This window comes from Megascapheus bottae, chromosome 7 (genome assembly GCF_031878675.1).
Source record: "Megascapheus bottae isolate mThoBot1 chromosome 7, mThoBot2.hap1, whole genome shotgun sequence".
NCBI lineage: Eukaryota > Metazoa > Chordata > Mammalia > Rodentia > Geomyidae > Megascapheus > Megascapheus bottae.
Genome location: NC_143515.1, coordinates 59,174,220 through 59,296,115, shown reverse-complemented (window position 1 = coordinate 59,296,115; position 121,896 = coordinate 59,174,220). Strand labels below are relative to the sequence as shown.

The 121,896-nt window shown below is 38.5% G+C and overlaps 4 protein-coding genes across 8 annotated transcripts; 2 read left to right on the top strand and 2 right to left on the bottom strand.

Moving 5' to 3' along the window:
* The first annotated feature begins 467 nt into the window (after nucleotides 1–467).
* On the top strand, nucleotides 468–6,325 carry Cebpzos (CEBPZ opposite strand). Of its 2 annotated transcripts, XM_090337141.1 has the most exons (6): nucleotides 497–530; nucleotides 2,071–2,229; nucleotides 2,352–2,467; nucleotides 3,825–3,869; nucleotides 4,953–5,037; nucleotides 6,071–6,325. In XM_090337141.1, the coding sequence occupies exons 3-5, from the start codon at nucleotides 2,365–2,367 to the stop codon at nucleotides 5,033–5,035; spliced, it is 231 nt and encodes a 76-aa protein (XP_090193267.1). In that variant the 5' UTR covers nucleotides 497–530; nucleotides 2,071–2,229; nucleotides 2,352–2,364; the 3' UTR covers nucleotides 5,036–5,037; nucleotides 6,071–6,325. The 2 variants fall into 2 exon arrangements, with proteins under 2 accessions (XP_090193266.1, XP_090193267.1); XM_090337140.1 differs by lacking the exon at nucleotides 2,071–2,229 and having other exon boundaries at nucleotides 468–530; nucleotides 6,071–6,317.
* Nucleotides 5,057–25,429, bottom strand: Cebpz (CCAAT enhancer binding protein zeta). 3 transcript variants are annotated; one of them, XM_090337137.1, is made up of 16 exons: nucleotides 25,245–25,429; nucleotides 21,468–22,960; nucleotides 17,886–18,117; nucleotides 16,957–17,140; nucleotides 15,574–15,662; nucleotides 14,034–14,087; nucleotides 13,523–13,625; nucleotides 13,355–13,423; nucleotides 12,524–12,590; nucleotides 11,483–11,580; nucleotides 10,934–10,991; nucleotides 10,469–10,665; nucleotides 8,289–8,375; nucleotides 5,792–5,856; nucleotides 5,620–5,701; nucleotides 5,057–5,205 (listed from the first exon to the last, which is right to left on the bottom strand). In XM_090337137.1, exons 1-16 carry the CDS (start codon nucleotides 25,389–25,391, stop codon nucleotides 5,057–5,059), a joined length of 3,174 nt encoding a protein of 1,057 aa, XP_090193263.1. In that variant the 5' UTR covers nucleotides 25,392–25,429. The 3 variants fall into 3 exon arrangements, with proteins under 3 accessions (XP_090193263.1, XP_090193264.1, XP_090193265.1); XM_090337138.1 differs by lacking the exon at nucleotides 25,245–25,429 and adding an exon at nucleotides 24,665–24,945; XM_090337139.1 differs by lacking the exon at nucleotides 25,245–25,429 and adding an exon at nucleotides 24,727–24,945.
* A 77-nt stretch (nucleotides 25,430–25,506) lies between these two features.
* On the top strand, nucleotides 25,507–37,425 carry Ndufaf7 (NADH:ubiquinone oxidoreductase complex assembly factor 7). The gene is made up of 10 exons (XM_090337135.1): nucleotides 25,507–25,586; nucleotides 25,904–26,067; nucleotides 27,311–27,391; nucleotides 30,585–30,695; nucleotides 31,783–31,996; nucleotides 32,641–32,699; nucleotides 32,917–33,027; nucleotides 35,499–35,642; nucleotides 36,462–36,635; nucleotides 36,941–37,425. Exons 1-10 carry the CDS (start codon nucleotides 25,535–25,537, stop codon nucleotides 37,157–37,159), a joined length of 1,329 nt encoding a protein of 442 aa, XP_090193261.1. The 5' UTR covers nucleotides 25,507–25,534; the 3' UTR covers nucleotides 37,160–37,425.
* A 5,161-nt stretch (nucleotides 37,426–42,586) lies between these two features.
* On the bottom strand, nucleotides 42,587–103,421 carry Prkd3 (protein kinase D3). 2 transcript variants are annotated; one of them, XM_090337134.1, is made up of 19 exons: nucleotides 102,632–102,707; nucleotides 82,090–82,169; nucleotides 79,998–80,136; nucleotides 77,770–77,901; nucleotides 75,716–75,873; nucleotides 69,694–69,886; nucleotides 68,270–68,347; nucleotides 63,854–64,037; nucleotides 61,690–61,813; nucleotides 59,324–59,401; nucleotides 57,290–57,566; nucleotides 53,461–53,513; nucleotides 52,318–52,390; nucleotides 50,566–50,672; nucleotides 47,731–47,892; nucleotides 47,401–47,499; nucleotides 46,349–46,616; nucleotides 44,576–44,661; nucleotides 42,587–43,006 (listed from the first exon to the last, which is right to left on the bottom strand). In XM_090337134.1, exons 3-19 carry the CDS (start codon nucleotides 80,110–80,112, stop codon nucleotides 42,833–42,835), a joined length of 2,361 nt encoding a protein of 786 aa, XP_090193260.1. In that variant the 5' UTR covers nucleotides 80,113–80,136; nucleotides 82,090–82,169; nucleotides 102,632–102,707; the 3' UTR covers nucleotides 42,587–42,832. The 2 variants fall into 2 exon arrangements, with proteins under 2 accessions (XP_090193260.1, XP_090193259.1); XM_090337133.1 differs by lacking the exon at nucleotides 82,090–82,169 and having other exon boundaries at nucleotides 102,632–103,421.
* Nucleotides 103,422–121,896: the final 18,475 nt, after the last annotated feature.

The window sequence follows — 121,896 nt, the reverse complement described above, 5'->3', positions numbered from 1 at the left end:
TGGACCACACTGCAGTGGAGGTAGACCTTACACTTTCCGGTAGTCTAGACTTTGTCGCATGGCCCTTCAATAGGTCATTATATTTCCTTCCTGTTCTTTCCCGTGTCCTGCTCCCAAGGTCTTTTCCTCTCCTCTTCGTACCTAGTGAGCAGTAGACTCAGAGCTTCTCAAATTTTCACTTGCACAGAATTGTCTAGAGGTCTCGCTGAAGCACAGATCAGATCCTGACTCAGAGTTGGCACTTTTAGTTCCCAGGGATGCCGATGTTGCTTGCAGATGGCTCATGTATTATTTCTCCCACTTTGGTTCAGGGTGTAGCGGACTTTGTCCTGGATTTAGATGAATGACTGACGGAAGAGTTTTTAACTACCCCAGAAGGGAAACTAAACCAGCAAGGGAGAACCCAGTCGCTCACAGCCCGCGGGGGCGGGGCCAACGGAGGGGCGGGGCGCGGCGACCTTGCGCATGCGCAGCCTCCGTGCGAGCAGCTTGGGGTAGACACTGTGACTTCGGGATCCCTTCTGCGCCGGGTAGGATGGGTGTCCTGAGGGTCACCCGGGGGAAATCTGGGACCCCGAAAACCTCCGAGTCTCCCTAGCTCCAGTTCCCGCGAGCCGGCGCGGGCCGGGCCCGGGGTTTCCGGGTCTCGGGGAGACCTCGGCCGGGCGACCGCGCAAGCCAGGCCCCGCGGGGCGCTCGGGGCCTAGGGCGGGCGGAGGGCGCTGCGGGCCACGCGGCTCCTGACCCGGGGTCGCGGGCTTTTGCTTCTTCAGGCCAGGGCCGAACGTGGGTTTCGCGCGGAGCTGGGTGCACGCAGGTCCAACCTTGAGCGCGCTGTGCCAAACATGGCTTGATTCTCAGAAGATGGAGGAAACCGGCTTTCCCCCCTCTCCCGCCTCTGCTCATTCTAAGTTATTTGAAACTTTCTTTCTGCAGTTCTCATGAGAACAATGAAGGTTTTAATCGTTTGACCCCGGAATGAGCACATTAAGATGAGAAAAGGGAATTTAGGGGTCTGGGACACGCGGTAATCACATTAGAAGGATAATCCTACAAAACGTATTTCATTACTTGCACTCTCAGTCCTGTGAAAGTGGCAGAAGCAGATGGGAGAGCCAGCAGACAGCTGGGACTAGGGACCAGTCAGACAGCTAGCTGCATGTAGGGGGCAGAAAAGTGTGACAGCTCATGAGGGAAACTAAAAACCTGAGATTAAAGGTAGGTGGTTCTGAGAAGAACCCTTCAGATTACAATTTGAGCTTACATTTCACATAATAAAATGGCATAGCCTAATTTTTACTCCAGAACACCCTTTTGGGAGGCAGTAGCTACCAGGGATTGAATTCAGGGGCTGTATATTCCCTCAGCCTGGTGCTGCTCCACCTTTGGAGCCGTCTCCAGTCCAGCATTTTGGTGGTTGAGGTCGTTTCCTGGACTTCTGAACACTAAACCTCTAGATCTCAGCCTCCTTGAGTAGCTAGGATTACAGGGCTTGAGTCTTGGCTCAAGATGCTAGGGATCAGGCTTTAGGGCCCCACAAATGCTACTACTGAGCAACACCCTAGCCACTAAACCTCTTTTCTCAATTGGCTTTGTTATATAAAATCAAATCACAAGCCCCATGCTGGCCTCACACCTGTAATCCTAGTTACTCAGGTGGCTGAGATAAGGACTGCAGTTCCAAGCCAGGCAGGGTAGGACTCCAATTAACCACTCAGAAAACAAATGGTGCTGTGGCTCTTAAGTAGTAGAGCTCTCTAGCCTAGAGCAGAAAAAAATGTAATCCATGTAGGCTGTAAACAGCTTTCTACCTGGGATGGGCTTCTTGTGGAATTACTTGAGTGCCTGCTTCTAAAGCACACCAGGGTGCTGTTTTTAAGCAATTAGTTTTAAAAGGCAGAATAGCAACTCTAGAACAGGAACTGAATAATGTACTACTCAATTTTGTACTCTGTCTAGTAAATATTGTGGTATGAAAAGGTAAAACCACTTCCAAATGACCTTATTCATTGTAGGCATTTTACTAAGAGCCTGTATATAGTGTGCCCATTAAATTCTCTTAATTTCTAGGTCACCTAAAAGGTTGGATTAACCCATCTCCACCATTGTATATCCTTGAGAAACATGTAAAAGCTTGATTTCACTAGCTGACAGTTCCTGACCTTCTGTGCTTTGTCTAACTGTATATTTCAAGTTCACTGTGCTCTAGGTATTGACACTGACCTACAGGTAAGGAGGGCATGTGTACCAGCACACAGTAACAGTGTCATTCCTATACACACAGCATTCAAGAACTATGTTTAGATTAAGCAATAGAAATTTATTTACATCTGCTCATTACTTTAATTTAGGACAGCCTGTACCATGGATCGAACAGCACGGAAGATCATTAAAGGACTTTTAGCAGCTGAACTTGTAGGCCTTGTTGGAGTATGTTTATTATTTAACAGAATGAACACAAACCAAGGTAATTACAATTCAGTAGTAGTTAGGCTTTCTAGAGGAGTGTAGGGGGCACATCTTGGGTACTAAACGCTAGTGGCATTTGTGGACGCATATTTTTCCGCACACTGAATGTTTTGATGGGCTGAAGGGGAAGCAGGCACACATTTCCCCTAAAAATGTTAATTTGTAGACTGGGGAAACTCCTTTGTACCTCCATGGCTTGCATGGAGGGGAGAGGCACAAATGGGAGCACAGATGGAGAAGATTGGCTGCCTACCACACCTTTCCTAGTAGGCTGAGGTAAATGAGAGGACCATCAGGCATTCTGGGGATGATCAATTGTGAAGGCCGCACTAATCGTCCTCTGCCTCAGCAGTGACACTGAAAACCTTTACCAGGCTATTACTGAAAGTGACTCAACGTTTTAAAACTGTAACAAGGCCCTCAAGAGCCTTTTAAATTAGGAAATGCTGCTTTTCCTTTCCTTCAATAGCTTCTGGAATAGTCTTGGGTAGTGACCTTTGTCTTTTTCAGAGTACTTGTTACACTGTGCTCAGCTTACAGTTTATTTTAAAAGCAAACTGAAGTTACCAATTTAAAAACCTGTGATTTCTTTTCTTTTTGCCAGTCCTGGGCTTGGGCTCAGTCAGGGCTGTCCTTGGGTTTTCTCAAGGCTAGAGCTCTACCACTTGAGCCATAGTACCACTTCTGACATTTTCTATGTATGTGGTACTGAGGAATCAAACCCGGGTCTTTGTGCGTGCTAGGCAAGCACTCTACCGTAACTAGGCCAAACTCCCAGCTCCCCCAAAACCTGTAATTTCTTATCAGGGCAAAGTGACATCCATAAAAACTATGAAGAATTCATAGTTCATGACCTGAAAATTATGCTTTAAAATTGTATTTCTAAGTAAAACATCATACATACAGGTCAAATTAAAAACAACAAAAACCCACTAAGCCGGTCACAGTGGCTCATGCTTGTTATCTTAGCTACTCAGGAGGCTGAGATCTGAGGCTTGAGGTTCAAAGCCAGCCTGGGTACTACAAATCCATGAGACTATATCTCTAATCAATCTCTAGAAAAGGGGAAATGGGGCTGTAGCTCAAGGTTAGGGTGGTAGCCTTGAGCTGAAGAGCTCAGGGACAGCACTCAGGCCTAGAGTTCAAGCCTCATGACAAAACAAAACTAAAATAACTAAGGATACATCTGAAGCAAGTTCAACCTAGATTTTCTCTTAAAGAACTTAGCTCTAGGATAATCTTAAAATTTCAATATATGTGATTCATAGACCTTAAAGCACCAAACTGTGGGTCTATGTGTTAATATAATGAATTTCTTTAACCATGTCTAATCAATACTTTTTTTTCAATATCAGATTTCAGGCAAACAATGAGCAAGAAATTCCCCTCTATCCTGGAAGGTATGTATTGCCTTAAGTAAAAATACAGTACTAAGTTAAGTTTTGCAGATAATCTAGAAATTTTATGACTAAAGACTAAATGAATTTATTTTGTGATACTGTCAATTTTCAGTACTATTTCTCCCCTCGTTTAGCTCCTTCTGAGAACACACAGTGTGGAAGATTCTCACCTAGTATAAAGTAGACGAGGACATAGTTAGTGGACTGGATTCTTTATACTGTCTGTGAGCTTTTCAGCTCAAGGCTAGTGCTCTACCAACTTGAGCTACAGCACCACTTCTGGTTTTCTGGTGTTTAATGGAGATAAAAGATTCTCATGGATTTTCATGCCCAGGCTGGCTTTGAACCTCAATCCTCAGATCTCAGCCTTCTGAGTAGCTAGGATTATAAGCGTGAGCCACTGCGCCCAGCTTTGGCTTTTTTTTTTTTTTTTGATGGTGACTGAATCCAGGTCTCTCCACATGCTAGGCATGTTCTCTATCTACCACTGAGCAACAGTCCCATGGATCCATGGACTTTGAGAATGACACCTCTCTGAGGGAGCAGAAGCAAACCAGAGCTTTATGTTTTAGTTTTAAAAGACTTATTTTCCTTCTTTCAGGTTTGCTGAGAGCTTTTTTTTTTTTTTTTTTGGCCAGTCCTGGGCTTGAGCTCAGGGCCTGAGCACTGTCCTTGGACTTTCTCAAGGCTAGAGCTCTACCACTTGAGCCTCAGCACCACTTCTGGCTTTTTTCTCTGTATGTGGTACCGAGGAATCGAACCCGGGTCTTTGTGCATGCTAGGCAAGCACTCAACCACTAGGCCAAACTCCCGGCCCTTGCTGAGAACTTTTATCTGTCAGGTAGTTTTAAAATTCTACCTAAAGGAATGTTTAAAGACCGAATAGTATGATCTTCTGCGCTTAAAGCTATCACCTGATGTAATGTAAAAACATTGCTCATTACATAATCCGTAGAATGGCTTGTGCTTACAAGTGAAGTAAGAAATCCTACTGTCCTTTTCATTTTACTATGCAGCAGTGTGTCAAAGACTGGCATTTCTCAATGTTTTAACATTTTTACATGACAACTATCTTTTCTATAGTTTATTACAAATCTGTTGAAATGTCTGGAATGTATAGTATTAGACAGCAAGATCAAGAAAAGTGGATGAACAGCAAAAATTAAGAGTAAGTAGAAATTTATCATTTACTTTGAAATTCTCATTTTCTTCGTTTTGTGATTTTTTGGAGTCAGCCTCCTCTTTTTGGAATTTCTCTTCCTTTGGATGATACTTTTTGTGTCTCTGTTGTGTAGCCAGTCGTCACGTTCAGCCTCCCACCTGAGCTGTTTGAGACCTTTCAGAGAAGAAAGATAGTAAGTGTATCACAGGCTAGAGGCTACACTTCTACACAACATTCAACTAAGCAGCAGGAAAGCCAGATTTGCCATGGACTGCAGTTATTCATTTTACTGTCAAAGCCTAATGTCTTGGGGAATGAAAGGAGAGGAAAGAGAAACAAATGCTACAGTTTCCCATTTTCCTGAACACTTTAAAATCCTACATCCTCTATAGAACCAGAGATGAAAAAGCTGTTCTTGTCAGGCTGTAAGGTCCTATAACAGTGTCCTCCCCAAACATCCATCAGCTAAGTTCTTCCTATGCGTTTGTTTTAGTACAGGGTATCCATCCCAGGGCCTTGGGCATATACTAGCCAAGTGCTCTGCTACTGCCCTCCATCCCAGGTGAAGACCACTTCCAAGTTACTCACTTGCATTGTCTTTGTTAGCCATGGCATTCATACCAAGGTTATCAAACTTGGATCCCACGTTTTCATCCAATAGATGGCCAAACTTAACACATAAAAGGAAGGTGGTGGTGTTAAACATATTTAAACACTTAATATAGCAAACTAATGTAGTAAGCTAGTAAATTAGCTTTACCTCTTCAGCTGACACAAACAGGCTGGGGTCACTGAAGTTTCCTCTTTTCTTTTTACTTCTTGGTCCTTGAAAATGTGTTTAGATAATTCAGTTTGAAATCTAATAACTTCAAAAGGTAATTCTTTCAATGTAATTTCATTTAAAAACATATCTTGGCAAAATCATAGTGGCAACTGCCTTCTAATAAATAGTGAGAATACCCTGGCATTTAAAGAGACATAATTTGAAGCTATCTTAACAAAACTGTTTAGATAACAATAGTGTATTCTGGTTTTTCAGAATTGGCTGCTGACCCCACTTACCTGGAGAAGAAATACATACCAAGCAAGATTAAATTCCCACAGTAGACATGGACAGGGTTCAGAATATTTAAGGCAAAATGTAAATTTTAATTCAGAGATCTTATTCTTTGGACTATGGAAATATGAAGATACTTCTACAATGTCGTCCCTTTACTTTATACTTGTGAAAATAAATATTTCTTAACTCATCTATATTTCTGAATCTATAAACTTTTTTAAAATGACCAATAAGAAAGTGTTATTTTGGATATTTACTGACTTAAATTCATACAAGTGCTAAAAATATAGTAACTAGAAATAATGTTACCATTCTTACCTTTTTTTGAGATATTTAAACTTGTTTCTTTGATGTCAATGTTTATAGCACTACTAGAGATTACTTTTAAAACAACTATTTTATGTTAATCAATAATGCTAGTATGACTAATTGTGTCCACAGACAGATCTTTGGGTATTAGAGAGCCACTTTTGATAGAATATGAACTGGTATAGGGCTTCATTTATCCTGAATCTGTGATCTCAATCAGAAAGCACTTTTTTTTTTTGTCAATAGTGGGGCTTGAACTCTGGGCCTGGGTGCTGTTCTTGAGCTCTTCATCTCAAGGCTAGAGCTCTACACTTGAGCCACAGCACTGCTTCCAGTTTTTTCTGTGGTACCAAGGAATCGAACCCAGGCTTTCGAGCATGCTAGGCAAGCACTCTACCACTAGGTCAAACACTTTTGTACCACTTTTTACTTCTCAATGATAGTTAACACCTATAGAAAGATATAATGTACCTTCTTTCTCTTTTCCAAACAAATCCCATCAGGTATCCTAAAATCTTAGGCTAACTTCTCCTGAAATAATATTTATTATTGAGGGCAAGGTTACAAAGGGATCAGCACCTAGTAAAAGGTATAGGAGGACTTGAGATAAGTGTTTTTTTCCCCTCTAAAGGATGATCCTGAGACAAACTCTGCCTTGTATTTAAGCATACAAGTTGATATCATGCCTTTTAAAAGCAGGTGAAAGCCAGGTGGGTGGCTCACACCTGTAATCCTAATACTCACAAACCTGAGATCTGAGGATTGCCATTCAAAGCCATTCAAAGCCAGCTCGGCACTAAAGTCTGTGAGACTCTTGTCTCTAATTAGCTACTAGAGACTGGAAGTAGGGCTGTGGCTCAAGGGGTAGGGTGGTAGCCTTGAGCTGAAGAGCTCAGGGATAGCACATGGACCAAGAGTTCAAGCCCCATGACTGACAAAAAAATAAAAATAAAATAAAAAAATTAAAGTAGGTGACATTTGGACAATAACATAAACATCTACCAGGTACGTCATCTAGCAACTAGGGGATAGCCTATCACCAATAATGTAAATTAAGGTCTTAAAAACAGCTTTTCATTACTTTTTAGCTTGGCAAGTTACTTTTTACTCAGTATTTACTAGGAAGCAGAAGCTAAATATTGGAAGCAAAGTACATACTGTTTCCTCTAATTTTACTAAAAATTTAAAACTATCACCTGATCCAATACTCTTTCCATTTATTAATGCCTTTCAAATGGTACACTCTAAAGCAAAATCTTGTAACATATAAAGACTGTTGAAAAATAGATTAATGGAATGAATAAATTTCTTCTAAAATTGTAATCACTTAAAACAACAGCAAAATTAATGAACAAGGATTTTTACAAGGGTCAAATCGCAAAGAATGTTTGAGAAAAGGAAAAAGCATTTTGAAAATTCAGATTTGTACGTTATGCCAATAAATGCTTAATATGAATGAGAAGATGGTCTAAAATATTTAAATGTCAGAGGAAGAAACTTAGAAAATGGTGGTAGGTACATGTGGAAATAACAATTTTTCACATTAAAAAAGATCCTCTTACAAAAACATCTTGTGTATGTATATGTGTGGGTGCCCGTCCTGAGCTTCTTTAGCTCAATGTTAGCATTCTACCACTAGAGCCACAGCTGTACTTCCAGCTCTTTTGGAGGGTAGTTTATTAGAGCTAAGATTCTCACAGACTTCCCTGAGTGGGCTGGTTTCAAACCATGATCTTCAGATCTTAGCCTCTTGTAGTGTCCAGCTATAAAAACATCTTTAGAAAAATTCTTCTGAATTATTCCAACTAATTTATTCTCCAGAGTATAGCAAATACTACTTTTCATGTAGAAACTGCTTAGGTTTAAGAGACTAAATGCATTTTCTTACCTTGAAGGGATCCAGCAAAGTCAATATTACCTCCATTCTTTCTCTTGCTTCTCTTAGTATTTACTTTTGAGTTGACTTCATCAAATTCTATTAACCAAAAGAGTTACTCATGAGCAGTTTATAAATGACAGGACTAGTGATTATTACTTCAAAGTACACTAAAATCTAAGTCTAATAGCAAGGTACTGGACTGTCGTTCAATCAGTTTTGTACCTTTAAAATTACATCAAGACACAGAGTTCAAGAACAGAGGTAACTGGTATAGTTCTCTATATTGTATAAACATATAATTTACTAGATTAAAGATGAAAACATTTTTTCAGTACTGGAATTTCAGTTTGCAAGGCAGATATTCAATTGCTGCTCCAGTCTTTGTTGTGGTTATTATTATTATTGCCAGTCCTGGGGCTTGAACTCAGGGCCTAGACACTGTCCTTGGGCTTTCTCAAGACTAGTACGCTAGCACTTGAGTCATAACATCAATTCCAGCTTTTTCTGTGTATGTGGTACACATAGTATGGGACCTAGGGTTTTGTGCATGCTAGACAAGTACTGTACCACTAGTCTATGCTCCTGGGCCCTGTATTGAGCTGTACTAGTTATTTTTTATTTATTTTTATTTTTTTGCCAGTCCTGGGCTTGGGCTCAGGGCCTAAGTACTGTCCTCGGGCTTTCTCAAGGCTAGAGCTCTACTATTTGAGCCCCTCCTGGCTTTTTTCTATGTATGTGGTACTGAGGGATTGAATGCGGGTCTTTGTGCATGCTAGGCAAGCACTCTAACACTAGGCCAAACTCCCGGCCCCTGTACTGTTTATTTTTAAGATTGGCTCTTACTTCCTTCCAGTATGTGCTTGGGCTGCAATCCATCTATTTTAAGTTTCCAGGTTGAAGAGGGATAATTGGCATGTGCCATAGCACCTAACTGTGAATTGAAAAGAGGATTCTAGAATTTTACTGCCTGAGCTTGCCTGGAACCAAGATCCTCCTTGTTCTTAGCCACTGATCAGCTAGGATTACAAGTGTGAGGGAAGCCTAGGCCCTGAGTTGTAGCCACAGGACTGGTAAAATAAACAAACAAATAAATAAAAGGCCAGAGCTCTACCACTCGATCCTCAGCACCATTTCTGGCTTTTTTCTATGTATGTGGTATCAAGGAATTGAACCTGGTCTTCGTGCATGCTAGGCAAGCACGAATTTGACCACTAGGCCAAATTCCCCTGCCCAGATAGTGAAACTTTTTTTGTGTGTGCGTGTGGGTCATGGGGCTTGAACTTGGCTTGGGTGCTGTCCCTGAGCTCTTCAGCTCAAGGCTACTACCCTACCCTTGAGCCAAGCCCCATTTCCTGTTTTCTAGAGTTTAACTGGAGATGAGTCTTCTCTGCTCCTTTTTAATAAGATGAAATGATCTTCATCTACTCCATCAAGGTTGCAAAATTATGGTGAAGATTTAAAAAAAAAAACAAAACTTTTTTTTTTTGTAGTACTGAGGCTTGAACTGAAGGGACTCATGCTGCTACACAGTGCTCTACCATTTCAGCAATGTCCCCTAGCCCTATTTTCTTTAGTTATTTTGGGGCTAGGTCTTGCTTTATGTCTGGGCCAGCCTGGCCCACAATCCTCCTATTTATATGCTTCCTGAGTAGCTGGGAAGCACATACATCACACCCAACTTCTTTAGCTCTGAGATATAATCCAAGGTTCTTATAAATTGCTATTCTAACATTAAAAAGAGACAAAATAACAGCTAGCCATGCTGTAAAGAGAGGTTAATCCTCAGGATTAAAGCAAAGGTCAGCATTTACTTACTTGTTGAAAGCCTTCACAAACTGCAGTTACAAGAAGGCAAAAGGTTCTCTTTAAATTTCTGGTCTGTAGTTTGAATGTATAGCTATATTAAAAAATCTTTATTGGGAATTGGGAGTTTGGCCTAGTGGTAGAGTGCTTGCCTAGTATGCATGAAGACCCGGGTTCGATTTCTGGGTACCACATACGTAGAGAAAAGCTGGAAGTGGTGCTGTGACTCAAGTGGTAGAGCACTAGCCTTGAGAAAAGTCCAAGGACAGTGCTCAGGCCCTGAGTTCAAGCCCCACAACTGGAAAACAAACAAAAAAACAAAAAAACCAAAAATCCAAAAAATCTTTGTTGAAAACTTGCCCATATGGAAGAAGAGGATGTAATACCTGGAATTCCCTCACTTTCATCTTCTTGCACGTCCATGAAAGTTCCTCCATCTTCACCATTTTCCTCAAATTCTTCATCATTCATGCTTCCTAGAGAAACTTCATCATCATCCAGGTTACCAAACTCATCATCACTGCCCCCAGAATCGTCATCTTCTAAGTCTGCCTTTGTCCCTTTTGTTCCTTTTTTTACATTGCTGGAAATAGACAAAAATGTCATGTATAGGAGGGCAGTCAGTGGTTTCGAAGGAGTGTTAATGCAACTAACAGGGTTTGAGGCTGTTGACACTGCTCAAGGTATTTTAATGTTCACTGTAAAAGTCCAGAATGAAAGTACTGTACTAACCTCTCAAACTTAGCTGGAAACATTTCCTCTGTATACCACATAGTTCTATGGTCCACTCAACTAAGGGACAATTTGGAAAATGCAAGGGAAAAGAGTACAAAGAAGGGAAAGTTCTTCACCTGGCAAAATCAAGATCATCCTTTCCAGAGCTGAAACAGTTATCATCTTCGAATGTGTCTGCCAGAGAATATAGAAACTGTGAGACACTGCAAAGAATAAGAAGGCTGAAGGACTTCTAATTGATAAAACCAACTATAGCAACATGATTCTGTTTAAAACAAGCTCCAAATATACAGATATGACTACTGCTGGTATATTTCAACATAGTTTGGTTTCTCCGCTGTGTTAAATGACATTCTTAGCTAAATGTCTAATCACTCAGCTCACTTTTGCCCCTAACTTTTTTTTTTTTTTTTGCCAGTCCTGGGCCTTGAACTCAGGGCCTGAGCACTGTCCTTGGACTTTCTCAAGGACAGAGAGCTTTACCACTTGAGCCTCAGCACCAACTCTGGCTTTTTTCTATGTATGTGGTACTAAGGAATCGAATCTGGGTCATTGTGCATGCTAGGCAAGCACTCTACCACTAGGCTAAACTCCCAGCCCCCTAACATTTGTTTTATTAACAAACTGTAATAATTATTTTATGAATTGAGTCATAAAAATGTTACCAATCAGTTTTTCAAATTCTTCATCATCCACATCTTCTATACTTTCTTCATCTGCATCCCGTTTTATTTTCCCTTTAACGGCAACTTTCTTATAATACCTACAATAAAATGTATGTTATTACATAGTTTTACTAAAGGTCTCATTTTGTTGTATATGTTCAACTGGATAAGAATGAATAAAATTTGTATTTAATATGTAAGAAAGGTTTTGAATTCAATAATAGCTGTAATATACATGTAAAGTGCAAATAAATTTAGAAGATTTAAATTTCTAGCTGAGTTCATACCTACAATCCTAGTTTTACTCAGGAAGCTGAGATGAGACTCACGGTTCTTACCTTCAATTACCCAGGAAAAAGCCAGACAAAGATCTTGCTCAAATGGCAGAGTACCAGTCATGAACAAAAACACTGAGCAAGAGCTTGAGTTCAAGCCCTAGCACTGGCATGAACAAAATATAAAACAACACAACATACAATTAAAAAGCCAGGAGTTATTGCACATTCCTGAAATCCCAGCATTTGAGAGGCTTGGGCAGGAAGATTTTGAGTTTGATGCTCACTAGGGCCACCTAGTAAGATGTTATTATCATTTTGTGCTGGTCTTGCAGCTGGCAATCACAGCCCGTGCACTGAGCTTTTGGACTCAAGGAGCCATAGCTCCATTTCTGGATTTTCAACAGTTAACTGGAAATGAGTCCCATGGACTTTCCTGCCCAGGCTGCCTCTGAACCATAATCCTCAAATCTCAGTCACTTGGATAGCTAGGATTACAGATGTGAGCCAATGGGGACTGGCCTAAGATGCCATAAAAAGAAAGGAAGGAAGGGAGAAAGAGATGTGACTCAACTAGTAGAGTGTGAGCAAGAAAAGAAAGTCTAAGTTCTACAAAGTCTGATTCATAAAGTGATTTAAATTTCCCTCACAAAAATGGATAGTGACACATCATTGCAATTTTCATAACATGCCAATGATAAGGTATTTTGTAGAATCTGAAACTTTATAAACAGCTCCCCAAATGAAACTTCATTATGTATATTACCTATAGAAAAACACTTCATCCACTGGTATTTGGCTTTCTTCTTTTGCAAGGAACTCCTTGCTATTCACTGTAAAAATAAAATTCAAAGCATTTAATTTTTTTACAGTCTTCTTCATGCTATTCATGTTTGTGATATTAAATATAATCTTAAAGCCTGAGCAAGATGGACAGGGAATTCTGCAGCAAAAATGCTAATGGAAACTTAACATTCGAAACTGATTACAGAAAAAACCAGACAAGGCTGGGAGGATGACCTAGTGGTAAAGTGCTTGCCTAGCACTCAAAAAGCCCTAGGTTCGATTCTTTGGTACCACATACACAGAAAAAGCCAGAAGTGGCGCAGTGCCTCAAGTGGCAAAGTGCTAGCCTTGAGTAAAAAACATCCAAGGAAAGTGACCAGGCCCTGAGTTCAAGCCCCAGGACTGCCAAAAAACAAACAAACAAACAAAAAACTGGCAACACAAAATCCACCCCCAGGGGAAGGAAAGGGTTTTTTTTTTTGTTTTCCGGTTGTATCTAGGATCCAGATTTCAAGAGAAATAGAAATTCAACAACAACATTATAAACATGCCATTTTGTCTGGGAAGAAAATGACAATACTAGCTACTCTACAAACAACTAGTTAAAGGTAAATAGAATTTCCTGTAATTTTCCTTAATACTAAGAAAAATTCTAAAATGAGAATAAACTATACAACTATTGACTTTTTGTCTTCAACATTAAAATGTGACTGATTTTGATTACCTTGATAAAATGGAATAAAGAGTGTCAATTGATATTTTATTCTTTCATACCACTTTTCCATTTCAACTGTCTAATCTTTATACTTACCAGCAAGACTGCGAATGTCCTTTATAAAATGTCTCCTTTTGGGCTGCATCACAACACTGTCAGTATTCTCTGAAATACAAATCACACCAAACTAATGTAAGACCTAGATATACTAGCTATTGGCTTATAATATTTTCTAAATGAAACAGCTTGTAGAGTGAGGCATACCTTTGCCTTTATGTTGCTTTGGATTTCGGTACACAAATCTATCTAAGAATCTTATTAGTGTGAAATCCTGCAGGGGGTCCCCTGAATACTGAATGTGATTTCCCTGAAAAGTAGAAAGTAAGGTTTTAAGAAGTTAAAAAAATAATGTATTAGTACATAAGCTTTTCTTTCACTGCATCAAAGATACATGCAAGCAACAAATAAAACTTTAGGTATCCCTATCAAATTTTTTATAGATAAATATTATTAATAATGGAGGCCAAATAAATGTCAGCCAGGAACCAAATATCTAGTGCTATACTAGAAATGAGAAATAGAAGCTTCTTTTTCTAGAAAAATCAGAATGTAGAAACTACATTAGTTTTCTAATGACATTTCATGGGAAGAATTATTTGCAACTCTACACCAAATAAGATATTATTCCCTTATAAGGGCAATAAAATATATGTGATTCTGCCTATAGGGGAAAACAGTATGGCCAGTATTGATGTTATTTTTTCAGTGCACTCACCTCAAGGATAGTCTTTGCAAAAAGAGCCACAGAAGGATGAAAATGCTCAGCTAACTAAAAAGAAAAATGTGAATATATCATTATTTCTAAGGTCAACTCATCCCATAATTATAGCATAAGAACAGCTAAAAAGTTGAAACTTAAGCACAACAGAAAAGTGATTGTTTTTTTTTTTTGGTGGGTCACAGGACTTGAACTCAGCCTGGGTGCTGTCTCTGAGCTCTTCAGCTCAAGGGTACCACCCTACCCATGGGCCTGGGCATTGTCCTTGAGCTCTTTAGCTCAAGCTACCACCTTACCCTTGAGCCAAGCCCCACTTCCCATTTTTTAGAGGTTAATTGGAGATGAGAGTCTCAGGTCTTTTTGTGCATAAGCTAGCTTTGAATCTTGATCCTCAGATCTCAGCCTCCTGAATAGCTAGGATTACAGGCATGAGCCACCATGCCCAACTCAGAAAAGTGATTTTTAAACACTCTGGTCTTAGGACTATTTATACACTTAAAAACTAAGGATTCTAGTCAGGAACTGGTGGCTTATGCCTATGATCCTAGCTACTCTTGAGGCTGAGACCTGAGGACCAATGTAAAAGCCAGCACATACAGATATACAATCGTACCTCCCAATTAAACAGAAAAAATAAGCAGAGACAGAGCACAAGGGCACAAGTTCAAGTCCTAGTATAATGATTCCTCAGGTATCATGGGATAGTGAGCTAGTCATCTCTTGCTATATTGCGGTTCACTTAATGCTACTTCATGGGTTTTCGATCATTGTGGGGGGTCTCAGGAATGTAATCACTGCAATAGGCAAGGGATCACTATATAAATGCAAAAAACAAAACAAAACCCAACAACTCATGATACAGTGAAGCCACTAAGTGAACCATTATATAGTGAGGGACTACAAGCATGCCCACAGAATCCAGGATTCCAGGGCTGGGGTGGAAACACATAACTTTACAGGGTTATATTTAACTCGCTTTACAAAAGAAACCACAGAAAGGCTATTAGAAATAATCCCCCTTGGGGCTGGGAGTTTGGCCTAGTGGTTAAAGTGCTTGCCTTGCATGCACGAAGACCCGGGTTCAATTCCTTGGTACCATATACATACAAAAAGCTGGAAGTGGTGCTGAGGCTCAAGTGGTAGAGCTCTAGCCTTGAGAAAGTCCAAGGACAGTGCTCAGGCCCTGAGCTCAAGCCCAGGACTGGCAAAAAAAAAAAAAAAGAAAGAAATAATCCCCCTTCTTCATTTAAAAGTAACTATGTGTGAAAAATTCTAGTGATGCATAAATCAAACTTTATGCGTTTTACTGCAGTTGCATGAGATAATCTACCTATAAAAAGCAATAAAAATACTTATTTGCAACCCTGGCACAATATGTATGTTAGTTTGTATAAAATGAACCCCTCAAATACCATTTGCTACCAGATTTTCAAACTTCATTATTAACTCCTGGATTTATTACTGGCAAAAAATGTGCAAACTTCAAAGGCAAGAATATAAAGCACAACGAATTAAAGATAATTTGAAATTGCTTCACCTTTTTGAGTTCCCAAAGACTTGTGTTTTCAGCTCCACAAAACAAAGGATTTCTACTGAATGGATCATAAGTACTTAACTGTTTGCCACCTATAAAGAATAATAAATGTATTTTCAAATGCTTTTCTCCTAGGACAAGAGGCCACTAAATCTACCACAGCCAGTAGAAGTTCCAACATTCTTACTTAACTCAGCATGTTAGATTAAAAATTCCAAGTCCTTCCAAGATTTATCTTCAAAGTTTAGTATTTGTTCTTGAATAAATCATACAACATGTTTACCCAAATTACTACAAGGTGTCTATAGCAACTAAAAGTGTAAAAAAAAAATACATGTCATAAATGTTAAAATGAAAATAATCAGAAAATGGAAGAGGTCAAGTCTTTTATGTTGACAGAATACTCCAGATACTTGTCATCAAAAGCATGCCGAGAAATCATTATTAGTTGAAATAGATTTACATTATCTTCATATTTTTAGGCACTCAAGATTAAAACAAGATTTTATGCTCTACTACAAATTGTCTAATAACACATATGCTTGTCACCCTTCTAAAGGATTACTCCAATTTCAGTCTTCAGGATGACTGGTAAGTTCTTTTGGCCCTACATCCTATTAAGACTTAATTCAACATGTGTGTGTATTTCACATGTGGTCTTACTCTAAAATATTTCTTTAAGGATCAAACAACAGAACCAAGAAATTCACAATAAATAACCAAATATTTCAACATATTAAATACAATTGACAATATATGACCAAATCACACTCCATGTGTATACTACCCTTGGGTATTATGTGTTTTATGTTTGAGGTCTTGGTTCAAAGGTGTAAACCAATAATTACAATGGAAGAAATGAAATTTATGGTGCATTTAACATTTTCACAATTCCTTCATCTGACTTCCATAGGTCTAATTGGTATATACTTTAATTCCTTAGGTTTATTAAAAATGTGTGGTTTGTTAATGAAGATATTGATGACTTGCTATGTTAAAAACTTCCTTCTAAGCCGGGAGCGGTTGCTCACACCTGTAATCTTAGCTACTCAGGAGGCTGAGATTTGAGGATCAAGGTTCAAAGCCAGTCTGGGGACAAGAGGACCAGGGACTCTTATCTCCAACTAACCTAAAAAATGGGAAGTGAGGCTTGGCTTAAGGGTAGGGTGGTAGCCTTGAGCTGAAGAGCTCAGGGACAGAGCCTAGGCTGAGTTCAAGCCAAGCCCCATAACCCACCAAAACAAACAACTATCTTCTATGAATGTAGATGTAACTTAATGGTGGAGTTCTTGTCTAGCATGCATACAGACCAATCTAACCCCCTCTTTTAAAGTGAAGATCAAAGAAGAAACTATGGTAATAATTTAAAGATTAAAAGAAACTCACCTTTCAAATTATCAAAGTGTACCCAGGATGCTGTCTTGGATTTAGTTTCTGTATTACTTTCAGACAGAGGTTCCTCTGTTTCAGCTTTTTTCTCTGTATCTATTTCTGCTTCTTTGTCTGCATCAGTGAACTTTTCTATGTCATCATCCTCTATGTCAACAAAATTTTCTTCATCATCAGATCCCTAACAAAAACATGCTTTAATGAATCTATGTTAATTAACTGGTGCAGTGAAATTTGCATTCAATTTAATATTCTAGAATTCTGGATTCACTCATTGCAATTTAGCAAAATCTGAAAATAATGAAGTGAAATGATAGTCATCAATGCTAGTTAAGATGAAGGATTATATTCTTATTTTAGAACCACTTTTTTTTTTTCTTTTTGTGGCAGGATTGAGGCTTAAATTCAGGGTCTGGGTGCTATCCTTGCTCAAGACTGCCTAGGGTGGCACTGAACTGCTATCCTCAGATTTCAGCCTCCTGAGTAGCTAGGGTTACAGGCATAAGCCTAGAGTTTTGATCCAAACAGTCTTAAGCCAAGAGTCCCTGAAAACTTAGAACTATTACTTGAAAGTACTATTTTCAAGTACCTGGTGTATTATAAATAGTCCTATAAAGCAAGTGCTAATTTTCCATCTTATCATTAAGGAACAGGTTTAAGAGACATATTATTAGCTCTTCCACAACATCTCATAATTGCAATTTCTAGTGAAATACAGTTTATTACATGTGGAAAGGCCTATAAACCTGCTTAGCTAATTAACTGTAGCTGACCTAGCACCAAAACCCAGATTTGTCCATCTGTACAACTCACACTGTACTAAGCTTTAGTAAATTATGTTACTGTCATTGAAGCAAAGGAAAAAAACAAAACCAACTAGTATATCACAGCACCCACTCAATTTAAAAAGTAGTTGTAAAATATACCACGTGATCATCCAGTTGACTTCTTAAATCTGGTTTTGCTTTAAAGATTTCAGATACAAGATACAAAGCTCCACATATGAATGGTGGCAACTGCATACAAGTAACCTGGAGCAATCTCTTCACAAAAGCCTTCACCCGGCGCAACACAATGTCAGCTTTCAGAGACTTGTAGACAAGGTTAAGAAACATAGCTTGCTTGGAGCACATCATCAACCCTGGGTCCAACATTTTTCTGTAACATGATTAAAAATCAAGGACAAATATTCACAAAATCATCTCCACAACAATTTTAGACTCAACAGGTAATCATATAACCTCATGTCAGTGGTAACTTACTTTCTTGCCCTAATAGGCAACATGTAAATCAATGAGACAGAGAGCCCCCTGGGTGGAACGTACGTGCTAACATGACGGGACGGCACGGGACAACACCTAGACCCACAGTTCAAGCTCCGTGACTGACCAAAAAACAAACAAACAAAAAAAAATGGAAAGAAGAGGCACAGGAACATTAGGCATTTCCCCACCTTTTTTTTAGTCGGTATTTGTAATTTTCTTTTTTCTTTTTCTTTTTTGCCAGTCTTGGAGATTGAACTTAGGGACTTGGCACCAAGTCACAGTGCAACTACTGGCTTTTTCTATGTCTGTAGTACCAAGAAATGGAACCCAGGGTTTTGTGCATGCTAGGTGAGTACTCTACCACTAGCTTACTTTCCTGGCCAACAGTGTAAGTTTTAGACAGATATAGAAAGGCCAAAAAGAAGCTGACTCACAAAGCAGTAGACTAGATGTAGGGCTTGTCCTTGCATTGCTGTTTACTTTCTGAGTAACCACAGGTATCCAGAAAATATATCATGAAGACTTCAGATAATCTATGGTTCACTGTACCTTTTCCATCCATGTCTCTGCTCAGAATACTCTTTCTCCACTCCATGTCCACAACATATAAAACCAGTTCATAGAGGCCGGGAGTTTGGCCTAGTGGTTAAAGTGCTTGCCTAGCATGCATGAAGACCCGGGTTCGATTCCTCGGTACCACATACATAGATAAAAGCCAGAAGTGGTGCTGAGGCTCAAGTGGTAGAGCTCTAGCCTTGAGAAAGTCCAAGGACAGTGCTCAGGCCCTAAGCTCAAGCCCAGGACTGGCAAAAAAAAAAAAAAACCAAAAAAAAAACCCAGTTCATATACAACTTTCAGTTTCAACATTTATGTTGTCCAGTTTTACAAGATGTTTCTTTGACTTTTCTGTAGTTTCATTCAAGGTCCAATAGAAATTATCTTTATTATTATTGCTGTAACCCCAGAATCTAAGGTTGTAAGATTAATGCTGGTTGGCTGTGTACTTTTACAGGTCAGTAGATATATTTGCCAGTAATCCAATCCAATGTTGACAGCTTGTTTCACAGAAATCCCATTTCCTTGTTTCTGGAGAATGAATACAGGGCCTCGTGCATACTAGATGAGTGCTCTACCATTGAGGTGTTGCCCTCAGCTTTACACTAGACAATTTTTCTTTGTCCAAAGCTGAAACCTCTTCCTGGGTGATATCCAACCTCAGTCTTTATTGGTTGGAGCCCAAAGTGTCCTCAGCAATACAATCAACTATATTTTTAAAGTGCACAGCTTTTCAAATATTTGAACCAATATAGCTATTATGTATCCACCCCTGAAAGTCTCTAGCAGGCTGATCAACTCTAATGTCATGTGGTAACTGTTTGGGGTGATGGTACTAGGAACTGAAGGCAGCAGCACCTTAACATGTGCTCTGCCACTGAGCTGTAATCAATGCCTCCCTTCAATCTTCAAATACTACATTCACGTTGCTAATTCTAGAGATTCTTCAACTGGACTGGACCTTCAGATCACAGAATGCTTGTAATGAACCCTATTCTCCAGTCTAGCTTTAACAATAAGTGGTGGAATCATTACTTCCTTTATTCTAAGTACTTGCGCTACTGCTAGAAATAAAATCACATTTTCTTGTGAAATGCTTTCATATTGCTCTACATACCCATGTTGGCCAACTGCCAGTTGTGTAATTGTAGAATCTCTTAGTGATACTTTAGTGTTTGCTATTGAACTCTCTTCACTTAAAACTTTTCAACATTTCTACCCACTTAATTCAGTTTAACCACATCTCTATCACAAAAACATTTGAGAATTTAGACAGAAGTCTCCTTCATTTAACAAACAATATATGTTTTTGACAAATTGTATTTCTATAAACCAAATAAAGTCATTTCTTTTATACATTAAGGTTTTTTTTTTTTTTTAACTTAAAGGATTTTCAGCAAAACACATAACAAGGCCAGGAATTTGGCCTAGTGGTTAAAGTGCTTGCCTAGCATCCACGAAGACCCGGGTTCAATTCCTTGGTACCACATACATAGAAAAAAGCCGGAAGTGGTGCTGAGGCTCAAGTGGTAGAGCTCTAGCCTTGAGAAAGTTCAAGGACAGTGCTCAAGCCCTGAGCTCAAGCCCAGGACTGGCAAAAAAAAAAACCAAACCCATAACAAGCAAGTAATTCATGAATTGAGAGCTGTTAGCAAAGAGCAATTAAAAACTAGGAATTAGTTCAACAAACTTGTGATGTTACATGAATATTGACAGATCTTTTCTGAAAAATTAGCTCCTTTTTTGGGGGGAGAGGGGTCAGTCCTGGGCCTGAGCACCGGCCTTGAGCTTTCTCAAGGCTAGAGCTCTAACATTTGAGCCTCAGTACCACTTCTGGCTTTTTTCTATGTATGTGGTACCTAGGAATCAAACTGGGGTTTTTGTGCATGCTAGGCAAGCACTCTACCACTAAGCCAAACTCCCGGCCCCCCAAATTATAAATTCTTATAACCTTCAAATACTAAAGCAAAAAACTTTCAAGACCCCACATTGTATACTTCCCAAACTACTTAGCAGCCAGCACTTAGTGAGCTGGGCCCAGTTAAGAACTTAACAAACATATGAAGATCCTATGAGTTAACACATATATTGCTGTAGTTTGGATTTATGTCCTCCTGTGAAACTTTTTTTTTTTTTTTGTGGGTCGTGGGGTTTAAACTCTGGGACTAGGTAGGCTCCCGCCCTACCCCTGGAGCCACAGAGCTACTTCTGGTATAAGAGGTGCACGAACTTTAGTTCCTTGGGTTGAGTTTGAACCAAGATTCTCAGATCTCAGCCTCCTGAGTAGCTAGGATTACAGGTGTGAGCCACTGCCTCTAGTGATGGTGAAAGTTTTAAGAGGTGGAGTTTAAGTGGGAGGGCTTTAAGCCCTTAGCGGGACCTAAAAAGGAGAGTGCTGTGCCTGGCCCTGTCTTCTTACAAAGCTAGCATATATGGGGCTGGGAGGGTAGTCTAATGGTAGAGTGCTTGCCTAGCATGCATGAAGCTGCCCTGGGTTCGATTCCTGGGTACCACACACAGAGAAAAAGCCAGAAGTGCTGCTGTGGCTCAAGTGGTAGAGCACTAGCCTTGAGAAAGTGCAAAGACAGTGCCTAACCCCTAAGTTCAGTCCCCAGGAATCACTGCACTGAATCTGCCACGAGACCAACTTATTCCTTATATTCATACATTGTGATATAGTGTACTTACCTGTATAATGCTGAGTAATACCGATCAGAAATTGTCTGCTGAGAATTCATTACTTGGAAAAGTAACATTAAGGCCTGTACACTGGTACTGAAATTTACAACATGCAACACCTTGAACAAAGTGTCTATCTGCTCCCTCACTTTGTCATCACCTGTCTGGGAGTAGGGGTATGCTCTATTCACACCTGTTAAAAGGGCACTAAGCATTTTTGACTCAATATCCTTTTTCTTGATACAAGTCCGAAAAAAACAAAAATAAAGCGTTATTAATTTGTTAGCCAGTTCACTTTCTTCATGAGAGAGGACCATTTGATTCAAAAAACAAATTGCATAATACTGAGCTTTGGAGCTGATATTTGAGCGAAAGAGAAGCCTTTCTACTTCATCACATACAACTCTTTTCATATTGGGATGTTTACAGAGTAATGTCTCTAACAGATGAGAGGCTTTTGTGGCAATTTTGTTCTGAGGATCTCCCAGTTTATTTACTACCTGAACAAGAAAAGCCTTTTCTTGCTCAGGTTTGTTACAAAGAAGCTCATGAGCAGTTATAAGGGCTCTAATTTTAGTGGCTAATAATGAGTCATGACTTAGGGTTTCTAAGACCTGCACAAATTCAGCTACTAAGTGTTTCAGCTGGTGTTCAAAGTACCACAGTATCAGTCTTCTATCTCTTGAGTCCTTGTTGCCACTGCACATCTTTTCTAGTTTGTGGAAAGAATGCTGGCTGAAAATTCTTAGCTTCCGTCCATCTGGCAAAAGGTTGGTGATGAGTAATTCTTTGAAAGTATCCAGAGCCATGAGGCACTGTTGTTTGCTGCCTTTCTTTTTAATAAGGTTCATCAAAGTTTCTACAAAGTGCAGTGTGTGAACAGCATCATCCTGGATGAGAAGAATCATGGCTGCCATCCTGTCACCTAGTGTTCCTGAAGATACAATTGCCTTCATCCAGGTAGAAGAGCCTCCCTTTTGATTATTTGTCTTATTTTTGAATAAGTTGACTTCATGTTCATACAGCTTCTGAGCCAAGGTTTTGTACTTAGACACAACTTCTTGAGACTGGGGTTCTAAAGAATACTCATTACAATACTCCAGATCAAACCATTTGCCTCCAGGCTTGAGTAACAATGTCTGCCTTTCAAAGAATTCAAAAATGTCTTCTTGTTTCTCTTTGTTTACTTTTGGGACACTGTCATTCTCAGAACACTGTTTTGGTTTATTTTTATTTTTCTTCTTGTTGACTAATGTCTTTTCATTTCCTGCTGAATTTTGCTTTTTCTGATCATTTTTAGATACTATTTCTTCTTTTTTGCTGGCATTTTCTTCTTTTGCTGGTTCATCTTCTTCAATTAAAGATGTTGTATATTTAGCCAAATTAAGGTTTTGAATAAATGCTTCTAATTCACCTTGCTGAAGGTCATCAATTGCTCCTTTTTTCCCTCCATCCACCACTTCCTCATTCTCATCCAAAGTAACCAGCATAAGATAATCTTGCTGCATAAAACACAAGAAAGTAAAAAGTGTTGTGAATCTAGCACTTCATTTAAAACTTCAATTTTGTAATTAGTTAAAATCAATAGAAAACTACTTAATTTGGTAGTACCTGGGACCTTATTACGAAATAAGTACATCATGGATAATTTTTTTTGTCAGTCGTGGGGCTTGAACTTTGGTCCCAGGCGCTGTCCCTGAGCTCTTCAGCTTGAGGCTACTGCCCCATCCCTTGAGTCGCCATGTCACTTCAAGTTTTCTAGTGGTTAATTTGAGATAAGAGTCTCAGGGTCTTTAGTGCCGGGCTGGCTATGAACTGCAACCCTCAGATCTCAGCCTCCTGAGTGGCTAGGATTACAGGAATGAGCCACTGCACCCAGCCCATCATGGCCCATAATTTTTAAATGCGAACATTGAAACCATAAGATATCACAAGTACAATACAATAAAATAATAATTTCAGAGCAGGGAAAACATTTTTCAAATAAAAAAAGTTCCAGAGTTTACAAAGGATAGGAACAGTAAAGTTATCCTTTTCTCTTACACACAAAGCACACAAGTCAACCAAAAGACAATGAACTAAAACAATAAAAATAGTAACAACTTATATAAAGTAATTGGTTTTAGTAGCTTAATAATGAAAGATCCCACACAGCAGTGACAAAGGGACAACTCTTCTGCAGGAAAACCTGCAAAGGATATGAACAGTGTAGGGAAAAGATTTTTCCATGATGAAAAGATGCTCACCCTTACATTTACAGAAATCCAAATTAGAACCACAATAATACAACCATTTTACCTGTCAGATAAGCAAAGATAAAAGTGATTTGGGGAAGTGAGAGAAAAAGGTGTTTGTAAACAAGACTGATGTGACAGTCAACTGGTACAACATCTATTGAGGGTCACTTATCAAATCAATAAAAGCTCTGGGTTGGGGGATGTGGCTCAAAGGAGTAGAGCACTTGCCTTTCCTGTTGGAGGCCCTGGGCTCCAATCTGCAACATTAAAAAACAAACAAACCAAGCAACCACCTAAAAGGCATGCCCACAGCCTTTAATCTAAAAGCACTGTTTCTACATATTTGGAATAATACACATTCAAAAATGTGAAGAAAAATGTTTAATATCACTTACTGCAATTAAGATGGCAAAAACAAGACAACAACTTAAATAACCACAATAAATGCCAGGATAAAAGTAAGGTATAATAATTTATGCAGTTATAAAATCAATAACACAAGGTTTTTTTGTTTTTTTTTTTTAAAGATATGTTAGGTTCTTTAAGGTGGAAAAAAGGTGCAAACTATATGGTACTTCTTGTATGAAAATAACACCCAACAAGAACATGAGAAGGGGGTATCAATGTTCGAGAAGTAATGTACCCACTACCTGATGGATGAAACTGCAATATTACCCTGACAATAAAATACAATAAAAAAATAACTAAAAGAAAAAAATAACAAACATAATTGAAAAACATGCATGTGTGAGCATTTGCATGGTGAGATACAGACTATTAGTGGAATACAAAATATTTTTTATCGTGTGGGCATATTACTTATTCAGACGTCCAATATAATTCCTGCCCGAGATTCCATTATTCTTATCGCTAGCAAATCTCTGCCTATCTAACCTCCACATCTTTGGTCTCCAAAGAAAATAATACTTCTAGAAATGAGAACAAATCCTGCTTTAGTTATCTGCATACCACCTTCCAATGGCCGAGAAGCCTCTTTAATTTCTTCCTCCGTCTAATTTCTTATTACTTACTGCACGAGATAGGCGCAACTGTACTTTGCATGGGTTCCATCTGACAGGCTGCAGTAGCTCTCTCCGCTGTTCTTCAGGTTTTCCGCTCAACTATCTCCTCACTGATCTGCTCTCTGATCCTACGGCTTGAGACGGCAATGCCACCGTCGGTCCTCCCTATCATCGCTACTTCGCGTCTGAGGGACACGGGCTCTGCGTGTCCGTTTGCCGTCCCGTCACGTTAGCACGTACGTTCCACCCAGGGGGCCTCGGGAGCGCACAGGGAGCATGCGCAGGTACCCGCGCCCACCACGCCGACGGGGAAGCCACAGGATCCGCACCGAGCGGCCGGTTTCTCCCCCTGGTTGGAGCGTCCTAAGGAAGGCTACCATGTCGTGTGGGAAGGGCACGGAGCACACCCTGGAGCGGGGACTCGGGCCGAGGTGCCCTCCCTCGCGCAGCCGGCTGCTCGTCCCGACCCGCAAAGCCTCCCGGGCACCGGTACCGGAGACCCGTCCCCGGATGCTGGCGGCCCTCACCTTAGTGCCTCCGAGGCGTAACACTTCTTCCAACGAGAATCCATTGTCGGCTTCACCGCTGTCACCTTCGTCCGGATCCTCTATCGTCTCCTCCAGGCGCCAGGGCCGCTTGTCATGGAACTCCAAAGGTTCCTTGGATGCCGACATGTCTAGCAGAGCACGCGCGCCAGCTAAAGATCACTTCCGCCTCTCCCGTGACGTACTTCCTCCGGGGACGAGCTATCCCCGGAAGTGACCTCAATTCCCCGCCCCCGGGGGCGGTGCCTGCCCACCGGAGACATTCCGCAGGCATGGTCGCGGCGAGTCTCGTCGCCAGGCCGCTGCGTCGCGTCGTGCGCGCCTGTAAGCATCTCCCCGCGCAACCTCGGTTGCCGTGGGAACCGCTGGACTCTGGTCTCCCGTTCCTTCAGTTAGGGTTCCGGAGCCTCGCTTCTAGGCTGCGGGCACTCTGGGCTGGAGATGGAAGCCAACCGCAGCCACGACTCGGCCGAGTGGTGGTCCGCCGGGCGTCCCGGGGGTGTGCGGGGCACCCCAGGGCGCCTTCAGGCATAGAGGCATTGTCAGGGGTCAGCAGACCTTTCTTGAACGCTCTGAGGATGTCTATTTTGATTTATAATAGGAACTGCCGCTTAATCTGTTTTTTCTTCTTCTTCTTTCAGTCTTTCCCTCTACTTGGAAAGGGAAATACTTCAGCTCCGGAAATGAGCCGGCAGAAAACAACCGGAGGTCGCCAATGTTTAGGCACCTTATGTACAAAATAAAGTCTACTGGACCCATCACAGTGGCCGAGTACATGAAGGAGGTGTTGACAAACCCCGACAAGGTATGGGTAGGAGAACCTGGCAGATCTGTGGTGAGAGTCATACCTGGTGTATTAGACCTGGGGACAGAAGATTCAATCTGTCCATTTAGTTAGGGCTGGGTGAAGCCCTGGCCCTGCCAATAAAGAGAAAAGAAGGTTCTATATGTTGAGGTAACTTCAGAAGACAGTATAAGTACATATACTGTAGTAGTACAGTTCCTTACTGTTCAGAATTAGGGGCTGTTATAACTTCTGAACTGTATTTCCCTATCCTTACAAAGCCCTTTGGCAGAAACGTGTGGTTCCTTATTTTTATGAAGTTATGACCTGAGATTGGTATGGCCTGTTGCTGTTTGATATGGTGGAGTGGTTTACTAAAGATAGGAATGTTATAATATTTGTGGGCTGTGATACAAGATAGGTAGGTTAGACTAATAGAGTGATGGTAGAAATGGGATGGGAAGTGGGTGGTTTTAGACCTCTAGAATCTGCTGATGTTTGGGGTGTGGAAGGTGAAGGAAAAGGAAGGAAACAAGATTGATTTCTTTTTTTTTTTTTTTTTTTGCCAGTCCTGGGCTTGAGCTCAGGGCCTGAGCACTGTCCTTGGACTTTCTCAAGGCTAGAGCTCTACCACTTGAGCCTCAGCACCACTTCTGGCTTTTTTCTATGTATGTGGTACCGAGGAACCGAACCCGGGTCTTCATGAATGCTAGGCAAGCACTTTAACCACTAGGCCAAACTCCCGGCCCCGAAACAAGATTGATTTCTAGGTTTTCAGCTTGAGCACGTGGGTGATGGCAGTGCTTTCTATTGAGACCATTAGGACAAGAAGACAACATTTCCAGGAATACTTTGGGGGAAGGGGGAGCAGCACACCCCCCTTTCTGTTGAGATGTAGAAAAGTACAGCCGTCACAGGTACAATTCTGATGAACACACTCCTATGCAATTCACACCAAGGTCAAGAACAACTTTACCAGTGGCAGGGCAGTCTAAAGACAGGGGTAGAGGGGATTGTCCATGGTTGGATTATGAGATCAGGCAGAGGAGACGGGAGGGCAGAAATGATGTTGCATGGCTCCTCCCTTTATGGTTGAGCCATTACCCCCCTCCCCCCAGTTCTGCAAGAAGACATTATTTTGTAAAATTAAGGGAAATAAACTGTCTTTGTCTTGCTTACTTAGAGCAGAAAATTTTGAAAGGGTATTGTAAAAGATTAATCTGGAAATTGACTTCATTTTATCTCTCCCCTTTGCCCCCTACAGGGATATTATGTTCACCATGACATGCTAGGAGAAAAAGGAGATTTCATAACTTCACCTGAAATAAGCCAGATCTTTGGCGAGGTAATACCAATGTGTGTGTGTATTTTTTTTTCTTTTTTCTTTTTTTTTTTTTTTTTGTGGGTCATGGGGCTTGAATTCTGGGCCTGGGTGCTGTCCCTGAGCTCTTCAGGCTCAAGGCTACCACCTTACCAATTGAGCCACAGCACCACTTCCAGTTTTCTGGTGATGAATTGGAGATAAGAGTTTCATGGCCCTGGGCTGGCTTTGAACCAGGATCCTCAGATCTCAGCCTCCTGAGTAGCTAGGATTACAGGCATGAGCCACTGTGCCTGGCTCCCAATGTATATGTTAAAAGAAAGAAATAGCATTTGAGAGCTGACCAAGTTGTGTTATTCTAGAACAGTGTTTTTCAGGTTGTTTTTTTTCATCTGCATTTCATCAAAAGTTCCCCGCCCCCCCCTCCCCTTGAGGACTGGATCAGAGAAGGAGGGATATGTTTTCCTTCAGAAAGATTGCTGGCAAAATTAGCCAGTGCCTAAGTTTTAGGATCCTATATTGTATGTCTCTTACAATACTCTAAGATCTCTTCTTCTCAAGTATTTCTTTATTGTCTATCCTACAAGTCACATATTGGACAACAATTGCAAAAAACAAAGAAACTGGCTGTCGGCATGGAGCTCTGAGAACTTTTTTCCTGGTTCTAATATCTTGGACTATTGTAAGGCCATGTTTCCAATAGTTTGAGAGATTTGTCTTTGTTTCCTTTGGGTAAATTTCTTTTTACTTTTTAAACTTTTTTTTTTTTTTTTTGCCAGTCCTGGGTCTTGAGCTCAGGGCCTGAGCACTGTCCTTGGGCTTTCTCAAGGCTAGAGCTCTGCCATTTGAGCCTCAGCATCATTTCTGGCTTTTTTTCTATGTCTGTGGTACCAAGGAATCAAACCCTGGTCTTCGTGCATGCTAGGCAAGCACTCTACCACTAGGCCAAAATCCCGGACCCTAAATTTCTTTTCTTTTCTTTTTTTTTTTTTATATTCTAAATTTCTTTTTAAATTAAAAACATTAGTCCTAGCCTCAAGGAATTTCCAATCTAACTCAAGAAGAAAAGGCACACATAATTCTTTTTTTTTTGGCAAGTCCTGGGGCTTGAACTCAGGGCCTGAGAACTGTCCTTGGGCTTTCTCAAGGTTAGCACTCTACCCCTTGAGCCACAGCACCACTTGTGGCTTTTTCTATGTACTACTGAAGAATTGAACTTGGGTCTTTGGGCATGTTAAGCAAGCACTCTTACCACTGGGCCAAACTCCTGGCCCCAGTTATTCTTCATTCATTTAAATTAATATTTGAAAAATGGTCCTTTTGGGTAGTTTCAAGATTACATTAGCTTGTTGACTTGTTCCAAATTCTGTGACTTCTTTTTAACCATATTAAATCATCTTGATTTGCCTTTGGGCTTTAGCCTTTACCAACAGTAAACTTTCCGAGTGGAGCACTTAATAACCAATAACCTTTTGGATGTCATAGCCAATTCAAAAGTTTTTACTTTTAGAGGAGTTAACCAGACAATGAGAGGAAATGTTAGAGAGAACATTTGAAAAGTTTATTTCACTATAGAAGAGGAAATGGAGAGAGATGAGGGAAAAAAGAAGGAACAAGGCTGGGAGTTTGGCCTAGTGGTAGAGTGCTTGTCTAGCATGCACAAAGACCTGGGTTCGATTTCTCAGTACCACATACATAGAAAAAGTTGGAAATGGTGCTGTGGTAGGGTTCTAGCCTTGAGAAAAAGCCCAAGGGCAGTGCTCATGCCCTGAGCCCAAGCCCAGGACTAGCCAAAAAAAAAAAAAAAAGGAACAAAGAGGAATAAAAGAAGTGAGAGCTAGGTGAAATATGGAAATGGAAAGAGGGAGAGAGAAAAGGTAAAAAAAGAACACTGAACGTAATCAGGATAATCTGTAAAGCTTCTAGCCATAGATTAACAGTACAAATCTCCCTTATTTTCCTTTAGGAAACACTTTACGTCAGGCACTGTGGCTCATGCCTATAATCCTAGCTACTCAGAAGTCTGAGATCTGAGGATTGCCATTCAAAGCTAGCCCAGAAATGAAAGTCTGTGAGACTCTATCTCCAATTAACTACCAGAAAACCAGAAGTGTGGCACTGTGGCCCTAAGTGGTAGAGCACTAGCTTGAGCCGCAGAGCTAGTGGACAGTACCCATGACCCAGGCCCAGAGTTTAATCCCCACTGCTGACAAAAAAAAGAACAACTTTAGCAGAGGAGCGCTGTGGCTCCCGCCTGTAATCATTGCTCCTCAACATGCTGAGATCTGAGGATCAGGGTTAAAAGCCAGCCTTTGCACAAGGACCTGAAACTCTTGTCTCCAATTAATCTCTAGAAAATGGGAAGTGGGGCTTGGCTCAAGGGTAGGGTGGTAGCCTTGAGCTGAAGAGCTCTAGGACAGCATCCAGGTGGAGTTCAAGCCCTATGACCCACAAAAAACAACAAAAAAGTTTAGGAAGTGGAGGTGTGGCTCAAGTGGGAAAGCTCCAGCCTTGAGCAAAAAAATAGTGAAAGCCGGAGGCCTTGAATCAATCCACAGTACACAGATACAGACATACCTACCTTGAATCAATCCATAGTACATACAGATACACACACACACAGAGCCCCAAAAAACAAAAACCAGAATTTTAGTTGGTGTTGCTATAAAAGTACCGCAAGTAGCTTAGAAATAGAAAATTGTATAGAAGAGGAAGCAGAATTGTATTTGTTGAACATTAATCATATCTGAGATTATATACATCCAGAGAGTTGAAAACGACGTAATTGCATTGTATATGTCCTATATTTGCTTTCACTTATCAACCCCTTCCTGTAATTGACATCCTTTTATAGAGGCTGCCTTGCAAATTTTTTTGTTATTTAAGCTTCCTATATGGTGCTATGACACATTCCTACTGAAATTCCTATACATATATGTTATTATTATGCCAGTCCTGAGGCTTGAACTCTGCCTGCACACTTTTTGCTCAAGGCTAGCACTCTGCCACTGGAGCCACAACACTACTTCTGGCCTTTTCTGTGTAAGCGGTATCAAGGATTCGAACCCAGGGCTTTGTACATGGTAGGCTAGCACTCTACCACTAGGCCATGCTCCCAGCCCTTGCTATTATTTTGCTTTCTGAAATTAAATACTTAGTTTTGTGGAATTTTAGATTGTATATATTTTATAACTTCTTTTTCCTTCCCTTGTTACAGCTAGTAGGGATATGGTTCATTAGTGAATGGATGTCCTCTGGAAAAAGTTCAGCTTTTCAGCTAGTAGAACTGGGCCCAGGTCGGGGTACACTCACAGGAGACATTTTGAGGGTATGTGTTTTTGGCTTTTAGTCTTACCTCTTTCATCTTGTATTTCTCAGATAAAACAAAATGTCAGAATAATGTAATGCAATATTATGTAATGTCTGTAAGCTTAAAATGTGGGGCAAGAATGTAAACATTTGAAATGCTTAGAAGGCATTGTAAAAGAATATATTTGTCTTCTGCATAGGTAAAGTTTCTTTCCTCCTTCCCCCCTCCCCCCAGGTCCTGAGCACTGTCCTTGGACTTTTCTCAAGGCTAGAGCTCTACCACTTGAGCCTCTGCACCACTCCTGGCTTTTTTCTACATATGTGGTGCCAAGGCATTGAACCTGGGCCTTCGTGCATGCTAGGCAAGCACGCTACCACTAGGCCATACTCTCGGCCTGTAAAGTTTCTTTTCTTTTTGAGACAATGTCTTACTGCCTTTGAACTTTCATTCCTCTTGCCTCTGCCTCCCAATGCTAGCATAACAGACATGTGTCACCATGCTTGGTTCAAGATTGTGTGTGCATGCGCATGCGTGTCTGTGCTGGTCCCAGAGCTTGAACTCAGGACTGTTTTTAAAATAGTACCACATACATAGAAAAAGCCTGAGGAGGTGCTGTGGATCAAGTGGTAGAGCTCTAGCTTTGAGAAAGCCTAAGGACAGTTCAAGACCTGGGACTGGCAAACTATCTTATCTATCTATCTATCTATCTCGTTTCTTTGTTTTGTTTGTTTACTATGGGGGTGCTAATCCAGAGTGGAAGACACTGTCATATATAATACCAACAAGAGAAAATAGTAAGAATATATGAAGAACTCCTTAAATCATATATAATACCAACTAGGAGAAAATAGAATATGTGAAGAACTTCTTAAATCACATAAGAAGTAACAGCTTAATAGAAAAATCAGACTAGGATATGAACATGCCCTCATAAAAGAGCAAATCCAAATGATAGCTAGGTAAGTGGAAATTAAAATCACAGGGACCCTTTCCAAAGTGAAAAGGAAAAACTAGGAAACATGAAAATCATTGTGGTAAATGGGTTAGACTACCTAAGTCTACCTAACACGTTGTGTTTTTCTAAATTTTTTCTTTATGTATATAGGTGTTCAGTCAGCTTGGATCTGTGCTGAAAAACTGTGACATCTCAGTACACCTGGTAGAGGTGAGTCAAAAATTAAGTGAATTTCAGGCACTGACACTGACTGATGAGAAGATACCATTAGAGAGAAATGCAGAATCCTTTGTGTATATGAAAGGTGTGACCAAGTCTGGGATTCCAGTTTCCTGGTACCGTGATCTGAAGGATGTTCCAAAAGGTAATTACTTTACATTAATTAATAAAAGAATTTTGATCACAGCTCTTCATGGTAGTGATAGTTGACTATAATAATTGGTACTGATATTTGAACTGAGCCTCTATTTGTTAGGCAGGTTCCCCTACCACTTGAACCATGCCTCTAGCCCTTTGGCTTTCATTATTGTTTGAACAAGGTCTCTCCTGGTCTTTGATATTATGAAATTCATATTCTCTTACAACTAACAAATTTGAATTATCATTTCTTTTAGGCCATGTGATGAATACATTTAGCTGATAGTTGAGGTATTTCAGCTCATTCACCATTATATGAAAAACTAGAATAAAAGTCACTTGTTTTGCATATTGTTTTTATGTGGAAGGGGACAGTTCTTGGGTAATGATGGTTGCGAAGATTCTAGTATTGAAGTAGCAGGAATTTTTTTTTTTATGTTCAAAATAATTGCATTAATGGCTGGGTTCAATTCCTCGGTACCACATACATAGAAAAATGCTGGAAATGGTGCTGTGGCTTAAGTGGGAGAGCACTAGCCTTGAGAAAAGCCCAAGGACAGTGCTGAAGCCCAGAGCTCAAACTCCAGACTAGCAAAAAAAAAAAAAATTTGCAATAAAATACTGAAACATTTTTTTCCCTCTTCTAACTAGGGTACAGCTTTTATCTTGCAAATGAATTTTTTGATGCTCTTCCCATCCATAAATTTCAGGTATTGATTTTGTTTTCCATTTTGGGGGCAGGTTCTATGTTGTTCATTTTCCTGTCTTCCACATTTGTTAGTGCTTCTTATTAATGTTTATATTGGTGTACACATAATTTTCAAAGGATATGACTTTTATTTTACATAGTGCTCTGAAATATTTATAATGGAAGAGCTAATATTTATTTTTTGTAATTTTGAGAACTTGGAACTTTTGTTTGTTTAGAAAACACCACATGGATGGAGAGAAGTATTCATTGACCTTGATCCACAAATTTCTGATAAACTGAGATTTGTCTTGGCACCTGGTTCCACTCCAGCAGAGGCCTTCATACAAGTAGGAATATTTTTCTTTAAATTTCTCTTATTGCTAATGGAATAGCCATGTCTTGTTTTGTTCATTACTGTTGTAGAGTTTTCTTTCCAAGAACTGAGATAACCTGTTAGATTACTTAGGGATAGTGACAGTGAAAGTATAGAAGACTCATCAAAAGATTGGGTTGCTGGGCGCTGGTGGCTCATGCCTGTAATCCTAGCTACTCAGGAGGTTGAGATCTGAGGATTTCAGCCTGTGCACAAAAGACTATGAGACTCTTATCTCCAATTAACCACCAGAAAACCAGAAGTGGTGCTGTGGGTCAGTGGTAGAGTGCTAGCCTTGAGCTGAAGAGCTTAGGGACAGCTCCCAGACTCAGAGTTCAAGCCCTACAATCGACCAAAAAAAAAAGGGTTAAAATATTTTTTTGAGCCTGCCACCTTTTCTCTTTTTTGGTAGTATTGGAGTTTGAACTCTAGGCCTTGTGGTTGTGAGACAATTATTCTATAACTGAGCCTTAACTCTAGGCCTCCCCCAACCCCTCTTTTTTTTCCACTGATTATTGTGAGATGAGCTCTCCCATTTCTTGGGCCTGGACTGTATCTTCCAATTTTACACTTCCTTCAGTAGCTGGGATGACAAGTGTACAACTATCACCTTTAGCTTCTTCCATTGAGGTGTAATCTCTATTAACTTTTTCCCTTGGATGATCTTTGCAGTCTTGATCTCAGTCTCCTGTGTAGCTGAGGTAGCAGGGTCATGTTTGAGAAGGAGTCTCAAAAATGTTTTTGACTGGAATCCCCATTATCCCAAACTCAGTCTCATAAGCAGCTATGATTATAGGCATGAGGCTCTGAACCCAGCTAGTGTCATTTCAGTGTTGTATGAGACCGTTCATATGTAGTCCTGAGCCAAGTCCCCTACCACCTCTGTTACCTGTTTCTTATCAAGTGGTAAACAATCTTCTTTTTTAGAAGAGCTCTAGTACAGAACATAGTAACATCAGTTCACACTAATGAGCACTCCAATTTCTTAGAACTTAATATCTGTTATCAGCAGTCTTTTGGTTCAGACATAACTTTCCCCTATACTCTTACCAAGACCAAAATTTGATTGTAGACTTCCAGAATGCTCTCTAATCACCCCAAAGAATGGCCATAAGAGCTTATCTACCTTGGGTTTTAAGGTCCCCAAACACCTTGTACTTCCCAGGAATGTCTCTGCTTCAGTGTCTTTTTTTTTTTTTTTTTAAAACCCGGCCAGTCCTGGGCTTGAGCTCAGGGCCTGAGCACTGTCCTTGGACTTTTCTCAAGGCTAGAGCTCTACCACTTGAGCCTCTGTACCACTTCTGGGTTTTTTCTATGTATGTGGTACCGAGGAATCGAACCTGGGTCTTCTGCATGCTAGACAAGCACTCTACCACTAGGTCAAGCTCCCGGCCCCCCAGTGCCTTTTTTTTTGGTGGGTCATGGTGCTTGAACTCTGGGACTGGGCACTGTCCCTAAGCTCTTCAGCTCAAGACTACTACCGTACCCTTTGAACCACAGCACCACTTCTGGTTTTTTTGGTGACTAATTGGAGCTAACGAGTCTCATGAACTTTAGTGCCTTGGCTGGCTTTGAACCTCGATCCTCAGATCTCAGCCTCCTGAGTAGGATTACAGGCGTGAGCCACTGTGCCTGGCTTCAGGGTGTCTTTTTTAATACTTTTTTTGGGAACCCCCCCCCAAAAAAACAAAATTAACTGTTTTTTTGACTTTAAGAATTTCTTAGGCAGGTTATTACCTCATTTTCAGTACAGTAAGAGGAGGGAGAAGTTAGTGCATTTACATAATGAATATAAAATTTCCAGTCACCTCGGCTGATAATGAAACCTCATACAAACTAAAGTTGGTAAGTTAGTCGTGTGAGTTCACTTTTGTAATAAGTATTCCTGTGGACCCTTAGTCAATGGCTCAACATCTTGGGTAATGTAAGTCTCAGGGATACTGACACTACTTTGAAGGATACCAGACATAGGACATATCACTGGAATACTTTTGTTCCCAACAGAAGGCAACATGAAATGAGTTTTCATGGTTCTAATAGGTTCTTAATTTTGAAAAGGATTTTTTTTTTTTGAGTATCTGTTAGTGCTAGTTACTATTTGAGGTAGATTCTGATGCTTTCAATGCACTGGGATATAGCTATGTATTTTTACCTATTATATGAAAGTACTTTTACAGTAAATAAAATATTAGTTCAGTTGGCCGTCTGGATGGTGGGGAGATATACACCACTGTATAAAAGATTACAGTGTAAAGTTAGTGGCTAGCCTCAAAGAACCAAGGAGTTCTGTATAAATGGGATAGTACGGGACATGTTGAGTGGAGTGAGCATATTCATAATTGAGGGTGTGACTGATGCCCGTGAGGGCTCAATGAAGAAAAACATAAAGGCCCTCAAGGATAGTTCTTTGGAATGATGTAACATGATTCTTCTATTGCTTACTAGAGTGGTGAAACAAGAGATCACGTTGAAGTATGTCCAGAGGCTGGGGTTATTATTCAAGAACTTTCTCAGCGCATCGCACTCACTGGAGGGGCGGCACTGATTGCTGACTATGGTCATGATGGAACAAAGACAGACACCTTCAGGGTATGTATGATTCAGGAAGAGGACATCAGAATTTCAAATCTGAAGCACACTGAACACATTTATCATTTCTGGTTTTCACACTAGCTAGCATTGTTGTTACATTATCTTAGAATTAATTTTCATGTTTTATTACAATTACCCCTATATCTTACTCCTACACTCACCGTCTATCCTTTGAACCAGGTCTGAATTACTTAAATTCTTTATGTAGCTTCTCATAAGTATCTGAGTAGTTAAGTGGAAACATTTTCTTCTGATTTACTTTTTCTGCCCTGCTTTTATTAATTTTAATCTTCTTTGAGTTAATGTAGCTACTGCAAATTGTAATGTTTTTTCTCGCTAGGTTCCTTCATCCTTTATGAACATCCTTCCTGATTGATCAGCCTGTTAAAGTATTCTTTAACTGAAATATATTTAGATGCAATGCCTAGCATCAGACCAGAGATTCTAACTTTAATATTTTAAAGTATGAATAACCCAGAAGTTTGTTAAAAATTTTGACTAGGAGTTTCACCTTCAGTATTCAGACTATCTAGGTCTGGAGTCCAGTAACATATTTTCATGTGGCTTTGAGTGGGCATGATAGCCGGATACCTTAGATAAAGGGCAATGTCTTCATACACTCCAGGCTTTGCCTGTTCTGTTGGGTTTCCCATGTGGGCATCTTGTTTCGAGAGTGCACCACTGTCTAAACCATAGATTGACCTTATTTTAATTTGGAAAGGCTACTATGTAAAAAGGTTCTGATGTGATTAAATTTCTTTAATCTTGACAATAATTTATACAAGAAAGCAAAAACCTCATTTCTTTATGTTCAAGGCATTTTGTGGCCACAAGCTTCATGATGTGTTAACTGCCCCTGGAACAGCAGACCTAACAGCTGATGTGGATTTCAGTTATTTGTGCAGAATGGCACAAGGAAAAGCAGCTGCACTGGGGCCAATACAACAACAAACATTTTTAAAAAATATGGGCATTGATGTCCGACTGAAGGTACTGGTTTATTTCACTGTCATTAAATATCTTAATTTCTTTTAAAAACTTTTCCCTAGGGCACTTTCATCTTATATAAAAACATTTGGGATTACTTGTTAAAGGTGGAGTTTCTTAAACAATTAAAAAAAATGTTCAGGTTACAGTCACCCACATTTTCAATAAGCACCCAATGATTCTTAGGTAGCTAATCAGAAATTCATTTTGACTACTACTTTATTGGAGCACTCACACCATTAATACTGGTTTATCTACCTAGGAAATTTCTTACAGTTGATTTTTTTACTAAGACACTTTCTTTACAGGTTCTTTTAGATAAAGCAGAGGAGCCATCAGTGAGGCAGCAGTTACTTCATGGGTATGATATGTTAATGAATCCTAAGAAGATGGGAGAAAGGTTTAAATTCTTTGCCTTGCTACCTCATCAGAGACTTCAGGATAGAGGTCATCAGATGGGCACACGTCAGTCAAAATCCTCTGCATCATCACCTGTAGCTGGATTTGGTGAACTAACTTGGCGGTGACAGTTCTGGGCTTATCACTTCTCATCCTACTCAAGAAATTACAGGGAACACATTTTAGACACGGAAAATAATGTGACTACTTCAAAGACTTCTAGCTCTCTACAGTCAAGAAAAAATTCCCCCTTTTCCCACTATATGGGACCATGAACTTGGGGCATTTGTGCTGCTTACACAGCTTGCTGTTTCATGGCTGGTGATCTTTAACCAGATTTTTGCTGGTTAACTGGAGTCTCTCAGACTATTCTGCCTAGGCTGGCTTTGAACCATGATCCATGATCCTTCCAGGTCTAAAGTCTCCTGAGTAGGTTTGATTACAGGTGTGAACCACTGGCACCCTGCAAAAATAGCCCATTCTATAAAGAATACAATCAAAATTGTAGTTTTTAAGGTTGTAACAGTACAAACATGTTCTTGACTTAGTGATTAAATTATGAAATTGTTTCCTTTAATAAAATGAGCTGTTTTTGCCTTATTAAAAATATATGTGATGGGCCCGGAGTTTGGCCTAGTGGTAGAGTGCTTGCACAAAGACCCAGGTTCGATTCCTCAGTACCCCACATACATAGCAAAAAAGCTGGAAGTGGTACTGAGGCTCAAGTGGTAGAGTGCTAGCCTTGAGAAAGTCCAAGGACAGTGCTCAAGCCCTGAGCTCAAGCCCGGATTCGATTCCTCGGTACCCAAAGACCCAGGTTCGATTCCCCGGTACCCCACATACATAGCAAAAAAGCTGGAAGTGGTGCTGAGGCTCAAGTAGTAGAGTGCTAGCCCTGAGAAAGTCCAAGGACAGTGCTCAAGCCCTGAGCTCAAGCCCAGGACTGGCAAAAAACAAAAACAGCACTGAATGATTTAATAGAAACTACTAACAATCATTATTTCGAGGAGAACATTTTGGGGGAGGCAGTTAATGGGGCTTGAACTCAGAACCTCAGACTTCCTAGGTGCTCTACTATATGAGCCATACCTCTACCTTGCTTGGACCGATTAAATCTTTGATACTTAAAAGTAAAGCAATATATTCTGACATAGAATCACAAGACTTGACAAGTGAGAATGATAGGATGTAAAAGTTTCTACAGTTGCTATTGAAGCTACACATTTGTCATTTCACAGAAACTAATAGCAAGATTGGGATTTCTTTTGGATGGTACTGGGGTTCTAAACTCAGGGCTTTGTGCTTGCTTGGCTTTTTTTGTTCAGGGAAACTCTACTACTTAAGCTATGTATACCTCCAGTTGGTCATTTTGGACTTGAATCTTGTGGAACTTTTTGCATTCGTTGACTTTAAAGCAGAACCCTCTGTATATCAGTTTCCTCAGTAGCTAGGATTATAGCCATGAGTTACTGGTGCCTGCCTAGACCCTCTATTTTCTGTTCTCAAGTGCCAGTGGCTCATACCTATAATCTTAGCTAATGAAGAGGTGGAGATCTGAAGATTGTGGTTCAAAGACAGCCTGGAAGGAAAGTCTATGAAATTCTTAGCTCCAGTAATCATTAAAAAGCCAGAAGTGGAGCTGTGACTCAAGTGGTAGAATGTACCCAGGCCCAGAATTAAAGCCCTAGATGGGCACTGACACACACACCCAGACATCCAATAAGTAATCATTTTAAAAGTCATTCTATTTTCAAACCTGGAGGTAAGACAAAGGTGGGAGGAGAGACTTTCTTGGTGTTTCAGTTGCTTCTGTTGATCTTACAAGTAAAAATGAGATTAATAAAAAAAGATTAGTCAGCTAAAATAACAGTAAATCTGATGTGTACCTACATATAAAAGATATAGGGAGGAATAATTTTATAAAACTAGCTCATTTTTCCATACTTTCATGTAAATGCTACATGTTTGGTTTACTTGTTTGGTTCACAGAATACTGGAACCACACTTTGAGAGGAAGTGTTTATTAGTAACACAAATATATAAGGGAAACTAAGGGAAAAAATACTGTCCATAGCCATAACTTAAAATTTATGGCTTAACTACAGTGGAAGTTCATTGTCAAAATGATAAACTTTGCTGTTATTGTTTCTTCTTTGGCTTAACTCAAAACAGCATTAACACCTTGTATGATCTGACGTCTTATTTTTTCATATGCTGCCTAGCTTCAGCTTCGACCATTCTTCGTAGTTACTCCTTTTCTATTTTACTCTTATTTCTAAATTTGCTTCCCGCCCTGCCCCCAGACTTGGCTGGAAAACTTTTTTTTTGTGCCCATGCTGGAGCTCAGGACCTCATGATCTTACTTGGCTTTTCCACTCAAGGATAGCACTCTACCACTTGAGCCACTCCATTTCCAGCTTGTTGGTTAAAATCTTGGACTTTTTTGCCCCAAAGAGTTTCAAACTGATCTGACTCAGCCTCGATGAGTCACTACTGTCCAGCTTTGGAGAACTGTTATTACTTTGCCGGTTGTGGGCACTAACCCTGAGTTGCTTTTGCTCAAGGCTAGTGCTCTACCACTTCAGCCACAGCTCCCCTTCCAGGTCTTTAGGTAATTTATTAGAGATCACAGACTTTTCTGCCCAGGCTGGTTTCAAACTGTAATCCCTAAATCTCAGCTACAGTAGTGAGCCACTAACACTGGCTTAGGAGAATTTTTGAAAGCTGAAAATACCCAAATAGTCTTCCAAAATACATAATTGTTTCTATCATTAATGGGGAAGAGTCAAGTGTGCAACATACCCTGAATCCCAGAAAATTAATCTCAGTATTAGGCATTTAACTTTCCCAAGTCTGCTAGTAGTTCCCATAATTGACTAAATGAAAAATTTAAAGTTAAAATTAAAGAATTTCATTTAAAAAATGAGCCTTCCAGATAATTACTTCAAATTTAGTATACAATTGTAGTTAAAAATGGTATGTACATAAAATCAGTTCTCATAAATATTACTCCTGTTTACAAATTAGTTGTTTATAAATATTCATTAGCTCTGTTTACAAATACTATTTTCATAATAGTTCTACTATCGAGGTCTGTAAAAATAAGCATAATCAAATACAATTTTCTTTGGATACCTCCACTAAGATTTTCACAGAAAAAAAGTATGGTGATACAGAAATATATTTTATTACCAAGCTTCTTTGAGAGTATTTACAAAAAGTAGGATGTAACAAAAAATATAAAAAGATACTCAACAGTGTCATTAGAGACTATATTAGATATCTGTTTCTAGAAACAGTTATCTCTTACACAAACACAACTTGACTTCAAGACAAAAGGTTATGCAGGGTATACAGTATATCTGGAGTAATTAATTGTTCAACTCCAAATTATTTGACAGTGCCTTTACAAAAATTTTTTTAGAAGACTTCTTAGGCATATAATAAAAACAAAGAGTGCAATTAACTTCATGGCTTATAGAGTTGATTATATAAGTGTAGCAAATGGATAACCATTTCCAGTTAATCTTCACCTTATGCAGTAAAACCACAGTAGGCCGCCTAGTAACTCAAAAAATTATTCCATCTTGCCCATACTGATATAAACTGACTTATTTTGGAGAAATGTAGGAGAGTCAATCTCTATCAGAGAAAGAAGGGATTCATAATGTCCTCACTGGGTATCTGTGTTCTGAACAGAAAACTAAAATACATAAAACTACAAACAGAAATGCTGCAACATGTTTCATCATTTTCAGTCCTAGATTCTTTAGGCCCCCGAACCTTGTTTGTATACCTCAAATTTAGTAGACAACAATATTATACTTTTCACATTTCTGAATTACACTAATTCACATCTGATCTTCTGAGTCACTGTGCGAGGAAGATACATGCAAAAATTACAATCTTCATTTTGTAGACTAAGCAATTAGAGACATGTATGTGCCGAGGCTGCCAAAGCTAATCTATTGAACCCAAGACAAATTTCAAATTTCTTGCCCTTAAGAATAGAAAAGGGCCAGGCACGGTGGCTCATTCCTATAATCCTAGCTACTCAGGAGGCTGAGATCTGAGGATCGAGGCTCAAAGCCAGCCCAGGCACTAGAGTCCATGACATTCTTAACTCCAATTAACCACTAGAAAACCCGAAGTGGTGCTGTGGCTCCAGGGGTAGGGTGGTAGTATTGAACTGAAGAGCTCAGGGACAACGCCCATGCCCACAGTTCGAGCCCTATGACTCACCGAGGAACAAACAACAACAACAACAAACCAAATTAATAACAAATCAGGTTCATGTTTATAATTGCTGAATGAAAGAACAGAGCCACTAAGACTCCTATGATCTTAGATGTTAATTTTCCTTCAGACAGTGCCTGTAATCTGAAAATCTGTGAACACAAATGCTTTCCTAGCATGTACGAAGACCCAGGTTTGATTCCTAGGTACTGTACATACATAGAAAAAGCTGGAAGTGGTGCTGTGGCTCACATGGTAGAACGCTAACCTTGAGAAAAGCCCGAGGATAGTGTGCTTAGGCCCTGAGCTCAAGCCCAGGACTGGCAAAAAAAAAAAAAAAAAAAATTGGATTTCAGAGGCCCATTGAGTGATCTCTACACAAATTTCAAAATCTGAGCTTGGAAATCCGAATTAACATTTTAGATGAGAGACATTCCACCACGTCAATAATTATATTGAAAACATCTGGCTCTGGGGGGCTGAAAATAAAAGTAAAAATGTCCTTCTTTAATTTCTGTACTGTTAATATAGTCTCCCCCTCCTTTGTAAATTGAGGGCTTTATAACTGCGTAAGACAAAATGGTGATTTAAAAACACTCCAGACATTAGCAAACCTCTCCAATTGGTTATGGGGAAATGCTACTTTTTTCTATATAAATATAGTGATGGTAGTATTAACTGACTTCACCATACAATGCTCCTTTTAGTACATATTTAATCTTTGACTTCAAATTATTCAACATTGGATAAAGATGACTCACGCAAATTTTAGATCTGCTGAATTTAGAATTCTGTAGCATGATGCTGTCAGTTGGAAACATGAATGTTCCATAGTAAGGAACAGGCACACATAACCACTCAGCATTTATGTCAGACATTTCTCCTTCCTTCCTTTTTTTTAAAACTATCAATTGTCTAATAAGAAAGGCAAAACAGTTCAGTGACATGTAGGAAAACCTTTCAATCCTTAATGGATGATTGGTCGTATGTTGAATGTCCTACAGTAAGTCACATATTACAGTTACTGCTTAAATACAAACCTGTTTTAATAACCAGTCTTATAAGTCTTGTATAATTTGGTTAAGCTATGCAAAAACTGGAAAAACCACAGGCTTAAAAAAAAAAAAGACCAAGATCAAGCAGGAAAGTCTGTGAGACTTACCTCCAATAAACTACCAAAAAGCCTGAAATGGAGCTGTGTGTCAACACAGTGCCTAGGCTCTAAGTTTAAGCCCCAGGACTGGCAAAAAAACAAGCAAAAAAAGTTAGGCCAAGAAAGGGGAAGGTAAAGTAATATTAATGATTGGAAAGTGAAGATATAGGAAAAAATACAAAACCAGTTTATTGCTTATGCTATACAAATTTATAAAAATTTCAATTTTGAGTCCATTATACGTGAATTTCCCTCTCTGTACCTACTCATGAACTACAGTATCAGTGTCACCATTCCTGTATCTTCTCATGACTTTGCATCCTAAGAATGACAATCAGAGGATGACAGTTAACACATAAAAATATCAATACATAAAATGAAATCCTTATTAATGTTAGTTCACTGATAAAAACTAAGGATCTTCCTCCATATCATCTGGATTGGGCGCCATAATGAAATGCTTTGGGTATGCAAGATTATGTGTGTATGCATGTATTTCCCAGCGAGCGTCATCACTTTCATGTGTAATGTAACGTTCTCCAATACGAGTTTCAAATTCTCTAAGGTCAAGCCATGTCTGATAATCCTAGAGAAGAAAAAAAGATTACCAAATATTAAATGAAATATTGACAGCTTATCAAGCCATTTAAAAGCACTAGTCATGTAATTGACAACTTCTACTCATAAATTAGTTATATAAATTCTAATGTAATTAATGTTGACATTAGCTATGTTTTTCCCTTTCAAATCAAGTCTCCAAAAAGATAAAGTAACTAGTTTCTAAAGCTAAATTAAAAAAAATTCCCTCAGGCTTCTGAGATAGCTATCATTAAATTATTTTGGGGGCCTGGAGTTTGGCCTAGTGGTTAGAGTGCTTGCCTAGCATGTATGAAGGCCCAGGTTTGATTCCTCGGTACCACATAGATAAAAGCTGAAAGTGGTGCTGTGGCTCAAGTGGTAGAGCTCTAGTCTTGAGAAAAGTCAAGGACAGTGCTCAGGCCCTGAGTTCAAGCCCCATGACTGGCCAAAAAAAAAAAAATTGATCTACATAGGTAAAAGCTGAAGCCTTACTCTTCAAAATAGGGGAAATTGCTTTGATGGTTAATTTAGAAATTGATGAAGCTATGAGTCTATTTTTAGAGTTAATTTAATCTCATTCCCTTTATAGTAGTTTTAAAGCTTCTTTCCTGAATGTTCCTTGAAGTTTGAAGGTTCCTCCTTCGACAAACTATATGATGACTTTTGAAGCAATCAAGTTAAACTCTCTTTTCATTTTTTTGTCAGTTGTGGGACTTGATCTCAGAGCCTGGGTGCTACCCCTGAGCTCTTTTACTCAAGGCTTTCTCTACCACTTTAGTTTTCTTGTGGTTAATTGGAGATCTTCCTGCCTGGGCTAGCTTCAAACTACAATTCTCAGCTCTCAGCCTATTGAGTAGTGAGGATTATAGGTGTGCACCACTGGTGCCTGGCTAAGTCAAACTTATTTTTTTTTGTTTTTGTGGGTCATGGGGCTTGAACTTACCCTTGAGTCAAACCCCACTTCCCATTTTTTAGAGGTTAATTGGAAATAAGACTCTCAGGTCCTTTTGTGCCAGGGCTGGCTTTGAACCTTGATTCTCAGATCTCATCCTTCTGAGTAGCTAGGATTACAGGTGTGAGCCACTGTGCCCAGCTCTAAGTCAAGCATTTTAAATGGCTTTCTTTTTTGGTCTCTGATGCAAAAATAAAATATTTGCACACATTGATACCGCTTCTCATGTTTCCGTCCCCATTTCCCTCCCCCCTCATCTTGTTTTCCCCCCTTCCCTTTCCTATTTCAAATAAGTAAACATATATATATATATATATATATATATATAATATACCAGATAACAAGGTAAGATACTGAGAATAACCAAGGAACAACAAAAGATGAGAAATACCAAAGTACATTAAGAAAAACAATTACACATTATATGGCTCTTGTTTCCATACCCTGGAGGTCCTTTCATTCAGCCTCATCTTATATGGCCTTAAGTATCTAGGTTTTGAGCTAAACAAAGTTTTCTAAGAAATGAATAGGATCTATTGATCTTGAAGTGGTCTCATTAAGTAAGATACGACACAGCTACTCAAATGAGAACTACCAGAGATAAATACATAAAAAAGAAATTACCTGTAGCCAAGGATGACTAAGAGATTTGTCAACACTATAACGTTTTCTCATCTTCACTTGAAGCAGGTTGTTTATCAAGTCAATTGCTAAAGGAAAAGATAAGATTCCATATATGAATTTAGGTGTACTTCTTAGCTGTGTGACAGAGGTTCAGTTACTAAACTGTAACTATACAGCCTCCTAGTGTCCAAATCCATTTAATGAAACTTAAGAAGGTGAAACTTGCATAGGCATGTAGGTACTAAGTATTATTTCAAATGAATAAAATATTGTAATTACAAGCATATTTTTTTTCCTTTCCTCTTTCAATGATACCACATTGCTCTCTAGCTCCTGGCTTGGTCTAGAGAAGCAGTTAAAACCATTGCCTTGCCTCTCCAAGAGCATACATGCACACGCACGCGCGCGCGCACACACACACACACACATACACATCCAAAAAAATAGCATCCACTGAACGTTTCCAATCCTTTGTTCTATTCACCAAACAAATCTGGTCTTTAGATGTTGCTCTTCAGACTTTTCCTGGTTGAATGGAAGATTTCTCAATCCCTATGATTAAGCCTAGTAATTTCTGAAAAGGACAGAAGCAAAACAATAAGCAAAAACACCCCACCTACCTAAATCCAGGAAGGGATATTCTCCACAATGCTTCTGCTAACTTCCAGGGACTGTTAAGTAACATTATATGTGCATATATGTGTGTGTGTGTGCACACATGCCTGCCAATCCTGGGCCTGACCTGAGAGTCTAGGTATTGTTCCTTAGCTTTTTTCCTCAAGGCTTGCACTCTTACACTTGAGTCACATTCCACTTCAATTTTTTGGGTAATTAATTGGAATGAAAATATCATGGACTTTTTCAACCAGGGCTGGTTTCAAACCACAACGATCAGAACTCAGCTTCCCGAGTGAGATACCAGCACCCAGGTTTAAGTGGCATTTTAAATGGTATACTATTTCTTACTCTCAGTAAATGAGGGCCAGTCAATTCTTCCTTTTTTTCTTGAAGGCCTAGGCTGACTTCATGATCTTCAGCCTCCTGTATGCTAGGGTTAGAGGCATGTGCTACCACACCCAGCACATCGTTGATGGGAATTCAGTGTTAAAAATTTAAAAGCCTTGGGCTGGGAGTTTGGTCTAGTGGTAGAGTGCTTGCCTAACATGCAGGAAAACCCGGGTTTGATTCCTTGGTACCACTTACATAGAAAAAGCCAGAAGTGGTGCTTTGGTTCAAGTGGTAGAGCTCTAGCCTTAAAAAGGCCCAAGGACTGTAAAAAAAAAAAAAAAGCCTTCAACATGCAGGAAAATAAAATGTATGATATGTCTCAGTACATATCCATATTAGAACTGGAGAACTAAACTGAGTATAAAGCTCATTCTAAGAATGTAAACTACAAATCTCAAAGAGGTTTATGATCTTGTTCTGAAAATTACAAGTATTTATAAAAACTCAGCATAGGCAAAAAAAAGAAAAAACAACACTGGAGGCCTGGATCGCTGCTATGCTTAAAAATTGTAAGGAAAATACAATCAGAAAAGCAACTTTAAAAAATAGAAAAGTCGGTGGTGGGTGGGGGGAGGGTAATGGGTACCAAGACATGTGAAAGGGTATCAATGTATGTGAATTAATGCACCTTCTATCTGGCAAATATCATGTAACCCTTTTATTAATTACAATATATATATATAAAAGAAAAGTCAGAAGCCACAAGATGATGTGCAATTACAGAGATACTTAGATAAAAAGGCACAGTCAAAACTTTTTCTTTACCTTCACTAGAAATTTCTTTCCATGGATTTGGTGGGTACATGAATGCTGCATTTTGGATCTGGTCATTTATATCTTCATCCTCATTGAATGGAAACGTGCCACTGAGGCTTACATAGACGATGACACCCACTGACCACATATCTAGAGATCTGTTGTAACCTTTGCTCCTGAGAACCTCAGGGGCTAAGTAAGCTGGCGTTCCCACTACAGATCGCCGGAATGACTTCTCCCCAATGATGCGTGCGAATCCAAAGTCACACAACTTCACCTGGAAACCGAAGGGATGTTCATATTACATGACACGTACCTATTATGCTACTGAGCAACATGTGTCCCTATATATGACACTTTATCATTTCAAGGCAATTGCCAATGGTACTGATTATAAGTACAAAACAATTACAGGTAAGCCAAAAGATTCTGTTCCCAAAAGCAGATACATTTACAGCTCTGTGATACTTAGTATGAAAGAGTTTTCTTGGCACTTAAAAAACACCAAACACCTTTGTATTTTAGAAAAGCATATCAAACTGATGATACAGTTACTGATTTTTGCTCTGTTTTTTTTCTTTTTGGTACTACAAGAATTTGAATCTGAGTACTTGGTAGGAAGGTGCTCTACCACTTGAGCCATATTCCTTACTCTTTTCATTTGTGTTACGTTCAAAGAGGGTCTTGCATTTATGCCTATGCTTGCTAGTCTAGACCACAATTTATGCTTCCCACAGAGCTAGGATTCTAGAAATGCATCAGTATTGCCCAGTTTTTATTGGCCTGAGGTGAAGGGAGTTGTGTGGGTAAATTATTTTGCTTAAAATAATCCTTAATCCTTTCAAGCAGCTAGGATCACAGGTACTAACCAACACATGTGGCTTGGTTCTTTTCTTTTCCCTCCCTCTTTTTCTCACTCTCTCCCTCCTTCCTTCCCTCTGTCTCACTCCCATTTTTTAAATGAAATGGGCATGTGCTATTCTTTCATCATTTGTCTTAGGCTTTTTATTATGTGGGTACTTTTTAAATGATTTTTCAATAGATTCTGGAGAATATCTCACCTGAGGAAATGGCTCTGCTGATGCAAGCAGCACGTTTTCTGGCTTTAAATCACAGTGCACAATATTCTTAAAATGTAGATTCCTCAAAGCAACAAGTATCTGTTATTAAAGAAAAAGGCTTTTCTTAATGTCTTGAACATCAGCTAAACCCCAATATTACTCCTTGAATGGTCTAATAATTTGGAAAAATCAAATACAGTTCACAAAAGATGTAATTAAAAGTTCTTTCATGTTTTTAAAATTAACAGTTTCCATAATCACACAATATGTAAAAGCTCTTCTATTTGTCTTAATGTAAGTTATTATTCAGTTTCAAAAACTTAAAAGTACCTGTGTGACCATGAATTTAGTAATGCGTTCTGGAAGTCGACTTTTCTCACTGGACAGAATCATTTCCAGCATATCTCCATGCAGCTTTTCCATGACTACAAAGACTCGTTCTGGGGTTTCAAACATACATTCCAGGTTTACAATCCCAGGGTGGTGCAAATTCTGAAGAGAGAGGTTGCAGATATTTAGATGACAAACAAGTAGAGAAATAATCTTACTATGCATATTTAACATGTTAAAATTGACTATGTGAAATTTACAGCCTAAAAATTTAGAAAAATAATTAAAAGCAAATATAATAGGTTAGGAACATAGATTCTGATTTCCAAATTGTATAATGAGGAGAATAGTAAAGATAGTCATCTCTTCAAGAGGGGTTTCTGTTTTTATTTTGTTTAGATTTGAAACTGATTTTCTTTCTCTTTATATATTTTTTCTTTATAAATTCCATCAATATCAGCACTTATAAAGGAAAGCCAAAAAAGGCACAAATACAAATAAACTATTATTAATCTATAACAGATAGAGTAGGCAAACTCAAGGCTTAAACAATAAAGTTAGATCTATTTTATATGAAACTGTGTCCCAAAGAACAAAGATACCCCCCCACTTTAATTCAAAATAACAGTGATATAAACAGTATACGTTCTTCCATCTTTAAAGTGATGTTCTTCATTTCATTTAACATATTTTTCCTTTTTTGCTTTGATGAAGGAACCCCAAGGGAGATTCCAGAGGTGTAGTTGTTACAAAACAAAACAAAACACAGAAGAAACAACTCAATGAAGTCCCTCTTCCTGCTTACAGCAATATTACATCCTCATTTTTGGAAAACACTACTTGTTTTAGAGGATTGAATGTTCTCTCATGTGCTTTTTAAAATTAAAGATAGCATCTAGAGATGGGAGCGTGGCCTAGAGGTAGAGTGCTTGCCTAGCATGCATGAAGCCTGGGTTTGATTTCCCGGAACCACATACAAAGAAAAAATCCAGAAGTGGTACTGTAACCCAAGTGGCAGAGTGCTAGCCTTGAACAAAAAGTGTCCAAGACCAGTGCAGTGCTCAGGACCTGAGTTCAAGCCCCAGGACTGGCAAAAAAAGAAAAAAAAAGAAAAAAGCATCTGCTCTTCTCTTTTATTATTCCTTTCGTAGCCCTGAAGAGTTTTGTATAATAAGGAGGAAGGGAAAATGGTGAAATTATACTACAAGATTCAAACAAAAAAATTCCCACTTAATATTTTCCCATGTGTATAGTTATAAGACTGCTACATCTCCTCCCACTACTATCTTCTTCAGAAAAGAGCAAAAGAAACATTTTGCATTACTATGTTTCTAGGAGACTAAAGTCTACTCCTTATTTTTCCTTTGCTGTACAAAGTGCTAAGATAAGGTATGAATCCTTTGCATACTTTAAAAAACTTAACAATATAAAGTAGTCAATTTCCTCCATAAACACATGTATTCACTGGATACTAAGTGAGTTATCATGTGCCAATGCTACCTAGTCAGGATTCATTAATACTTAAAAGTTCATAAGCTCTCACAGAATCCAGCAAGCTGGGATACCATTAAAAAATAAACGTGAGGGGCCGGGAGTTTGGCCTAGTGGTTAAAGTGCTTGCCTAGCATGCATGAAGACCCGGGTTCGATTCCTCGGTACCACATACATAGAAAAAAGCCAGAAGTGGTGATGAGGCTCAAGTGGTAGAGCTCTAGCCTTGAGAAAGTCCAAGGACAGTGCTCAGGCCCTGAGCTCAAGCCCAGGACTGGCAAAAAAATAAATAAATAAAAAAATAAACGTGAATTACATAAGACTGGAAGTGGTAAGTGGTTTGGATAAGGAAGTGCAGGGGTAGGCAGGGTTTAATGTTGAACAGAATGTGAAGGTTTAACCCAGGACATGGTATTTCAACAAAATCTTAAAGGAAACTAAGGGAATATGTCATGTGGATATCTGAGGGAAGGTATTCCTACCAGAGAGGCAGCTAATGCAAAAGCCCTGAGAACATGTCTAGGACATCTGATAAACATCCCATTTGGAGAAAAGACTAAATTTGATGAGTGAGATCGTAGTGGCATCTTTTTAGGACATTTTGGTTCTGCTTAATACACTATTCAAAACTAGTGTTCATTTCTATTAAGCAGATAGCAATACAAAGCTGATTACCAAGTGTTTAACAGATAGGATGAATATTCCTGGGTAAACTAACTATATGGTCCCTTCTGAATCAATAATTCTATAACTTTTCCCTCTCTTTGGTATTGGAATGGTAAAGCAGTGCTCTCACTAGTTTCTTCTTAAAGAGGTGGACATGGAAAGAAAACTATGAATGCCTTGTCCTGCTAGTAAAAATGATCATACCAGGTTCACCACAGAACCATTTGTAATAACTGAGGGTAAAGATGGCAAAGTAAAGCTGATATTGATGGAGGAGGAAGAGAAGAGCCACAGGGTGGTATGACTGTAAAAAATGCAGTCGGTTCCTTTCAACCCATGCAAAGAATCTGTCTCCAATGCTTCTATCTTGTAGAACTGAATTTCAGTCAATGAGGCATGATTTGAAAAACTTTCCTTTAAAAGTGTTTGTTGCATAAATTCAGATTCTGCTGTATTTCACAAAGCAGGTTGTTGTTCATCTTTATATACTGTATATCTGTCTATTTATCTAGAGAGAGAGAAAGACTTTGTTGAATAGCAAAGAAATACCTGACAAGTTACAACTGTACATACATACAAACATACACATTATCGAATAAGGTAAAGAAAAAAGAGAACGTAGTTTGGAGATAACTTGATAAGTCTATTTTAAAAATTTATTACTATTATTATTATTACCTGTAAAATAGCTACTTCATTACGAAGCTGACTTTCTTGCTTTGTGGGGAATCTCATTTTATCAATTACTTTAATAGCCACATCCCTTCCAGTCTTTCTGTGCTTTCCTAATAATAGAAAACAAGCAAATTAACAGTTGGCATACAATACAAAAGATGTGTTAGCAAGCCATACATAGACTGTATGGATAGCTGTATGTATTTACTCTTGCATTTTTTTGTTGTTTTTTTTTTTTTCCCATTTCCTTCTCTCTACTCCTTCACTGTTAATACTAAAAATTGGAGCCAGGTGCCTCTAATTCTAGCTACTTAGGATGCTGATATCTGGGGATTGATGTTCAAAGCCAGTCTGCGCACTAAACTCCATAAGACTCTTATCTCCATTAATCACCAGAAAACCAAAGGTGGTGCTGTAGCTCAAGGGGTAGGGTGGTAGCTTTGAGCTGAAAAGTTTAGGAACAGCATCCAGGCCCAAAGTTCAAGCCCCATGACCAACAACAACAATACAAAAATTGGTATGCTTTCCTGCTATGTAAAACTTTCATTCATTTTCCTTCTATAGGCATTGGCCTTATCTGCAATTGCAGAATGTTTAAATATGTTTGCTGGCTGAAAAGTAACTGACCTTGTTAAATAAGTGAGTTAAATACTCTTGTAGATACTGTAAAGATAAAAACACTAATGAATCAGCTTTATTCTAGGTTTTCTTGAGTCAGCACAGAGTGAATAGCCATGGTAGATCTCATTCTACAGGTCCCTAAATTTTAGATATAAGAGATTTACAAGGTAATTGGGTTAAGTAAATAGCCATTCATTTATTCATGGACTTGAACTAGTTATTTTAAATCTATTATATTTTAGACAATGTTTTAAATGCCACAGATCAAGCAACAAACATGACCAATTATTAGTTGTGTTTTTTTTCTTTTGAAAGATTTACTCCAAATGGTGTGAAACAACAAGACTGAATGCAGAGATAACAAGGGTTAACATTTTTTTTTAAATTTTGAATTATGGCTTACAAAGTATTTCTATGTGTACAATATGTTGAACTGAATTGAACATTAACAGCTCTGAGAGCTTCATCAAGCAGATGAAGAAACTGAGAACACAGAGGGTCAATGATTTTACCCACAGGCTAAGACATAGAACAGGCTAGATTTCACTGATGCTAACAGAAGACAAAGCTGCCATTTGGGTCAGATTACACATTTCAGTGAGCAAGTCCACATAATCCAACATTAACCTGAACACCTCCCAGCCCACAATTACCTCTATGTGAACTATAAGAAAAAATACGGTTATAAAACTAATTTTCTGGCAGGGAGTTTGGCCTAGTGGTGGAGTGCTTGCCTAGTATGCATGAAGACCCGGGTTCAATTCCTGGGTACCACATACATAGAAAAAAAAGTCGGAAGTGGTGCTGAGGCTCAAGTGGTAGAGCTCTAGCCTTGAGAAAGCCCAAGGACAGAGTTCAGTCCCTGAGCTCAAGCCCTGAGACTGGCAAAAACAAACAAATAACAAACAAAAATAAAACCAACTAATTTTCTGATTCTTCATTAATTTTCATTTTTGCATCTGAAATTAAAGACTACTATACTTAGCTTTAGTGAGAAGGATTAAGTGGAAAGGACACAAGTCAGTTATTGAGAAAAAGTCTGCCTGATCACACTGAGATAGCAAAGTAATTGATATTTTAAAATTTTACAACTTTTCTATAATACTTATAACACAAAAGGTTGTAGTTTCTTACCTCCATAAACAATGCCAAATTGGCCTGAGCCAAGCACCTCATCTGCAAAGATCTGGTAAACAGTGCTGATGTCCTATCAGGAGAAAGTAACCAGCATTACTTTTCTCTATATAAAATACTGGCAGTATCTCTGCTTTAGTAACTCAGAAACATTTCTGCTTTAATGTTAAAAACAATGAATTTTTATGCTTTTATGTTAAAAAACAATGAATTTTTATAAAGTGGAAAGCATTTTATGAAACAAAAGCTCTCTATATTTTAGGGGAAAAAACCCAAGTTTTATACTGTGATAATGTACAAATAATGTGCAAGTTTTCAATAAGACCCATAGGAAAAGATGTTTTAGATAACTTTTTTAGTGATCTGTAATAGGGAAATTATCATTAAAAAAAAAAAAAAGGAATGCCAGGCATTGGTGGCTCATGCCTAAAATCCTACTCAGTTATCTCCAGTTAACTACTCCCCAAAAAGCTGGACGTGGAGCTGTGGCTCAAGTTGTAGAGTACTAGCCTTGAGCAAAAGAAGCAAAAGAAACTCAGGGATAATAACAAAGCCGAGTTCAAGTTCCAGGATAACATCAACACCCAAACCAACCCCTCTTCCCTCATATGCACACGCACATACGCACAGAAACCAAGTTTCACTTATTGAAATGGTAATGAGAGTGGTATTTTGTGCTGGGGATAGAGTTCAGTGGCAGAGCACATGCCTATGCCTATCACATGCAAAGACTTGGGTTTGCTCCCAGCACTACAGAAAGAAAGGAGAAGGGAGCAGGGTAGAGTGGAGACCCTGCTTATCTGTGATTTGTAAGAAAAAATTCAAAGTTCAAAGTGGTCTTCAAAAATTCAAAGTGGTATTAAGCTGATTTTGAGGAAAATTATATGAGGTAAGAAGATCATATTCTGTAGCCAGACCCATGCAAAAAATGAGCCCTAATCCCTAAAAAGTAACTAAAAAGAAAAAAAAAAAATCTGTTCTTGCCTTGTTTCCACAATAAATTAGAATTTCTTAGGGAAAGTATCACCCACAAAAAGCTTAGCCTTAACAACCTGCTCAGTACTCTGGACAATAAACATTTCTTTAATAAATTTGATCATTTTATTTGATCTGATAGGCACATTAGCCATAATTTTTACTTACCACATTCTCCTGGACCTGACAGTTAGATACAGAGATACTGGTAGCCAAATCTTCTGTAAAATATAAGAATGATGGTTGAGAAAAGAATAAAATTACTAATATATGTCTTAACTATATAATACCTCCTCATATGTGAATGACTATCAAACTTAAAAACATTACAATATAATTAATATAGATACATTAAAAATTTACACACATAATGCTAACCCATCAGCCAAAAACTAGTTAAGTAAAATATGGTAACACATTTGTACAAAGTACTGTAAAAATTATTTTATTTTATGCAGGTCCTAGGACTTTAAATTTATGTCCTGGCCACTGTCTTTACCTTTTTTTGTTTTTGCTCAAGATTAGCTAGTGCTCTACCACTTGAGCCACAACTCCACGTTTGGCTTTTTTTGCAGTTAACTGGAGATAGAGTCACAGACTTTCCTGCCTGGGCTGACTTTTAGTCACTATATGCCACTTTCAGGTACACAGACTCTCAACTTTTAATAAACGAGTCAGAAAGCTAATCATGTTATTATGTTAAGAAGGGCAGTTGAGGATGTAATTTAGTGCCAGAGTACCTGTCTAGTATGTGCAAATGCTGGCGTTTAATCATCAACATTGACCCTACAAAAGAGCAATTGCACGAAGGAACATAGGCTCAATGGCTTCCCTCATTTGTCATAATTAATATAAACCTTGGACTCTTCTAGCAGAGGTTTACAGTAGGGCAAAACCTAGATACGTACAGCCATATAGGATAAGGCTAAATGAAGGGACCTCCAATATATAGAAACAAGAGCCATATAAGGTGTGATTGTTGTCCTTAATGTACTTACTATGTTATTTCTCACCTTATCTCGTTATCTGATATATTACATATATGTTTATTTGTTTATTTGAAATAGGATAGGGAAGGGGGTAAAACAAGATGAGGGGAGGGAAATGGGGACAAAAACATGAGAAGGGGTAGCAATGATTTTTAAGAAATGTACCTTATATCTGGTGAGTAACACTTCTATTAATTACAATAAAAACTTAAAAAAAAAAAGAGCAGTTGCAGAGCTAGTCCTGGGGCTTAAAGTTAGGGACTGGTCTCTGTCCATAAGCCTCTTACAGCTCAAGGCTAGCACTCTACCACTTGAGCCACAACTCCACTTTCTGAGTAGTTTATTGGAGATAAGAGTCTCACAGACTTTTCTGTCAGAGCTGGCTTTAAACCATGATCCCGAGATCTGAGCCTCCTGAGTAGCTAAGATTACAGCTGTGAGCCAAGAGCACCCAGCCTATCTGCATTTTCTGAAACATAAAAAGTATGCATCACTTCTACACTTTCATGAAAAATTTAAAATCATGCCTGGCATGGTGGCTCACGCCTATAATCCTAGCTACTCAGGAGGCTGAGATCTAAGGATCAAGGTTCAAAGCCAGAGGGGTAATACAAAGGCAAGAGACTCTTATCTCCAATAAATAACTAGAAAATGGGAAGTGGGTCTGTGGCTCAAAGACAGCACCCAGGATAAAGTTCAAGCCCCATGACCCTCTCCAAAAAAAATTAAAATCAGAAAAATATATGATAATGATATACATCTGGTATATATTAACTTGTCTACATGGCTGGCACTCCATTATGTGAGTCAAGTCTCTAGCCTTGCCTTTTACAAGTCACATGGACTTACTGCCCAGGCTAGCTTCGATGCGCAATAGATCTCAGCCTCTTAACTAGCTAGGATTACTAGCGTGATCCACTGGCTTAGGACATAGAATGTTTAGCCTTTTTTGGTCAGTCCTGGGGTTTGAACTCATTGGGCATGGTCCCTGAGCTTCTTTTGCTCAACGATAGCACTCTACCACTTGAGCCACAGCTCTACTTTCAACTTTTCTGTGTATGCAGTATCAAGGAATCAAATTCAGAGCTTTGTGCGTGCTAGGCAAGCATTTTACTGCTAGGCCACACTCCCGACCTGAATCTTTAGTCCTAACTCGTCTTTTCTGCCTTTAAGAGACTCTTTACTTGAGGGAGCGAAGATCTCTAGATCTTTAGAAATAACACATTACAGTGTGTGTGTGTGTATTATTTTCTGGGAAAGGAGTACCAGGTTTTAGTTAGAATCTCAGAATTCTGTTTAAAACTATCCATAACCGGGCCAGGAGTTTGGCCTAGTGGTTAAAGTGCTTGCCTAGCATGCATGAAGACCCGGGTTCGATTCCTTGGTACCACATACATGGAAAAAAGGCAGAAGTGGTGCTGAGGCTCAAGTGGTAGAGCTCTAGCCTTGAGAAAGTCCAAGGACAGTGCTCAGGCCCTGAGCTCAAGCCCAAGACTGGCAAAAAAAATAAATAAATAAATATAAGAAAACTATCCATAACTTAGGAACCCCTGTAAAATATCCATTTGCTTGTCTTCCTGCAAGTTAATATGAAACACTAAACATGCAAATGGCTCATAACCCTTAGCCCTTTGATCTACCTGTCTCCTCAACTACAGTTAGTACAAGTCTCTCAGTCTATCCTATTACTACCTGAAGTCCAAGTCAGATTTTTCTACTGTGTAATTTTTGGTTATTCTTTCTGTTCACATTTGAGATTTTTAATCATTCACCCAAGCCTTTATTAAATTCATTTATATATTTTATTGTCATAGAATATGCTTTCAATACTTTTCTTTAGTATTTCTGAATTTTTTTTTTTTTTTTTTTGCCAGTCCTGTGGCTTGAGCTCAGGGCCTGAGAGTTGTCCTTGGGCTTTCTCAAGGCTAGCACTCTACCACTTGAGCCACCGCACCACTTCTGGCTTTTTCTATGTATGTGGAGTGCTGAGGAATTGAACCCTGGTCTTTGTGCATGCTAGGCAAGCACTCTTACCACTAGGCCAAACTCCCAGCCCCATATTTCTGAATGTTTTAATTCACTTAAAGTACTGTAGTTCTGACTTTACAGATTTCATGAGTATGATGATGTAAACACAGTACTTTATTATTTATTTCTAGCCCACCATGAAGCAGAGTACTAATATTAGTTAACAAGTAACCTCATAGATGCTAAACACTTTTTTGGGGGAGGAGGTGAACTTGGCCTGAGCACTGTCCTTGGGTTTTCTCAAGGCTAGAGCTCTAGCACTTGAGCCACAACATCACTTATGGCTTTTTTCTATGTATGTGGTACCGAGCAACAGAACCGGGGTCTTTGTGCATGCTAGGCAAGCACTCTACCACTAGGCTAAAAGCCCCATCATAAACACTCTTCTTTATGCAAGTTCCTTTTCATTGAATACTAACAACTCTATGAAGTAGGGACTTTACAGAGGGGTAAAGTATTTGTATAACATTATGTAACAGATTGTACAGTAGAGTTTAAACATAGCCAGACTGACACTGGCATGCCTAGCTCTGGGCATTGTTTGAATATATGATTACCAGCATCATTTCTGAGCAATTTACGTGGCATTGATTACTTAAGACAAAACTGAACATAAACATTAAAAATACACAAAGATGCTAGGTGTTGGTGGCTTATACCTATAAGACTAGCTATTCAGAAGGTTGAGATCTAAGAATTGAGATTTGGCGCTAGCTTGCTTGGGCAGCCAAATCTAAGATTTGTCTAAATTAACCAGCAAAAAGCCAAAAGTGCAGATGAGATATAAGTGACAGAATAGCAGCCATTAGCATTGAGTGTATACAAGGTTCAAGCTCCAGTAACCAGCAAAAAAAAAAATAAAAGCACAAATGTAAAAGAAAAAAAATGCACAAGAAATACAACTACAACTACACCCCACCCTCAAATGCTGAAAAACAAAGTGTTTGAAAAATAAAGCCATCAAGCAGTTTATTGCTTACTGTGGTCTTTCCCTTGCCCAGGAGAAGTACAAACACTTGCTTGAGGAGTGACAGGCATGAGGGCTTGGCGAATTGCTTTCTCCCAGCTCTGTGCTATATCAAGTCCAACTCCAGTGGCAGCAAGAACAGGATTGTGAGAGCTGTCCCCATTGTTCTCACCAACAAAGTATACCATAGTATCGGTGATGATTTCAAAACAGTGTGGGTTGCTGCCTTGTGAAATGTTTATGAAATCTCGTGGTAAAGATACTCGGAGAATTTCTGAAAGTGGAATTTCCTGAAGTAAAAAAGTTAAGCATTGAAAACTGTGAATATTTATTTGCTTTTATTTTAAAGAACGGAAGATAGATATTTTGATGAATGCAACTGGAATACAAAGGTCATTCCTACTATAGTTTCTGCCTTAAATGACTTGTATGTTCAGAATGTCATAGGCACAGCATGAGAATACGTCATGTAACCTAAGAGATTCAAGTTTACAACAGGTCATCATAAAATGCAGGAAAGGAAAGATTAAAAAAGTAATTTGTTACTGTGCCTGTCAATCTCTCTACTTTAAATTATCAACAGCTACTGCTCCAGTGGATGCTTTTTTTTTCCTTTCAAGATTGATACCTAAAGTCAGTAAACAGCAGAAACAATGACAGAAAAAGCTAATATGTGGGTCACTGCATGTTGCGTAAGCACTCCACTCTGGTTCTTACTACCAGATTTAACTACTAGTCATTCAATATCCAGTCCAAACATAGGCAAAAAGGAAAAACAAAACACAGAACTCCCCCCAATTATTTGTGTGTGTGTGCACGGTCAGCAGCAGCAAACATGATCTCTTTCACTAAGATGGAAGGAGTCTCTCTACCTATGCTTGCTCTGAATTTTTGGACTTAATGCATTCTCTTGCCTCAGGCTCCTCAACAACTAGAACCACTCTAAGCAGAAAAAACGAAGTTTCACTCCTTTTTAAGCTTGTTTTATATTTCCCTTTGGTCATGGGGTTTGAACTCAGAGCTCGGGTGCTCTAGAGCACTTCGGCCCAAGCTAGTACTCTATTACTTTGAGATACATGTTACTTCTGCTTTTCCATGGTTAATTTGACATAAGAGCCTCTGGGATTTACTTATCAGGGCTAGCTTGGAACCTTGATCCTTAGATCTCAGCCTCTGGAGTAGTTAGGATTATAGGCATGAACTACCAGCACTCAGCTAAAGTACATGGTTGGGTTTTTTGTTGTTGTTGTTTGTTTTTTTAATGCCAGACCAAGACTAGAATCCAGTATCTGAAACTTTGCCTCATTGGCTAATACTCTATCAACCAAGCCATACCCCCGTCCCTCATTTTTGTCTTTCTTAAGGGTAAGGGAGTGTTTCAGAGAAAGGGAAGATTGATTAGAATATTCTCATTATGCTCATAGAAACTTCACAGTGAGACCCTCCTTTGTATAAACAAATGTTTAATGTAGAAATTAATGTTTAATTCCACTGCTACCTTTAGCTACCAAGGCACTCCATTTTTCTTTCTTTCTTTTTTTTCCCCCCAGTCCTGGAGATTGAACTCAGGGCCTAAGCATTGTCCTTAGGCTTTTTCAAGGCTAGGACTCTACTACTTGAGCCACAGCACCACTTCTGGCTTTCTTCTATGTATGTGGTACCAAGGAATCGAACCTGGGTCTTCATGCATGCCAGGCAAGCACTCAACCACTAGGCCAAACTCCCTATCCCCATTTTTCTTTCTTTATGCTTCTTCCACATAAGCAACAATCATGTGACTTTCTATGTAGCCTACTCTAAGTCCTGGTATCCAGATGCGAAGTAGCAGCAACCTGAAAGTCTAAAAATTCACATTCAACGACACAAAACAATCTATAGTGGTGGGGCTTCTGTGTGTGTGTGGGGGGGGGGGGGTGGGGGAGCAGAGGAAAGAGATGCACAGAGAAAAGGGGTAGAAAATAGCTGCTTCAACAAGAATCTAACAGTGACTGCTATAAATTGCATTAGGCAAAAATATTTTCATGTTTTTCATACACAGTATCCTTACCTTATAATATTTTGACCCAGATTCATTTTGAAATAATGTTAGACACTTGCTGTCAAGTCTCCAATAATGCCTCTTTCTCTATAAAACAGAAGTCAGAAAACTGTTAGGTTCAAAAATAATGATTCCCACAGTACTTGTACTTTTTCTTTAATTCCCAAGCATGAATTTGTATTTTCAAAAAGGCTGAAAATTCTGAAAACATAAAAAGAATGTATGGTGAGAAATATCATTCCAAAGTCTCTCATATGGTATTCACTCTTACTCCAGTGAAGGCAATGGTGTTAGGCTATGGAGAGTCATTTTCAAGAAATGCATGCATCCACACATAAATATCTATGAATTCATCTATGTGCTAAATTTATAGAAGCTGAATCAGTCTATCAAAAGATAAGCACATCTTTTTTTGGTGGGTCGTGGGGCTTGTACTCTGGGCCTGGGTGCTGTCCCTGAGCTCTTCAGCTCAAGGCTACCGCCCTAGGTCTTGAGCCACAGCACCACTTCCAGTTTTCTGGTGATTAATTAGAGATAAGAGTCTCAAGCCTGGGCTGGCTTTGAACCCAGATCCTCAGATCTCAGTCTTGTGAGTAGCTAGGATTACAGGCATGAATCACTGGGCACCTAGCACATATATCATTTTTTGATAGTACTAAAGTATTCTAGAGTTTAGAATCATCAGAACAACATGAGATTATGTATTATGCAAATCTGCACTAATGCAGTTATAAAAGTTCTTGATCTCTAATATACTGAAAAGTAAAAATCTGGTATTTCAATGTATAAGTTTAAATCATTATTTCTTTTATTATAGTGAAATCAAGATTGTTTGTGCCATATTGGTGTTTGAACTCAGGGCCTTGCACTTGTGCTTGGCTTTTTCATTCAGGGTTGGTGCTCTGCCATTTGAGACATACCTCCAGCTTTAAATCAGACTCTTAAGAGTTAAGGCATTTGCATTTTCTTCTTTGTGAACTCTGTTCAAATTCTTTGCCTATTTTTCTCCTGAGCTGTAGTAATTTTCTAGTCAATATGGTGGAATTACTCATATAATATGAAATTAATTTGATTACCATGAGTGAAGACATTTTTCCAGTTTGCCATGTAATCTTTACTTTTGGTTCTTGCCATATAGAATTTTTTTAATGAAACTATTGATTTTAATTTTCTTTTCCGCTGATAGATGATAAAAAGTAATCCTTCTATGGTTATCCCTACTGGTTTATTTACAATTAAATGTATGATCCCCACTTAGGTTATACACAAAGTGTGCGTTATGTTTCTGTATTAATTTTTTTAAGATGATATACATAGTTGTACCAATGCATTTTTATATATTTATTTTTTGCCAGTCCTGGGCTTGAACTCAGGGCCCGAGCACTGTCTTTGGACTTTCTCAAGGCTAGAGCTCTACCACTTGAGCCTCAGCACCACTTCCAGCTTTTTCTTTTTCATTTTTTCTAGGTATGTGGTTCCGAGGAATCGAACCCAGGTCCTTTTGTGACTGGGCTGGCTTTGAGCCTTGATCCTTAGATCTCAGTCTCCTGAGTAGCTTAGGATTACAGGTGTGAGCCACCATGCCCAGCTCTATTCAGCAAATTTTAAAAATACTAATGGTTAACTAATATTTATTGAGTGATTATTATATGCTGAACTTTGCTCTAAGCTCTTTTCACATCTTTCTATCTATGCAGTAATTACTATTTATGCTGGTTTCACAGATGTAAGAACCTGAGGCCAAAAGAAAAATAAGTAACTTTCCCAAGTTTACAGCTTTAGTAAATCACATAGTCTAGTCTAGTTCTCAAGTCTCTCTAGTGTTACCATGGAATCAAACCCAGGGCTTTGTGCATGTCAGGCACAAAGTACTCTACCATTAGGACAAACTCCCAGACCCTACAAGTCTATATTTTTAAATACTAAACTATGCTGAGTCTTCATTATCAACTTTCACCCCATGGTAATTTCACTATTTCTCCTTTTCTGTTAAACAAATCTAAAAGATAACTTGTATATTTATAGTACAGTTAAAGCCTACATAAAACAACTGTTTCTTATCTTGGCAAGACTTTAGGATAATTTTCAGATGAAACTCTAGTTCATTTCACCTTTATTTAAATTTCTTGAGTTGTTACTTTTTCAGTATGGTATATTATCAGATCTTTTTAAAATCTTGACTGGCTTTCCAGTTTATAAAGACAATATGTTGTACATTAAAATTATTTACTGTATAATTCTAGCTTAATTGTTACATATCCCTGTAAGATATATATTAAGCTATATGTTAAAACATCTACCTCAAGTATCTACTTCATCCTCACTTTGAGTCTCATAAGCAAGCTTTACTAGCATATTAAAACATGATTACTGACCAGATTGTCCTTGCTGGTATAATGGACCATCCACCCTTCCTTCACCATTGTGCTGCTCTTCCTCTTTGTGTGCTTTATGGATTGCACAACCCTCATTAGTGGAATATTATTGCTTGTTGATGGACTAAAAAAGTTACAATTTATAGTAAGTATTTGTAATTCTTACTGAAATTATATATTCCAGTCTAACTGAGATAAAGTATTTCAAAATATCTGAATACCATAATTACTTTAATAGACTATCGACGCACTTTGAAATATGTGAAAAATTTGTGAAAACTAAGATAATATTGTAAATATTCAACATTTATCATGAATTTTTTAGAGCATCATAAACAAAAAAGAAAAGAAACAAGTATACAAAATACTCCTCAACTAGAAAGCTGAGAATCTAGGAGTCTCATTTGTATTTGCTGTTGAGTTTTCCTATTCTAGACAGCATGATAAATCTGCAAATTCATACCAAAGCAAAACAAATACATTCAAATTCAGAGTTCAAATTCAGCTGATGTGAGCAATAAGTATTTCTAGTAGAGGACATTTAAACATAAATAATCCATAGACCCTAAGAAGCATTTTTAAAGGTAATTAATTAAAAGCAGTTACAATGAAATATAGGTCAGTAAATATAGTTGGAAAAAAATCAAGCAATTTGGAATATGCATAATGCAGCCTTGCAATTTCAGCTGCTAATATTTAAATACTCAAAAAACTATGAAGTACTTATGATTAGGAAACTACTTAGGCTTTACAGAGTAAACATCCATTTTTAGTAATAATGACAACAACTATAATTTAATAGTAAGTCAAAGTAAACAAATGACTCAGCTATGTGAAACTAGTAAGCCATCAATTTCCCCCAAATAACTCTTCAATGTCAATGAAAAATAAAATCATCAAAATGGTTGCATTTTGCTACAAGTTGTCTATTCAAGGGAATATTAATACTGAATTTACACAAATACAATAGGATACTTAAATTTTTTTTGTGGATATATAGTTTAATGTAAAGCTGAGACGATCTATTGCAGACTTTCTTTTTTTTTCATGTATTTTTTATTGTAATTAATAGAAGGGTTACATGATATTTGCCAGATAGATGGTGCATTAATTCCCATACATTGATACCCTTTCACATGTCTTGGTCCCCATTTCCCCCCCCCCCACCCCTACCTCTCATCTTGTTTTCCCCCGTTCCCTATCCAATTTCAGATAAGATACTTAAATTTTATAATCTTGTAGCATGTTTTCTTCTATGTATATTGGTCATGAGGCTTGAACTCAGGTCTTGGGCACTGTCACTGAGCTTTTTTGCTCAAGGCTAGTGTTCTATCACTTTGAGTCACAGCTCTACTTCTGACTGTTAGTGGTTAATTGGAGATGATGATTTTCATAAGCTTTTCTGCCTGGGCTTGTTTTAAATTGTTTTCCCCAAATCTCAGCCTCCTGAGTAGCTAGGATTACAGGTATGAGCCACCAGTACCTAGCAAATGTAAGTAACACTATAAAAAGTGTTAGGAGACAGGAGGCTGACTTCTAAGGATCACAGTTCAAAGCCAGCCTGGGCATGAGAGGCATGAAAGTTCACGAGATTCTTATCTCCAATTAACCACCAGAAAACTGGAAGTGGCACTATGGCTCAAGTGGTAGAGCACTAGCCTTGATCTAAGGAGCACAGGGACAATGCCCAGGCCCAAAGTTCAAGCCCCACCAAAAAGCCAACCCTCCCCCACCCCGCCAAAAAAGGTTAGTAGGTTAACTGTAGCAATATGAAATCTACCCCTAACCCCCAACTTTATCACTACATTCTCCGGAATATACTCTTTACTAACTGCTAATCTGCTTGTGTAAAGAAATTGGCTGCTTTAACAGTTTATTACTGGCACCTTGTGGTGAATGCTCTACAATTAAGTTTTATAGCTAAACTACACTTAAATAACTTTTTTCTTGGTAAGAAAATAAGGATTACTATACTTTCCTACCTTGAATGAATGGCAAAGGTAAAATAATTTATTTCAGAAATGCTGTGGTACATGTAGAACTAGTTATGATTTAAGTAGATTTTTAAATTACATTTAAAGTTTCATTTATATATTCCTTTTAGATATTTTGGCCGGACCTTGCAATTGGCAAGGTAACTTAATAGCTACAACAGAGGTGTTACCTGATTGTTTTAACAGGTTCTTCATCTCGATCCACATCAAGATCAGATGGATCGATGAAGAACATTTTATCTTCTGGAGGAGATGGCTCTTCAGTGTCATCCAAGCCCCGACTACTATCACTATTCAAGTCATTATTATCAATGTCCATCGGTATATCCGTATCTGTTCCTAGACTGGAAGGTTCTAAGAAAGTGCACAAAATTATTAGCATTTTAAAATTTCTGTATGACAAAAGATACCATATACAAGCAAAATAAAGCCTCCAAAGTTTATGATCAACTAATACCAAGACAATTCAATAAGGAAAGAATAATTTTTTGGTTCATTATTTTTTATTAAAGAATTTATTAACATTGATTTTTAAATCATTTTTCAAATGACATGTTTAACAAATGAGTGTCATGAAGGGAATTTCTATATACAATCACTGGCACTTACAGGAAAGAATAATTTTCCCCCCCGATCCTAGGTCTTGAACTCAGGGCCTGAGCACTGTCCTTGGACTTTCCTCAGGGCTAGCACTCTACCACTTGAGCCACAACACCAATTCCAACTTTTTCTGTGTATATGGTACCAAGGGATGGAACCCAGGGCTTCATGCATGCTAGGCAAGCACTTTACCACTAGTCCACGTTCCTGGCCAAGAATAAGTTTTTAAATGTTGTCAAGGCAACTGGATGGCAACATGTGAAAGAATTAAGTCTGATTCCTTCATTAAACCACATGAAAAATTAACTCAATATATGACCAAAAATATAAGTGGTAAAACTTACTGTAAAATTATTAAATGTAATGGTGTCAGAGACTCACCTATAATCTTACTGATTTAGGAGATTTAAGATCTGATCACGAGCTTGGAGCCAGCCAAGGCAACCAAATCTGAGAGACTTTATCTCCAGTTAAGTAGCAAAAAGCAGGAATGGGAGGCATGGCTCAAGTGGTAGTGTCAGTCGTGGGAGGTTTATAGGGGGCAAGCAAAAGCCAAAACACCAAACTTAGGCCCCAGGTAAAGGTGTACACACACACACACACACACACACACGTGTGTGCAAAGTGAGCCCAGTGATATTTTTATCTTAAGTTAGGCAAAGCCTTATTAAATGGCACCATAAAAATCCAAGTGAGAAGCCGGGTGCATGGCCTATATTGGTAGAGTGTGTACCTAGCATGCACAGAGCCCTGGGCTTGATTTATTGGTACTACATCCACAGAAAAGTTGGGAGTGGTGCTATGGTTCAAATGGGAGAGTGCTAGTCTTAAGAAAGCCCAAGGACAGTGGCCAGGCCCTGAGTTCAAGCCTGGCAAAAGAAAAAAAATTCAGGTGATAAAATTAAACAGGACTTACAAAAACTTCTGTGGGACAAGCCCTCTTAATGTGAAAACAAACAAAAACAGCTATAGTGTGAGAAAAAAAGATCTATATATTATATGAGATAAAGGAATTATCTAAGGTATTCAAAGAACTTCACATCTACAAATCAATGATCAAAAGGCAAAAAATGTGATTTAATGTAGGTAAGGAAATTAAAGATGTAAAAATGGATAACAGACTCATAAAAATGGTCAGCATGGTCAACTTCAGCAGCTCCTGGCAAAGAAATGCAAATGAGATCTGCAAGATAGACCTCACACTCACAGATGGCTGCAAGGAAAAACACAAGACAGTTGGTGGCAAGGATACAAAGAAGTTAGAATCCTTTTTACTGCTAGAGAGATGTAAGATGAAAAATAGTTCAGCAAGTCTTCAAAATCTTAAACCTGTGATTACGAAAAGACTCATCCATTCTACTATTAGGTAAGTATGTAACCCAACTAAAATGGAGACAAATCCTCAGAAAAAATTATACAACAGTTTCCACAGAAATACTATTCTTAATAGGTCCAAAGTAGATAAAACCCAAACATCTACTGACTGATGTGTAGATAAATAAAGTGTCGATTCCTGTAGAACAGTATTACTTGTTAATAAAAAAACAAAGTAGTCACATATATTACAATATGGATGAACTCTGAAAACAGTAAGAAAAGATTAAGTTACTGATTGAGAGGTTCTTATTCTATGGATAACTAAAAAAGTTATCAGAATAATTAGAATGCAGAATTAACAACTCCTACAAATCTGTAAGTAGCAAAGGCCAAACAAAAAATAAAGCACCATAATTTACTTACAAGGAAAAACTCTAAACCACCAGTAAACATTTAAAAGATATTCAAACTTGCCAGTAATCAAACAAATGAACCTTAAAATAAATAAAGCCAATCATATCCTGATCAAGAGTGTTAACTAGCTATGATGGGTTCTACCAAAAATTGCTATACTGAAATCCTAATTCTCACAGTAATGGTATTCTGAGCTACAGTTCTTGGATTAAGTCATGAGGGTTCTGGTCTTATAAAATAGGCCCAAAGAGGTCATTATCCCACTCTACCAGACCAGCAGGCAGCTAATAACTAGGAGATGTTTTCTCACCAAACAGAATTTCCTGGCACAATGAACTTCCTAGCTTCCAGAACTACAGAAATAAAATTCTGTTGTTTATAAGCTAACTCACCTGTTATTCTGTTACATAAGCCTAAAGCAACCAAGTAACAGAAAATATGCCTTAAACGTTATTTTCATTGCTTAAGCTTTTTCTATAGAATTATTTGCATTCATCTTTAAAAAACAGAAAAAGTAAGCATGTAAAAGTTATTAAAGGAAAATTTTGCTTAAAGGTGATTTGTGTGTGTGTGTGTGTGTGTGTGTGTGTGTGTGTGTGTGTGTGTGTGTGTGAGAGATGGGGCTTAACTTGGCCTGGATGGTGTCCCTGAGCTCTTCAGCTCAAGGCTAACACCCTACCCCTGGGTCTGGATGGTGTCCTTAGATCTCAGCCTTCTGAGTAGTTAGGATTACAGGCATTACAGGCATGAGCCACTGTGCCTGGCTTTTTTTTTTTTCTTTTGCCAGTCCTGGTTTGAACTCAGGGCCTGAGCACTGTCCTTGGGCTTTCTCAAGGCTAGAGCTTTACCATTTTAACTATGGCTTCCGCCTTTTTCTATGTATGTACTGAGGAACCGAACCAGCGTCTTCATGCATGCTAGGCAAGCACTCTACCACTAGATCAAACTCTAGGCTGCTTAAAGGTTGGAGTACTACTCCTTCCTTCCAAAAAGAAAGTAATGGTTTTGCTTAGTATTGTCTTGAAAAAGAGGGAAAAAAGGCTCAAAAGAAAAACTGACATGATTATTTGACTGAGAAGAGCAAGTGAAGCAGTATAAGAGACTAGTATAATAAAGCATAAAAAGGATATGAAGCCAGGTACTGGTGGCTCATACCTATAATTCTAGCTACTCAGGAGGCTGAAATCTGAGGACTACAGTTCAAAATCAGCCCAGGCAAGGAAGTCTGTGAGACTCATTTGCAGATGACCATCTCAAAACTGGAAGTGGTACTATAACCCAAAGAGATAAAGAGCTAGGTTAGAGAGAAAAAGCTCAGGGACAGCACACCCCATGACAAACAAAAACAAATATGAAGCATAGTATAATAGCATAGAGACAAAGGAGTCAAACCATATGGGTTAAAATGATAGCTCTACCATTTACTGAATATATTGCTGGGAAAAATTATTTGTTTATATTATAATCATTAGTTGTACAAAAAGGTTTTAATTTATCATGTTTATGAGTACATCTTGATCAATGTCACGCCTTTCATCATTCTAGAAAAAATTATTTAATAGCTTTGTGCTTCAGTTTACTTCTTAGAAACTTTACTTCTTAGAACTTTCCTCAAAAGGCTGTGTGTGTGTGTACACGTACTGATCCTGAGACTTGAACTAAGGACCTGAGTGCTATATCTAAGGTTTTTTTGCTCAAAGCTAGTACTCTATCAAATTGAGCCACAGCTTCACTTCTGGCTTTCTGATGGTTAACTGGAGATAAGATCCCATGGACTTTCTCATCCAGGATGGCTTTGAACCATGATCCTTCGATCTCAGCTTCCCAAGTAGCTCTGATTACAGGTGTAAGCCACCAATACCAGGCTCAAAAAGGGTTGTTCTTCTATATAAATGTCAATATTAGTTTAGAATACTACTTTGTCATTGTAAGTAGACAATAACTCTTAAGAACTCTGAAAAAAATAAAGAAGGAAAATGGCATAGCCTAAAACCAAATTCTTTCATATTTATGTATGGAAAAAATACATGCAGCATTACTGACGATCTTAGATTACAAAGTTAAGAGGAAAGATTGGAAGTGGAGAGGAAAGATTGCGGCATAATTACTAATAAATGGGTAGCATTACTAATCTCTGTACTTACTTTATTATTAAGTTAGAAAAAAACTCTTTACAAAATGTACAAATATAACCTCACCAAAGGTAATATACAACAGAATTATAAACTTTTCTATAAAAATTTTTAAAATCTTACCTCCATTGAATGTAACCTCACCTAGGCAGTCTCTTGGTACTTTTGATGCACAACGTTTATGGCAGTTGAATTTGCAATCTATAATAAAAATAACAATGTGTTATTTTATGTAGTCAGGCAATATCAAATAGGATTACACTTCTTTAAATCACTCACAGAGTATCATTTAGTGAGGACAGTGCTGCTAAAATTATGACAGTGTTTTCTAACAAGAATTCAAATCTTAGACTCATGGTCTGGTTTCACTTCTTTTTTTTTTTTTGTTTTTGCCAGTCCTGGGCTTGAGCTCAGGGACTGAGCACTGTCCTTGGACTTTCTCAAGGCTAGAGCTCTACCACTTGAGCCTCAGCACCACTTCCGGCTTTTTTCTATGTATGTGGTACCGAGGATTCGAACCCGGGTCTTCATGCATGCTAGGCAAGCACTTTAACCACTAGGCCAAACTCCCGGCCCCTGGTTTCACTTCTTATAGCACTTACTAATATGGTTGTTTAACTTTCTATAAGTCATATAAATAACCCCATGGAGGATCAGATTTTTTTCATTTGTAGAGAGGCGAATACCATGTTGACAATTCCATGTATCTTCTCCTCTTACCTAAAATTTGTACTTCCAGGCCAGGAGTTTGGCCTAGTGGTAGAGTGCTTTGTGTAGCATGCACGAAGACCAGGGATCGATTCCTTGGTACCACATACATAGAAAAAAGGCAGAAGTGGTGCTGAGGCTCAAGTGGTAGAGCTCTAGCCTTGAGAAAGTCCAAGGACAGCGCTCAGGCTCTGAGCTCAAGCCCAGGACTGGCAAAAAAAAAAAAAAAAAAAATTTGTACTCCCGTAGCTCTGTAAGACTTTTGTTAATCCAACAAATTTCAATCTAATATATGTCAAGCGTGTTTTTAGTTCCTAAACATTATAACCAAATGCAATACAAAAAGGAAAATGATTCATTAAACTTTTATATGGAATCTAGTAAATCTCAGTTCATTCTCACAGGAACAAGGGTCTCCGTTTTGGGAGGGGGTTGGGAGTTGAGTGTAGAGCTTGAACTTTGGGCTTGGGTGCTGTCCCTGAGCACTTCAGCTCAACACTATCACCCTACCACTTGAGCCACAGCACCACTTTGTTTTCTGGTGATTAATTGGAGATAAGGGTCTCACGGACTTTCATGCCCGGGCAGGCTGTGAACCTCGATCTTGAGATCTCAGCCCCTGAGTAGCTAGGATTACAGGCGTGAGCCACCGGCGCCCAGCAAGGTCTCCCATTTTTAATGGTTCTCTTCAGCCTTCAAGAACCTCAGGAATAGAGAGCACTACAAGCATTTCAAATATGCTTTTCTTTTATAATGCTTTCCTTTCGTTTTGAAATGCAGCTATCTTAAACCTTTACTATTAATTAAAACACAAGTTTCCTTTAAGAAAATGATCTTACCTTTACACTGCATGCCTTGACGAAACAGGCCTTTCAATAATCGCTTGCAGTACTGACATATTGTAGGACGACCGTAAGAGTGAACAGCAAATGTATGAGGAACTTTTACTCTGCACATTACCATCTTTTCCATCCAGATTGGGCGACCACTCCAAGATGGAATCCTCTTACTTGGCTCTTGGTGAACATGTGACTAGAACATCAATAATTTTCGTAAGTGTAAATCAATAGTAAAAACAAAGTATTGGGGAAAGAGCTTAATCACAAAAAAATCATTCAGATTGCTAGTAATAATCTGAAAATATGGATTTCAGCAGTTTTCTTTTTATACTTTCATGCTAAAAAATAACAAAACTAAAGCATGTTCTTTCTCTTTTCTTTCTTTCTTTTTTTTTCCTGTCAGTCTTAGGGCTTGAATTCAGGGCCTGAGCACTGTCCTTAGGCTTTCTCAAGGCTAGCACTCTACACTTGAGCCACAGCACCACTTCTGGCTTTTTTCTATGCATGTGGTACCAAAGAATTGAGCCTGGGTCTTTGTGCATGCTAGGCAAGCACTCTACCATTAGGCCAAACTCCTGGTCCCCGTTCCTTCTCATCACTGGCTATTATTCGCTAAATACATTCAACATTTTACAAATAAAAACCACAAAAACTTTAAAAATGTATTTTTAACAGATGTTCAGATCTATTCAAAACCTTACCAAGGAAATAATCACAGGAAAAGTAGATGAATTCAGAAAGTACTGTCTCTGTTCCTGTCCCATTACTCAATCTAATATCTGAAAACACTAGAGATTTTTCAAATTTATCTTAATAAATTCTAAAATATACATATAAAAGTTTAAGTCTGATTACTATGCTGATATAACAGCAGTTACAAAGTACTTAAAACAACATTAACCCTAGTAATTAGGCTTTAAGTAATTTTCTTTAAGTATTTTACAGTTTTTTTTTGAGTTGAGTAAAAAATTTAAAGAAAAACACTCTAAAATGTTTAAATATCTTAAGATGCAAGAATAATTTTTATACTATGGATCTTTCTATATAAAGGGGATAATCAAGCTAAACTATAGGCGAGCTCAATGTGGTTTATTCCATTCATTTAACAAATTTTCACTTATATGCCAGGCCTTATGTTATATATTTGGGACATAGCAGTGAATAAAATGTAATCCAGGGACCAGGAGTTTGGCCTAGTGGTTAAAGTGCTTGCCTAGCATGCATGAAGACCCGGGTTCAATTCCTTGGTACCACATACATAGAAAAAAAAAAGGCAGAAGTGGTGCTGAGGCTCAAGTGGTAGAGCTCTAGCCTTGAGAAAGTCCAAGGACAGTGGTCAGGCCCTGAGCTCAAGCCCAGGACTGGAAAAAAAAAAAAATGTAATCCATATTCTTAAGCATAAACTCCAAAAAAACACCTCCTGTATATTTTAATAAGGTCCTGAGATTGTTTGGATGCCTTCTTCTATAAGTTAATATTTATAACTCAGAGGAGTATGGTTCATTTCACATTGATATGTTCAACCAAGGGAATGCAAGAGTAGTTGGAAGAAACCAAGAGACAAGGAAAACGTAAGGGGAAGTAAAAGAAGGAGGTAAACTATAAAAGGAATACAAATGAAGCTTGAGATTATTAGTTTTTCCTAATATGTAGCCAGAAAAGTCTAAAACAAATTATAAAACTGTTTAGTTCAAGAACAGCAAAAAAGGAATGTTAAAACTCAAACCACACTTGCATACCTCAGATATCCAAGGTACTGTATTTGAGTCTGGCTCACCCTTCTTGCTACCACAAACAGACCACCTTCAGGCAAACTATCACTTTGGGGATTCTGTAAAACTAAGAAGCTACAAGAAACTAGAAACAGATGTTTTAGAACTTTGCTAATCTCTGGCTCCTTCTTGTACTGGTGACTCAACATTGCTTCTTGTGCTACTGCTTTTACAATTTTTTTCACTCTCAAGTTCAAAACACACAAGATGGAGCGAGATTCATAAAGCCAGTCATCATCAAATATACATGGCATGCCTATAATAAGGAGATTTCTTAATAAAGAGTTGCCAATGGCCAGTTAGTGCCCTTTGGTCAGGGATCAGGACATTGAAGGCATGGTACAGAGCATGTGCACTAGGCTAGGGCCAAAGCAGCCACCCAATTAAAAAAAAAAGTTATTTATGTTGCTGTCACCATTTTAATATGAAAACAGACTCAAGTGGTAGTGTTAATATCAAGATTTAAGTTTCGGGGCCGGGAGTTTGGCCGAGTGGTAGAGTGCTTGCCTAACATGCACAAAAACCCAGGTTCGATTCCTTGGTACCACATACACAGAAAAAGCTGGAAGTGGTAGAGTGCTAGCCTTGAGGAAAGTCCAAGAACAGTGCCCAGGCTCTGAGTTCATGCCCCAGGATTGGCAAAGAAAAATAAAAAAGATTTAAGTTTAGGTCTTTACACTGCAGTTTAGAGATCCTCCCTCCACCCTCCCACCATCCCCCTCTCTGTGGCCAGACTAGTCTGGGGCTCCATATACCTGGATACAATTCCAGCAGTAAAAGTGGTTTGGCTTCTACTGGTTGAGGAGCAAAAGAACGATCTATCAGGTTTAAATCAGAATGTGGAGGGAAGAAGATTTTGGTAGAGTTAGCTACAGAATCTGGTGAAAATGTGACCATTGAATCCACAGGAAACAGAAATAAGTAAAAGTTGTTCTAACCGTGCTTTAATGTCCTCTATTTATAAATTAGTACTTTGCTTATACTATCTTCCTATTAATGTAGCCAGAAAGTTTCTAAAAGTAATCATGATTTATTTTTTACAGGTTTAAGCAAGTATTTGCTTAAGTTAAATAACTGCTCACAGAAAAAATAATCCTGTCAATTGTCAATTATATATAATACAGAAAACAAGTATATGAAAATTTTTTCTATTGGTTTTTGAGACAGGGACTTGATATATAGACTAGACTGGCCTCAAATATATAATTCTTTAGCCTCTGCCTCACAACTGCTGAGATTATAGGGATATACCACTACATCTGGCCAATTATGTTGTCCTTGGAGTATCAAAGAAATATCTTCACTTTAAAAAAATTATTTAACTGTTGCTTTAAAGGTGATATACAATGGGGTTTCCTTTATATATGTCAGGTAGTAGGGGTTAGGTCTGCCTGGTAGAAATGATTCCTTCCCTTGGCTCACACCCTGGAAAATCCCCTTCCCAGCACTGTAACCTTGGCAATTGGCATGCCTGGAAACAGTGGGAGGTCCCAAGTCTGAGGTGTTTCCCCATCCTCTGAGATCATGTCTGCTTCCACTCTGACCACCCCTTCCTGCTATATAATCTCTTGCTTCCCACCAAAAGCTATCTTGCTCTGGGGTCTGGTGCGGCTGGAGAGGTCTGCTCGACCTCTCCCCCTCCCCCCGGCCTCAATAAACCCTTTTCTCCTGAACTGTGTGGAGTTTCCTTTCAGCAAACCTTACAGTAAGTATATTTCCTTTTGCATAATATCATCTGTTTCCTCATTTTCTTCCAAAACCGCCACTTTTTTTCTTTTTTTGGTCCATCCTGGGGCTTGAACTCTGGGCCTGGGCACTGTCCCTGAGCTCTTCAGCTCAAGACTACTGCCCTACCCCTTGAGCCACAGCACCACTTCAGGTTTACTGATGATTAATTGGAGATAAGTGTCTCATGGACTTTAGTGCCTGGGGTGGCTTTGAACCTCGATCCTTAGATCTCAGCCTCCTGAGTAGCTAGGATTACAGGCGTGAGCCCCTATACCCAGCTTCAAAACATCCACTTTTTTTTTTTTTGACAGTCCTGGGCTTGAACTCAGGACCTGAACACTGTCCTTGGGCTTTCTCAATGCTAGTGCTCTACCACTAGAGCCACAGCACCACTACCAGCTTTTTTCTATGTATGTGGTACTGAGGAATCAAACCCCGGGTCTCCATGCATACTAGCTAAGCAAGCACTCTACCATTAGGACAAACTTCTGGACCCCAAAACCTCCACTTTTATGAACCTTCTTCTACATGATTTCTTTCTAGTTCAATTCTGTCCCATTATAGAGCAGACTACTTCTATGTCTCACTTTCAAATAGCCAGTCCTCAATTCTGGATTCACTACCTCAAGTCCTTATTGGTCCCATTCTAGCTAAATTCAATGAGTATCTTATGTTTCTTAATAGACATTGCCTTCTTATATGAGAACAAAGACAATCTCCAAGTCAGATTTGAAGGATCTACTTCTAGCTTGCCTGTTTTCAGCTTATCTCAGTATTCAGTGCAGCTTTTCTTCGCGGGAACTTTCCTTCCTCACTTCCCCATCTATGAAATTAGATATTATATTATATGGCTCTGGACTATGTTTAGGATTATATAAGCAAAGATAAAGCACTTAGCAGAATTGGCTGGTATGGACCATACCAGCCAATTCCTTATTAGCACTTACTCATACTTGAGACTGCATGCAGGCTTGTACTGATAAAAGTGAATTTCTTGAGGACTTTCCACTTATACAAGTTCTACTTGTCCCAAAATGGTCTGAGCAGTCAAACCAATTCAAATATGTCACTCTACTTTTTCATTTTATTTTATTGCCAGTCTTGGGACTTGAATTCAGGGCCTGGGCAATGTCCTTGGGCTTTCCTCAAGGCTAGTGCTCTACCACTTGAGCCACAGCACCACTTCTGGCTTTTTCTATGTATGTGGTGGTACCAAGGAATTAAACCCAGGTCTTCCTGTATGCTATGCAAGCACTCTACTACGAGGCCACGCTCCTGGCTGTCACTCTTACTTTTTATATTCCCTATAAACTTTTAACTTGCTAACACAAATATAAATTAAATGTATTTAAATGTAATCGGTCAGCCTTTTGTATCCACAAGTTTGGCATCAATGGATACAACAAACCCCAAATTAAAAATCTAGTTCTACAAAGGCTGCATCTGTATTAAACATGTAGTCCACTAACATTTTTACTTCCAATCTTATCGGAAGCTCTTCCATGTGGCTATAAATAGCCCCTATTCTTAGTCTCCATACCAGTCTCTTCTTAAACTAAGGTTAAGCAATATATAAACAGGAGACTTTTACTCTAGAATTTTAGCTTAGCAAAATTTGCTGATTTAGGTATCAAGACAATCACTCAAAGTCTTGACTTTGTCACTTATACTCTACTGATTCTGTTACTTTGGAGACCTCTTTGACACAGTTTCCCAGTAGAGTATGACACAGTGAGAATTTTGTGTACTAAGAAATTTGATCTGGCAGGGCGTGGGGGGTGACTATGTGTGGGGGTGGCTCATGCCTGTAATCCTAGCTACTCAGGAGGCTGAGATCTGAGGATCAAGGCTCAAAACCAGTCCAGGCACAAAAGGACCTGAGACTCTTATCTCCAATTAACCTCTAGAAAACGGGAAATGGGGCTTGCTCAAGGGCAGGGTGGCAGCCTTAAGCAGAAGAGCTCAGGGACAGAACCCAGGCCTAGTTCAAGTCCCATGACCCACCCCCCCCCCCAAAAAAAAAAAAATTGATCTGGCTGATGTGTTTAAAGGGAGACTACAAACCAAGAAAATGGTTAAAAAGCTAGGACAGTGATCAAAATGCTAATAAAATTTCAATGTGGGTAAAATTCAACTTGTTATTGTTACTGAACCTTATTTTCATGATTAAACTTTTAGTTTCTTAAGTGTAGGAACATTATTATACTTTTTGTTTTTTGGATTGAACTCAGGGCCTGGGCACTGTCCTTAAATAGCTGCTGCATCTTTTTTTTTTTTTTTTTTTTTTTTTTTTGCTCAAGGCTAGTGCTCTATCACAGCACCACTTTCAGCTTTTTCTGTGTATGTGGTATTACAAACCCAAGGCTTTGTGCATGCTGGGAGAGCACCCTACCACTAGGCCACGCTCCAGGTCCACATTACAACACTTTTAGCAAAGAACTTATACTCTAGGCTATCACATACCTCATATAAACACAAGGAATAACTAGTAAAATGTATTTCTGTTACTTTAGAATACATACCTCCTCACTGAGAAGGGGTACACATTCAGGCTGTAAGGGTCTTGGAACTGACAGGCCAGGTCCCGGCAGAGATACATTAGACAGACGTCTCTTTCTTACTCCACTACAGTTATTTGGAATCTTGAAGGCACATCGTTTATGATAATTTAATCCACATCCTATATGTATTATAAAAGGTAAAATTAAAGACTAAAAAACACTTTACTAAGTGTAACATATAAACTAGTGTCTCTTTTATTTTTTCTGACAATATTTACCCTAATTAAGAACCAGATAACAGGTTAGGAAAGTGGAAACTGACAAATTAGAGAATTGAACTTGTGTAGAAAGATTTCTTTAAAAAAATTACATTACATAAATAAGGAGATCCTGAAATATAGTTCCTATGGCAATCATATGAGAATTTATTACAAATGTAAATTATAGGATTTCACCCTATACTACTGAATTAGAGATCTCAGTGATGACCTTCAGCAAAGATGTTTTAGATGTTTTATGGGTGCCTTGCAAAGTCTGGTAACCAATGGTTTAAGCACTGGTTAACAGTAAACTGCAGTCTGTATACCAAATTCTTTCCATAACAAGACAATTATAGAAAACTCAAATTTCAAGGTTCATAAATACAAGTTTTACTGGAACAGAGACATGCCATTTATTTACTTATTGTCTCTAGCTTACTAAACAAATTTAAGTTAGAAAAATGACTATATGGCTGGTAGAGACTAAAAAATTATAGAAATTAACTATTGACTCTCCACATTAGAAAACTGTTTCATAATCAGAAATGTACACCTGCAGCTTATCTGCTAGAAATTCAAGCTTAGAACTTTGAAAATTTATTTATTTCTTCCTTTCCTTTCCTTTCTTTCTTTTGGCCAGTTCTGGGCTTGAACTCACAGCCTAGGCACTGTCCTTGGTCTTTCTCAATGCTAGTGCTCTACCACCTGAGCCACAACACCACTTGGAGCTTTTTCTGTGTATGTGATACCAAAGAATTGAGTCCAGGGGCTCAATGCTAGGCAAGCATTCTACCACAAGGCCATGCTCCTGGCCCCAATAATTTCATTGTTATACATTTCTAAAAGTAGTTTACATTTCTAAAAAGACAGCTAAGGAGGTTAATATTTATTGACCTATATCTCTGCTAAATATTTATTCATATTACCTTATTTAGCAGTTTTAAAAACATTATGGTAGACTATATTGCACAGAGAGGAAGTCAACCCTCAAAAAGGTCTGGTTGGGAATTCTAGCTACTAAGGAGGTTGAGATTAGATGGTGGAAATACAAAGCCAGTTCAGGAGACAAGTAAAAGAGACTCTATCTCCAATTAACCAGCAAAATGCCAAACTGGAAGTATGGCTCAGGTAGTAAAATACCAGCCACACAAGGACCTGAATTCAAGCCTGGGTTCCAGATAAAAAAAGGAAAGGGCTGGGTACAGTGGCTCACATCTGTAATCCTAGCTACTCCTGGAGAATGAGATCTGAGGATTGTGGTTCAAAGCCAACCAGGGCACAAAAGGGCACAAAACAACAAAAGAGACTCTTATCTCCAATCTGTAGAAAAAAGGAAGTGGGGCTGTGGCTCCAGGGGTAAGGCAGTGGCCTAGAGCTGAAGAGCTCAGGGACAATGCCTAGACTCAGGGGTAGGGCAACAGCCTTGAGCTGAATAGCTCAGGGACATTGCCTAGGCCCAGAGTTCAAGCCCCAGGACCCACAAAACAAAAACAAAAACAAAAAAACAGGAAGGGAAGAGGATAAAAAAACAACTAGGTGGCAGAGGAAGAACCAGAGTCCTGATCTCTGTAGGTTGGACACCAATTATCAACTTACTTTTTTCATCACTTTAAAAATGCAAATGTATTCAGAAAACAAGATGAGGGGTGGGGGGAAGGGAATTGGGGACCAAGACATGTGAAAGGGTATCAATGTATGTGAATTAATGCACCTCCTATCTGGCAAATATCATGTAATTCTTCTACTAATTAAAATAAAAATATATAAAAAATGCAAATGTAAAATCCTTACTACAAAAATTTTACAAACATATACCTTCACATTTTAGTCCCTGACGTACCAATCCCCAAAGCATCTCTCCACAATAATCACAAAAAGTCGGAGCTTTATAAGAATGCACATAGAGAGTGTGTGGACGTATCTGGAAGTCTTCTACTGTGGCCAAAGCTTTAAAAAAAGAAAAACGAAGAAATGTTAAAAACAATTAGGAATACTTACCATGAATATGTATGTAAAAACAATAACTTCTTGGGCCAGGAGTTTGGCCTAGTGGTAGAGTGCTTGCCTAGCATGCACGAAGACCAGGGTTCGATTCCTCAGTACCACATACATAGAAAAACGCTGTAATTGGTGCTGAGGCTCAAATGGTAGAGCTCTAGCCTTGAGAAAGTCCAAGGACAGTGCTCAGGCCCTGAGCTCAAGCCAAGGACTGGCAAAAAAACAAAATAAAACAAAAAACAATAACTTCTTATAAAAGTCTCACTTGAGCATAAAAAGTATTTTAGCTTTTAACTATGAATTTTAAACTCTATGATGTCTACTAGCTTCAAATAAATCAGGCTCTAGTTCAACTTTGAAGTCTACATGTAAGTTAAGATATTCAGATGTCCAAAAGCATTTTTTCATAATGACAAGATTGCAAATAGCTTTTAGATCTACTTTAGCCAATTAAAAACTGCTCAATTTATGATACACTAGGACATAAAACACAAAAGAAAAAATTTTTTAATCTTCAAATTTAACCTCAATTTATCACAGTTTCCATAGGATAATATATTAAGTTCTATCTTAGGATTCTAGGATATGTTATATCTGCTCTCTTAATGATTTTCACACAGTGCTTAACAGAGAAAGAATCCTCTCCTCTTAGTGGGCAGAGGAATAGTAGACACACAGAGTGTCTTTTACCTCAGTACCAAGTGAAGTGGATATCCCTGTGGTTTGATAAGGGATCCATAGCCAAGAGCATGGACTCTGGGGAATGAAGCCTCTTACAAGTAAAGTTCAAGAAGCTAAGGGATAGGCAAAAAAGAGACTGTTAGGGGTTACAGTGTATAAGATAAATGATCAAAGTAGTAGAGGGCAAAGATCTAGATGAATGGGAGGATCAATAATGAAAGATGAGTGCAACAAATAAGCAAAGGTGATGATTACATTATTAAAAATAGACGGGGAGGCCAGGAGTTTGGCCTAGTGATAGAGTGCTTGCCTAACAAGTCTGAAGGCCAGGGTTCCACATACATAGAAAAGCTGGAAGTGGTGCTGTGGGTCAAGTGGCAGAGTGTTGGCCTTGAGGAAAAAGCCCAGGACAGTACTTAAGCCCTGAGTTCAAGCCCTAAGACTGGCAAAAAAAAAAAAAAACAACTTGGAGATGAGTTTGGGAAAACAGAACAGTTGCATGACTCTGGATGCTTTAGTCCATCAGTGTGCCTCCTTTCTTTCATCAGATTCTTTTCTTGACAAATAAGGAATAATACAGAGCTATAACAAACATTGGTGTTCTTTCTTCCTCTATACTTTTCACTAACAATTTACCCACATATTGTTGGATGAGACTGGAAACAGTGGGTGCCATGGAAGGAGAAATGGCAAAAATGGGCAAAAAATATAGGATAATGCCTATTCAGAATAATAAAGGAAGACGCTTTTTTTTTTTTTTTTTTTTTTTTTTTGCCAGTCCTGGGCTTGGGCTCAAGGCCTGAGCACTGTCCTGGATTTTCTCAAAGCTAGGGCTCTACCACTTGAGCCTCAGCACCATTTCCGGCTTTTTTCTATGTATGTGGTACCGAGGAATCGAACCCTGGTCTTCATGCATGCTAGGCAAGCACTCTACCACTAGGCCAAACTCCCGGCCCGGAAGACGCATTTTTTTAAGCCATGCAAATAGTATTATTATTTTTTCTATATTTTCACAACTTTTCCCCCTGATGATCCTTTCTGAAGTTTAATTCTTCTCATCTATGTTCTTTGCAGAAATAGGGAAAAGGAAACACAACTTGTTCAACTCAGAGAAAAAGAATATATTCTCGTTTCAACTCAAAATTTTCCTAGTTTCCTAACATTCACAGTTCACTTGTCTTGTTCCTCATATAACCTCCCTGATCAAACCTTCCTGAAAGTAAAACAACACATGCCAAGCATTACTACAGATCAAAAAATTGTACAGTGCCAGTCTCAAGTATAATAAGAGTATTTCATTTGATAGAGACAATGAAGCTATTTGGAAAAAAGAGGGAAGGGAATAATAGGAATCAGTTACTTACCTGAAAGAACAACTTCTACTAGATCTCCTTCATGTATTTCATCTGCTGAAGTAATGAGCTGCAGTATATTTTCTGAGTTCATGTCATGGCGAAAGAGAAGAATTTTATCATACATGCCAAAGAAGCCACACTCTGGAAACTGAGAAAATAATTCTCTATCAATATACCCATAGCTTTGTATTTTTACAAATAAATACCTTAATATTATGAAAGAACTTTAAATAGTTTTATCTCAACTCTATTTACCAACAGCGTTGGTAAATCAATAGATAAACAGTTCATTCTGTCAACATCTGAAAGGTGAAACGTCCTGGTTGAAGTTCAAAAGCAAAACTGTAAATTCACAAATACTGTTTTTTACGTCTCTTAGAAATATAGGACTTCTAAGTTGCTGGTTAAAGAATATAATTTTGAAGCCTGGCAAGGCAAGCTAGTAGTCTTTCCCATTCTTTAGAACTAGACTCCATATAAGGTTAGCTACTATTTAGTTCAGATGTAATTGTTCCCCAAAGGTCCATGTACTTAACTGAAGGCTTGGTCACCAGAACAGCACTATTAAGGGGCTATTGAAACTTTGTGTGGGGAAAGGTATTGCTAGTAAGTCTTTAGGTCATCAGGGCATGCCTCTGATCTGTAGGATCCTGGACTCGTCTACACTCTCTTGCTCTGTCACATATTCTTGTCACAATGTGTTGCTTTGCCCAAAGTAACAGTTAACTGATCTCTCTAAAATAAGACCTCATCTGAGTTGATTATCCACATATAGTTAAACTTGAAATAATGAAAATTAATAAAAAGTTTGGTTATAGAAAGACTCGACTGCCACCTTAGCCTTGGGCTACCATATTTGACAGCCATTACAGAATGCTTCCATCATTCCAGTAAATTGTATCAGAGTGCTCATTAAAGATCCATCATTCTCAAGCAAAAGTACTAATTCCAACATTTTCTCAAATGTTCCTTTAACCTCTAGCATTTACCTAATAATGTAATTACAAATATATGATTAATTGCATTGTCTTTTGTTGGTGGTGGTGGTTGTGGTGCTTGAACTCAGGGGCTGGGTGCTGTCCATTTCTGATTTTCTGGTGGTTAATTGGATATAAGTATTCTGGACTTTCCTGTCTAGGCTGGCTTCAAACTAAGATTCCAAGATCTCAACTTCATGATTAGCTAAGATTACAAGCATGAGCTACCAGCACCAAGCTAACATTATTTTTCTAATATTTCTTTTTTCTTTTCTTTTCTTTTTTTTTTGCTAGTTCTGGGCTTGAGCTCAGGGTCTGAGCGCTGTCCTTGGACTTTCTCAAGGCTAGAGCTCTACCACTTGAGCCTCAGCACCACTTCTGGCCTTTTTCTATGTATGTGGTACTGAGGAATAGAACCTGGGTCTTCGTGCATGGTAGGCAAGCACTTCACCACTAGGCCAAACTCCTGGCCCCACATTATCTTTCTTAAAAAAAAAAAAAAAATGGGTCTGGAGTTTAGCCTAGTGGTAGAGTGCTTTCCTCGCATGCACGAAGACCTAGGTTCGATTCCTTGGTACCCCATACACCTGCTGGAAGTGGTGCTGAGGCTCAAGTGGTAGAGCTCTAGCCTTGAGAAAGTCCAAGGACAGAGCTCAGACCCTGAGCTCAAGCCCAGGACTGGGAAAAAAACAAAATAAAACAAAAAAACCAAAAACACAAAAAAAAAACCATGAGAAGTGGTATCAATGTGTGTGAAGCAATGTACCTTCTATCTGGCAAATATAACTGTAACCCTTCTATTAATTACAATAAAAAAACAAAAAGCGACCAACAAGAGCAACACATTTGAGATTTACACATATATGCCCAACTTGTATTATTCCAAGACTTCCACATTTTTTGACTTTCATGCCAAGATACTTAGAGGATTAGTTTGCAGACTAAAATATAAAAATATGTGTTTAAAATTTTATAATAAATAGTATGAGGTTAAGAGAATTTTTAATACTATCTTAACAAAATAATTATGCGTAATTTTCAAAGCAATTTGAAGCCATCTTCAGAATTACCAGTGTTGGGACATTTTGCTCTAGAAAATTCTTCAGAATTTAAAATACTCTTACTTTAGTTTCTTATAGAGTATCCTTTAACGGAAGATATAGTCACTGGTCTTCGTTAACTGGCTTAGTATGAATCAGTCACACTGAAGTGTAAATAAATTTTCATAAGGTTATTGTTGATAACATGGTTCACCAACTTCATAGAGTAGCACTGCTTCATGAGAACTCAGGAAAGAAAATTTTCTGGTTTTATCATGTGAACAAGCTGATCACATAATTAATCTTATTTTCCTGTTTATTCTGCCCGGGGAGAGAGAAGAGTATCATCAAACTTGCAGCCCAGAGTGGCAATCTAAGATCTTAGGACATTTTAGGTGCAATAAGTAACTAGCTTCTCTTGTTTTCTACATTTTGTTTTTCCATCTGAAAAGTTCTATAGAGATCTTGAAAGAATTCTTAAAAGTCTCTAAAGAGTTCTCCCAGTCTTTTTTTTGAAGTTAAAAATTTTTAAAATTGGAAAACAATGACTTAATCAGAAATATATAGATACCACATACCGCGTGTGTGTGTGTGTGTGTGTGTGTGTGTGTGTGTGTGTGTGTGTGTGTGTGTGTGTGTGTGTGTGTGTGTGTGTGTGCGCGCGCGCGCCCTGGGGCTTAATCCTAGGTCTGGGTGTTGTCATTTTGCATTTTTGTTCAAAGCTTGTACTCTACCACTTGCACCACAGCTCTACTCCCAGCTTTCTGTGGAAATAAGAATTTTATGGACTTTCCTGCCATGGCTAGCTTCAAACCACAATCCTTTGATCTCAACCCCTTGATTAGCTAGGTTTATAGGCATGAGCCACTCATGCCTGGCTATTTATATATATTTCTAAACCCGGTAAATAATGTGAAAGTATAGACATATCTAATATTTTTCCCCATGAGACATGGTCTTGCTATGTGCTCCAGTCTGGATTCATCATGCAGTCAAGGCAATAATGCTTTAGCTTCCTGATGCTGGGATCAAGGGGTGCACCAACAATCCCAACTAGAAACATTTCAAATTTGAGTAGGTTGCTGCTTGCTTATTCCTGTAATCCTAGCTATTTAGGAGACAGCGACCTGGAAGATCATGATAAAAGCCAATCTTGGCAGAGAAGTCTACAAAAGTCCATTGCCAATTAACCAGTGACTGGTGGAATGGCACAAGTGCTACAGCGCCACCCGTGGAACAAGCAAGTTGAATAAGAGCTCAGAGCTCTAGGTTCAAGCTCTGGTATTTATACAAGAAAGGGAGGAAGAGAGGTGGCAGAGTAGCTATAAGGAGGGAAGAAAGGGAGGGAGATATTTATAATTTTTATAAAACTAACTCTACTTTCTTTTTTTTATGAATTGGTGCATTTATTTATTTATTGTCAGTCCTGGGGATTGAACTCAGGGCTTGGGCACTGTCTTTGAGCTTTCTCAAAGTTAGAGCTTTACCACATAAGCACCACTTCCAGCTTTTTCTGTGTATGTGGTACCAAGGAATCGAACCTGGGTCTTCATACATAGTGGTAGGCAAGCACTCTACCACTATGCCAAACTCCTGGCCCTCTCTACTTTCAACTATATTTGAGTTAGCAAGAATTTTCAAAGAGTAAAAATAGAGAGCTAGAAAATTCACTAATTTAAAACTGAAATTTTAATTTTCTTAAATAATTATCAAATTTGAGAAAATATCTTCAAAATTATATTAAATTCTTAAGCTTACTAAAGAAAAAAAAACTCCACATTTCACTCTTATAAAAATAAAATGTCAGCCAGGTGCGGTGGCTCACACCTGTAATCCTAGCTACTAAGGAGGCTGAGATCTGAGGATCACAATTCAAAGGCCAGCCTGGGCACTAAAGATGGTGAGACTTATCTCCAATTAACCACTGGAAGTGGCCCCGTGGCTAAAGTGGTAGGGAGTGTGCTATTTGAACAAAACTGTGAGAGAAAGGGAGAGAAGAGGGGAAGGTGAAAAAAAGGGAGGGGAAGAAGAGGAGAATGGAGAGAGATGAAAGGACAAAGAAAAGCAGAGTCTCTCGATTTTTTTTTTCTTTTGCCAGTCCTGGGGCTTGAACTCAGGGCTTGGGCACTATCCTTGGACATGTTTTGCTCAAGGCTAGCACTCTGCCACCTGAGCCCCAGCACCATTTCTGGCTTTTTCTGTGTATGTGGTACCAAGATATCGAACCCAGGGCTTCGTCCATGCTAGGCAAACACTGTACCACTAGATTACGCTCCAGGCCCAAAGCAGGGTTTCTATAAGCTGAGAGTGAAAATATAAATGTCAATACTGAAAAAGCAGAAGGGAAATGGAATATGGTCAAATGTAGCCTCAGGATTGCAGAATTAGGTGGAGCAAAGTTGAATAAAACAAGGGCAAACATGTACATGGAGCTGGTTGAGGCCATACTATCAAACCAAAAGTTAACATGGCCCAAGTTTTGCCACCTGTCATAACACCTTAGCTAAGTGAAGTAACACCTCTACATCAATTTCTTCTTTACAAAATGGGGGCAGCAGACATACTGGCTTTACAGGATTGTTGCCAAATTAAATTTGATGGCTTTACACCATAAGCACTGTGATCAATAAATGCTAGTGGTTCAAAGGTTATTCTATATTGAAAAGGGAGAGAGACACAGGGTTCCAGAACAAGGCTGAAACAAGATATAATCTGTTATTTGAAAAATATTATGCTAATAGCACTTGGCAGAACAGGAACAGGAAGAGACCTGATTAAGTGCTTTACAAAGGCTGTAGGTTATGAAACTAGTGTCCAGATCACACAGTAAGAAATAGAAAGCAACATTTCTGTAGAAATATCTTTGTAAAGCTATGGATCACTATCCTAATTTGATCAAAAATTTTTGGGTGGGCCATGGGGCTTGAACTTGCCCTGGGCCTGGATGGTGTCTGAGCTCTTCAGCTCAAGGCTACCACCCTACCCTTGAGCAAAGCCCCACTTCCCATTTTCTAGAGGTTAATTGGAGATAAGAGTCTCAGGTTCTTTTGTGCCCAGGCTGGCTTTGAACCTTGATCCACAGATCTCAGCCTCTTGAGTAGTTAGGATTACAGGCGTGAGCCACTGTACCCGCTCAAAAAAGTTCTTAATAATGGTAACTAAAAAAATTAATCGGGCCGGGAGTTTGGCCTAGTGGTTAAAGTGCTTGCCTAGCATGCATGAAGACCCGGGTTCGATTCCTCGGTACCACATACATAGAAAAAAGCCGGAAGTGGTGCTGAGACTCAAGTGGTAGAGCTCTAGCCTTGAGAAAGTCCAAGGACAGTGCTCAGGCCCTGAGCTCAAGCCCAGGACTGGCAAAAAAAAATAAAAAAAAATTAATCATTAAAAACACCAAAAGAAGAAAAACATTATAATATAGAATGTATGCCTAAGAATACAAAATAACCTTCTTAAAAGATATATAACTTAATACATAATAACAACATCCTGAAATTGATCTTAAGAGATTTAAGCCAGGCAACTAGTGGCTCATACTCTGTAATCCTACCACGGCAGCACTACAGTACAAAATCAAAAATCAGCCCAGGTAGGAAAGTTCAGGAGACTCTTATCTCCAATTAAAAACAAACAAAACACTACTAAAAAAAGAAAAACCAGAGGGCCGGGAGTTTTGTCTAGTAGTAGTGTGCTTGCCTAGAATGCACAAAGACCTGGGTTGGATTCCTCACTACCACGTACATAGAAAAATGTCAGAAGTGGTGCTGAGGCTCAAGTGGTAGAACTCTGGCCTTGAGAAAGTTCAACAACAGTGCTCAGGCCCTGAGCTCAAGCCCAGGACTGGCAAAACAAACAAATTAACTAGAAGAGGAGCTATGGCTCAAGTGATACAGAGCTAGCCTTGAGCGAAAGCAGCTTAAGGGCCCAAGGCTTAGTTCAAGCCACATAACCAGCACACACACATACTCAAAAACAGGGAGTACTGTAAATAGTTATTTTTATGTGTGCTGATCTGATGCCAATGACATATATAGAAAGTCAGAGCTTTTCCTAGAGAATGGCTTACTTTCTAAGTCAGAATTCAGTAAAATACAATAAAGGAAAAACTTTCTGCTAAACACCTCTTTCCATTGTACAATTTTAAAAGAAAATATCCTGGCAATCAAATGCTAACTAATTCGATTGTGTTTATGAATCTGTGACATTTGTTATTTCTATCTACCACTCCTGAATATGTTCACTTTTGTAATCTCACGGAGAATAAAAATCAAGGTTACTTGTGACAAGACACAAGAGTAGAAGAATAGATAGATATATGGTTGGTAACTGTCAGTAATTGTCAGTGGCTATTACTTAGAATATTCTTCTAGGGTAATGGCCCTCAGGATGGTTTTGTCCCTTCAAATATTTTTTAATTTTCAAAACTTGGGCTACTGGCATTTAGCAGATAGAACATTATAAAAATGTACAAGACCGCTTCCAGAACAGTACTTTACAAGCCAAAAGGTCAATTAATGCCAAATCTATGAAGCCCTGCTAATAGAGAATCAAGGAGTCAAAAATATAGAAGGCTGGGAAATGTGGAAAGAAGTTGGCAACTTTCTGAAAACTAGACAAGCCCATATTTCCTTCCCTAGACTACCCCAGCCTTGATTAAAAGAAAAATGAAATCAAAGAAATAGTAAAAAAAAAAACAAACAACAAAAAAAAACAAGCAGGGTAAAAGCAAAATAGGCCATTAATTTGGCCTCTTTCCAGCAGCCCTGGTCTTGCATTTTCCAATTTGCTTTTTACAGATTCTATCAATGGACTTGATGGTACAAAATGAAGTAATTTCCTATTCTACATGGAAAGTAACAGCATTTCATCACAGTTATCAAATTTCCATTCTTATAAATTCTGCTTACTTCAGACGCTTTGATTGCTTTTTGCATTAAAGATGGCCTCAAGATTTTTTAAAAAATCAGCTTATCTTTCTGTAACATTTTATAGATATTTCCTGGGGCTTTCTCAAGGCTAGTGCTCTATCACCTGAGCTACAACACCACTCTGGCTTTTTCTGTGTATATGTATTGAAAAACAGAATGCTTCCGTCCCCTATATATTACTTTTAACAGAATTAACTTATACTTGTTGAAAGTAAAAGTTTCCAATTCTTACAAAGTTCTTTCAAAGTTGGGTGCCCTGGCTCCTGCCTGTAAACCCAGCTACTCAGGCGACTGAGATTTTAGGATCATGTTTTGAAGCCAGCCCAGGCAGAAAAGTCTGTAAGACTCTTATCTCCAATAAACTACTCTGAAAAAGTGAGAAATGGTACTGTGGTTCAAATAGTATAGTCCTATCCTTGAGTCAACCTCAAAGACAGTGCCAATAGTCAAGTCCCAGGATTCACAAAAAAAAGTCAGATTATTCAGGGACCTTGCAATGTTCTTGTTGTGTTGTTTTGCCGGTCTTGAACGCAGGGCTTGGGCACTATCCTTGACTTCTTTTTTTTCTCAAGGCTAGCACTCTACCACTGAGCCATAGCATCACTTCTGTTTTTTTCTGTGTATGTGGTACTGAGGAATTGAACCCAGGGCTTCATGCATGCTAGGCAAGCACTCTACTACTAGCCTACACTCCTGGTCCACAATGTTTTTATATTACTTGTTCAAATAAAAATTTTTTGAATGAATACAATACTATTAGGCACTTAAAAAAATAAAGGCTTTATTTAAAATGCAGTAGGAAATCACTAGGGATTTAACATACATTTTCCTTTTTTCATTTTTAAACGTACATATAATTAATAGAGCATATTAATCTCAATTAGAAGCTCAATAATATTATGTGTATATATGTATGCATATGTGTATATATGCATATGTAAATGTGTACATATAAACACATCACTCAAATTAATATACAGACATTTTCAGTATCACAGGTGTCTGCATATACACAATAATTTGAGATATTAAGTACTTAAATACTTTTTATATTTGATCCCAAGTAAACAGTCAGAAAAGCCTTTTAAATATGAACCAGATACATCGTAAGTGACAAGGTTTCCCCTAGAATCCCAAAGAACCTAGAACACAATTATTTAAGGGACCTTCAAAAAAATCTGTTGTCAACTAAGCAACTAATTTACCTCTAATAAGTTCTCTACAAACAACTCTAAAAATGTAAATTTTAGAGATTATTTAAGAATTTCAATGGCTGTTTTTCTTTTTCTTTTCTGTCTTTCTTTTTCTTTTTTCTTTTTTTTTTTTTTTGCCAGCTGGGGCTTGGACTCGGGGCCTGAGCTGTCCTTGGGCTTTCTCAAGGCTAGAGCTCTACCACTTGAGCCTCAGCACCACTTCTGGCTTTTTTTCTATGTATGTGGTACCAAGGAATTGAACCTGGGTCTTTGTGCAAGCTGGGCAAGCACTCTACCACTAGGCCAAACTCCCGGCCCAATGGCTGTTTTTCTATAGAGACAAAAATCATTAGAATTTACATAAGTCAGTGAGAAAATTATTCAACATGGACTTGAATTTATTCTTACTTTCCATAATTTTTCTCCAGTTCAGAATTTCTTCCGTTTAGAAGTGAGCTGCTTCACTTAACATTTGTTTAATTGGGTATAAATCTGAGTGATCTTTTTTGTTATTAGTTCAGCTTATCTTTATCTCAGATTTTCTGGGACCTTTTATTCTAACCACAATTTGATCCTGAATATCCAGTAGAATTTTTTTCTCTCTTTTTTCCAGTTTGAGCTTTCAGTTTAGGAAGGGCTGGCTGCCTGACACTGTTTTGCCTAGACAAAAAACAAAACAAAACAAAAAATGTAGGGAGTAAAGTGTAGGATGTCACCAGGCCACAGTGTAACACAGCTGTAACAGAAAGAATGGGGCAGAGGAAACAAGACAGAATGACAAGTAATTTCTAGAAAACAAAAGATACAGCTGGGGTTTTACCTCTGGTAGATCCTGAAAATTATACCCAATACATGTCTATACAGATAATGTATTCAGTCAGACCAAAACTTTCCCTAAATTAGTCTGTAAGTAAAAAATCTTTAGGCCTAGTAACATGTTAAATGGTAAAACTAAACATTTTAAACTGGTGAAAACAAAACAGTTTTAAACCCAAACATTTTAAACTGGCCAAAGCAAATAGCTTTAGTCAGAATATTTTCAATTTTGCTAAACATCAATATAACTTATAATGAACTGCCTTGTGTCAGCTTCCATTCTTACTCCAATTACATCAACTATGTTCATTCAACAAATTAGCAATAACCCTATCATTATAGTAGTATTTTCAAAGTCTCATACACTATGAAAGCAAGGAGGTAGGGGAATTAACATTTGCTCTGTATAATCATTATACACTAGAAATTGTGCAAGTAATCTCCATCTTTAATTACATAAATACTTATTTTTTATGCTTTGTCCTATGTCAAATACTAAAATCGGTAGGAAAGCTGTTTTAAAATGTGGCAGGCTGCTACATGTTTTGGAATGAATACAAGTGTTAAGACCTCTATAAGACCAATGGTATTTCTAGATTTTGAGAGATTTTAAAACCTTAGGTATTAGCATTTTTTTTCTTTTTCTTTTTTTTTTTTTTTGCCAGTCCTGGGCTTGAGCTCAGGGCCTGAGCATTGTCCTTGGACTTTCTCAAAGCCAGAGCTCTACCACTTGAGCCTCAGCACCACTTTGGGCTTTTTTTATGTATATGGTACCAAGGAATTGAACCTGGGTCATCTTCGTGCATGCTAGGCAAGCACTCTACCGCTAGGCCAAACTCCTGGCCCCAGGTATTAGTATTTTTTAGGTACTAATTATGTCCCAGGTACTGTGTTAAGGGCTTTTATAGCTCATCTCCATAATTTGTTTTGTAGAGGTAAGCATTATTATTCTAGATTAACAGGAGAAAATTGAGGCTCTGAATTAATCTATCAATTTAAAATAATAAAAATGACAACATGACAATCTAGATTCCTAATCAGTTTCCTGGATTTAAAACCCTACAGAGATAATATACTCTTCTATCTCTTCCTTAGATTATTTTTAAAGGTACACTAATAACAAAGCTAATATAATGTCAACATTTGGAATCCATGCATGAACTATCACTGTAAAATGGGCCTGGCCTTTTGCTTATTCTCTCAATTCTGGTTTGGTTACTTGTAATCTGATACTCCCAGCTGCCATCTAACCACAAAATTTCTACCTGACTTAATCCCAATTCTACCGCCTACTCATTTGTCTGCTTTCTCACTTTTGATTGCCAGTCCTGTTAGTTGTTTGAGTTTTATCAATGTAAAAAAAAAAAAAAAAAAAAAAAAAGGAACAAACAAAACAAAACAAGAAAACAAATAAACAAAAATCAGACTCCCGGGCCAGAAGTTTGTCCTAGTGGTAGAGTGCTTGCCTAGCATGCACAAAGACCTGAGTTCGATTCCTCGGTACCACATACATAGAAAAAAGCCAGAAGTGGTGCTGTGACTCAAGTGGTAGAGCTCTAGCTTGAGAAAGTCCAAGGAGAGTACTTAGGCCCTGAGCTCAAGCCCAGGACTGGCAAAAAAAACCCCGAACAATCAGACTCCCTGAAGTTTATAAATTACTAGAAGGCCAAGATCTCACTTGTGTTAACTTTGCTAAATTAATATGAAGAATCAGAAATCTAGGTATACAGCTCAATGGTAAGAGTGCATAGTATACATGAGGCTCCAGGTTCAATCCCAGCAGCTATTAAAAGAAAAAAAAAAAGGAATCAAAATGGGGCGGGGAGTTTGGCCCAGTGGTAGAGTGCCTGCTTAGTATGCAAGAAGACCTGAGTTCGATTCCTCGGTACCACATACATAGAAAAAAAGCCAGAAGTGGTGCTGTGGCTCTAATCTTCAGAAAGCCTAAGGACAGTCAGTGCTCAGGCCCTGACTTCAAGCTCCAGGATTAGCAAGATAAATTAAAAAACATAATTAATAAATAAATGGAATCCAAATATATATATGTATATATATACACACATACAACATTTAAACAATTTTAAAATGTTGTGTATATATGCATAAAATGTATATTAGTCATAAATAGAAATAAACCTTATTTCAAACATCTCAACATAAAATATTAGATTTTTGGGGGGAGGGGGACAGGGTCTTACTACAATCCATTCTAGCCTTGAACTAAAGACCCTCTTAACTCAGTCTTCTGAATGCTAGGATTACAGGCTTGCACTACCATGTCTGGATGAGAGAAAATTTTAATGTAGGAGTTACTCATTTTGCTTAAGTTACTGAGATCCTACAATAGTACTAATAGTGAAAAGGTTTAGGATTCTCTGAATTTCAGAAATTCTAGTTGTATCAGTTTAACAAGGAGTTTTCAACATCAGTACCATATACATTTTGTATCAGTTAAGTGTGGTAGAGCTCTCCTGCTTTCTATCCACTACTGCCAGTAACAATAACAATGAACTTGAACTCTGGGCCTGGGTGCTGTCCCTGAGCTCTTCAGCTCAAGGCTACCACCCTACTTCTTGAGCCACAGCACTACTTCTGGTTTTCCGGTGATATACTGCAGATAAGAATCATGGACTTTTTTGGGGCTGGGAGTTTGGCCTAGTGGTAGAGTGCTTGCCTAGCATGCATGAAGACCCGGGTTCAATTCCTTGGTACCACATACTTAGAAAAAGCTGGAAGTGGTGCTGAGGCTCAAGTGGTAGAGCTCTAGCCTTGAGAAAAATCCAAGGACAGTGCTCAGGCCCTGAGCTTAAGCCCAGGACTGGCAAAAAAAAAAAAAAAAAAAAAAAAAAAATCATGGACTTTTTAAAAAGTGCCCAGGCTTTGAACTGCGATCTTCAGATATCAACCTCCTGAACTGCTAAGACTACAGAAGTAAGCCACTATGCTTGGCAACAACGAACTTTTTTTAAATTTTATTTCCAGTCCTGGGCCTGAGCTCAGGGCCTGACCACTGTCCTTGGACTTTCTCAAGGCTAGAGCTCTACCACTTGAGCCTCAGCACCACTTACGGCTTTTTTCTATGTATGTGGTACCAAGGAATTGAACACAGGTCTTCGTGCACGTTAGGCAAACCCTCTGTCACTAGACCAAACTCGCAGCCTAACAATGAACTTTTAACACCCACTTGTAACACTGAAAATATCTCCAGCTGCGTACTGGTGGCTTACATCTGTAATCATACTCAGGAAGCTGAGATCTGAGGATCACAGTTTGAAGCCAGCCAAGGCAGAAAAGTCCATGAGACTCTTTATCTCTAACTAAACCCCCAAAAACCAAAAGCAGCACTGTGGCTCCAAGTGGTAGAGTGTTAGCCTTGGGCAGAACAGCTCAGGGACAGTACCCAGGTGCAGAGTTTAAGCCATGACCAACAAATAAAAAAAAATATCTCCAGATATCACCCAGGGTTGAAGATCACAAGTTTAAGTTGCTCAATATTGAGCTTACATAACTTTTGTCAAAAAGAATAACAAAAATGCCTAATGTATATTCTTATATGGAATAAAGAAAAAGTTCACTAGTGTTATTAGGGAGTAAATAACAGAATTTCAGAGGATTATAGAAGAACATGTCCTTTCACAAATCCCAAGAAAACAGGGTTCTACAAATAACTGACAATCTAATCTAGTGGGAGCAGCATGAACACAAGGAAGCACTGATACAAGGAGCAGGAGAGGAAAGAATATAGTGCTTATCTGATCATTTCTTCTTTTCCTTCAGCTCTGAAGAATCAATTTATCAGTGCAAGTAACTGTCACCACAGATTATTTGCAGTATTAAGCATTAGAGGAGAGCCTCAGTCTCAATGAATCACAAATGCTTGGAAAGATTTCAAAGCTTCAAAAAAAGGAAGCTAGGTTTTGACTTATGCTAACAACAACAACAAAAGAAACCACCCCACTCCACCCTCAGGATGTGTCATGAAACTGGATGAAATTCAAAGAGTGACCACTTTTGGTCATATCCAAGTTTTAAGCAAAGCTCAATCAAATATTAGGTGTTGGCTGAAGTGGTATTTTCTTTAAGAGGAGAGGGGAAAATACCTCAGTGTATATCTTTTGTGTGTTTTTTTTTGTTAAGACTGTAATTGCTTCTTTTTTTGCCAGTGCTGGGGCTTGAACTCAGGGCCTGAACACTGACTGTCCTTGAGCTTTCTCAAGGCTAATAGTCTGCCACTTGAGCCACAGCACCACTTCTGGCTTTTTCTATGTATGTGGTACTAAGGAAACAAACCCAGGTCTTCTTCCATGCTAAGCAAGCACTCTACCACTAGGCCAAACTCCCAGCCCAAGACTGTAATTGCTTTTTAAAACATAAGCTTTGAACTATTCAAGAACAGTTATCTAATTTCTGAGATTTTTTTTTTAACCACACTCTCTTTGGTACCAAGCCTATCAATTTTGGCTTTCTGTGAATCGAGCACATGATGTCTAAGATGTGCTTATCTTACTACTACTTGAACATTTTCTCACAGGCTTATCAATTTATTTAATCTTCTTGTGAAATATATCTATCATTTGACCCACTACTGGATCAATATTTTTCTGTACATGGAACTATTAATATATTTATGTAAATATTATATATTTGTATTATATTTCTATAACTTCTAAATATTTGCTATATTTCTCAAATTATTTTTACATATTTACAGTACAATTTTCATCAGCAAACTATTTTACTTATCTAAATGAAAGTTGGTTACATAACCATTAAACAATTAGTCAACTTTTCTACATACTAATTTCTCTTTAATTTGAGTTTTCATCTTTAAGTCCCTCTGAAATTTACCTTGGTGTCAGGTTTTAGGTGGAGGATTACATTAATGTCCTCATAGCACAAAAAAATGGACTTACCCTAAACTCCATTTTTAGAAAAATGATCATTTTTTAAAGTCATATTGTCTTTAGCCCATATACCTAAAACATATCATGGGCTTATTTATTTCATTATTAAAAGTTTTTATTAACACTGAGTTTTTAAATCATATTTCAAATGTCATGTTCTACAAACAAGTATTCAAGAAAAGAATATCTATATGCAATCACTGGCACGTTAAGGTTAAAAAGAATCTCAAGACTATCTTTAGTGTAAAAAATTCACTTAGAAAATAAAAATTATATATGATCAGCATTCCTTTTCTAGGAACATGGAAATACATATTTTCCTCTATAAAGATTTTTTAAAAATTCAAAAGCCTTAAAATTTTATTTTTATTTGGGCTTTCTATTTCTTTAGGTAATTACTACTAAGTACTTATTATCATTTTTTTCTTAGAGATATTTATGTACTTTTGGGAATTTTCTTGCCCCTCTTATTTTACCAAGGTTTTACGTAATCTCCTTTAACTGCTTCTATCTCTTTATAGTACTCAACAGTTCCTTCTGGCAATTTACTCCTTGAGGGGAAATACACACACACACACACACACACACACACACACACACAATGCAAGACTATCTCAATTTCATATTAGGCATAAGAGCCTAAGGATATAGAAATATAGAAAAACATGCTTCATGCTAACACATTTACTGTTAAATTAATTACACTCAGAATTATCTGACGTTGAAGACATATGTAATATCATTAATCTAAAGAAGCAATATAGTCTAAGGAACATAATATTCTAATAAAGAAATCATAAGTAAATCATATAACTGATTTACTATCAACCTGTATTTTTTTCAGCACCAATAAAAAGACCATTATTAGAGTTAAGAGAAAATTATGAACAATTTACTTATTCATGTCAAGGAAAGAATAAATTATCTGCCTTTTTGGAGGGCAATGGTAAGGAAGGACTTTACTTTCAAGCTAGCAATACTTTTGCCCCTGCCTTACAAGTGCTGGAGTTACAGGCATGTGCCACCACTCCTGGCTAAATCAACTGCCTTCCGCACTACAGAAAATGGGTTTTGATAAATGTACATATTCCATAAAGGCACAAAACCAATGTTAACATAAACTTAGAAGGTGGTAGCTCACAGTCATTTCTAAATCACCACTGATTAATTCTAATTTATTTTCAATGAAAAAGGATCTCAACGCATAGTGAAATTTGTGCCTTTTAGTTTAGAAACCACTAAGGTCAGATTAATGAGTAGTATTATTGATAAGCTAATAGTATACAATTTCTTTTCTTTTTTGGTCAGTTGTACGAATTGAACTCTGGTCCTGGGCACTTGCACTCTTCATCTCAAGGCTAGTACTCTGATTTTCTGGTTAATTGGAGAGAAGAGTCTCAAGGACTTTCAAGCTGGGCTGGCTCTGAACTGTAATTCTCAGATCTCAGCCTCCTGAGTAGCTAGGATTATAGGCCTGAGCCACCAGTGCCTGCCTTACTATACAATTTCTATGTGCTAAGTATTGAGTCAAACATTTTAGAAACAGATAAAATACATGTATACAAACACATGAGGGGGACGGGGGGGGGGGAAGGAGGGAGGAAGGGAGAAGGAGAGGGAGAGGAAGAAGAGGAAGAGGAAAAGACAGAGACAGAGACAACTATTACTTTTAACCTCATTCTTCCAATAAGCAACCAAGGTCAGTCCCTGTATTGTGATAAACACCTGTAAGCCCAGTTATTAAGAAAGACAGGAAGATCATGGTCTGATGCTACCCAAATAAAAGCATCAGTATTATCTGAAAAGTAAATTAAAAAAGCAAAAAGACTCAGTGTATAATCCAAATAGTAGAGTGTTTGCCTAGCAAGTGTTAGGCCCTAAGTTCAACACTCAGTAACATGAAGGAAATCTAAGGTTACACAAGTAGCAGATATGACTTTTTTAACCACAACATCACACTATTTCTTATGAATGCCTTCCTTTATTCAACCAAGAATAATTACTTCACTTCTGTGGCCATATAGGTCTACTCCCATATAGCTTACAGTTTTACAGCACATCCAATCAAATATAATCAGTGCAGGGCCGGAAGTTAGGCCTAGTGGTAGAGTGCTTGCCTAGCATGCACAAAGACAATTCCTCAGTACCACATATATAGAAAAAGCTGGAAGTAGTACTGTGGCTCAAATGGCAGAGCACTAGCCTTAAGAAAGCCCAAGGACAATGCTCAGGCCCTGAGTACAAGCCCCAGGATTGGCAAATAAAAAATAAATCGTATATATTTTTTTTCAGCACAATAAGTGTTAAAAATAAACAGCTGGATACAGAGAAAAAGATTTGTTTTATGTCTAAGTATAAGATACAACGGAAAAGGATAATTGAAACAGAACCTCTTCTTTGAGCTCTCTCAGCTCTAATAATTATTAGTCTCAAAGGCCTAATTTACGAGGCAGCATATTTATGCCTGACGCTTAGGAAAGGAACCTGGACTATAGTGATGCCTTTGAGAATTATCATTGTACTTTGTAAGTAATCTTTGCAATAATAACCTACATAAGCAAGCATACATTTCTGACACCTGCTCATCACTAGCAACCACAAATGTTTGTCTACTTCCGTAAACTGCAGGAAAGTGAAGAGGACAGGGATCACTATGAATCTGAATAACCAGGCTTATCCCAAATGAATTTACATCACTCTAGGAAGGTGGATTGCAAAGCTTTATTCATATGCTCATGAATAAGAGAGTAGAGTTCAATGTGTATACATAGACTAGTTTCTGCTCTCTCCTTGATTACTGAAGATGTGAGTGTTCTAGCTTTATCTTTACTACAAGCTGTCACAAAGCAGCTGAGGTTCTACAATTAATTACAACGTAAGTAAAGATTAAGGCTTTAATTCCCCCACAAGCTGATTTCCTTATGTTGAACCATTCTGCCATGTTTCTTTCTTTCATTTATCATGATCTATCTTATAATAATTTGACATTTATTAATCTTTTTCATAAGTCAAAAGGGCCAGGAAATTTTGGGAGGCTCTACAATATTAATACTGTAATTGAACCAAGTAAGAGTATCACAAATGTGTTTAAATGAAGCAAAGCCATAATAAACAGTAGCAGTTAGGGAGTATCTGTATCATACATACTACTACTTAGCTCTCTACAAACTGTAAGTAGAAAAAGGCACAAGGATTTACTCTTATCTAGATTAAACTATCTTAACCTATAATTAGATATAGATATCATGGAATTTTTAAATTACAGGACTATTACATTGTTTAGTATGTGGAAAGCAAAAGGCAGTAGGTTCATATAACAAAACACATTAAAAAAATCTTCTGATTATGATTCTTAAACTTGTTGATTTCCATTAAGCTAAACTCTGAGTTAAATAAGCTTCATTTAGATATAGCTACAATGCCACTGGTCATGAATATAATGTTAATGATACAGCAATATAATTTTAAAGGCTGTACTTAAACAGAAACACTGAAATAATGTATTCCTTTGCTGACAAAAGTATTGTGAACAAGGCCTATAAAAACCTATGAGCTGGATACTGGTGGCTCACACCTGGAATCCTAGCTACTCAGGAGGCTGAGATCTGAGATCTCAGTTCAAAGCCAGTCAAGGAACAAAAGTCTGTGAGACTTTTATCCTCCAGTTAACTACCAGAAAACCCAAAGTGGTGCTGTGCCTCAAGTGGTCAGAGCACTAGCCTCGAGTTGAAGAGCTCAGGGACAACACCCAGGGCCAGAGTTCAAGCCCCACGACTGATCAAAAAACAAAACAAACCTATGTTTTTCCACTAGGAATAATAGTTCAGTATATGCTAATTCAGTGTTTATAAGAACTTTATAGATTATGACTACTGTGAATATTAAATATTGGACATAAAAAGAAAAAATGACAATGATAGCACAGATAAAAATAGGAATATGGAAATACATTATTCTAAGGCATATATTACATTATATATAGGGTTATATGATACTATTTGAAGACTGACATGAATAGTATATAAAAAATAATAGGACTTTCAAGCATTTTTCTATGTAATGCCACAGATAGTATTTTAGACTTGGTGGGCTACATGGTTTGTCAGTTGTCAAATTCTGCTGTTATCAAATGAAGGCAACCACATGATATGTAAATGAATGGGCATGCAATGTCCAAAAAAAACTATTTACAAAACTGAATGGTGGGATAGCATTGGCCCACGGATGTAAGGTGCTAGGCTTTGTACTATAGCCAATGCTGAAAGAATTTCTAAAGAATACATAATTTAAAAACAAGAAGTAGAGATAAAACGGAATTATATAAACACTCAATTCAAAAGAAGGAAAAGAAGGCCCAATGGCAGAATGGACAAATATGAAAAATAGCAATTTTGCTATATAGATGCTTCTTGACTTTGGATGAGTTATATCCCAATGGGAAAAAAAACACATAGGCAGAAAATAGTAAAATTAAATTTAACAAACTATAAAAAGGACTACACATGCTGAGCAAGTGACTTTGTTCCAGGAATGTAAAGTTGGTTTAACATTGAAAAACCAGCCACAAAATAAACCACATTAAGAGACTAAAAAAAGAAAATGCATAGATGTTAAAAAAACACTAAATGAAGTATACAAACCTTTACAAGAGAAAATATTAGCTAACTAGAATTGATGAAAACTTCTTCAAACTGATAATAGACATCTAAAAAAATAAGTATGTCACACTTAATGGCTAAAGACTGAATTTCCTTTTAAGAACCAAGGCACAAATATCTATGCTCACTACTTCCACTGAATATTATACTGAAAATTCTCACCTCCAGTACAAATCTAGAAAAATAAATACTATGAAACTTATTAGTCAATGAAGACAAAGCCATTTATGTAGAAAATTCAAAGGAACCTTCAAAAAAACTTACCAGAGTGAGTTTAGCAGACTCTAAGTCTTATTATACTAAGGTATGAAAATTTTATTTCTATATCTTAGAAATGAAAAATTCTAAGCTTCAGAAATAATGAAACACTGACTGAAAATTCATACACAAAGTTCCAGAGATTTTTTTTTGGTAAGAATTGGCAAGTGGATTTAAAAATTTCTTTGGAAATGCAAAGGATATAGATTGGCCAAAAAAAAATCTGATAAAAGACCAAGTAGACAACTTTAGCAACTAGTTATGTAGAATTGGTATAAAGTAAACATTTGGTTTAATGAATTATTTAATATTTAGAAATAAGACAAAAATGTATGATCAACTGATTTAAAACAAAATCATTAAAGTAATGTACAAATAATAGCATTTTGAACACATGGGCCTAGAAAAACTTGATGCCCATCCATAAAGAAACTTTGAACCTTATTTTACATCATATGCAAAATTAATGTAAAGCAGATTATATGAACCGTAGTTCCCTTAAAAGATTGTAACTCCTTGCACTCACAAATGTGATCTTTGGAAACAGGGTGGTGTCTTTTTTTTTTTTTTTGCCAGTCCTGGGCTTGAGCTCAGGGCCTGAGCACTGTCCTTGGATTTTCTCGAGGCTAGAGCTCTACCACTTGAGCCTCAGCACCACTTCTGGCCTTTTTCTATGTATGTGGTACCGAGGAATTGAACCCGGGTCTTCATGCATGCTAGGCAAGCACTTTAACCACTAGGCCAAACTCCCGGCCCCGACAGGGTGGTTTTTTTGTTGTTGTTTTTTTGGTGGGTCATGGAGCTTGAACTTGGCCTGGGTGCTGTCCCTGAGCTCTTCAGCTCAAGGCTACCGCCCTACCTTTTTTTTTTTTTTAATTTATTTTTTATTGTAATGTATACATTACAATTACAGTTATACTCACCAGATAGTAGGTGCATCATTTCTCACACATTGATACCCATTCTCATGTTTTTGTCCCCATTTCCCTCCCCTCATCCCCTCCTAATCATCTTGTTTTCCCCCTTCCCTTTCCTATTTCAAATAAACAAATAAATGAATCGTCTCTGTATCGTTCCAATTTTAGTGTACGTGCTACCAAAGCAAGCACCCACTCTACCTTTGAGCCACAGCCTCACTTCCCATTTTCTAAGTCTCAGGTCCTTTTGTGTCCTAGCTGGCTTTGAACCTTGATCCTCAGACCTCAGCCTCCTGAATAGCTAAGATTACAGGCGTGAGCCACCGCACCTGGCTGGAAACTGTTTTTTTTTTTAAATAACCAAGGTATCCTAGTTTCTTAGGAGGCTCAGATCTGAAAATCATGGTTCAGAGCTAGCCTGGGCAAGAAAGCCCATGAGATTTTTTTTTTTTTTTGGTCAGTCCTGGGCTTAAGCTCAGGGCCTGAGCACTGTCCTTGGATTTTCTCAAGGCTAGAGCTCTACCACTTGAGCCTCAGCACCACTTCCGGCTTTTTCTAAGTATGTGGTACCAAGGAATCGAACTCAGGTCTTCGTGCATGCTAGGCAAGCACTCTACCACTAGACCAAACTCCTGGCCCCGCCCACAAGATTTTTATACTCTGTTAATCACCAAAATGTAAGAAGTAGAGATGAAGTTCAATTTGGTACAATGCAAGCCCTGAGCAAAAAAAAGCTTAGGTCCTGAATTCAAGGCACAGGACAAACACACACACACACATACACACACGCGCACATGCAAAAAGTGAAAAAAATACTCAAGGTTATAAGAAACTAAAAGAGATTAGAAACAGATTCTCTCACACAGCCCTTGGAAGGAATAACCTTGCCTATACCTGATCTTGGATTCCTAGCCTCCAGAGCAGTGTGATAATAAATTTCTGTTGTTTAAGATATTTGGTTATGCCCAAGCTATCCAGTAAATAGATAATAAAGCTGATTCTACCAATAATCCTGCAGAATATCAGTATACTATGGTATAAATATAAAAAGTGAGGCTGGGCTCTGGTGGCTTATACCTATAATGCAAAATGCTCAGGAGGCTGAGCCACCAGCGCCCACCTTAATTTAATATTCTTAATATCAAAACACTGGTCACAAGTTTCTATAGTCTCAAGTATAAAGAAAACATTACATATAAATTACAAATTATACTTGTTTAAATACCTTAATCAAATACTATCTTAAGATTTGTAACCTACTTGCAAAAGTTTCAATGAAAAAGTTTTATAGTGTGTAATGAAAAGGAAACTAACAGCAAAGTTACTTGAAGACAGAGCTGAGTAAGACAGCAAATGCCTGTAGTCCCGGTTACTCAGGACAGAGGCAAGAAGCTCATTAGAGTCCAGTTCAAGACTAGATGAACAACAACAACAAAAAGACTAGATGAACAATATAGCAAGGCTCATCTCAAAAAACTATAAAAAAAGAAGGTCAGGCACTAGTGGCTCAAGCCTGTAGTCCTAGCTACTAAGGAGGCTGAGATTTGAAGATCTCAGTTCAAAGCTAGCCTGGGGCACGAAATTCTGTAAGACTCTTATCTCCAATTAACCATCAGAAAATCAGAATTGGCACTGTTGCTCAATTGGTACAGAGGTAGCCTTGAGCTGAAGAGCTCAGGGAAAGCACCCAGGCCCTGCGTTCAAACCCCACAACTGACAAATAAATGAAAGAAAAACCAAAGACAATTCTACAGAGCTATGAAAGTTACTGTTAGCTGGCCTCAGTGGCTCACACCTGTAATCCTAGCTACTCAGAAGGCTGAGATCTAAGGATCACGGTTCAAAGCCAGCCTGGGCACTAAGACACTTATCGCCAATTAACCACTAGATAATGGGAAGTGGGGCTGTGGCTCAAAGGGTAGGGTGGTAGCCTTGAGCTGAAGAGCTCATGGACAATGCCCAGGACCGAAAACCAAAAAAAAAAAAAAAAAAAGAAATTACCGTTACTTTAGGCCACATGTTTTGCATAAAAATCTGGCATATATGTCAGTCCATGAAAAGCATAATCTAACAAATTCATATAATTCATTTGAATACTTGATCATAATACCTCAAGTCCAAATAAAAATTAAAGACATTTAGCTAAAGTTTCTTTAAGAATGTTACAGCATTGGAAATAAGATTAAATAGGTAAGAAACAAAGCTACTCCTAAGTTTCAAATATTCTAAATCAGTTTACCTATTTTAGAGTGTGTTACTATAGTTGATTTATACTTTAAGTAGATTCTGAACATCTCCAAATGATAACTTAGGATGGAAAGGGAAGGGAAAGAACAAAACAGGGCACCTAAAAAATACAAGGTTTACCCCTGGAACTTGGCAATTGCTGTGGTCCACCTTTTTTGGTAAGCCACTTCAAAATCTTGTGACCTCTTTCCTTACTTCTTTCTCTGAAAACAAAGAGATTTCTTACATTCTCTTAACGGTATTTATTTTCCTGTTTTTAAGAGACAGAACAGCCAGGTGCTGGTGGCTCACACCTGTTAATCCTAGCTACTGAGGAGGCTGAGCTCTGAGAATCATGGTTCAAAGCCAGCCCTGACATAAAAGTCTGTGAGACTCTTATCTCCAGTTAACTACCAGAAAACCAGATGTGGTTCTGTGGCTCAAAAGCTCTGGGACAGTGCCCAAACCCAGAGTTCACACGAAAGCCTGCGCAGGGCAGGCAGAATTTTAAAGCTTGGCTAAGTGATATTTTAAATCTGGGACATAGGATTTCATGTGAAATTTCAGACTTGCTCCCAGGTCTGTTAGAACATTTCTAAAAAAGAATAATCAGGATATAAATTACCAATGGGTCTTTATGTGTGAACTGTTGCATGTAGTATTTACTGAGAAGCATTAGAAACAATATTAATTCAAAAAAACTGACATAAATAGCTTGCACAGTACCTTTTGATAAACAATGGAGCACACGAGATCCTTGACAGAGGATAAAGACAGTTCCTGGGCTTCGATGGTAACATTCTCCCTCGTGAGGCCAATCTGCAGTAGAAATGAAACTGTATGCACTGAGCCTCTGGAGTTGGTGAGTGATGGTGCACTGAAGCTTCCATTAGACAGTCGGGCTGAGAGTCCTGTCTTTGGACTTGAACACGGAGAAGGAGTTGGAAGTACAGCAGAAACAGTTGCAGGTAATGCAGACTTCTGGGCTGATGGAGGGGAATTATTTGCAGACATCTGCCTTTCTTTGCTCTTCAAAAATAGTTTTTGATTGTTTTTAAATGGTTATGAAGAGATTTTCAAAATAACAGCAGTAAAAAAGTATATGCACTTCTGCAATTAGATGAAAGCTTCTGTTTTCCCTCTAAGCCACTCATGTCAATGATTATAAATTCTATTTCTGTAGATTGAATACATAAAAGGTCCTATTTCTTTTAATGTCAGTCCCATCAAGAATCTTGCCTTCACAACCAGAGATTTGTAAGGATTTCGCATCACTGAGTCTTCTTTATAAGAACGGTGTAAACATTACTTAACATTTCTTGCCTTCTTTGAAGTCTGTTCTCTCACTTTTTTCAAAAAACTGCATATTGAACAGACATTTTCTGTCAAGATGAAATCCTCCTTGTTTAAAAAAGTATTCTGAGTGGCACTGTTGCTCAAAGGGTAGGGTGATAGACTTGAGCTAAAGAGCTCAAGGACAATGCTCAGGCCCAGAATGCAAGTCCCACGACCGACCCACCCCCCACCACCAAAAAAAAAGAAAAAAAAGTGTTCTGGATTAATCTATGCAATGCTTATCCTTCAGTTCAATGATTTGATGGGACACCTTCTAAAAAAGCTATGTCTTAAAGAACCCTCTCAAATGTCCTCACCTTCATTTTGACAGGTGAACTTTGCTATGATGAAGTAACAAGCTTTTAAAAAATAGTACAAGCATATTTCATTTGGTGAATGGATCCACTGAGAAAAGCTGATGCGTTCTGAAATGTTGATAGCCTAGAAGAAATTTTAAAATAATTTTAATATTTTATCTTTTAACATTAATTAAAATAAAGAATTCTGTAATTATTTAAAGTGATAAGTTTTGGTAATGTGTTTGTAACTCAGGCATACATCCTAATAAGTAGCCAATCTGAGTCTAGTAAATGCAATTACGTTTTGACAATAGCTATCATTTGAGAGGGCCTTAAGCTTGAAAAAACAATCTTGCCATGCCTCATGGATGTCCGAAACTTGAAGAAAAACTTTTTAAAATTTCTTTTCTTTTTATTCTTTTGAGAGAAGGTCTTGGTAAGTTTCCCAGGCTAATCTTTTGGGCTCAAATGATCATCCTGCCTCAGGGACTACAAATACATAATTTATTGTATTTTAAATCAAATACTTTTACTCTACAATTATAAAACAGAGACAGGACAAAAACAGAGGGAAATAGAAGGGCACCCCCACCAAAAAAAACAAAACCCAAAAAACAGGAGTGTGGTAGAGTGCTTGCCTAGAATGCACAAAGCCCTAGATTTGATTCCTCGGCACCGAATACACAGAAAAAGTTGGAAGTGGTGCTACGGTTCAAGTTGTAGAGTTCTAGCTTTGAGACAGCTCAAAGAGTGCTCAGGCCCTGAGTTCAAGCCCCAGGACTAGCCAAAAAAAAAAAAAAGAAAAAAGCAAAGCAAAAGTGACATTGTTAAAGAGACAATACAACTTTCAGAAGGGCAAGGAAGTAGGAGGGGGACATACTACACAGTAATATGGCATGATATATAAAAGATAAGAATACAGGATCTCATTATAAGCTTGAGGGTTTTGGGGAGCAGTAGTGAGGTTAGAATAAAGAGCCTAGGCACTTGCTAGGTAGGCATACTACCACCTGAGCTATGCCTCTAGCTCTTCTTTTTTTTCCAGTTCTGGGGCATGAACTCAGGGCCTGGGCACTGCCCTTAGACACTTTTTGCTAAAGGCTAGCACTCTGCCACTTGAGCCACAGCGCCACCTCTGACCTTTTCTGTGTATGTGGGTTCCAGGGAATTGAACCCAAGACTTTGTGCATGCTAGGTGAACATACTACCACTAGGCCACACTCCTGGCCTCCTAGCTCATTGTAATTATTTTTCAAACAAGTTTCTCCCACTTTTACCTAGGCCAGCCCAGACCCTAATCATCCTATTCGTGCCTCCTCATAGCTGGGACTACAAGTGTACACTAACTCATTCAGCTTTATGAGTTGAAATGGGTCTTACTGATATTTTTGCCAGACTCGGCCTTGAACCATGTTCCTCTCAATCTCCACTGCTTGAGGTAGTGGAGGTTATAGGTGTATGAGTCTGTGTTTGGCCTCATCATTAGATATTTTTAGCAGCAGGAAAGAGAACCCTATGTACAGTTAAAATATCACAGTTTGTTGTTGTTTTTAAGGAAAAACAGTTCTAGAAAGTATGGCCCATAAGGCAAGGGACTCACAAAAGATGAATTCTTCTAAATTCCATCTAGATTCTATAAGCAATTCTAAGGATGAAATACTGAAGTATCCAGTGTGATTCAGAGTACTTAATCAAGACAAATTAGAATGAATGACAAAAGAGCAATATACAGATTTAGCAATACAATACAAACGAGGAACAGCACAAAAAACTACGAAAAAAATTCATGTACTGCCTCATTTAAGCAACTTCAAGTATGGTGCAGTACTTGAGAGTTTATAAATGTTTCACATAATACATCTTACAAATCCGTGTTGCAAGCTGACAGGAAAATATCATTTCTGCATTTTTTGCAGATGAGATAACTAAAGCACAAGGTGACGAATTAAATTCACTAATATTACATAGCTATGAAGAGGTAGAGTGGAAAATAGAACCTAAGTTTAATGTTTTCTTCCCCAGGGCTGTCTCTACAATAACTACTATTCACAAAGAGAACAGGAACTGAGAATCTCTGCACAGAGAGGATGTTGCTAAGGTTGAGAGATTACACAGACAGAATTGCTCAATTTGTATCTTATCTTGTCTCAAGCTTTTAAACTAAAGCTGTAACAAGTACTGAGAACTGAAACATTAACTTCAGAGACCAAAACTTGATTTTTTTTGTACTCCACATTCACCTTCCTCTTGCCCCACAGTCTCAAGTGTTGATATTCATAATTTTTATGTGAACTCAAGTCTCTGGACCCAGACATAGTCCATTCTGCATAGCTGAAGTTATGACCAAGTGTTTTCACCAAGGTGACCCCAATAATCTTGTGAGCTCAAAGGAGAAAAACAATCATGGTATGAGATGAGAGTTGCTTCAGCTACTGGGCTAGAGAAGCAGATAAGTAAATTTCAGAAATAGGATATGTACACTCAAAGATCCTTAGCCAAATCTGGGAACAGATTATGAAGCAAATGGAACCTGCATAAGAAAAGTGATCACTAGAGATGAACCTAAATTTAATCAGAACAAGTAATATCAATTCTGTCACACTTACAACTTAGAAATATAGATAAAAATATATTTCCTCAATCTTCACAGTAACCTACTTATAACTGAGACAACAGAAACTCAGAGTTAAGGTACTTCCCCACTATCATACAATTATCAAAGCCAGGGGAAGAAAATGGATATTCTGAAAAAAAAAAAAAAAGAGCTAGTATTCAAAATGGTTGCTAGTTTTGCAAATATGTACAAATGTGAGATGGGTATCAGTATAATCTAGTACATTTGTTATTATATGTCAACTTAATCTTTTTTGGGGGGTAGATGGGAGCAGTACTGGGGTTTGAATTCAGGGCACTGCACTTGTTAGGCAGGAATCTACCTATTGAACTATCCTCTCCAGTCCTTTGCAGCTCTAGTAATTTTTCTAGTTGGATGTCAGAGTTTTTGCCCGAGTAAGCCTTAGACTGTGATGCTACTACCTGCAGCCTCCTGTGTAGTTGGGAAAACATATGTGTAGCATCAAGTCTGGATTATTTATTGAAATGAAGGTCTACCTTTTTCTCAGACAGACCCTGAACCTATATTCTCCCATATCTACTTCCAAGGAACTGAGTACATGCATGAGTCATTGTACCTGGCTATGATGCATATCTTAAAAGGACTTTCTTAGAACTGTCCTTAACCCTATATAATGTTTTCTCTATGTATGAAGTAATACAGACACAGATGAGATGTTTATAAATTTTCAGGTCGAACAAATCTGAGAAATTAAAATCAAAACAAAATTTAAGAAGGACGAAAGCAAACCTTTGCTTTTAGTTTCAGAAAGCTAAATGTCTCAAGAAAAATAGGGAAATGTTGACTTGGAAGCCGTTCATATGAGAATGGGTTATAAATGTAAGACTTAATGTGGGCCAGGAGTTTGGTCTAGAGATAGAGTGTTTGTGTAGCATGCACAAAGATTAGGGTTCGATTCCTCAGTAACCACATCCATAGAAAAAAAAGCTGGAAGTGGTACTGAGGCTCAAGTGGTAGAGCTCTGGCCTTGAGAAAGTCCAAGGACAGTGCTCAGGCCCTGAGCTCAAACCCAGAACTGGTTAAAAAAAAAAAAGACTAAAGACTTAATGTAAGTTACTAATACAATAGGGTAATTAAAACTACTAATGCAAACCTAAATTTTTCAGACTCTGAGGAACCCTTCTATCAATCTGTACACTCACTGTGAGTTGACCTGCAATTATTGGTGTGCTTGTTTCTATGATCCACATTTCTAGTAAAGATTTTTAGACTGGGGAGGGGGAAGCATGCACCCAGATAGAGGTAAAATTCACGTGCACAGTAGGGTTCCTTTTAAAAGAACCAAACAGTGTGGTCTTTCATTTTCATCGTAACCAGAACAAGGAACATCTTCCCACCTAATTTCTGTCTCATCATACCCACTAATGTCTTCATTTTCATCGTAACCAGGACAAGGAACATCTTTCCACCTAATTTCTGTCTTATCATATCCACTAATGTTTACCAAATAGCAATCAATACACCTCCTGACTTACCAAAACTAATAATAACTCTCCATAATAAACTATACACTCTGAAATAAATGATTTTGTTGTTTCACTATGAGCACCAATATAAGAAGACAACATAGTAGCGTATGCTCACTCATCCTGTTTCCTCTTTTCTAGTTTCTCTTTTTTTTTTTGAGGGAGGAGGCTGTGAAACTTTGATTTGCTCTGTATGATTCAACAAAATATACAGGGTAAAATATTAAGTATATATATCAAAAGAAATCTAACATCTCTACACAAACCTTGTTGTTTCATTTTTTGCCTCAACTAGAAATTTAAGATGTACAATTTATTAACTTATAAAATGTACATGATTGGATAAGTTTGTTCGGTCATTTAGGATAGTCTCAAACAATGACAGTATTATCTAGTTAGCAAGAATTTCTAATGTATTTATTTAGAACACTTCAACTATTCTTTTGGAAGATGGGCACCAGCAGTTCATGCCTGTAATCCTAGCTACTCCGGAGATTGAAATCTGAGGACTGCGGTTCAAAACCAACCCCAGGTAGGAAAGTCCATTAGACTCTCATCTCCAACTAAACCCCAAACATGCAGATGTTAAAGCTGTGTCTCAAGTGGTAGCACATTAGCCTTGAACACCAAAGTTTAGGGACAGTGTCTTAGTTCAAGCCCCACGACTGGCACACAAAAATACATATTTTTTGTTACGTTATATGCCACATTTATATGTCACATCTCGTTCAAATAAGCTTATAAAATCTGTCACCACTGTTGAATAGAATCAAAAGATAGGATGTTAAAGGTATTGAAGCCTAGTCTGCCCAATTATGAGAGGCAAGATGAAACAAAGGCCCTGGCAGTTAGGGGACTGGGTAAAGTGAAGTTACTTTACAATCCTAAAACAAACTGATCTACCTTCTTTGCCCCCTCAGTCCTCTCCTCCTCAACACATTCCCTACCTTAATAAAGTCATTAGCCAGACGTTCTACCAATAGTATTTTCGTCCAACAATAGTATTTTCGTCCAACAAATGCTTAGACACTGAAGTTTATACAACCGTAACCAAAACTCTCTGGAACTCGAAAACATTCTACAAATATTTGCATAAAATAGCTAGGTAATTGCAAAGTGTGATAAATGATATCACAGAGTATACCTAAAAGGACTTAATTTCAGCTGGGTTCTCAAGGACAGTCTCTTTAAAAAAAAAAAAAATGATACTAAGCTGAGACCTTAAACAGTCAGGGAATCTGTGAGAGAGACAAGAGGATTCCAGGAAGACAAAGCACATATAGTTATTGAATGTTCAAAAGGAAGCTCATTAGTACAGCCAGCATTCCTTTTATGCTTGGTAAAGACTAAAATGAAGAGGAAAAATGCTTTTCCCATTTGGAGTAGTCTATTCACCACGACGTCCAACAGCAGTCACCTGGGTTCAACTCAGGTTTTATATGCTAGGAATGCTAATCGAATGGAGCGCTGTGCCTCCACCCCCTGTGTTCTCTTATCACATAAAAAAGTATGAGGCAGTTTTCAGTGCAGTACGAATCCAATGTGCTGAAGTCAATGTTAATGTTGTGCCTTGAGGTTTGAATTTACTTAAGAATCTTGATGTCACCTTTACACTGTGCAAAAATTCAAGTATGTCCATTTTTTAAGTCCTATTTTGTAACAGTATCTACCGTTACTTACACATTTTTAAAAAGCATGTTTGTTACTTTTATTAGTATCTCACTTTCCCTCCTAGGAACTCAGCATTCTACTACGAAGTTTTCTCTAAAATTCTGTTCATCTAGACCAGCAGTATTTGAATCTCAGTCCTTCCACTGTGCGGGGCAAACCACATGCTCTCTCTACACAGGCAAGACATCTGGGAATAAGATTACAGACCACAATGTGACAATGCAATGTGAAGAAGCTATGCTGAGCTTAATTTATCTTCATCTCTGCAAGCAATAGTATCTAAGAAATCTGATTGGCTAATAGCCAATAAGCAATTTCTCACACACCACCACTACAAACTAACCACACAAGTGAAGCACTTTTTTTCTACCTTCAATCATAACCAAAACATCACCTAAATACCTTATCTCAATTTTTTTTGTGAGACTACTTTTAAGAAGCACAGCTATATAACAAGTTCAATTTGAATTACATAATCAGAGATACTCAAAGTATGCTCAGCTCAAGAGATTATTATTAAATCGATTAAAACTCCTACTAATACATAATTTCACAATGAGTCAAGTTTTGTACAAGCAGGTATTTTTAAAAATAAGCAATTAACTCCAGTAATGATAATTTTGTCAACTAAAAATGTTTTAAAAAACCACTAACAAAGTGTCCCTTTTGTGAAAAGTGTAATTAAGTGACCCTATATTCACATACACCAGGAAGAGTTGCTGCAATTCATATCATTTTTAAAACTTAATACTTGAAAGCTTACTTATTAAGCTCTTTCGTATGTGAGTGTTTAAGTAAAAACAACTCACGAACAGAACAAAATGTCTATTTTAAAAGTCATCTGATGAAACCGAAAACGTATAAAACATGCATTACTAAAAAACTTTTTTAAAAAAGTAAACTAGCTTTAGAATTTATCCTAGTCCACATTCTCGAATCCCAGTAATCCTGAAGTAGGAAATGCTTTATTAAAAGCTTTGTTAAAAAGGAACACTCCAAACTCATCCACTCAGGTTCACCACAACTCATATTACTATCTACGGAGGCAAAATCTCTTAACAAGAATTGCCACTTGTATAAACATTTGCAGTTTCTTCTTTCTGGGCCAATTGTCATTCTTGAGCTCACCCTCACCTCTCACAAGGAAAAAGATGGGTTTCAAATCGGTAAAACTGGGTGAGACTGAACTAGACCTCACTCTTGAAACTTTTGTGTGTGTGTGTGTGGTAAGTAGCCAATCCATAGGAACTTCCCAACCCTTACCGCATTAAAAGTTCAAGCTTGATTTATGCACAACTGAAATCCTTGAAAACCTAACTCACAGCGTCAGGCACAAAATAAAAGCATCTTTGGAGTAATACCAATAAAGGCATTTTTTTTTAAGTTTTCGTTTCGTTTGTGGCTGCAGTTCGTAAAGGCCGTGCGTGTCCTACGGGGCAGTAGTTCAGGGTGTAACTTATCCTTCCTAATCAAAGATGACACCGATAGTCTTACTTCCTGTGGGTCTGGGTGTGGTTGAGGCGAGAGACAGTTACTTCCCAGGCATCCATCCGCGTGCGGAGAAGTCTGCAGGTCGCGCGTCGCCCGACTGAGATTCGTGATTGCGGACCCGCGGGCCTAGGCTCCCGGCCGTGGAGTGTGCGGCTACTTTATTATGATAGCCACTGCTGTCGTTGCTTCTCACTCCGGCGTGTCTCCTCCGGAGGGAAACCTCCCGGGGGCGAGAGCACCGCGCGGGGAGAAGCGGCGACTCGCCCAGCGGCGAGCGGGGCAGCCAGGAAGCCCGGGGTGGGGGGCTCACATCCTCCCCACACCCCCCCCGACTCCCCCCACGACGGCCGCCCACGGAGGAAAAGAAACCAAAAGACGCCCCCAGGATCCGGCGGTGCGGAGCGCCGCCCGGGGCTGCGCGCGGGCAGCGGTGCGGGGGGACCCGGCGCGGGAGGACCCGGCGCGGGACTGCCCCCCGCACCCGCACCGGACCAACCCCAGCTGGCCACGGCGAGGCCCCCGGAACTCGGCCCCGGCGGCGCCCCTCGCTCCCCCCGGGCCCCGCCGCCCGCGGCCCCAACTTCCCGCCCAGCCCGCGGCCGCCGCCCGGCCCCGAGCCGGTCCCAGTCCGGATCCCGACCCCGCCGCCGCCGCCGCAGCCGCCGCGTGCGGGCTGGGGGAGGGGCCCGCCGCCTCCGCCCGACGGGGCCCGGAGAACAAAGCGGCGGCGGCGGCGGCGGCCGCGCCAACAACTTTTTTCGATGTCTGCTCCGCGCTCCCTGAGGCGACTACTTACTAGCGGCGGGCTCCGACAGTCGTGAGAAACTCCGCACCCGCCAATGTCTGAGTCCTCCCGACTAGGCGCCAGCGAGGCTTCATGCGCCAGGCGAGAATCCCGCCCGCCGCCGGCGCCCCTTCCTCCCTCCCACCCTCCCGTCCCGTCCTGAAGCTGAAGCTGGAGGGCGGGGGGCGGGGGCGCGCGGGGCGGGGGCGCGCGAGCGGCGCGCGGCATGCCGGGAGTTGTAGTTCTCACCCCCCTCCCCGTCGTCGCAGCGGGAGGCGGGAGGTCGCGATCCCCACAGCCCCCCGGGAAGGCGAGAAGGCGGGCGCGGGGGTGGTGACAGCTCTGGGTGTTGGAGTGTTCTCAGCTCTCCCGATGAGGTCTCGACGTGGGCGCGGGGCCCGTTGTGTGGACTTGAACCCCACGAGGTGTGCGAAGCAGTGGGCAGCGTCCGCCCTGCGGTGTCGGCGGCCCCGGGCACCGCTGCCCTGGCATTCCACCCCGGGGCGGGCACGGAGCCCCTCGCCTCCAGCGCAGGGAACCGAAGCGTCTGCTTTCCTCTCTGTCCACCCTTAGCCTCCAGGGTAGACCCCTGCTGCCCAAGGGGTGTGCAGGCCACCCTCGCCCATCCTAAGCTTCGCCGTGCGTGGAAGGAGGGTTGACACCGTGGGGCGGGGGGGGGGGGAGGGAGTCCACAAGGCCGTGCGTTCAATCGTAAATGTCATCCGTGGAAGAAATGCCATGGTCACGGAAACCACACCACTCTGCACGACAACGTTCTGTCCCCACTGAGTTGGTGCACCGATTGATGGGTCAGTCGACGTTGATTGAGATGACTGATGGTGACGGTAGGAATTGAACCCAGGGCCTTGTGCATGTTAAACACATACTCTACCACGAATTGCATCTATAATACGAGATGAGGATTTTTAAATAACTGGTATTAAAGATGGGACAGTAAAACTGTGTATATTGCTAATCTATTAAAAAACTACTTTAAAAAGACACTTGTGTCTCCAGGAATTGGAAGATGCTAACATCCAGTAATATGATTTTTTTTGTAGTTAAAAAGGTCTCATTCTGCCATTTTTTAGCCATTACATTCAATCAATCAGTTAATAAGTGAAGTTCATCTTGATTGAAGTCATCCCTAGCAATTCTGTTACTGAGATTGAATGTAGATCCACTCAAGTGTATCTTCTTTTCAAAGAACTTCCCTTCCCACCCCCCTTTTCGTCCCAAATCCCAATAGAAGTTTTAGCCCGGCCCCAAATATTCTGTCCCTGCGAGATTCCTGTTAACAGAGATTTAAGTATTTGTGTCTGTGTAAGAATAGACACAAATTTACGTATATTACATTGTATTGCATTCCAACCATTCTGCTTCTCTTTAAACACAAAATTGTCTTCCCTACTTTAGTAGGGAACACATTTAAACATGAGTCTATCTTTGTACTTGTAATGATTTTCTTGCTTGACATGAAGGATAGTTTCCACAAGATTTCCATACCTACGCTTGGAGCATTACAAAGATAAAGATAGAGTTTCATAACTAATGTATTTTATCCTAAAGAAAAAAATATGATCTTAATGATCAAGATGGAACAGGATATTCTTTTGGTAATTTTTTATGAAAATAAGAACTTACAACCTTTCCTTTCCTGAATATCAGCAAAGAGGATGGACGCTATTATAACTTGTAGATATCTGAGCTGCCTTATATAGAGCCCTAAATGTGTGCTTTCCTAAGAACCAGCTAGAAAAAATAGATAAACTTCAGTTTGGGGTTTAGATTGTAAAATGTGGTAAATGGAAACTTACTTTGAGTTTGTATCTTTTTCCATAACCATAGAACACAGTGAAAATTTTAGAAAATATTTGAATGCTTCAACATCAAGTTAATAAAATAAGGGAGACAATACTTTAGAACCTAGTGTAGATATCCTAGATGTATTCTGCAAAACACACCCTCTCCTGCCTAGCATAATGGTTCATGCCTATTCTCATTAAGGAAGCTGGGAAATGAGGCTCAAGGCCAGCTCACTGTACTCTGAGATCCTATCTCAAATAATAACAAGAATAATCCCCACCCTATCACAGTTTCCAACCCAGCCAGGTTCTCAAGCTGGATTGCGCAGTTAGTTGGTCTCCTTTTAGTGCAACGCAGCATGTTACACCCCTGGTAACTTGTTCATGATAGTTACGTACATTGCTGTCTTTGATTTGCAGGCTGTGAGTAATTTTCTGTATCTGGTACCCTTTGATAGACAATTCTCAGGTAGTTTGTTACCTTTCATTTAGTGGACATAAGATCTATTCCAGGAAATAGAAAGTAATTCATAAAGGTGCACCTGGGTTTTTAGAATACCTCTGATCTATGGAGTAATTATCAAGATTATTCAAGATTTCATTTGATTATCAATTTTAAAATTCTTTTGGAAAGGGTAAACAAGTTATAGTTAAAAAATCCAACTGGCATTCCTTGAGAATAGCAGCCTGGAAGTCAATGTCGTTATTGCAAAAGGTTTTCTCTGAGCATATTTCACTATGTATCAAACACATGTGATCCTAGTAAAATCATTGACTATTTAAAGCACATTTTCTCTGGGCTCTGAGCTTGCTCTTAAAGACGACAGCATGGCTGATACCTTGCAAATATACTGCACCTACACAAGAGCTAAGCAGAGCTAAAGACATCCAAGACGCTCAGATGCAACCAGAGTTTCTACCTTGATTTATCTGCCTTAAAACAAGGCAAGACTGCTCTTGCAGAAAGAAGATGACCCCAGTACTTTACATGTACAGGGAAGAGGACTGCTCCATGGAAAACAGAAGTAACAAGATGCATCTGGACTAACAGGCCTTCATAGGTGGTCCCCAACTTCCATGACTTCATTCACATATTTCTAATCTTCGTGATACTCAGAGGCTGTTAAAATGAATATATATTTAGTTCACAGATCAAATTTTGCCCTGCTGGGATCATTTCAAAGTTTTCTTGCATGATTAACACATAAGGGGTTTTCCTATGCTGTCAGCTCAGGTAAGTCAGTCAAATCCTTTTGTAATTAGTTGTTGTAAATCTCCCGATTAGGGAGAAACTGGCTGGTTTCAAAGTTTGGTTATATGGTATCTGGCTCTGACAATTCCATTGTTTTAGCCAATTCAAGCAATGGTTCCTATAAACTAGTTAACAAGTTCAAGCCCTTTTCCTTATTCCCTATAGCATAAACAAACTATGTTTGTCCAAATCTCTATTTCTCCCTTCCCTTCCCATTTTCCCTCCTTTCCTTCCCCTTTCTTCCCTTCCCCTTCCTCCCTTCCCTTCTCCTGAGACCATCTTCCTCTAGAATTTTCCTCTTGCCTAGGCTTCCTGAGTGTTGGGATTATAGTTATACACTGACTAATTTTTCATGCCTGGCTAACTTCAAAACATCAAGCATCTCCCCAAAGAATTCTGACTATAATATTATATTTGAAGCTGTCTCAATTCTTTAATGATGATGGCTAATTTAGCTGAAGTTTAATTGAGTTTAATTTAGCTCATTTGTTTTCTCTTACTCCTTGGATTCCTCTTGAGGCATTACAGTCTTTGATTTATTGATTCACTAAACATTTCTGAAAGGCATTTTTTCCTCTAAAGCATTTGTGCAAGGCATTTGTTGGAATCTACAGATGAAACAACTCTTGCTGTCAGGAGCAAAAACTATATTAACTAAGATGTGAAAAAACCTATAATGTAGGGAAGAGAATAAAAGAATAAATAGGAGGCAAAACAAACATCAGAGAAGTACATCCCGTGTTTGACTATGCTGGTGTAAACAAACCTACTGCACTTTGAGTTATAGAAAATATAGAAAATTTAGTCATGTACAGTCCATAATACTTGAATGATAAATAATTGCAGTATATTTGCTATACTACTTAACTATTGTTTGTTTGGTACTGAGGACGAAACCTAAGGCTTCATGCAGGCTAAGTATATGCTCTACCACTTAGCTATACTCCTAATTCCCACTGTACTTCTTACTAAAGAAAAGTTTATTGTTAAATAATGTCTTGTTTTGTTAGCAGCAGCCTCACAAACCTCATATTTACAGTCTCTCAATTGTGCAATCTTCTCTTGAGTTTGAATCTATATTTTATAACCTAAATGTGTAATAGGCTTTACCACCTACTTGTGTAAGTATTCTATGACACTTGTAAATGAAAAATTACTTAACAATGTATTTCTTCAATGCATCCTCACCATTAAACAATACATAACTATCTTTACATGCTTAAGATTTGTGTGCTCAGTGCTAAGACTAAAGAATAGTCTTAGGAGATGATCACAAAGTACATATTAAATAATGCTTAGTGAAATGAACTCAAAGAAATGGCAACAGGAAGACTTTTTTTTAAAGTTATTTTACTGTGTGTGTGTGTGTGTGTGTGTGTGTGTGTGTGTGTGTGTGTGTGTTTTGTGGGTCATGGGGCTTGAACTCAGGGCCTGGGTGCTGTCCTTGGCTTTTCTCAAGGTTAGGGCTCTACCACTTGAGCCATAGCACCACTTCAAGCATTTTCTATGTATGTGGCACCAAGGAATCTAACCTGGATCTTTGTGCATGTAGGCAAGCACTCTCCCACTAGGCCAAACTCCCACACCAGACGGGTTTTTGAATTGCATTGAAATGCAACGACTCAGTTTCTTTTTGCTTTGTTGTACATCTCTAAATTCAAACTGTAGTGTTCCCCTTAATAGGTAAGTGACTTGCTGAATGAAAATCACCCAAGGCCAGACTTTGGCCAGTAACAGAAGGGGATTAATCTTCCTGAAACTGTATGCTGAAATTTAAGCTTCTTTTTCAGGGGAAAATTTTTAGGCATGCTCTTGATAATATCAGCTGAAATGCTTTTTCAGACATTAAAATTGAAGATAGATTAGTTCATCAAAGTCATTAAATGAGTAATGGGAGTGTATCTAAACTGAAAGGAATTTTTTTATGACCCATTCTGCTGTTTTAGTATTACTAAAACACTCAAAATACTTTACTCTTTTTTCAGATATGTAAACAAAACAAACAAGATAAAGTTAGCCTAAACTTAAATCTATCATCTATTTATATATGAACAAATGTAATGAAAGCCAGAATTTGAGTTATGGAATTACGTTGCAAATTTCTAACTCATTATTTACTAGTAGATATGTGTAACATAGCCAACACTGTTTAAAATGACTGTCGCTATTTTCTGTGAATTTCTGATATTTTTAATTTTTTTGTTTGTTTTGTGGTGAGGATTGAACCTAGGCTAAGCACGTGGTATACCACCTGAGCTACACTCCTAACCCATATTTATTTACTTGCTTAATATTCTATTTTTGCTCCTTGTGGAAAAAGAGCTGTAGAGCCTTTCTTCCTCTTTTACTTGAGATGCCTGAGCCTAACCTTTTCGTCTTTTTTTTTTTTGGCCAGTCCTGGGGCTTGAACTCAGGGCCTGAGCACTGTCCTTGACTTTCTTGAGGCTAGGGCTCTACCTCTTGAGCCACTGTACCACTTCTGTCTTTTTCTGTGTATGTGGTACCAAGGAATTGAACCCTGCTCTTCGTGAATGCCAGGCAAGTGCTCTACCATTAGGCCACACTCCTGGCCCCTAACCTTCATCTTAAAAACAAGCATTGGGGTGGCAGTGGAGTTATGATTTCAAAATTATACTTGCAGGGATTTTTTATAAGAAGTCAGAAAGGTGCAAATTAACAGTCATGACTTATATTAATCCAAATTTACAAGATTGGGAGATATTTTTTCAGTAGAAAAACTTCACTATTAGAACACAGATAAATGGGATGTAATACAGAAAATTTACAAATGAGTCCAAGGCAAAAGAAATTGAATGCCTCAGTACTGACTTTAGATTATATTAATTTAAAGTTTGGTATTGAATTATTTTGAAAAAAATTCTTTCCCTTTTTTTCTTTCTTTTTTTCCAGTCCTGGAACTTGAACTCAGAGCCTAGACAATGTCCTTGGCCACATTTTGCTCAAGGCTAGAACTTTACCACTTGAGCCACTGTACTATTTCTGGCTTTTTCTGTGTATGTGGTACCGAGGAATCGAACTCAGGGCTTTGTGCATGTTTGGGCACTCTACCACTAGGCCACATTCCCAGCTCCCTTTCTTTATAGACCTGATGGACTTCTGATGAAAGGAAAGCAAGCAATGAAAAAGAATATTCTGCTACAAATCTGGAAATAAAATCAGTTCAGAAGTGTCTGCTTTTCCTTTTAGTGAAAACTTACCTTAGCACATTAGATTTTAGATTTTAAGGACTACTTAAAATCCTCCCTTGAAACTATAAATGGTTGTAGAATTGCTGTGGTGTGGATGTGGTTTGTCCCCACAAGGGTTCACGTATTGGAATTTTGGTCACCAGTGTGGCAATAGGAGAGAGACGTGGCAGAAGATGATAAAGGTCATTGGGGGAGGAGTACTCTGGAAAGGAATTAATGTGGTCAGGGTAGAGTCTTGTGTGTTTTTGTTTGGTACTTTTGAGTGTGAGGCACTAGTGTCCAAACCTCACATCTATGGACTTGTACGTGTTGAGCAAGTACTCTACCACTGAGCTACATTCCCAGCCCTTAACATCGTTCTTGTGGGACCCAGGTTAGTTTTCTTAAAATAGAGTCGTTAGAGACTTCTCTCATTCAGGAGAGCTTTCACTGTGAAGGTGTTCACCATGATGTGATGAAGTTAGGGGGAGGGCCCTGCCACAGCCAGAAAAAATTGGGTGGAAATTAAACTCAACTAACTTCATCTTTCAATGCTGTAAGTTAAATACATTCATTTTCTTTATGATCTACCTAGCTTCAGGTGTTTTGTTATAGCAATGAAAAATGGCCTAAATTACCTGAAATTAAAACTATGTATGGCCTTTGACATATTTAATTTCTTCTGCTTTAACTTTATTGTTGACAATGATGATAATATTACTAATATACTAACTTATAGAATCAGTTGATCTTTAGAAACATGCTACTATTGACACAATTTTCCTGATAAGATTTTCAATCACTGCATAAAGCTTTTGCTTATAACTGTAAAGGGACAATATTCTAGAAATCAAACAGTGGTTGCTTTAGCATCTTAGTTCTTTCTTTCTTTGTGTTGGAACTGGGGCTTGAAATCAGGGCCTGGAAGCTGTCCCTAAGCTTTTTCACTCATGGCTGGTGCTCTACCACTTGAATCTTACCCCCACTTCTGGCTTTGTGGTAGTTATTTGAAGACAGGTGTACCGTGGGATTTCTAGCCTAGGCTGGCTTAAACCTTGATCTACACCTCTCAGCCATATGAATAGCTAGGATTACAGATGTAAGCTACAAATACTGGGCTCTGTCATCTTATTTGATCTAAAAAATAATAACATAGGTGGAATTTCTTGACTGAAAAGTCAACCTGCATATATATGCACTTAGACTATGTGTATGGCTGTTCCTCATAAACAATCAGTTGATTGAAAATTCATGTGTAGTCAGTTTTGTCACATAGTTCAGAACCAAGGTCTAGTCTTCAGAGTGAAGTTTGTCTTTGCTTTTTCATCTTTTGGTCTTTCTATGCCTACCCTTGAGTGCAGAGACATTTTCTACTAGACATTTATTTCTTTGGATCCTGAAAATAATTTCGGTTTTTCAGAACTCTCAGAGAAAAACGGATTTTATTTTAGAAAAATATACAAAATTACTAAAGGGGTGAAAGATTCATGTTGGTGGAAGGAACCAGTTTATGAGGACTATACCTTTCTTTCCTTGAGAGGAGAGTGAATATTATTCTATAAGACAGAGAAGGAAGAAAGCCAGAAAAATCAAAGGAGTAAAGGACTCTTTCTTCTCTAACTTTTATTTCCATTTGATCTAATCTCTGATCTTGTGAAAGGAGCTGGGAAAACCCTGAGATTTCTAAGGAACAACAACAATCTGTAGAAGCAAAAACTCATTTTCCATGTCACTTTTGAAAAGTATGAGAGACAGATTTGGGCAGGGATGACTTGGGAGTCTAACACCCTGTGAATAATAAATGGAAAAGGGTAGGGTGTGTCAGTTTGAAGCTTGCAGGGGCAAAATTTGGTGGGAAAGTAGAGGATTATGTAGAGTTTTTGATCTAAGCTGCTTAAAAATTTGTCTAAGGCTGGCCCACTATCCTGATCTTTTTACTCTTACCCTCAGGGACTTATAAAAAAAAAACTACCAACCAGCAGGATGACTGACGTTATTAGTAATCTGATTATATGACTTTTGCTAATGTATTTCTCAAAGTATGTGGCTTAATACGGTGGTTCTCAGTTCTGGCTTCACATTAGAATCATCACCTGGGGAGCTTTTAAACAATCCTGTATGCAGACCACACAGCAGACATCTCTACTGCTTAAAAAAGCCTTTGAAATAATTCTAATGTGTGTCTACATCTGGAGCCATTGGCATAATCTATTATATCTCCCACGTAAAAGAGCTTTAACAAAGCTGTTCTCAAATGTTGTGCTCTGAGGACTCTTTTCATTAATGACAATTATTCAGGATCACCATTAGCTTTTATTTATGTGGATTATGTGTGTCAACATATATTGTATGGAACATAAAAAGCATTTTATAAATATTTAATTATGGATTTATTTAAAAATCAGTAAATGGATGGGGTTGGAGTAGTTGGGGAAGAATGATGACACTGACCCAAGTTTGAATTTACAAACTTATTTGTTGAGTTGAAATCCTTTTGTAGAACTAAGGGCATAAATAAAGAAAAAATCAAATAAATACATTTCATATTTTTTGTAAAAACATGAGTTCTTTTTCCTTTTTTGTCCTGTGATATTGGGATTTGAAGTCAGGCTCTCATTCTTGCAAGGCAGGTACTCTAACATGTGAGCTATATCCCCAGCTCTATTTTGCTTTAGTTGTTTTCAGTCTCAAATTTTTTCCAGGACTGGTCTCAGATCTCAATTCTCCTATCTATGCTTTCTATGTTACTGGAATTACAAGTATTAACCACCCATCACACCCAGTTTATTGATTTAACTGAAATCTGAATAAGTTTTTCTTCTGATATCCTAAAACTTCAGTTATTCCTAGCTCTTCCTCTCTACTACCTAGGATTATGTAGTTGGGCTGTTATGTTAAACCCTGAAAACACTAAAATTTTTTAAATAAAAAGATTTTAATAAGAACATTGGCATTGTTGCCTTTTTTTTTTAAGTTTTTAAGCTGGGTGCTGGTGGCTTATGCTTGTAATCCTAGCTACTCCAGAGGTTGTGATCTGAGAATCCTGGTTCAAAGCCAGCCTAGGCAGGAAGGCCATATGACTGTTATCTCCAATTAACCATCAAGAAAACCTGGAAGTAGAGTGGTAGGCTTGAGCAGAAAAGCCTAGGGACAGCTCCTAGGCCCTGAGTTCAAGCCCCCCAAAAAGAAAAATAGTTAATGTCTAAGTTCTTAGAAGCCAATTAGATATTCAAGCATTTAGTCTGTTATAATGTTATTTTTATTTAAGTACAAAAATAAAAGTTGGCCTCATGTAGACATTTAGTAGGAAAAGGGAAAGAGGAGAAATGTTTTAATAGCCCTCTCATATAATTGTTGATTATCTTTGTTATTAAATTGAAACATGCCAGGCCAGGAGTTTGGCCTAGTGGTAGCGTGCTTGCCTAGCATGCACGAAGACCCAGGTTCGATTCCTCCGTACCACATACATAGAAATAAACCAGAAGTGGTGCTGTGGCTCAAGTGGAAGAGCTCTGGCCTTGAGAAAGTCCAAGGACAGTGCTCAGGGCCTGAGCTGAAGCCAAGGACTGGCAAAAAGCAAAACAAACAAACAATAAATTGAAGCATGCCGTATATTAGTGTCAAAAGTGTCAGTTGTAATTTAGAATCTAAAACCATGTGAGTAAATGTTTTTATTCTAGATTAAAATCATTCCATTATATTAAAAGTGTTCTCTTTATACTTTGAGTGAATCTTTTCTTTGTGCTTTTGTATCATAAAGAATTCAGGGCCAGGAGTGTAGCCTAATGGTAGAGTGCATGCACAAAGCTCTTGGTTCCATTCCTCGGTACCACATACACAGAAAAAGCTGGAAGTGGAGCTGTGGCTCAAGTGGTAGAGCTCTAACCTGAGAAAGCTCAAGGGCAGTGTCTAGGCCCTGAGTTCAAGCCCCAGTACTGACAAAAAAAAAGAATTCAGAATTTGAAAAATGTTGAATTATAGGGCCAGGAGTTTAGCCTAGTGGTAGAGTGCTTGCCTAGCATGCACAAAGACCTGGGTTCTATTTCCTTGGTGGCACCATATACA

Coding starts and splice junctions, on each gene's coding strand:
- Cebpzos (XM_090337141.1), top strand. CDS start 2,365: ATGGATCGAACAGCACGGAAGATCATTAAAGGACTTTTAGCAGCTGAA. Junction 2,468..3,824: donor CAGAATGAACACAAACCAAG/GTAATTACAATT, acceptor TTTCAATATCAG/ATTTCAGGCAAACAATGAGC. Junction 3,870..4,952: donor ATTCCCCTCTATCCTGGAAG/GTATGTATTGCC, acceptor TCTTTTCTATAG/TTTATTACAAATCTGTTGAA.
- Cebpz (XM_090337137.1), bottom strand. CDS start 25,391: ATGTCGGCATCCAAGGAACCTTTGGAGTTCCATGACAAGCGGCCCTGG. Junction 17,141..17,885: donor GTCAACTGGATGATCACGTG/GTATATTTTACA, acceptor TGTTTTTGTTAG/GGATCTGATGATGAAGAAAA. Junction 5,857..8,288: donor CTTTGCTGGATCCCTTCAAG/GTAAGAAAATGC, acceptor CACATTTTCAAG/GACCAAGAAGTAAAAAGAAA.
- Ndufaf7 (XM_090337135.1), top strand. CDS start 25,535: ATGGTCGCGGCGAGTCTCGTCGCCAGGCCGCTGCGTCGCGTCGTGCGC. Junction 25,587..25,903: donor GCGTCGCGTCGTGCGCGCCT/GTAAGCATCTCC, acceptor TTCTTCTTTCAG/TCTTTCCCTCTACTTGGAAA. Junction 26,068..27,310: donor TGTTGACAAACCCCGACAAG/GTATGGGTAGGA, acceptor TGCCCCCTACAG/GGATATTATGTTCACCATGA.
- Prkd3 (XM_090337133.1), bottom strand. CDS start 102,919: ATGTCTGCAAATAATTCCCCTCCATCAGCCCAGAAGTCTGCATTACCT. Junction 61,814..63,853: donor GAACCTGTTAAAACAATCAG/GTAACACCTCTG, acceptor TAACTTTTTTAG/TCCATCAACAAGCAATAATA. Junction 59,402..61,689: donor ATACCAGCAAGGACAATCTG/GTCAGTAATCAT, acceptor TCTGTTTTATAG/AGAAAGAGGCATTATTGGAG.